General features: G+C 36.1%; 2 protein-coding genes across 17 annotated transcripts in view; one reads left to right on the top strand and one right to left on the bottom strand.

Moving 5' to 3' along the window:
- Positions 1-31,871: 31,871 nt before the first annotated feature.
- Positions 31,872-95,498, bottom strand: NAA16 (N-alpha-acetyltransferase 16, NatA auxiliary subunit). Of its 10 annotated transcripts, none has more exons than XM_079136513.1 (20): positions 95,203-95,498; positions 84,843-84,927; positions 82,663-82,767; positions 79,492-79,649; positions 77,295-77,429; positions 72,551-72,704; positions 69,240-69,359; positions 66,778-66,873; positions 61,401-61,507; positions 55,857-55,929; positions 52,849-53,018; positions 52,413-52,565; positions 47,706-47,834; positions 39,624-39,837; positions 38,626-38,819; positions 37,274-37,382; positions 36,487-36,585; positions 36,015-36,158; positions 33,779-33,876; positions 31,872-33,218 (listed from the first exon to the last, which is right to left on the bottom strand). In XM_079136513.1, the coding sequence occupies exons 1-20, from the start codon at positions 95,254-95,256 to the stop codon at positions 33,021-33,023; spliced, it is 2,595 nt and encodes an 864-aa protein (XP_078992639.1). In that variant the 5' UTR covers positions 95,257-95,498; the 3' UTR covers positions 31,872-33,020. The 10 variants fall into 10 exon arrangements, 9 of the variants coding, with proteins under 9 accessions (XP_078992639.1, XP_078992642.1, XP_078992641.1 ...); XM_079136516.1 differs by lacking the exon at positions 95,203-95,498 and adding an exon at positions 94,795-95,156; XM_079136517.1 differs by lacking the exon at positions 31,872-33,218 and adding an exon at positions 35,824-35,875 and having other exon boundaries at positions 33,791-33,878.
- A 17,073-nt stretch (positions 95,499-112,571) lies between these two features.
- MTRF1 (mitochondrial translation release factor 1) overlaps positions 112,572-125,707 on the top strand; it is a 20,504-nt gene continuing 7,368 nt past the window's right edge. For 2 of the 7 annotated variants that reach the window (XM_079136535.1, XM_079136541.1), the window contains exons 1-5: positions 112,572-112,829; positions 114,758-115,183; positions 116,795-116,886; positions 118,350-118,431; positions 118,634-118,741. In XM_079136535.1, coding sequence (XP_078992661.1) covers positions 114,766-115,183; positions 116,795-116,886; positions 118,350-118,431; positions 118,634-118,741 — 700 coding nt within the window. In that variant the 5' untranslated portion in view covers positions 112,572-112,829; positions 114,758-114,765. The other 5 variants (XM_079136539.1, XM_079136537.1, XM_079136540.1 and 2 more) reach the window with 5 other exon arrangements.

The following is a 125,707-nucleotide window of genomic DNA, read 5'->3' as shown; positions in this document are numbered from 1 at the left end:
GCCACCCCTGTCGTCTTTTTAATAAGTCCCAGAAAAGTTCAGGGTTTCTCTGGCAAACAGGTATCCCTGACATAGTCCATAGGAGTAGGCAGCAGGGGCTGGGGTTGTGGCTCAGTGGTAGAGCACTCGCCTAGCATGTGTGAGGCATTGGGTTCTTTTCTCAGCACTGCATACAAATAAATAAGTAAAGGTTCATCAACAACTAATAAAAACTTTTGAAAAAAAGAAAGAAACCCTGGCATTGACCCATATCAGACACTATATATTCCTCTTCTTGTGTCCTTATGATGAAACCTTGAAGCTGCTATTAGGATCTCCATTTTACAAATATAAAAACTGAGGTTTGAAAAGCAAAGAATCCTCCTAACACGACCCAGTTAGTGGGAAACAATGTCCATGCCCCATTGGTCGACTCCCCAGTGGATGAACCACTCTCCATGACCTCATGTGGCCTCCCTCCCCCACTGCCTGACTCCTGGCACTGTGCCTGTTTCCTGCCAGGGACCACCAGTGATTTAAATAAATGAGGGATGAATTAAGCAGAATATTCCAGAAGGGCCCTTCTCAAAGAAGGTCAAGCCATGGCAGAGAAGACAAAGAAGGCATTAAAACACCCTCTAGTGGTGTTTTAATGACAGAAAAACACCTTAATGTGATTTGTTACAGGTTTTTCTCAATGCGATTAACATACAATAAGCTGCCCATATTTAGAGTGTATAATTTGATAAGTTTTGACACAAGTTTATAAGAAAATGAAACACCCCCTGCAAGCTATTTCCTCCTGCCCTGTCTTAATCCCTTCCCACTTGTCATCTTTTTGCCAGTGTGACAAACACTTGAGAAAACAATTTAGAGGAAGATTTATTTTGGCTCAGGTGTCAGAGATTTTGATCCTTGGTTGGCTGTCTCGGTGGCAGAAACATCATGGCGGAGGGTCGTGGTGGAGGAAAGGTGCTCAGCACCTTCAGCTGGGAAGCAGAGGAAGAGTGTGGAGGGGCCAGGGACAAGAAGTACCCTTCCAGGGCATGCCCCGATGACCTACTTCCTCCAGCTCGGCCCTACTTCCTAAATTTCCATCACCTCCCATAATGCCATCCAATTTTTAATCCATCAGTGGATCAATCCTCAGCAGTGGTTATTCCTCAGCAAAGCAGGGTCAAACAAGCTGGTCAGCTTTCCTAAGCCTCAATGACCTCATGCTTAGAGCAGACTAATACCAACCGTGCATGAATGTTGTAGGGATTAGAGACAATATTCAATGCTTGGCACAGAAATGGTAGAATTAATTTTATATTACTTACATTTTCTTCATAAGAAAGATTTAGAGTAATCTTGTATTACATTCATAATGATAATAAGTGTTTCTGGGGAATCTTATTAAATACTAATAAAAGTAAACACAGAACAATCCAAATAAAAGTAAATAAAAATAAAAGTAAACACAGTGGATCAATCCACTGATAAGGTCAGAGCCCTCATGATCCCATCAGTTCCCCAAAGCCCCATCTCTGAACATAGCTTCACTGGAGACCAAGTCTTCAGCACACGACCCTTTGAGGGACATTATAGTCCAAATCAAAATACCAGTCCTTCCTGTCCCCTTCCATTCTCAGGCAACCGCTGATCTACTTTCCATCACTAACAATTACTTTTTCTAGAATTTTAAATAAATGAAATAATACATACTCTCCTATAGTTATTTTGAGATTTACCCCTGTTATTGTGTAGGCCACTCCTTAATAGTTCATTCCTGCCTGGGGGTGGGGGTGTAGCTCAGTGGTTAAGTGTCCCAGGGTTTAATCTAATCCCTAGTACCAAAAAAAAAAACTAAAACAAAACAAAAACCCTACTTTCTTAGCAACCAAACCAGCTTTGCAACTTGTGATAATACATATATATATATATATATGTGTGTGTGTGTGTGTGTGTGTGTTATATATATAAACACAGGTATTTTGTACTCTGGTGTCTGGCACATGGTAAATACTTAATTTGCATTTGTTGAATGAATAAATAATCACCACACATATTCCTCATTCCTGTAATTAATAATAGTAAAGATGTAGTTGGTTCACAGCAACAGTACTCCGTGAACTAGAGACCAGCAGATCTGAAATCTGGTGCCCACCCTGCCACTAATCTAACTTGCGAGGCCCATGAGCAGGATGTGGAACCTTTCTGTATATTTCTGATGATGAAAAACAGACCGGCTGCAGGGTTTTCCAGGGCTGCGGAAGCAGTCCCCCTCACGACCCCATCCTGTCACACTCTGAGTGCAGGCGAGGACTTCACTGTAAACCTGTCCTCATCTCTTTCCAAATGGTGCTTTCCTCCCTTTCCTCCTCAGAAGAATGACCTTTTGAGAAGGGAATGTACCATAACTTAATAACTTTTTAAAAAGTAAAAGTTTGGGTAGATTTGCCTAGAAAAGAAGCAATGAAATTAAGCTCTACACAGTCAATATGGTAGAAAATTTCAGTGTTCAATAAAACCTCGTACAATAAGGAAAGTAGACTACAATAAACTTATGTGAAATTAAGGGGGAATCAGGGTGCATAGAAAACCTCTATGCTCTCTCTTTACATGTGGCCCAATAACAGCAGCTGTTCTTTGGATTATCCCCAATGCATGTGAGCATCACTAGCACTTAGATTTTGTTCTCCAATTTCACATGGCAAAAGGACTCCTTGGAGAGTAGCAGCCGATTGAATGTCTTAGAGAAAGAAAGAATATATATATATATATATATATACATATATATATATATATATATATATAACTTTGAATATGGAATATCTTATTGTTTCCAGAAAGCAAAGATGCTTTTCAAAAGTTCTGGAGTACAGCAATGCAGGATAAGCTCCCACTGGTTATACAATCACCATTTTAACTACCAACATCTTGAAGTGGAGGATAGGTTACTGGTTCTCAAGTTCAAGTGAGTGTCAAAAGACAAACCTGGGGGTATTCAAACACACCTTGCTGGGCCCACCTCTATAGTTTCTGATTTGGCAGATTTGGAGCAGGGTCCATGAAACTACACTTCTAATACACGTCCAGGTGAAGTCGCTTAGTGGTCCAGAAACCACAATGTGAGAACCATTGTTATAAATTATCTTAACTCAACTGGATAAGTCTATGAGTATCTATGAACTTATTTTAATACTGAAAAGAGAAGAGTAAATGTAAAATGTATAGAGAGAGATTTGTAAAGCATTGCATTCATTGATATTGTATCTCCTTTTAAGTACATGTTGGTTTATAAAGCATACATAGTTTATTTAACACTCGTGTAATTGATAATTGATAAATGAATACACACAAAAATCTACAAGTTGGGCTGGTGATTAGCTCAGTGGTAGAGCACTTGCCTAGCATGTGTGAGGCACAGGGATCAATCCCCAGTACAAGAAAGAGAGAGAGAGAGAAGAAAAGAAAGAAATCCACAAGTTAATGAAACAACTTCAGAAAAATGCAGGAATGTCCCAAAATCAGAGGGAACTCTGCTCTAACTATACACTTAATGCAAGATAGAAAGGGGTCTATTTGTCAATCAACACCAATATTGCATAATAAGCAACCAAAATGTTTCTGTTCCAAAATGATGAACCATCCAAATGGCCCAAGGGACAGATTTAATGTAGTCCTTCATCATCCTAGAAAAGAAAACCTCCAAATGATTCACTGCAATAAAATACTTATAAGGCAGTGATACGTTTTCAATTAAAATATCAAACAAGGTTAATCTTAATGGCAGAACACTGAGTTTGGCCATGCCAAACTAACCTAGACTGACATAATTTCTAAGGAAGACACTAAGTTTCCACAAACTAAAATCTTTGAGAAAGTCATAGATCTAAAATTCCAATTGATAAAACAAGGTGCAACTTAAGTATAAAAGGCACTTGACTACTGACTCAGGTTTGCATTACCCTGAATTATGAAACCAAATTGAGCTCTCAACCAAGAACCAGTGATGGCAGCATAGATCTTGAAACTACAGGCCTGATTTTTTTATTTGTTTTGTTTTGTTCTGTTTTGTTCTGTTTTTGCTTTTAGAATCTGATGAGATCACTACTATATTAGAGGAGAAAGAAGAAATAAAATCAGGTCAAATTAGTGTAATTCCACTATACAATTGTGAGATGATCTATGGATAAGAATAAGAACAGAATGTAAATAAAAGCCTCTAAATGAAAAAAGGCTAGCTCACACATGTTTGCTAAGCAGTTTTATTCTTAAGATTCCCAAACTGAAAACTATCCAAATACTCATCAACTAGTGAATGAATATGTAGATTTCAATAATAATAAGGAACAAAGTACTGATAAAGCTACAATTTGGACAAGTCTCTGCTGGAGGCCGCTGCCCTGTAGGGCCCGCAGTGGTAGCTGGCTTCGCCCTAAGATGGCGCCGAGAAGCCCAACTGCAAAGAAAAACAACTTTAAGGAAGTGCTTTCTATTGGCTGACTGATCTCCTCCGCATCCGTGCTTAGCTCGTGATCAGTACATGTCCTCATTACCCACCATTAAGTATCCACGAGCCAAATGCCTGACTGGTTAAGGTGATTGGCTATTACGTCCCATAAAGCTGTGTACTTTGCGCGGCGGAGGCAGGCAAGGAAGGCAGGCAGGCAGCAGCTGAGGGACGAGAGAAGAGGAGAGGCTGTGCGGGCGCGATGAGAGAGGAAGAAGAGAGAAGCGGCAGCTGCATGAGAGAAAAGAAGGAGAGAGAAAGCTGCGCGACAAGAGAAGGAGAGAGAGAGCTGCGCGACACGAGAAGAAGAAGAAGAAGACGGCGGCGGTGGAGGAAGAGGAAGAACCAGGCACTCGGCTCAGAAGCTCTCCCATAAAAATAAAGACGTTAAAACTTCATTTGAGAGCCGAGTCTTCGTTGTACTCGCTGGACGAGACAAGTCTCAAAACTATTAAAAGCAAAGGAAGCTAGATACTAAAAGAATACTTGTCATATGATCTCGAATTAGTGATTTAGTCAAATATTCAGAAATATTTGATAAGTTTTTGGTCAATGTTGATGGGGGATTTTAATTTACCAATTTATTTATTAGTTACAAAAATCCTATGTAAATATGTAAAGGAATGTAAATATATATATACTTTTTTTTTTTGGCTTTACTAGGTAGCTGGATATGGAACCCAGGGCCTCAAACATGCTAGGCAAGTGCTTCAGGATCACAAATGTTAATGATTAAGGGAATGCTAATTGTTCAGAATGTTTCAAAGAAGAAAACATTGTTTCATTAAATAAGGTGCAATAGAAGGGAGTGGTCCTTGCACAAAAGTCTATTATGAGCGGGGTGCGGTGAAACATACCTGTAGTCTAGTGAGTTGGGAGGCTAAGGCAGTTCAAGGTCAGCCTCAACAACTTAGCAATATGTCGCCCTAAGCAACTCAGTGAGAACCTATCTAAAATAAAAAAAACAAAACACAACTCTATTATGTATTTGATAATGCATCAATACAAACTCATCTCCAGTCTTCACCAGAATGAGCACATGCACACTGCACAGCCTCAACTCATGTGCACAGACCATCTTGGATTGTGTCATTTCCACTTAATGGTATTTTGTGTATACAATATGACCTATGGCGACAGCCCACGTTGTTTTTGAGACATTGATAGTATATGATAGTTCATAGTATACGTAGTTCACTGGAATTTTCCTTCATTGTTAGTGCTCGGTTCAAAATTCTTGGATATTACTGTTTCCAGTTGTTTATTTTTGCCATGTTGCACTAACATTTCCCAGTTCTACCTTGCTGACGCCTCATGACTTTGATCATACATAAATAAAATACAATGGACTTTTGCATATTCTGTTACAAAATAGTAAAGCGCAGTGCAGTGGCACACACCTGCAATTCCAGCAGCTCTGGAGGCTGAAGCAGGAGGATTTTAAGTTCAGACCCATCCTCAGCAAAAGTGAGGTGCTACACAACTCAGTGAGACCCTGTCTTTAAATAAAATACAATGTAGAGCCGTGGATGTGGCTCAGTGGCCGAGTGCTCCTGAGTTCTATCCCTGATACCCACTCCCCCCGAAAAGTAACTACTTTCTTAAATGTCACCTTAACCAGTGTTCTCTGAGGGTACCTTGCAATGTGGCACCTGTTTTAGAAAAGGACATCCAGCTGATGTCAAGATCCGTATGGGCAGTGGCCTGAGGGCATTCCTGGCCTCTTTTTTTGTGCTGATTTACCCTAGCAAAGTTGTCTAAGCACTTTGTTTTCAACCACCTGTGTCTGTGTCTTGGTAGAGGAGGAAGGAGGATCATAAATTCAAGGCCAGCCTGGACAACTTAGCAAGACCCTGTCTCAAAATAAAAAGGGCTAGAGTCTAACTCAGGGTAGGTATCCCCAGGCTCCATTCCTACTACTGCATAATAAAGAGAAAGAGAGAGAGGGAGACAATCCTGTTTTACTTCATAAGGTGCATTTTTGCCTTGGGGAAATTGAGTCTCAACATGAGTACAGGCTTTGTGTGCTGCCTTTTCCCATGAAATGTCCATTTATGACTTTGTCTGTTTTTCTGTTTGGTTGTATCCTTTCCTTATTGGTTTGTGTAATATATTCTTGGTATAGAGTCTTTGTTTTTATAGGTGATACATCTCTTGGTTTGTAGTTTCTCTTTTTGCCACCTTTAACATGTCTGCTGGACATAACTCAGTTGGTAGCATTCTTGCCTCACATGCACAAGGCCCTGGGTTCAATCCCCAGCACCATGAAAAACAACAACAAAAAAAACATGTCTTCTGATGAACTCAAGTTTTTAATTTTAGTATAGTCAAATTCCTTACACCTTTATTTTATAGTGCTGCTTTTTTGTGTCTGGTGTTTTTAAATTTAACCTCCTTATCCTCAAGATCTAAGGACATCTACCTATAGAATCTTCTGAAGTTTAAAGTGTTGAGTCCTTAATCTTTCTAGGGTTGATCTGCACATCTTATATAAGATACAAATCTGAGTTACTTTCACATGGATAAAATTTTTTACAGTTCCATGTATTGAATTCCTCATAATTAACTGAGGAAACACAAATCAAGATGATAAATAAATACCAATTTATACCATTCAATTAAAAATTAAGGAGTTTACAATATCAAATCCTGAACAGGATAGATGAATAAGGTAGCTTATATGTTGCTGGTAATTATAAATTTCTTCTGCTGCTTTGCAAATTAGTGTGATAGTATCTTGGAAAAACTGAAAATTCACACACTCTAAAACTGACCCAGCTTTCCATTCCTACATATGAATGGGGTAAGACTTCAACAGGTATGTAACCAGGAAAGAGTCATAAAAGAGAATATCTACTCTTTATTACAGGAAGAAATGTGAAAACCTAAACTCTGGTGTCCAGGAGACCAGATGAACAAATTTTGATGCATTGATATATTCACACAGTGAAATACTATGCCAAAGGAGATGAATGACTCACAGTCACCCATAGCAATATCAATGATGCTTAGTAATAGAAAACTAAATGGAACAGTGTCACACACAACTATAATCCAACTACCAGGGAGGCTAAGGCAGAAGGATCACAAGTTCAAGGCCAGCCTGGGCAATTTAGCAAGACCTTGTCTCAAAAAAATGAAAAGGACTGGACATATAGCTCAGTGATATAGTACTTGCCTAGCACATACAAGACCCTGGGTTCAATCCCCAGTACTGGAAAAACAAACAACAAATACCCCCACGAAAAAATGAAAATAAAAATGCTCCTAGATGGAGTCAAGCATGATGGTGCACACATGTAATCCCAGCTAGTCACGAGACCGAGGCAGGAGGACTCCAAGTTCAAGGCCAGCCTGGGCAACTTATGGAGACTTTGTCCCTCCTTGGTATAAGTAATAAGCATTAATAAATTAAAATATCCTCAACCTTACCCTGGTAAATTTTTTTTACCAGATCCTGATTAGAAGATGTATATTAATAAATTGGCAGCCTGCATAAACTCCATGAGTTTTCAAGTCTGTTTGGGCTACAGTAAAAACTAAACGAAGAAATTCACTTGTATAGAATGGATCTTGGGATAGAATGGGTCTGGGTAGAAAGAAAAGAAAGTTGACTGGATTTCTTTGACCTCTATTTAATCACAAGAATAAGTTAAAGACTATGTCATTTCCAAGCTTTTAATAATATAATAAGCTTACATTTTTCTAGGATTTTACAGTTTACATAGTGTTCTTATATACTTGCTCCAGTGGATATGGGTCAAAGAGCCTGAGAACTTACAAAATCAGGGCTGTCAGTTGTTTGTGACAAAAAAAATATATAATAATAACAATAAAAATAAAACAGTCCTAGTGTTATTTCAAAGCTGTCTCACTGTAGAAGTTAACTAAAGGCATATTTTTAAAAAATGGTGGGGAAGACTCTGTGGGCTGGCAGGGAACACCTAGACCACACCCCAGTGCTACCCCACCTGAGAGGCCAGGAAGCTGGGGTGTCTCTGACTCTCATTCACCATTGATCAGAAGCTCTTACAAGGAGCACTGACTCTCTGGCACTTGGCTCTCAGGGGGCCAGTTGCATGTATTTGCAGTAGGATACCTACCAGTGTGTCCTAAAATGCAGATAGGGGAGATGTGTGTGGGGCCCTGAAGCATCAGCTGCAGAACAAGTCAGGTTGTTTCCCCTTTGTTGCTTATATCAAAATTGAAGGAGCTACTATTTATTTGAAGGAAGTTCACCAAAATGCTGAAGATTTTTGGAATAAAACTAAGAGTGTCAAAGAATTAATGGTATTGACATACAAACTATTTCCAGTTTCCTCTGTATATTTCTTTATTTATAATATAGCATATACTTTAAAAATTTATTATGGATACTTAAGGTATACAACATGATGTTTTAATAGATGGTTACTACAGTGAAACAAATTAACATAGCCATCTCATATAGCTACCTTTTTTTTGCATATTGATTTAAACAAGTTAATCAGCACATATTGATTTTACATATATATCCATATATATGGAGACAAATAGGAATGAATTATATTTATTGATATGTAATATTTATCATGGAATGCATGAATCAAGAGTTCTAAAGTGCATTAATATTTTATTTAAATATTTTGAAAATATGTAGGATATTTAACTTCTTTTAACACACTTAGAGCCTAATGGGCAATTCAAATTTTAAAATAAGCATTTTTGTTCTGGAAAATTGTGAAACTGTAATAATCAATTAAAAAATGGAGAATTTGGAATGGAAATAGAGGTTTAAAGAGAAAAAAATGATGTAAAATATTCTTCTGTTAATGAAAAGTTTGTTCTCTTTTTCCAAAAGTGAATGATGGACGAATGAATTTAGTTATAAATTTATATTCCACTAGACAAGAGTAAAAGAATAACAGAATTATTTTATTTTAAAATGTAAGTATTGTGGATGCATTCATACACACCAGTAATCCCAGCACCTCAGGAGGCTGAGGAAGAAGAAAGATTGCAAGTTCAAAGGCAGCCTTAGCAACTTAGCAAGGCCCTAAGCAACTTAGCAGGACCCTGTGTCAAAATAAAAAATAAAATGGGCTGGGGATGGTGGCTTAGTGGTTTAGTGCCACTGAGTACCAAAAAAATAAAATAAAATGTAGATATTTATGGAACCCAGGAAATCACTTTCTCTGCAATTAATTTTATAGGCTTACAATGAAAAATTTTATAAGCCACCCTAACATTCTTTTAGGGAGTAAATGAACTAATCTTTAAACCATCATCCCCAAGTCTCAGGTAAGAGGGTCTGATTGCCCCGATACGGATCAGACAACTCCCACTGGTGGAATCAGTGGTGGCCAGGGGAGATGGCATTGCCAGTCTTGGGCCCACTAGATGTGTTGAGGAATGAATGATCAACAGTTCTCAAAGAAGGGGCGGGTAGTCCCAGGCAGGTTCCCCAAGAAACCTTGACCATTTCATAACAGTCTTATTGAATACCAAGTGGGACTTTCTGTTTGTTTGTTTTGCCTTACGTATGCTGGGCAAGTACTCCCACGGAGCCACATGCCCCACCCTGCAATATTTCTTTTATATAGAACCCCCATGAACTGACTTGTATGCTGAATCCATCTTTTAAAAAGATATATTTTTTAAGGGAATGGACTGCAACCGCTCTCCAAAGACCCTTTGAAGCACGTGGATCATCAGAGCCAGCTGAGGGACTGGCCCCACAGCCTCTGCCTCAGAATGGGAAGCAGGTCAGTCTCTTTGCTCATGGATGGCAGCCCTCAGAGTATGAAGTGTCACATAAACCTTGCTCATGACATAAATTTCCCCTTTTCTTCCAGGCAGTGGTCCAGTGCATATTTTAGATTCCCTCTTTTGCATCCATCAGCATCTCTCCTCTTATTTCATAAGACAACTTATATTTTGCTTGTATATTTTTAATCAGATTGAGTAATACAGCTACTGGTCTAGGCCAAAATTGGATTGATATGCTTGTGACCATGAGTAACACAGTGGTGAATAAAAAGGAAGCTTGGACAGTGTGTCTCCAGAGAGGTACGAGATTTTCTGAGGAACGTCAGTTTCTAATTCAGAATTTCCCAGTATGTCAGGTCAGACATTTCTGTGTTTTCCTCATGAAGTTGATTATATCTGTTTACTACTTCTTTTTGTAACAGCTGTATTGGGAAATAATTCATACCTTTAAAGTATTCAACAAGATTTTTTTTAGTATATTCAGAGTTGTGCAACCATCACCATAATCTAACTTGAGGACATTTTCATACCCTATGAAGAAAGTTCGTAGCCATTATCAGTCTAATATCACATATCTTTCAACCCTAAGAAATCATTCATCAACTTTGTCTCCATAGATTTCCTACTCTGGACATTTCACATAAATGGAATCATATAATTTGTGACTGACTTCCTTCCTTTAAATAAAGTCTTCAAAGTCCATCCATATTGTAGCATGTGCCAGTATTTCATTCTTATTTATTGCCAAATAATATTCCATTTTATGAATATACCCATTTAATTTAGCCATTCATCAGTTGTTGGAAATGTATATTATTTCTGCTTTTTGGTTTTTATGAATAATGTTTCCATGAACATTTGTGTACAAGTTTTTGTGTGGACATATGTTTTAATTTACCTAGGGAAAAAAATTGCTGGGTCAAGAGAAAACTCTATAAGATTTGGAGAGGACCAGGGTGTAGTGAAGTGGTAAAGTACTTCTCTAGGATGCACAAGATCTTGGGTTTAATTGCCAGCACTGAAAAAAAAATGTTTTTAGAAACTGCCAAATTGTTTTCCAAAGTGACTACATCATTTTACATTTCCACCAGCAGTGTATGAGGGTTCTACTCCCTCTATAATTTTGCCAATACTTATCTGTATTTTTTTATCCTAGTCATCTCAGTTGATGGAAAGTAGTATCTCATTGTGATTTTCACTTCCATTTTTTCCCAGATATTGAGCAACTTTTCATGTGCTCTTGATTGGTCTTTAGAATATTTTCTTCGGAGAAATGTCTAGTTACATCCTTTGTCCATTTGTTAATTGGGTTATTTCTCTTTTTATGAGGGTTAGTGTCAGACATATGGTGTGAGGATGGGATCTAATCTTCTTTTGCATGTGACTAGTTATCACCACTATTTGTTGAACACATACTTTTACTTTTTTATTTACTAACTTATGGAAATTCTTTATTATTTGAGATACACGTCTCATTTTAGATACACAAATATGAAAATATTTTCTCCCATTCTGTCAGTTGTCTTCTCATTTTCTTGATAGCATCAATTGCAGCCCAGTTATTTTTACTTTTGAAAAGTTCAAGGTATCCATTTTTGTCATTTGAAGTGCAAATATCTAATATATGGGTTCATAGCTAACAAACTATTAACTAATCCATGGTCTCAAAATTTGCTTTTATGCTTTCTTCTAAGAGTTCTATAGTGTATATTTTGTTTTGTGTTACCAGGGATTAAACCATAGCCTTACACAAGCTAAACAAGTATTCTACGACTAAGCTACATCATCAGCCCTTTTCTTTGATACAGGGTATTGCTATGTTGTCCAGGCTGACCTCAAACTTGTGATCCTCTCTCACTCTCCCTGATAGCTGGGATTATAGTCACTCCAGACTCTAGAAGGTTTATAGGTTTAGCATATATATATATATATATATATATATATTTGTGTCTAATTTTGAGTTAATTTTTATATACGGTGTGAAGGAAGGGATCTAACTTCCTTCTTTGGCATGTGACTGTCTAGTTATCCCAGTCATATTTGTTCAATGTATACTTTTACTTAATTTACCCTTAATTTAACTAATCCTTTTTATGTAACAAATTATTTAAAAGACAACTTATAGCATTAATATCATTAGTGTTAATTAATCATTAATGTAAAATAATTTATCATAAAAGAACATATATATATGTACTAAGAAGATTTTAAAAACTGTATAAAATTTTAGTTAGAGATACAAATGACGGCTGAGGACCTTCTCCCTTCTTTGTTAAAAAGGAACAGAGAGGGCAAGAGAAGGATTAGAAATGTTTCCAGTTATAAGAATTAAAAAATGGAATTTTAAAAGAAACACTTAACTCACTAAGTAGTTAGTGAATTAGGGCTGGGTCTCTGTCACTAAGTGTAGCCCCTACCTTTGGGAAACACTTCTCTGTATCACCAATAACAGCAATAAAGGAAAGAACCTGGTTGGGGAAGTACCGCAACATGGGTTTGAGTCCCAGGTGCCTCACTGATTGTCTGAATCTGGGCAAGTTTCTCTCTTGGAACAGCATTTGCTCCAGGGTAGATGATGTCTCCCTGAAGAGTATCATGAGGATCTACTATTAGGGCAGATGAAAGGCAGGTCATCATAGGGTAGGTATACAGAAAAGTGAGTGTCCTCTTGGAGTTTTGTCACTTCCAAAAAGAGAATTCAATATCCAAGAAGTATTTCCCAAATTTTGACTGGAAGCCTGGTCAGATCAGAATACACTGAGGGTGCAGTACCCCCAAACTCAATGATTCCACTTCACACAATTCGGGAGCTTCTCCCCGTAGACCTGCCTTGAGTCTTTATGATTTCTTTCACTCTGTCTTTATGGGCTGGCCTTGGTGAATTTTCCTTGCAGAATCTGAACACATTCCATTCCTGATAACACCATCTCCATCTGGTAACCACTTAACGGTCTTCTCAGGGATCAGGGAGCTGGCTTTCACGAAAGGAGACGAAAGCTAGAAGCATGGAAAATCCAAACACATTGCCACATGTTCAATCTTCCCAAAGGAAGCAGTAGCCACCAGGCCTGTCCTGCTCCTCTGCCCTCCCCAGTCACTGGTAGACACTAAAAAGCAGAAACAAGGTGCCAGGGCCATCTGTGGGCCTCAGGAAGTGGGGGCTAGAAAATCCCAACTGAGAATAATCCACACAAGCCACTCGTGCCATGGGGAACTACTGAGCCTCTCCCAGGGCCACAGTGCCAGGCACAGAGGCGCACAATGCCTGGGGCTGCAGGATGAACCACACTCAAGTTAAACATCTACAAGAGAGGGGTCCTGTCATCCTGGGTGAGTTCAGGAGAAGCATGGAGAAAGAATGGCTGGTGCATTTATGAAGGAGAAAAGGGAACAATTGTTCCAGAAGAGAGACAGTGGGGCAATTGAAGAGCTGAGGTTCATGGAGGGATAAAGGGTAGGAAAAAGGAAGGGGAAAAGCTGCATTGAAGCAAAATATTTTAAGCTTGTTGTTCTTTCTTTAAAATAATTGAAAATTCCTTCCTTCTGTGCTGTGGTTTCATTGTGTCCCCCAAAGCTGAAGTGTTAGGAACTTGATCCTAATGAAAAGGTGTTGGGAAGTAGGGCATTTAAGAGGTGATTAGGGGGTTGGGGTTGTGGCTCAGTGGTAGAGCGCTTGCCTAGCACACGTAAGGCACTGGGTTTGATCCTCTGAACCACATAAAAATAAACAAATAAAATAAATAAAAAAACAGATTTAATTTAAAAAGAAAAAAAAAGATGTGATTAGGTCATGAGGACTGTGTTCATGAGGGGATTAATGTTGTTGTTGTGGCTGTGGGTTTGTTATAAAATTGAGTTTGGCCCTCTCTCCCATTTTCTCCCTTTTGTTCCCCTCCCCCTCCCTTCCCTCTTGCCCTTCTGCCTTCTGCCATGAGATGATCCAGCACAAAGGCCCTCAGCAGATGCTGGCATAGCCTTGATCTTGGACTTCTCAGGCTTCAGAACTGTAAGAAATAAATCTCTGTTCTTTGTAAATTACCCAGTCTCTGGTATTCTGTTATGGCAATACAAAATGTACTAAGCACATCCTCTGGGTCCTGTATTTCTGATTCAGATTGGCAGGCAGACTTCTGATCATAGCCTTGAATCTGCAAGCTCTCCTAGCTGACTCGTTAAGAGAGCTACTGATAAGAGAGACCTTCCAGAAGCAGATGAAATACTAACCAATGTTACTTAAAACGATATATCTGGGGACTTCTTTCAGAAAGAAAATTACTTTGTCTTTCTGTAGTGTCTTGAATGGAAATTTTTACTTGTAACCATCTTGTCCTATATCCTGCATCCATGAAGGTGTTCATACATGATGCCTGTGACAAATCCCCTGGGAAGCACCTAGCTTTTTAAAGTATAATGTTCACTTCTACATTATGTAAGCCCTAATCTGAAACCATTACAGGCAGGGTGAAAATGATGTGATGATTATAGAGGAAAGAAAAGAAAAGTCAGAATGTCTGGAACTTCCTTTACAGTGTTTTATAAGAAAGGGGGATGAGGAAATAAGGGAATAGGTGAAGCCAGGTTCATAGTCCTCATTTTACTCAGTTGAAGATGGGCTATAAGTCCTTGAGAAGGAACTGTTGTTTTCCTATTCCATTTTTCTGTATATTTGAAAACATCCATAATGAAAAATGTTTTAAATGCCTAATTTTTTATTATATAGTGTGATGTACCAAGTTATATGTAAAATATATCTAGAGAGGCATGGACCAGGTACAGTGATCCCAGCTACTCAGGAGGCTGAGGCAGGAAGATCACAAGTTCAAGGTCAACCTGGGCAACTTGATGAGACCTGCCTCCAAAATGTTTGGGGACATGAAGTGTCTTTGTATCAACCATCCTGCATTTCTGACACAGACACCTTTGTGAGGGTAATTCTGAATAGATTAAGATGTGCCTCAATAAGTTCAAAAGTAATTGAAGGTAATGTTAATGAAGAAGGGTACCCTCTGACCAGCCACCTGCCCACTCCGGATGCAGTCTGCTCTCCCAGGTCTCCCATGGGAAAGACCACCAAGGTAGCTAGGGAATGCTTCTGTTTTTCTTCATAGCTCTTATATTCTCATTTTTAATGGTTCAGAGTGTTCCACTAAGTAGATTAATAATTATAGAACCTAATCTTTCCCTTTCTGAATATAAGGTTGTTTTATGTGTGCTGCTACTATAACTAAGTCTGCAGTTAAAAAAAACAAAAAGCAAAAAACAAACAAACAAACAAACAAAAACACCAGCACTACTCTAGGTTCAACCCCTAGTACTGAAAAAAAAAATTACTAAGATGATTATAGTCAATTTCTTCTCCAAAGGAATGAGTGGAGAGATCATTTGACTGTAACATGTTGGAGCAGAGAATGATAAGGTGGTGTATATAGAGGTGAGATAGGGTAAGAAGGCTAGGGCAGAATGTGGGAGTCAGGATGAATCATTTAAATTTTATAAATTTGCTAAAATAAATTGAACTTTTGAATAGAAACATGATATACATTAAATAACAGTCTTTTAAAAGGAAAATCAGAATTTTAACAATGGCACAAGAGTCTATCCTATGAATGAATCACTATTTTTTAAACAATATTCCTATAAATTTGACAATATTCCTGTCAAACCTTATAGGTTGTTTTCAAATTGGGTTTTGGGTTTGGCTTTTTATTGTATGAGAAACACTTAGCACGGTTGGCATATAGTGCTTTGCAATATTTTCTACTATAGAGAATGTCATAGTAAATATATTTTTTAATTTTTTTTTAGTTGTAGATGGACACAATAACTTTATTTCATTTTTATGTGGCACTGAGTATTGACCAGTGCCTCACAGGTGTGAGGTCAATGCTCTACCACTGAACTACAACCCCAGCCCCATAGTATATATCTTTATGAAGAGAATTTTATACAATCATATAATTATTTTGTAATAATAATGTATATTCACTATAAACAAAGTACAGAAAAGTAAACATTACCTAGTGTTATGATTATGATATGAGGTGTCTTCCAAAAGCTCATGTGTGAGACAATGCAAGAATTTTCAAAGGTGAAACGGATTTACTAATTAACTAATATAGATTATTAATTAAGTAATATAGATTAACAGGACAGTAACTATAAGCAAGTAGGGTGTAGCTGGAGGAAGTAAGTCACTGGGGGCATGACTTTGGGGATTTATATTTTGTCCCTTATGAGCAAAGCTCTCTCTCTCTCTGCTTCCTGATTGCCCTGTCCTGAGATGCTTTCCTCTGCCATACCCCTCCACCATGATGTTCTACCTTATTTTGGGCCCACAGCAATGGAGTTGGCTGACCATGGACTGAACGAAAACTTGAGCCAAAATAAACTTTTCCTCCTCTAATTGTTTCTGTCAGATCTTTTGGTCACAACAACAAAAGGTCAACTAAATCACCCAGCGCTACCACACATTAGTACATTTATATAGGCAGAGATGTATAAACACATGCAATGTGGCATAAATGAGTTATTACATGTGCTATTGTATAACTTGTGTGGAATTATCTCCTTGTCAGTATATTTTTTTCTTTTTCTTTTTCTTTTTTTTTTTTTGTGCTGGGAATTTGACCCAGGATTTTGTACAAGTTGAGCAAGCACTCTACCATTACCTATACCCTCAGTCCCTATAATTTTCTATTGTTATTTTTAATGGCTACATAATACTCAGTTGCATACACAATTTATCACACCAATTCCTTACTGATTTACATTAAAGTTGTTTCTATTTTTCTTCAATTTTATAAAAAGAAACATGACAGAGCTCTTATGTATTCTGTATACAATATAGTATTTCTGACTGTAGAAACAGTGTACTTTAATTTCTAGAATTTACCTATCCTGCTTAATGGAAACTCTATGCCCATTGATGAGTACCTCTTCATTTCTCTCTTTCCTCAGTCTCTGAAAACCACCTTTCTGCTCTTTGATCCTATGAAGTTGGTTATTTCAGATGACTCATGTAAGTGAATTCTTGCAGTATTTGTCTTTGTAATTGGGGTAGTATCTCTTCACAACTGTCTTGAAGGCTATTATCAGAAACACAAGAGAGAAGTGTTGGCAAAGTTGTGGAGAAATTTGAACCCTTGTGCACTGTTGGTGGGAGTGTAAGACAGTATAGTTGCTATGGGATATAGTATGGCAGTTCTTCAAATAATTAGAACTACCATGTGATCCAGCAATTACACATCTGGGTATCTGTGCAGAAAATTGAAATCAGGATCTTGAAGAGCTGTCTGCATCCCCCTGCTCATAGCAACACATTCACGATAGTCAAGATACATGAACTTTGATGTTTATAAATAGAAGAATGGATGAAGAAAATGTAGTATACACATGCAATGGAATATTACTTAGCCTTAAGAAAGAAGAAAATTCTGCAATAAATAAGCAACAAGACAAATGAACTTTAGGACATAATGCTAGGTTCTTTGCTTCTGATAAATTATTTCTTTAAGATAAAAAGCCCAGGAGAGGGAGTTTATTGATCTTCTGTGATTCAGGAGCCACTGGGACTGCAGTGTGGTGGAGCCTACAGAAACTGAAACCCAGAGCTATGCTGTTAATCTTGGTCCCCCTCTTAAAGGTAACAGGAAACCTTCAGGGACACTATGAGTCTACAGGGTAAAAACTGTAGTGCCTCAGATTCACATGACTAGATGGGAACACACACACACAACATGAAAAAGCAAGGGAATAATGTGCTGCAAATAAACCAAGGTGCTCCAATTATAGAATCCATTGACAACACAGTAGAAGAAATGTCAGAAACGGAGTTCAGAATGTGCCTAGTAAGACTACTCCACAACTTTAAGGAGGATATAAGGAGTGAAATCAGAGATATATTTCAGGAGATGAAAGATTACTTAAGTAAATATAAGGGTACTTAAGTAAAAATCCTAAAAAGAAATCCTTGAAAGGAAGGAATCAGAAAACCAAATAAAAAATTCAACGGAAAGTATCACCAACAGACAAGACCACTTGGAAGACACAACCTTGGGCAATGAAGACAAAACACATAGTCTTGAAAATAAAGTTGACCACACAGAGAAGATGATAAATTGCATGATATTCCCTCACCTAGACACAATGCCTGAACAGCAACTGCTAAAGCCAACAGAATGGAGTTACTGTGACTAATTCTGGGCTGATAAAAAAAAGACCCCCAAGGCAATGGTACTGTGGCTGGGTTCCAACTGCTGCTCCAAAAACAACTGAAAGGCAAACAAATGCAGAAATAAATGTCTGAATTCATCTGAGAGAGGATAAAGATTGAAGAAGAATATGCAAAGAACGTGGTTAAGCTCTCTCAGAACTACTTGACTACACAGGAGAAAGGCTCCCTGGGAGAAGCATGGACCCAGGTGAAGAAGAGCCTGGCAGATGAAATAGAACTTCCTCTCAAGTTCTCCACCAAGCTTCACATCGAAGTAGAGAAGCCTCTTATGAACTTTCATGAGAACTTCAAGAAAGATATAAAAAAAGTGTGCCCACCATATTGCTGACCTCTGCAAACAACTTACCAGTCACTATGCATTGTTGGAGAAGGCCCAGAAAGCCCTCACAGAGTGGCAGAGAGAGCTGGAAATGAAGACCCAGCAGCTGGAGATAAAGCTGAGTAACAAGATGGAGAAGGACATCAAGAAGGCACAGAGGAAGTCCACACAGGTTGGTGATGACCTCATGCTCTGTGTGGCCCTCTACAACCAGGCCCAGTCCAAGTGGTTTGAAGACATGGTGACCACCACTTTGGAGCTGGAGTGGCTAGAAGTGGAGAGGGTGTAGATGATCCAGCAACACTTGTGCCAATACACACAGCTGTAGTACCAGACAGACAAGTCAGCCAAAGCACAGTTGAGCCTGTGGACCAAACTGCTTCGAAAAGTGGACCCGACCAAAGACAGAGAGCTGTGGGTCAGAAAGCGCAGAACAGGCAACATTCGCCTTGTAGACATGGAGATCTAGACACACCTGTGCAGCCCCAGGGGGTCCTGCCTAGGAGAGGGGCGGGGTGTCTCATAGAGAGGAGGTGGTGGCTCCCCCTGGGTGAAGCTCCCTTCCCACCCACTTTCTTGTCCACTGAGGACAGTGGAGAGAGCTGACAATTCCAGAAGGGTGATCTTGATGACCCAACTGGGGGTTCCCAAATATTCCCAGACCAAGAAGACAGACCCACTACCCTTTCCTTGTCTCCAAGACAGAAGCCCCCCAGACCCCATGTAGTGCTTGTTGCTCTGAGAACAAACTGAGGCTGGAACTTTGTGATCCCTGCTGAGTTCCATAGGGTGGCTGTCACACACTTGTGCCCTTGGGTGCCTCAAGGTCCATCTTCCAGCTGGTCCCTTCATCTCAGGGACTTCGGAAGATCAAGGGAGGGCTGTCTCTGCCTCCTAGCCAATGTCAGGATCAGAATCTGGATAGAAGGTGCCATCAGTTCAGCCTGCACCTAGAATCCTTCACAGCCCTATTTTTCTCATTGCATTCTGGGAGCCTAAATCTGGCTTTTCCTGGCCACTTTTCATCCCCGTGAGTCTTAGGAAGGCCTGCTTTCCATCTTTCCAGACCAACTCTGCCTACAGGGGTCAGGATGGAACTACCACATTTGGCAAATTAGCCCCAAGTCAGAGCATTGAACCATGGTTCCTGTCAGACCAGGCATCATCTCTGAAGTCTCTAGAAATCCCAATCAATCCATTCCTAAGATGCTTTCTCAAGGCAGTCCCCAATCCCACCCTACCACCCCTGCCCAGTCTCACTAGAGGGAGCTTTCCAAAGTTCTCAGCCAGCACAACCTGCTTCAGCTCTCTGTATGTCCAAAATCTTTAAGGGATGGAGATGAACCAGCTCACCTCAGAAACCACATGGGGTCTGTCTACCATGTTGTCCTGCCCAACACTGGGCAACCCTGACCACCACTCTCCAGGCTGCCCAACATGGGTTTAATGGGGCTGAGTCAGTCCCACTTGGGAGACAGGTTAGGCTCCATCTGCTTATGCATGATGGGGTTTGGACTGCTGTCCCTTGTATGGGCATTGCAGACTCTCACGGCCATAGGAGTTCATTGCTATCCAGGCATGTCCTGCCACCTGGGCCTCCAGCTCCTCTGAATTTTCCAGAGCCCTGTGCCAAGCCCTCACTTGGTGCCAGCACCTCCTTTCCCTCTACTCATCTTCCCTGGAGAAACATAGGCCAAGTGTGACTTGGGAAGCTTTTCAACACTGCCACTGGGTTCAGCCTGTCACTTCCTTTCTCTACTACAGCAAACATGATTTCCACCATATTAACCTAGAGAATCAGCCAGAGGGGGCTCGGAGAAAAAATTGGCATAGTGAGTAAGGAACAGATTCTAGCCAGAAACCCATACTCTGAGAGTCCGTCTTTTTTATCTTTCCCATTGATAGCTTTGGACTTGACCCTAACATCTCCTATGGGGACAGAATTCTACAAGCACAATTCACTGATCTTTCCCTCAGTTTTACATGCTAGTAATGTATGACATTAATCTTGAATCTTTCAGCATCTCTTCCATTGAATCAGAATTTCTTTTTCATAGTTTATACAAGAAAGATGTCTAATATACTAAAGCAAACAAAAAATGCTCAGGAGAGGGATTGATGTGTATGTCACAAGATCATTTTAAAATTGAGAGAATAAAAATAGCTGGTGGCAAGTCACCCTCCTATAGAGGGCAAACCAAGTTCTGTCCATCTTGGAGATGGCAAACTAGAAACACACCCCAACACCTAACACCACACACACACACACACACACACACACACACACACACATTCACACACACAGAAACAATACTGGCAGGAAGAAAAGCTTCTTGCTCTCTGGTTAGCTTCTGGGGTTCATCTGGGTGCACGAGATACATTATATAGATGTTAGTTGAGTAGATGAAAATTTGGATGGATGGATAGATGGATGAACAGATAGATAGCCAGAAGTTAGCCATGCTGCTAAAACAAAGATTTGGTCTCTCAGACCATGGCCACACAGCTCCAAATCTCCAGGAAGAAGACATTGACCTGCCCAATTCTAAAGTACTAATTCTTGCTCTTCCTTCTCTGATTTTCCTTCTAAAGCCAGCTCTCTGCACCAAGTCAAACCAACAAGATCCTCATTTTCATCTCTACCTTGGACCCCTGCACACCCCATGTCACTCAGGTTCCTTCTGGGTTACTAACATTCCCCAAAGGTGTGAAGCAGTGATCTCAAGATGGATGACTCTCCAGCCCTTTACCAAATTCGCCAGTTACCTAATTTAAAGTGAATCATTTATATTCCAAAGGTGGGTGTTCACCATTATTAGTATTTCCTGCTATTCCTCCATTTTTCCTTTTGGAATTCATCCGTTGAACTCCTATTAAACCAGAATCCTAGGCCAAAGGTCCCAGTGGACCAACTCTAGCAGTTCACCCCAAAATCTAAGCAGAAAAGGTAATGGTGGCAGGAAAAGAACTGTAATCAACATGGCCATAATGTAAAGGCAAAATGAGATCCAGCATCTCAGCCCCATCTTTGGGGTGTTCACAGGAGGTTTAGGTTTAAATAGAGGAAGAATTGGGATGGGAGGGGGTAAGAATTGTGCATAATTAAGTGGTCTTGGTCACACTGGGTCTGGTTGATCATTGTCTCAGTTCTGGTTCTGTGAGTTGGCTCCAGAGAAGTTCTTTATTGCCTGATGGGGCAATTTCCACTTGTTTGCTCAGGATGTCCACCCATTGCTCAGGATGTTTATATTTAGGGCTAATAAATCTTGTATTACTAGTTTTTAGATGAACATTCCTTAAATGATTAACATACCTACATGCAGATCTGAGCAGGGACCTGAAAACAAATACAAAACGAAAGCAGAGATGCCAAGTTTATCCTGCTTTTCATTACCCACAGGGCATCTGCAGGCCTAAGTAAAGAGCCAATGGTTTTAGCAAAGGTGGCATTTCTAAGTTCCTGTTACACTACTTTGTACTACTAAAAATTATCAGCATGGAACTTGCCGTGAGTTTTTTGTTGCTGTTGCTACTAATTCCTTATATGAAGGTAGTGGATGTTCTTAAAATTCTTCTAGGTACATGTCCCAATAGTGTGCTGGACCTGGCTCATAAACCTCTTCTATCTAGCTGTCATCTGTTTCTTTGCAATATCCTTTATAATAAGCATATATATATATATATATATATATATATAAATAAATGTTTCTCCGAGTTCTATGAGCCATTCTAGGACAGGGTCATGGCAGTTCTGATCTATAGCCAGTTGGTCAAAAGTACCTTAGGACGGGTCTTGCAAATGGCATCTGAATGGGAGCAGTCTTGTGGAACTGAGCCCTTCACCTGTGGGACCTAATGCTAACCTCAGATAGACAGGGTCAGAACTGAATTGAATTGCAGGACACCAAGTTGGTGTTGGAGAATTGGTCCATGTGAAAGAACACCCTCTGCTGAGAAAGTTTTCTCTAGGACTAATTTGGGCCAGAAAAGTTATTGCGGGGTAATCATAATAGACCATCCAGTTTGAGAATAGAGTCAAGGGATACTGTCACCTAGAAAACCCTCCCTATTTTACAAATAAGAAATAGGGAGCCCACGAAGTTTGAGACCTGCCTAAGACCAGTCCCCTTCCAACCCTCAGATCAAGGCCCTTTTTCACATAATTTCCACATTCCTGTAAACTGGCCAGGCAATGGAATTTACATTTAGCAAAAGTTGAATCCAGAATTTTTAATCTCTACAGAAGTCAAATATCAGAACATACCAGATCAGAAATCAACATACTACACAAAAAGGAATCATATACACATTCAACACACAGGAACAATTTAACTGCCCTGAAACAAATGTTAACAGAAAACAACTCAAGCCAATATAGCCTTGATAAGTACCTAAATTTGAGTTGGAAAGCTTGCCCTCTAGTGGGAAAATAATGAAATAACCACACACTTAAAAGTTTCAGAAAAATAAAACCACATTAACCAAGTATATTACCTAGATGATAAATCTAAGAATAAATGTAAATCAGGGAACAAATATAAGTGCATGCTATGGGCTTATCTGGGGCCCTGCCTCCAGAGAGGCTTTCTGGTTGAGGAGACAGGACTTTAACCACATACATCAGACAAAAGAGTAAGATGCTACATGATAACTGAGCATCACGAGGAAGGTACATATTTCAGAAGTGAAAGGAGCAGGCTTGGATCCTGCTTTTTACTGAGCAGCTGCATGGCCCTGAAAAAAGTTTATATCCTCCTGTTAGTTTAGTGTTGAGTAAAATGAGGGTAAAAATGGCTCTCTCACACAGCAGTGGTGAGGGCCAATGTGAGGAGTGAGAGTATTTAGTGACTGCAAGCATTTGTCAATGACGTGAATGAATACTTGCTCCATGTTAGTGAACTTTGGGAGCTTATGTCAAGTTAAATAAATGGACAGGCACCAAGTGACCAAATAAGTGGGTAACAGCTAACACATACAGCTCTCTTCCAAGATTTCAAAAAGGCATCTTTCTAGGTGAATGAGTTACAAAAAGATGAACCTTCTGGCAAGAACTATTTAGATAGCACTAATATGGTAGCTATAGTCACCTATGGTTATTTAAATTTGGAATAATTACAATTAAATAAAACTTAAAATTCAGTTCTTTAGGCTCACTAGCCATATTTCAAGTGCTCCATAATCACATGTGGCTAGGGCTATCAAATTGGACACTGCAGATTAGATGAGATTGACAGAAACTGTTTTCTATTCATTATTCTTTTCACTTCCCTTTTCTTTCCTCCCCTCCCTCTTTTCCTTTTTTTTTCCTTTGTCTCTTTCCTTCTTTGTGTGTCTGACAAACTGTTTTCTACCAATTACCCTTGTACCTTCCTTTCCCTCTCACCTCCCATCCCTTCTGCTTTTCTGTGTATATAACGTTTTTTCACCCTCTTTGGTTTTATTTTAGCACTTTACATATCATTTCTTGAACAGTGCAGATGCACCTGGCAACAGAGTATCCCCAATCCCTCCCTCCTGTCCCAATGACTTTGCTGTTATTCATCCCACATATCCACATATTTATAATCACACGATTGTTATCTCTTAGATCGAATGAATAAGAATTACAAAATTAAGAATAAAAAAGAATTAAGGATGAGAAAAATAAATTTGTTTTGCCTTAATTTATTCCATCTTTAACACTCTTCATCTTTATGCAGATATAAGTTTCTGACCTATGTAATTTTCCTTCCCTCTGAAGAACTATTAGCATTTCTTGCAAGACAGGTCTACTAATCACAAATTCAATTTTCGTTTGAGGAAACCTTTACTTTTTCACTTTTGAAGAATAATTTTGCTGGATGCAGAATTCTAGGTTGATGAATTTTCTCTCAACACTAAGTATTTCATTTCACTCTCTTCATGGTTTCTGAAAGAGAAATTTAATGTAATTCTTATTCTTCTACAAGTGTTTTTGTTTGTTTTCACCTCTGACTCTGTATAAGAGCTTCTCTATATGATTTTCTGCAACTTAAATATGATATACATGAGTACAGATTTTTTGGTTTTTATACTGGTTGGTGTTTTCTGAGCTTTTGGTACTGTAGTTTGTTATTTGTCATTAATTTTGGAAAATTCTCAAAACAAAGAACAATGAATACAAGTTACAAATACAATGAATATTAAGCCAACTAAATCAATAATCACTTTATGAATGGTGCAATTACAAACTGAGACTGTCAGAGTAAGCAATTCAAACAAGACCCCACTATATGTTATATACAAGAAAGTCAATTTAAATGCAAAGACATGAGTATAAGGGATGGAGAAAAGGTATTGCATGTTAACACTTATAAAAAGAAAAGGCTATGGTAGCTATGTTAATTTCAGACAAAGCTAACTTCAAAGCAAGGAAAATTGCAAGAAGCTTTACATAATGCTCCAAGAAGACAGAATGATTCTTAGTGTTTTTTTTTTTTTTTTTTTTTTTTTTTTTTTTTTTTTTTTTAACAAGATGCAGGAAAACCCACAAGAACTAAAAGGAGAGAAATAAATCCACTAATAGAGTTGGAGACTTAAACAATGTTCTATCAGTAGCTGGCTGTTGGGGGCTGTGCCATGTTGACGGCGCCAAAAAACGGCACCAGAACGGCGCCTTATCACATCGGCAGCGAGGAGGTTAATTGACATAAGCACACTCAGGTGATTTATCGTCCACGCACACAATGTATGTGCCTGTGTTCTCAAGCACTCCTAATTGTGCCTGCTTGGACATCTAGCGTCTTGCTAATCTTTGCGTAAGAGGCATGGCCCTGCTCTCCACCTCCTGGAGGCGATATAAGCGTAGGCGGAGCAAGACAGCGAACACAGCAGCTAGTAGAAAGAAGAGCAGCAGAAGCTAGCAGAAAGAAGCGCAGAGAAGCCATTAGCAGAAAGGAAGCAGCAGCAGCAGCAGCAGCTAGCAGATAGAAACAGCAGCTAGCAGAAAGCGGCGGAAGACAGATCGCAGAGTGGAGAACTGAGACGCATCACTAAAGCACCTTAGGTAGACGCACCCTTAGTTCACAGGATGCAGGACGCACCAGTAAGAAGCAGCAGACCTTAAGCAAGGCGTAGCAAGTCTCTCTTCCTCTAAGCTATAAGTAAAGCCTGTCCTTCTCTCAAAGTCTCTCTCTTAAGCAAAGTCTCTCTTTCTCTCTGATAAGCAAAGTCTCCCTCTCTCTCCTCTCAAAGCAAGTAAGCCTCATTTCCTCTATCCTCTATAAACAAACAAGTAAGAAAGCAGTGCACTAGAGAAAGATAGAAGTGACTCAGTTTCCAGTCCACCACCCATAAGACCCATGCAAATTGTTGCTGCAGGTGGTGACAAACATCCGCGGATTTGGTACCGCAAAGAGCCAGCGACAGCTGGCGGATCCCGCAGGCAGATAAATCAGGATCTAAATGGACCTAACTGGATCTAATTGACACTTTCAGATGACTTCTTTAAACAATAGAACACACATTATTCTCAAGTTCATCTGGAATTTAACGAGATGGACCACAATCTGGGCTACAACAAAACTTATCAAATGTAAAAGAATAGAAATGAGGGGGCTGGGGTTGTGACTCAGTGGTAGAGTACTTGCCTAGAATGCGCGAGACACTGGGTTCAATCCCCAGTACCATATAAAAAACTAAAAAAAAAAAACAAAATAAAGGTAATTGTGTGCATCTACAACTAAAAGAGAAAAAAAGAGCAGAAATCATACCAAGTATGCTCTCAGAACACAATGGAATTAAAAGTATCGATGGAATTAAAAGTAACTAGTAAAGGCCAAAATATTTAGCAATCAAAAAAACACACTTCTAAATAACACAACGAAAAGAAACTGTCAGGCGCCTGGTGCATACTTGTAATCCCAGAGGCTGGGAAGACTGAGGCAGGAGGATCACAGATTCAAAGTCAGCCTCAGCAATGGTGAGGCACTAAGCAACTCAGTAAGACCTTGTCTCTAAACAAAATACAAAATAGGGCTGGGGATGTGACTCAGTGCTTAAGTGTCTCTGAGTTCAATCCCTGGTAACCACCCCCCCTCAAAGGAACTATCAAGAGAAATTTTTAAATATTTTGAATTATGTAGAAATAAAATACAATTTATCAAAATTTGTAAGGCACAGCAAAAAGCAATGCTTAGAGGGAAATATATAGCATTAAATGCATACATTAGGGGAAAAAATCTAAAATCAATTATCCAAACTCCTCAGCTTCTACCTAAGAGCAAATTAAATTAAAACTAAGCAGAAGAAAATAAATAAGACTAAGGAATAAATCAATGACTTTAAAATAGGAAATTAATAAAGAAAAATCAGTGAAACCAGAAGCTGATTATTTGAAAAGGTGAACAAAATTGGTAAACTTCTAGACAGGTTAACCAAACAAGAGAATCCACAAATTACTAATATGAAATGAAAGTCTTGCTACTGATCCCATGAACATTAAAAAGATAATGAAGGAATACTATGAACAACTCTATGTCCCAAAATTTTAAAACTTGGATGACATCGACCAATTCCTTAAAAAATAGATGACTGATCTATTGATAGAGGCAGAAATGCATAGGAAAAATTAGAAAGATGGACATCAAACTGTTTCCTGTAGAAAGGGAATGGGAAAAAGGGAAAGAAAAATTTTCTATTCTATGGTTATCTGTACTGTTGAATTTTTACAATACAAATAGATGAACAAATTATGCAATTAATAACATTATGAAGATAGTGAAGAGAATGATCAACAAAACAGTCAAAACCTATAGTAAAAACAAGAAAAACAAAATAAATTCTCCTTAAGATTTGGCAATATGGAGACCATAGGGTAACTCCTCAAGAGCTGGTTCAGTGGAGGTCAGGGTAGACTGCAGAACAAATCAACTTTGCTCTCTGGAAATTCAGCAAGGATATTCTTCAAAGTAGTATAGTAGGTACAGATAAGGCAATGATGACTGTTATCTTTTTTGCTGTATTTTAAAACCCATCTATAATAACATGTCATGTTTTGCATTAAACTCTATTTGGACTACTACCTTAGCTTTATTCTGATTCATCTTAGCCTGCTTGGTCTATTTTCATGCTTCTATTTCAATTTTTACTTTCAAGTATGTCTCTTATAAACAATTTTTAATACAATTCAAGAATTTGAGTCTTCTAATTGGTTTCCCTAGCAACTAAGTCTTCAGACAGGGGCTCAATAAGTTTTGCCCAATTTGACCTCAAACTTACTATCCTCCTGCTTCAGCCTCCTGAGTAGCTGGGATTTACAGGTGTGTGCCAATCAACCTGGTTCATTTTATTTTCATTTACTATAATTTCCTTTTCTTCCCTCTTAACAAGACAGGTACTTTCATTATTATGTCTTACTCTGTTCCTCCCAACACTAATCAGATAATACCTAGAATTTTAATGTTTCTCTAAGACAACAATGAAAATATTTGATCACCCTTCTCACATCTTATATTATCTGCCAGATTTTCTCTCCTGGTATTGCTCCAGAATCTTGAGATGTATATGCATATCTTACCATGTTGTGATATTCTAGTGATAATTTGACTAGATATAAAATTTTAGCTATTATTTTAGCTATTTTATTCCTTTTAAAACACTTCCATTTTCATACATTCAATAATTCCTTTCAGGAATCTGATTTGCTTTCCTGAAACTAATCTCTTTTTCCTCTGTGGGCTTTTATTATTTTTTCTTTCATAATTTTTAATTTCTATTTATTTATTTATTTATTTATTTTTACTTACTTATTTACTTATTTATTGGTGCTGGGAGTTGAACCCAGAGGCCCTTTACCACTGAGCCACATCCCCAGCCTCTTTTATTTTTTGAGACAGGGTCTCACTCAGTTGCTGAGACTGGCCTTGAACTTGTGATCCTCCTGCCTCTGCCTCTGAGTCACTGGGACTACAGGCATATACCACCACACCTTATATTTCACTAAAACCATTTTATACACTGCTTGATTTTTCTTCCAAGCAATTAACTTTGCCTGATGTTTCTTTCTCTCCCTATTATGGTTTGGATATGAGGTGTCCCCCAAAAGCTCTTGTGTTAACTGCAGAAATGTTTAGAGGTGAAATGATTGGATTGCGAGAGTTAATAACCTGATCAGTCCATCCTAGTTTGGACTAGGTGGCAACTACAGGTGGTGGAGTGGAATAAGGGGGCGGTGGAAGAGTGGTCACTGGGAACATGCACTGAAGGGTTGACCTTCTCTGTGACCTCTTTCCCCATCCCTGCCCTCTGTCTGCTTCCTGGTTGCCATGAATGCAGCAGAGCTCCTCCACCATACCCTTCTCCATGATGTTCAGCCTCACCTTAGGCCCAGAGTAATGAACTCAGCAGAAGATAGACTGAATCCCTGGAACCCTAAGCCAAAATAAACCTTTTCTCCACTAAGTTGTTCGTGTCAGGTTCTTTGGGTCATCACAGGGAAATGCTAACACACTCCCAAATGATATAAACTCCATGAGAATAATTTTGTTCACAATTGTTATTTGTCATACTAGAAGAATCTGAAACATAACTAGTGCTTAAGAAATACAAACTAGCCAGGTGTGGTGGGGCAGTCTGTTGGAGATTGGGAAGGATTCTTGTTCCCTGGTGTTGAAGATTATATACCTGAGAGACACCCAGGCAAGTTTTGTTTGAGAAAGCAATAGAAACAGATCCCTGAAGAAAAGTGTGGCCTCAGAGCCAAGAGCCTGTGGGAGGAGGTGTAGCTTGCTTTTTTATAGACCCCAGAAACTCCCTCTTTTATTATTGTCTTCTCTTTCTTCCCCATATACGTGACTGAAAGCAGGAAGGGGCAGGAGCACACTCTCAGAGGTTACCCCTCAGCAACCCATTGCTCTGATAACCAGCCCTTGTTCTGTCTTGATCCCACCCTTCATACCTACAGTGACTGACTGCCCTTTGCCCCTGCCTCAATTTGCTGAGGCATATGATATATCCTGTCTATTTAGCAGGCAAATTGCTTTTTAGCAAAGAAAGCGGGGGTGAGGGGGTCAGGACAATGAACCCATTTTATAGAATTATTCTCTTAACCTCATGTTCCCACCATTCTCATCTCTCTGACCCCCTAACAATCTCAGTAGCTTGGGAGGTTAAGGTAGGAGGATCACAAGTTCAAAGCCAGCTTCAGCAACTTAGTAAGACCCTGTCTCAAAATAAAAAATAAAAAAAAAAAAAGGGGATATAGCTCAGTGGATAAATACGCCTAAATTCAATCCCTATATCAAATGAAAAGAAAAATATGAACTGAATAAATAATTCCTTTCTTTCTCCATCACAGTTTAAAAATGCGTGCAATTCCAATGATTTTGTCGGATTTTTCCTTCACATATAAGAAATTGCTCAATATACAAATGACACTCAAGAAAATATTCATAATCCTTAACATACAGAAAAGTACCTGGCACATAGGTACATATTTTGTTAGAGGAATTTAAAGGGAAGCTTCACAAGGATTTCAGTCACTTCTCCCCACTTCGCCCTCTCTCAGCAGGAAGCAGCTTGGGAGATGTCATCACCCATTTTTCCACAGAAATGCAGAAACTGACAGTGGGAAATGTAACAGTGGTCTACTTTATGCTTTGAGTATAGCCCTTGCTGCTGTAAAATGGACTTTTTAAAAATCTCTCCTCCCTGATCTTGGGGGAAATACAATTCCTTTGGATTACCTCTTTAAAAATCTTCTGTTCCCTGTGATGGGTAGAATTACAATCTCTGGGACAGAAGTCTCCTGTTTCTCCTTTGATATCAAACTTCTCTTTCCTTTTTTTCAAAAAAACAAAAATGAAAGGGAAGTTCCAACTGGTGTAGTAGAGTGCACTTGTAATCTCAAACTCAAGAGGCTGAGATAAGAGGATTACAAGTTTGAGGCCAGTCTCAGCAAGTCAGTGAGACTTTGTCTCAAAAATCAAAAATAAAAAGGGCTGGAGATGTAGCTTGGTAATAAAGCAACCCTGGGTTCAATCTCCAGTACCAAAGTTCCTTAACCTATACAACTTTTAATATCACACATCACACACATTATTCTAGCAAGTCCACAAACTACACCCTGACCTGAAGATCAAATCTGGCCCAAGGCTTATTAATGCAAATGGTTTTTTATTGGAAAACAGCCACATCCACCAATTTAAGTACTGGTTATGGCTGCTCATATTACATCAGAGTTAAATTGTTGTGACAGAGACCAATAAAACCTTCAAAGCTTAAAATATTTACTATCTGTACCTGATTGAAAAACTTTGCTGACCCTTGTTCTAGCTAATAATGGAATCTAAAAACCTGTTTGTGGTTCTTCATCATGAAGATTTTCACCTATTTAGTCAAACACAGTATACTCTGAATCTTTATATCTTGTCCCAGAACAACAGATGGTTTGCTTGAGACTAGATCCTTCTAAGTATCGGGGTCTCAAATGACTGTTTTCATCTTAACCTATTCTTCTTCAACTTCCCTGAAGCTATTGAGGCCTCTCTCAAAATGGGGGAAGGAGGTTGAAGGACATGACCCAGCCTTATTCCAAAAATGATCCCTGCTCATATTTCAAATTTACATTCATGTTATCTTGAAGGTGAACAGGGATAGAATATACACAACCTCTATCCACTGACTGGATTTCTCTAATCTCAGTATCCCTTACCTTGCCTTCCATACATTCCCGTGTGCACCTCAAACCTAACTCCTCCCACCTCAACTGTATCTGCCTGAGAACTATCAGAAACTATAAATGATCCCAATAGAATACTTTTTTAAAAGCTGTTAAACACAATTTCTACATTAATTGCGATTAACTGGCATCTTTTACACAAGGGGCATTCTACTGTAAGTAATATGAAGAATTACATATCTGCCAAGATATTTCATGACAAATACTAATTCCAAAACTGTTAAAACACTAAAGAAGTTACACTACGGTGGCACCAAAATATAGGTGGTTACTGAGAATTATCATTTCTATGAATTTGAAAAGATTAAGAAGATAAAGTTTCTACTCTCTCAAAGAATATTTTACAAAAACATATTTTGATAGTATGGAGTAATAACAAACACAAATATCAATAAACAACTGTGTACAAAATAATTTATTATAGCATCATCTAAGTTGGCATTATTTTACAGTGAGTTCTTCCATTTGCAGCAATTATGAATCTAAAGAAATAGGGTAAAGGAAACCCATTTTAATTAGGACTGCTTCTCTAAATAAAATCTCCCTTTTTGAGTTTATATTTGCTTTAAGCAGTAATATTACAGACATATTTACATAGTTCTGAGACATACTGAGTGACTCCATTATTGTTTTCTATATAAGATACAACAAAAAACTACCTACCCCAAAATACTGTTCGATAATATAATGATTTAAGAGTTATGTTGATGATAGCTTAAATTCTCATTTTACTAAGAGATAAAAATGCTCTTAATAGTTAATGCACAGCTGCAAGAGTGACAGTGCTTCCTTTTTATTTGTATTCTACCCTATTTTACTCCCTTGAATCACACTTCTCACTTGTTAACACTCAAAACAAACCCAGTCAAGAAAGTGTAATTCTTGCATGAGGATCTTTAAGATATGCAAACTTATCAGTGAATTTTCATGATTAAGAGATAAACTAATTTTCTCATTCTCAGTCATCTATATAAAAGCAGAAAACCCTTATTCAATCAAAAAGTTCAATTTTTATGAGTATTAAAAACAAAATAGTAAATCAGGAAAAGACGAAAAAAAGGAACTTTAAAGAAAACCTTACTATCTACCAAGAAAAAATTTGTATTTTAAAATATAGTTAACACTTTAAAATAAAACCAAAAAAAAAAAAAAAAAAAAAAGCAAGCAAATTAACAACAATAAAACAAACCAATAAGACAGGGGATCAAAACACAAATCCTGAGACCAGGTGCTAAAGAAAATAATACAGGAAGGCTATATATGACTTTCATAAAAAATTCTCACTGTGATAGAGAAATGACAGCAGTTACCATAGTGCTGATCATTTGGAAACTGAAGAAAACTATACAAGTATAAATAAGTAATTTTAGGAGATATTCATGTAAACTGGAAGGATCCAATAAAGACTAAAACAAGCTTACAGAAAACTCCATTTAAAAATTCTATTCAAATATTTCTTTCATATCTATGTTAAAATGCACGCTGGAAAAGAAACCCTGATGTGAATTCAGAATTGAGTCTGTAGGAATCAACATTCTATGAGATTTCAAATTTCATTTGCCAAGACATCATAGTTAGCTGTATGGTTCAGTGCCACACGAGGACTATGGACTTCATTCGCAGCAGGCAGGAAAGCAGATGTAAAAGGAAACAGGTTGTGACAGGCCATCCTATATTCTTCATACTGGGAATTACAGTTTCCAAAGCTGCCATCAAGCAGTGCCTCAGAAACCTTCAATAAAGTCTAATGAAACAAAGGGAAAATAAAGAAAAATTAAAAGTTAATAATGACTTTAATCAAAAGATGCAATTTGTTAATTAAGCCAAGAGAAAGAAAAGGCTTCACTCTAAAATAACTTCTTATTACCTACAGTAAGTAATCCCCTCTTGAAAGAATTTTTAAAACCAACTCTTCAAGGCCTTAAAAAAGGCAGTAAAATCTAATACTTAAAAAAAGAACCTCTAAAATTGTGATCACTGAAAATGAAACTGTCCTTTATTAATAAAAAATAACGTACATTTAATGAGTGCTTACTATATTTCAAGCACTAAGAACTTCATGCTTTACCAGTTAACTCTTAAACTGACTTTGAGATAGGTAGAAGTCTACTTTCGTTTTTAACTTCAAAATAAGGACAAGAAAGCTAAAAGGTAACTTGTATAAAGTCACACAGCTAATAATTGGTGAAGCTGAAATTTATATCCCGGCATAACTCAAAAAACCTACTTAAGAATTTATGTTATAAAGACAAATGCTTTGTTAGATCACTCAGTAACCATAAATAAGTCCATGAAAATTCTTACCTTTACATTTTTATCTTTTATAGTTTCATCCAGTCTAGTGGCTATAGCAATTGCTTTCTCTTGCCTTGACTTGTCCAGAAAATACATCATTTTAGCACCTGAAATTCCATGGCATTTCAAGATGAATACACTCTAATAAGGCTTATGTTTCAATCTGACTTATACTAACCAGCAACTTAAAATATGGTTTCAAGTGTTAATCAGTGGGGAGCTGAAGCTGACTCCCACTAGTTCAAATTGTAATTTCTCTTCAAAACCTTCTATTCACTGACATCCCACTGACAGCCTGGGACCACAATGACAGTACTGATGACAAAACACAACAAATCAGAACTTTTTTCTTCAAACAGTGATGGTTATAAAACATTTACCAGAGGAACACTGACTTAATGACTTCCTTTCCTTTAGAGAGTTTTGTTATTCTTCAAAATGTAAATTTAAAGTAGTATTTCAGGGCATCAATCAACATTTCAGCCAAAAACCTAAGAAGATGACATCCAAAACTAAAATATCTAAGGAAAATTTATTGTCATATAGAGGAGTATGGTTGGAGAAAAGGGGAAAATGTATACTCATGAAGAAAATAAGTAATTTTTAAAAACTACTTCTAAATGAAACCCAGTTTATATTTCTGCTGTAAATTACAAAGTGTACATTCTATATTCATTTTTCTATTGCATTATTAATTTATATTGATTTAAGTAGCTTTTTGTATATTATGGGTTTTTTATTTATTTTTTGGTCTGTTACAAAGCTCTAATTTTTCCCCAACTGGTCTTTTGTCTTTCTTTATGGTTTTCTATGTGGTGAAATTTTTCTCTTCCTTAGATTTTCATATAATGTTTAGAAAAGTATTTCCCACAAGTAAAAAGAAATGCTAATGGCCATTATCCTTTTTTCTTGAAGAGAAATTCTCCTCTGCTCTTACTACTAAGAAATGAAATTTTTCAAGAAATTGTCTTTTCACAGATACCAAAACTGAGAAGTTTTTCTTTATCAAAAACGTTTAAGTTAAAAATGTTTAACTATATGGCTTATAGCATAATTATGGTATGTATCCAGGTTTCCTTTATGCCATATTGTCATCTTGTGAATTTGTACAAACTGCCTAAAATCCTTCTCATAAACCAGACATAAATAAATACTCAAGAGAGAAAATACATAAACTAATAAAGATTCAAGAAAAGGGGTCTGGGGTTGTAGCTCAGTGGTAGAGTGCCTGCCTAGCTCGTGTGAAGTACTGGATTCGATCCTTAGCACTGCATTAAATAAATAAATAAATAAATAAATATATATATATATATATATATAAATTATGTCCATCTGCAACTAAAAAAAAATTTTATATTCAAGAAAAAATAAATCACTCATAACCATAACACCCAATGGTAAATTAATATTAGAGCTTTGTTACATACTTCCTTTCAGTCTTTTTGTCAAATGTATTTTTACGTGATTGAGATTATATATTCAATTCTGCATATACATTATAAAAGCATTTACCACTGTTACTACAAACCCTTTGAATAAACATTACTTAAAATGATGACCTAGAAATAGACAGTATTGCCTTCTACCAAACTATCAGTTTCCCCTATTACAGGACATTTATGACATTTGTTCCCATTCTTCTTTCCCCCATACTTACAAATAGCTATCTTTGTACTTAAAGATCTTTGATTTTCTAAAGTTAGTTAGAAAAGTGTGACTACTAAATCAAAAGTCACAAGAAATGTGCAGTTCTTGATAAGAATGACAAATTACTAAGTGGCTAGGCCAATTAGCAAAGAGCAAAGTATAAAAGTGATTGACTGGCCATGTCCTCACCATATTTTTAAAAATTTATTTTTATTCATTGTACACGAATGGGATAAAACTTTACATTTCTCTGGTTGTACACGATGTAGTCACACCATTGATGTAATCATACCTGTACATAGGGTAATGATGTCTGTCTCATTCCATTATCTTTCCTTCCCCCCGACCCCTCCCCAACCCTCATTTCCCTCTACTCAATCCAACATTCCTCCATTCTTCCCTGTCCTCCTCCCTGCCCCAGTATTGTATCAGCATACACTTGAAGAAATTTCTGCTACTCTGAAAGATACAAATGGTATTGTGTTCATTTCTTTGTTTTCTAATAATCAATGAGGCTGGATATCTTTCCAAATGTTTGTTCTGCACCACATTCTTTTTTCCATAAACATGTTAACCATGGCAGTTTCTGATTACAAACCTGAAAGCAGATGCTGAAGAGAGGTAGTGTTATGTTTGAGAAAATCCTCGTTAAAATTTTCTAAATCTTTGTTGACAAATATTTTCTGCATTTCTTGAGATAGAACTTTGTTCACAATGTCTGGAAGATTACTGTGATCAGACACTACAAAAACAGAAATGTTTGATTTTTTGTTTTTCATCTGTCCTTTGAAAAAAATCAGTTATAAAACCTTTGTATTAGTGTTAAGTTTGATATATTTTATAAAGCATAGTAAAAATATCACTCCTTTGGATTATAAATACATTCTAGTCTTAAAAACACTAATTTCTAGCATTTTTTGTTAACATTTAATTTATAGATATCTTCATTTAAATATAAGCATTACCTTTTTATTGCTTTACATTGTTTGAAGATTCTTTAATGTCCAAATAAATGGAAGACAGTTCATATTTGCTTCTCAATACAATAAACATTACTTTTTTATACTTACCAGATTTGGAAAATTTAATTAAACATTCATGTAACCAAGGGTCATTACTGTTGATGGCAAAAGCTCGTTTGACAGACTGCAGCATTAACAGAAACTTTCCTGTATCAGGGAAAAAAAAAAAAAAAGCATTGATATTTGTAATTTTGTTCACTTTAACATTACTTAAACTCAAAAACAAAATGTTAATCTTTTTTTCAACATTTGTAGCAAAATTCAAAGCTGATTTGGGTTACCAAAGATACTTTTTGCTTTCCAAAGGAAAGCTTGAGAAATCATGAAAAACTGCTTCAGGTAAACAATCTGCATGATTATTCAAACTCTTTTTGTTTGGATTTGATTGAATGTTCTAATATATTACCCAGCAAGTTTTTATTTTGTCTTGTTTTGTTTTTTACTGGGGATTTAATCCAGGGGTGCTTTACCACTGAGCTACATCCCTGGTCCTTTTTGTTTTTTTATTTTGAGACAGGGTCTCACTAAGTTGCTGAGGCTGGCCTTTCAGAGCCATAAGTATTATAGGTGTGTGCCACTGCACCTGGCCCCAGCAAGTTTTGAACAGCAAAGGAAAAGGGGATAAATAGCCTTTGTAGAAAGTCAAGATGAAACTCTTAAACAAAAATAGATCTGACAAAGATTACCCTGAATATAATCACCAATATAATTAAGGATTAAAAACTGAAATTAATAACTAGGGGTGTGGCTCAGTGGGAGAGCTCCTGAGGTCCTGAGTTTGATCACAAGCACAGCAAAGCAAACCAACAAACAAAAAAACCTTCTTATTTATTACCTTTTCTAAAATATATTTCAAATGCTAACAGATGGGTGTCAATATTATCAGCGACAAGGTTCTTAAGAGGTATAAGGAACTTGATGGCTTCTTCTAGTGGATTTTCTACCTATTTTAAGAAGCAGAAAGGAAAAATTCTATATTTAAAAACATCGAAACAAACCACCCCTGAAATTTCATATTAACACATATCTAAAGTAATTTAGAGTTCTTACTCAAATAAGCAAGAAAACATTTAAAAACTATCACCTATAAATTAATTCAGTGTATAGTCAATAATTTTCAACACAGATACAAGCTGTATTTTTTCTATGACAATAAAATCAAAGCAATTTTATAAAGATTAAAAAAAAAAAAAAACCTACTTAAAATTGTTCCACAGACTAGGAAATGATATACCAAGTACTGACAGTTTCTTATAAATACTACAAACATCTAAAGAAGACAAATCTAACAGCATTTCATAATTTTAAAAAATGGCAAATTTTAAACACATAATAGTAGATTTACAGTGAATAAATCAGAAAGTTAAGTATTTCCCTAATTATGGTCCTAAAATAATATTTACACTTTAAAAAACCTGGGTATGAGATGAAATGTATGTCTTTCTAGCTAAACATCTAATAAGACATATAAAATCAACGATCCCACATGTCACAGACAATTGTATTGTTGCTGCAACAAATAACCAAAACTTTCGTAGCTTAATACAAACTTCTTATCTTGCAATTCTAAAGATCAAAAGTTCCACATGTATCTACCTCACTGTGCTTGAAAACTGTCAGCAAGTCTGCCCTGCCCTTTGGAAGCTCTAGGGAAGAATCCACTTACATGTCTTTTTCTGCTTCTCAAGGTTGTCGACATTCCTTAGCTTATAGCCCTTTTCCTACATACTGAAAGTCAGCAATGACAGGGAAAGTCCTTCTCACATCATATTCCCCCGATCTCTTCTGTGTTTCTCCTCACTTTCAAGACCCAGTCTGATCACACTGGGTCACATGAATAATCCAGGCTAATCTTTCTATCTTGATTTCAGTCAATTACAACCTTAAACTCCAAGTGAAATCTTACTTTCTCTTTGCTATGTAAGGTCACACATTCATAGGTTCTGGGGTTTAGAATACAGACACTTTGGGGGGTCATTACCCTGGCAACCATAATTCTATATATATTTTGTATTAGTCAAAACGTGCATATTGTCATACAAAGATAATTAATGCTATATTTATGACCTTGAAACATTGCAAATAGCTTCTTTCTGATATACAGATTTAAAAAAATTTGTTTATGGCCAGAACAGAACCAAACAGCATAAATTTTACCAAATAATAGTAACAGTAAACTTATATTACCCTTTCCAGTTTATCAGGTATAAGTTCTTCCTTAAGACCACTGGTTTCTTCTTCTTCTTCATCTCTTTTTTTCTTTTGACTTTTTTGTTGACGTTCCCTTTCCGCATGTTTTCTCTCTTCTTCTAATTTAGCCTTTTTCTGAGCTCTTCTCTGTTTGCTAAGCATTTTCTTTAATTCTTTAGTTGAAAGGTTTTCTATAAATAACCAAATGAATAAAAATCTCTAAATGCTATATGAAAATAGAAATGAAAGCTTAGGAATTAGCTTCCATATTACTGTTTTTAAATATTACTAGATATTAACATTCTAGTGAATAAAAAGCTGTACAGATATTCTCACTAGCACCTTCCTTTCTTCTTTGTAGTGCTGGGGAAAGAATCAAGATGCACTTTTACCACTGAGCTGTATTTTCTGCCCTTTTTACTTTTTGAGAGAGGATCTCACTAAGTTACCCAGACAGGCCTTGAAAAGGTGATCCTCCTGCCTCAGACTCCAAAGTAGCTGGGATTACAGGCATGCACCACAGTGTCCTGCTCAGGCATTCTTACTTTCATTAAAGTAAGTACAAGAAGTTTTACGAATATGTATTTTTCCCTAAAGAGTTCAAAACTATTTTCAGTTATAACTTTAAAGAAACCAGCTCATAGACATTTCTATTTTTCCTGAACTGATCCTGCTGAAGATAAAAATAAGAAAGACTGCAAGTCATTCCATTAGAGTGACTGAGAAGCACCAGCTACAGAGTATCAACCCACTCACTTTTTAATGCATCAGTTATCTAATATTGTTCTCACATCCACTTGATAATACACTTTTTTTCTTAAATGTTCTTTTGATTATACAAATATATTGGGAAGCATGAGATAAGTTGATACACATTGTGTGATGATAACCTTAAACATCTGACATGCATTTTTCTAAGTACTGTTTTTACTAATGACACTCTGAAATTTGATGCTCTTTTCAAATCTTTTTAAAGCAAGTTCTTTTTCAGTTACCTGAATTTATTTCTTGTTGTTTGCTTTCACTGGTTAGAGGATTATCATATAATTTCAAGTATATTTCAATTGCTGATCGAGCAGCTTTGAAATAAAAGGAATGTCTTCTGAGAATATCTTCTAATCTCAAAAGGTCAACATAGGCACGAAGGGTCATCTTTCTCATGCAGTATGTATGGAAGTCAAATTGATCATCGGTTATCTCAAAAAAATGCTTAAAAACAAAACCACAAAATTATACCTTACATTTATGTCAATAACTTCTGCTTTTTGAAAGAAAATTATTAAAAGTCAAAAAAAAAAAAAAAAACAATTTTAAGAATCACAATTTCACTTGATTGCTCTCTCCCATTTTAACATTATAAAGGAATTCAATTTGAAATTTCTCTTCCTAGAATTCACCCCCACTCCATATAAACTGTGTTTCGTGATGATACTCAGCTTCTATGCTGATAAGTCAAATGATCAGGTTATTTTTAAAAATCTAGGTATTAGTACATATTGATAGTTTAGTCTTAATAAAATATTTCTCCTCTGTATTCACTAAAAACCAACAAGACAGAGTTAAACAGAACTCCAAATGAAGACTAAATATATATTTAGGTTCAAAGTAAATGTTACAAATCTAACTGATCTAATCAGTTCTGAGCTTAGGCAGGGCTTATTATCTCTATCCCCCCTCTGTGGCACAGGGCCTAACCCGTAGCAAACATTCAATAAGCACAATATCTGCCAACTCTCAAGAGATAAGCTGCTCATCAGGCATGTGAACTTGAACAAGTCTTTTAATTCTCTAGAGCATAAATTATTTAATTGAGTAGGAATAAAGATATTACACAATTTCATGAGGTTGTTAAGGACCAAATAACCCATTTTAAAGTTCATTCTCAACAGTAAAGTTCTATACACAGACCATTATGGTTCTCTTTCTCAATAAAGTAATCACATCTACCCATATTCATTTTATGGGAGTTTCTTAATCTCAAGTCTACAAATAAACAAGGATAGTAACTTCTTCCTAATGATAGAGCTCAAAGCTTTCATTCAATTTTCAAAGGACCATGGATCCCAAAGAAATTAAGAACTAATTCCTTCCATTGAAAAGAGAAAATTAATCCCCTAGCCCTACAAAACAATTTTATAATTCTCTCCCCTGGATGCATTTCTACCTCTGATTCTTTTCTTCCCCCTTCAGCTTCTCCAAAATCATTCAGAAAAGGGAATGATTCAAAACGCCAATGTGAATCAAGCTTTTCTACTACTTCATGTTCCCTCCATCATGAGGTGTCTAGTAACTCACTATGCAGGACACATTAGCAACTGTCCACAACCATTTGTTAATTTTAGTTATCCTGGTTATTAGAAACACACTATACATATTACAGTAAGTACCTGAGATTATAAGAGAAGAATTCTAAGATAACAAGAATAGAGGTACAGTGTGGAGGACAAGAAATAGAAAAGTGAACATTTCACATTAGTTCATACTTATTACTAAGAAATCGTGCTTTAAGGATATTATATTTGAAAGCTATTCATTCCAGCAATAAGACAAACTCATGAATAATAACTCTAACTTGGTTTTATTTTTTTAAAAAATCGAAGGGTTACATAGTCCATAAAGCTGTTAGTGGTTTTCCTTAATGTAAGTTATATCTAATACCGTTATGATACTGACTGAGGAAAAATGGCAGTACTAAAAGTCATGCAACGCACAATGAGATGAAAAAACCTAAAAGATTACAAGGCATTTTGTAAGCTGAGAAATGTATAAAAGGCAGATTACCAGCTTCAAGAAATATTCCTAGCAGCTTAAGTAGACATAGATTTTAGGGCAAGTCTCGGAGGAAGCATGAAACCACAAACATTTAAGCCGCCTCTTTATCAGTAACAGCCCATAGGCTGCCTCTCTCCAGTTAATGTCTTCCGTAAACAGGGTAACAAGTTTATCCCAGTTTGCCAGAAAGCTTTCCCAGTTTTTCCATTGAAAGCACTATGTCTCAGAACCATTCACCCAATAGCAAATATGAGTAGTTAATACTATAGAGTAAGCTCACGGAGGTAAAAAGAATATACCAGAAAAAGGATACCACAGCTATGATTTATTCATACTTTTTTGCTTTGGAAGAAAAGACAGTATTGCAAACTACTACATAAACAAATTATCTTGAGTTGATCTTTTTTTGGCATATAGACACAGAAGTTACAAACATAGTACTAAGGAACTATATATCCTCCCCTCAGTCTCCCTCAAAGTTTACAGCTTACAAAACCACAGTGCAATATCAAAACAAAGAAATTGACACTGGTACAATGTGTGTATACAGTTCTGTGTGAATTATTATCATATGTAGACTCATATAACCCCTACCACAATCAGTAACTACTCCATCACCACAAAGCTCTCCTTTGTACTGTATCTTGGATTGATTTTTTTAGTCTTGAAATTTCTAAAACATAAACATTTGCTAGATAATGGAAAACAGACAAAGTTAGTTTCACTACACTTTGGGGTCAAACACCAAGGGCATGATGAGATCATCTATCAGCTCACTACAAAAAACTAGGGTATCCAAATCTTAATATACAGCTCATTCCCTAAACTCTTTCTCCTTCATCTTAAACACTAGTGTTCTCTTTTTCTCCCCTGTCCCCATTCTTTTTGGGGAGCTGCTGGCAGAAACTGATGAAACTGTCCAAATAAGATTTGAATCAAATTAAGTCAGCAAAGAATTAAGAAGTCATTCACAGCTTTAGAGTATATTTACTTTAGGAGTTCTGTATTGGACCCTCTCTTTTCTCCTGCCCATCATTTCTCAGCATTCCCAGACAAGACTAGAAAGAACTTCTACATGGAAAAGCAACAAAATCCTCTGGATTTAAAAGTAATAACAACTAGACAAATAAGCAACTTTCTTTTATAGAGAATCTGTCATGTGTCAACAATAGAAAACACACAGACAACCCCACATAATTGTGGTTATCTGACACTAGACAAAGAGTAAAGATAGTCCTTTTAGCAAATGATGCTGGGTAAACTGGAAATCCATATGCCATAGAATGAAATTTAACCCCTACCCTGCACAAAACTCAATTCGAAGTGGATCAAAGATCTAGGAATTAAGACCAGAAACACTGCACCTGCTAGAAGAAAATGTAGGCCCCACACTACAACATGTCAGCTCATGAACTGACTTCCTTAACAAGACTCCTAAAGCATAAGAAGTAAAAAAAGAAAAGAAGTCAATAAATGGAATGGTATCAAATTAAAAAGCTTCTTTGTAGCAATTTATAGCAAAGGAAACAATCAAGAGCCTGAAGAGAGAGCCAACAGAATGGAAGAAAATCTTTGTCATCTGCTCTTCAGACAGGGCATTAATAGCCAGGATACACAAAGAACTCAAAACACTTAATACCCAAAAAAAAAAAAAAAAAAAAAAAATCAATGAATGAATCAATAAATAGTTGAAGCAAATAAAATACTTCTCAAAAGAAATACAAATGATCCACAAGTATATGAAAAAATGTTCACCGTTTCTAGCAATTAGAGAAACGCAAATTAAACTACATTAGATTCATCTCATTCCAGATAGAATGTTAATTATCAAGAATACAAGTAACAGTAAATGTTGGTGAGGATATGGAGAAAAGGGTATACTTACACACTGTTGGTGGGTGTGCAAACCAGTGCAACCACTCTAGAAAGCAGTATAAAAATTTCTCAAAAAAATGGAATGGAACCACCATATGACCCAGCTACCCCACTCCTCAGTATATATATAAAGATACTACAGTGACGTAGATACATCAATGTTTATAGAGGCACAATTCACAACAGCCAAGCTATGGAACCAACCTAGGTGCCCTTCAACAAATGAATGGATTAAAAAAAAGTGTGTTTGTGTGTATGTGTAAATGACTTTATGGCATTTGCTGGTAAATGGATAGAACTAGAGATTATCATGCTAAGTGAAATAAGCCAGTCCAAAAAAAGTCAAATGCAGAATGTTTTTTTTTTTTTTTGATACTCAGAAGCTAATCCAAAATAAGCAGAGCAGGATGTTAAAATAAAAAGAACAGAAGAAACATCATTCTCGTAGACAAAGGGAAATGAAGGGAAGGCAGGAGGGTTGGGATAGGGAAAGTTAGTGGAATAAATCTGATCTAACTTTCCTATGTACATATATGAATGTACCACAATGAATCTCATCATCTACAAGACACTGATTAAAAAAAAAAAAAAAAAAAAAAAAAAAAAAACTACAACAACAGAAAGATCAGTAGAGCAGAGGGAAGGGAACAAAAGGGCGGGAGGTGAAAAGGGCAAGGGAAAGGGGAAATACTGGAGACTAAATTAGAACAAATTATATTCCATGCTTTTATACTTATGTCAAAATGAATCCTATATAGCATGTATAACTAAAAAGAACCAACAACAACAAAAAAGGAAATCTTTAAAATCTATAATGCACAAGGCATTCTCAACACAAAGAATACAAGATTTCTGCTTTCCAGGAATATGTCCCTTTCATGGGCTGTGTTCCCCCTCAACTCCAAAAACGTTGTATTTCCAGCCCCCATTACCACAGAATGTGAATGTACTTGGAGAGCTCTGTTAAAGAATTAATTACATTAAAATGAGGTTCATTAGGGTTTTAATTTTAGTCCAATTAAAAAAAAGAAAGCAAGCAAGCATGTGTCAATAAAGATTAAGATGCAACGGGTTTTTATCTATCAGAAATCCTAGATCAGGGCTGGGGTTGTGGCTCAGTGGTGAAGCACTTGCTTAGCATGCATGAGGCCCTGGGTTCAATCCTCAGCACCACATAAAAATAAAATAAACATACTGTATCCACCCACAACTAAAAAATAATTATAAAAAAGAAATCCTAGATCAAAGAGTTAGAAATATATTACTGTCCTGTTTTGAATATAAATCAGCACTGCAATAATGAGAATTCGATTGTTTGCTTGTTAATTTAATGGTGCTGAGGACTGAACCCAGGGCCTTGTGCATGCACGGCAAGCACTCTAACAACTGAGCTATATCCCCAGTCCTCAAATATTATTTTAAAAGGAAAAGAAAGAAAATAATTCTTGAAAGACAAAAATAGTTTAAGATGTTATTCTAAACAAGTTTATCAAGGTTTTCTGGTTGGGTTACATAACTTTTATGTATATTCTTAAAATCCTACTAGAAGGGCAAGATGAAGACAGAAGAGGCACTACAATGAACCATACTAGAATTCTAATATTTCAAATTAAATTACTAAGAGCTCATAGCAATATATATCCTTGCTGAAAGTGCCTTTGATGAAAGAATTCTTGAAGGCATTTTTTTTAATTTAAAATATTTTTTAATTTGGAATCAGGTCTCACTAAGTTGCACAGGCTGGCCTGGAACTTGTGATCCTCCTGCCTCAGTCCCTAGTAGGTGGGATTACAAGTATGTGCCACCACACCTGGCTTGAAAGAGTTTGTTTTTTTGTTTGTTTGGTTTGGTTTTCTGTTGTTTATTTGGCAGTATTGGGGTTTAAAACTAGGGTCTTGAGACTAGGCAAGTGTTCTACCACTGAGCTACATCCCAATCCTTTTTAAAAAATTTTATATTGAGACAAGGTCTTGCAAAATTGGCCAAGCTGCTCTCCTCAGTAGTTGAGATTACAGAAGTATGCAACCATGTCCCACTTGAATGAATTCTTGGGAGACAAAAGTAAGGCCTAGTCAGTACTTGTTTCTAATTCACTTTTACACACACACACACACACACACACATATATTAGTTGTCAATGGGCCATTATTAATTTATATGTGGTGCTGAGAATCAAACCCAGTGCCTCACACATGCTAGGCAAGTGCCCTACCACTGATCTACCACCCAGGCCCTCTCATTTATTTCTATAAAAAGGTATATTACAGAGTTTTATTTTTGGAAGATGTTCATTTCCTCATTAAATATTTAAAACCCAAGCATAAAGTAACTCTTGTAGATACTTATAATAAATCTCAGAAATTTATAATTACTTCTAAATCCTTTCAATGACATCAAGAATTTTCTTTTAGATTATATTAATTTTATTAGAAATTACACAGCATTAAGTTTTCAGTCAATAAATATTTAGTGACCCTATTTGCACTAAACATGCTTCTACAAATAACCACATATGTAAAATACACATAATAAAAAGAGTTGTCATTTTTTCCATATTTTTAATTGGTGCATTATAATTATATATAATGGTGGGATTCATTGTTACATATTCATACATACACATGATATAACAATATAATTTGGTGACTATCATTCCCCATTATTTATTTATAGCATGGCTATGTTCATTATAAAAGATTAGCTTACAGGTGGAAAAGTAGGCTCTTTTCTTATCTGTTTCTAGATCTTCCTATTTTCAAATGCCAACAGTAAACTCTGAAAAGACAGTTAAAGTATCTAGCAATTACAATTATGTAACATCACATAACTGTAGCTATGAGATGACATAATTGTAATTATGAGAGAGTGATTGCTGCCATGTTTTAATTTCTGGCACCAAGGATTTCTTGGAACTTTTTCTTCAAAAATGTTTTCTACTAATTAAATCATTTATTGAGGAAGTTTACCTGATATTACAGAATTTTATTCCACACTACTCAACCAAAATCACTACAAATTAAGGGAAAATAATCCAAACAAAACATAGTAATAAATCTACTTGTATCCTAGCAATTCTCAAAAAACAACAGAAAGAATAAAGCAATATAGGCACTAATAAGAAAAAAAATGGGATTTAAATTTGAGATGTTCACAATTATAATAATCCTGAAGATATTCAAATTTCACTTAAAGAGAAAATTTGGCTAAGTTCCTAGTTACAGTTTTGTGAAATTACTAATCCATAAATACCTAACAGCCTCTTCGTTCAGAAAACAATTTACTTCTCTCTGGAAATGTCCTGGTTAATAAAAATGTATTTTTCCTTAATAATAAACAGGACACTTAAAATGAGGGCATCTTAGCGAGTGCCTAAACATAGCTTTATCACAGAAATGAGACCTCATTTAAACTAAAATGCTTGGCTACTTCACATGTCTTTCAAGGGCTTTACATTTTTCAAGGAGAAAATGAGAAAGATTTTCCCTGGAGATAGAGCTATCAAGGTTTAAAAGGGCAGGAAAAACAAAAACAAAACAAAATAACAGAGCATTTCTATAACGCCTCTGGTATAATCCTACTCCGATTCCCATCAGAAGCCACCCCGTAAGATATGGCCTTCTTTTTTGGTAACCTCAGAAAGTTCACATGGGAAGAAGGCCAAAGTGACTGCCATGGTGCAGACATCAGGCTCACCTGACTACGATGCCTGTGGTTTTATACTGCGTCAGCAGGGGAAGAGTGGAAGAGTGGTGCCGAGTGCCCCCACAACTGAGGGCTGCTGAGGACTGCCTCAGGGGTGCATTTGCGGCTCTTTTCCTCCTGTGGTCCATGTGGAAGGAGAGTGCTTCAGAGATGACAAAGAACAGGAAAACAAAAATTCACACAAAGGAAAAGAAAAGTCCCCTCTCTAAGGCACATCACACACACAGTTCTAAAGGCAAGTAATAAAATAAACCTGCAAACTGGCCATAGATTTCTGTACAGAGTACCGAATGCAAGAACAAATATCCTGGGAAGACGAACTGGAGAGAGGCTGACTACGGACCAGATCCTGACATTTAAAAGGGAAAAGAGGTTGCCATCAACTGTGTGTCCTCCTAGGCTAGTGATGAAAATCAAAAAATGGCCCCATCAGGAAATAGAAATTTTGACCTATGTTAATAATAGCAATAATAGTTTACTAAATTAATCTTCTTTCTTCAGACAAAATATATAGACATGTCAAAGGTGTAACCATTTCAGGATCAAAAAAGTAATCATTTGTTCACAACTTCTGAATGTTAGGAATATTAAAGACTGAGAACCATCTTCACAATGAAGCTGTCAAAGTAGAAGAGGTAGATGATCCCAAGTAGAAATCTACCTGCTTTTCTTGTCACCTGACAAGAAAACTGAAGGAGAAAACTGAAGTCAAAATTCTAACAACTTACCCTCTCTATTTCATGGCATTTTTTCAAGGCATCCCCAAATCTCTTTAGGCGCTGATAAGCTGAAATGCATTCTGTCTGAAACCACATACACTGCATTTCATTTAGATTTTCCATAGCAGATGTTCCTTCCTGAAATGGAAGCATTCATAACTATGGGGGGCAAGCAATAACAGACAGAACCTAAAATTCTCATTTTAGGCTACAAGTATTATTAATAGTAGCAATTAGCAAATATATTAATGTGCTTCCAAAGGTTCCTATTGGTTTTAAATTATATAATATCTTATTTATTCAGTTTTGTTGGGGTATTCAATACTTTGCTTTATAAGAAATTCTAGATTACTAAAAAGTTTAGTGTTTAAGTACCAAGCTTTTATTTAAACTCTTCAAGGCAATCCTTAAGTTTTACCTATCTTCTGCCTTTCTTTTTCTTTTTTCTTTTTTTCCTATTACTTAACCTTTCCTTTCTAACTCAGGGTCACTATTATACACATCAAATACTGTTGAATCTCTTAGTAACAGTTGCAATGAAGTTTATCAGTTTCCCAGTCTCCTTCATCCAAGTTAGGCTATATGTTGTCTCTTTCTTTGTCCCTGCATATCTGCTTCTAACAACACTCTCTTCTTTGCAGTGTGCTAACAAAACCAACCAAATTTGTTAAGAATATTTGTTAATTCAGCTAGCACAGAAGCACATGTTCATAATTCCAGCAACACAGGAGGCTGAGGCAAGAGAATCAGAAGTTCAAGGTCAGCTTCAGCAACTTAACAAGACCCTGTCTCAAAATAAAAAAATAAAAAGAATTAGGATCTAGTTCAGTGATAGAGCACCCCTAGGTTCAATCCCTAGTACTTTGATGAAGGAAGGGAGGAAGGGAGGAAGGGAGGGAGGGAGGGAGGGAGGGAGGGAGGGAGGGAGGGAGGGAGGAGAAAGGAAGATGATTTGTTAATTCAGTCTCAGTGGTAATTCTGAGAGGAGTGTAAGACACGAAGTACCTAGTTTCAGTGCTAGGGCACCAGAATTTTGTCAGTTTAGGAGAATATTTTATTTGATTTGACTTTTTGTGGTACTATGGGTTGAACCCAGGACCTCACACATGCTAGGCAAACACTCTACCACTGCACTACACCCCCAGCTCTTTTATTACTTTATCTTAGAGTCTCACTAAGCTGCCCAAGCTGGCTTCAAACTTGTGATCCCCCTGCCTCAGTCTCCAAAGTAGTTGGAATTAGAGACATGCCACTGTGTCTGACTATTAGAGAGTTACTTTAAATACATGTGTATGACCCCAGAAAGATGGCAAAGGTGAAAAAAAAAAATTTCAGTCTTCGGTTCTTTTTACCCCCATTTCAAGTTATCAGCTCAATTCTTATGATTCATTAGAAGCCTTAAAACTGATTATCTCTGGGCGAATAGAATTATGGATATATTTTATTTCTTCTTTATGACTGTGTATATTTTCCATTTCTTGATGTTTCCATGTTTTTATGAGAAAATTACTTCTGCTTCAAAGAGATTACCAAAAAGAATTACCAAACATGCATGAGCAACTCTCTACAATTCTAAACTGTGAAAAAATCTTTAAGGAGGAAACATGAGGACTTCACTCATTCATTAGCAAGCAAATACAAGGGTCATTAGCAATATCCTTCCCCTGACTCAAGGTGTTATGCACTACACATTACAGATTCACCTAACCAATATGTCAACATTATTAAACTGAACAAGCTCTCTGTATAACATGACAATTTGTCAAAAGTGGATAACCAGAGGCAATTATGTTGAGAAAGGTAAGCCACAGGTTTTGGTGACTACTATGCTTAACCAATTGCTTTCAACCTTCTTAGTCTCCTATGCCTACGAAGACATATCCAAGTTGTCTATTGTCTTTTAAGTCACTGTGGACTTATTTAACTTAAGAAGTTTTATACACTCATTTTTAACTGTTCTTTACTTATAATTCCTACCTTGGACTTACAGATGGTACTTTTCTCTAAAAATGCAAATTCTTTTATGCCTATTCGTTGTATTTTTTTTCTAATTTTCATACCAATGTGTAATGGAAAGGTCACTGAAGCACTTGAATCCTAGCACTATTTATGATGTGACCAAACATGTTTTAAATATCCTCTTTAGAACTTCTTCAATTACCTTGCTGCAAAGTATCATGCACCTAAATAAGTGCTATATGAATATAAATATTATTACCATTTTTCTAATTTTATTTTCTCTCCTAATACATATCTTACTTGCTATTCCTCTCTCCCAACATGACTTGTCTTTGTACCTGCTATCAATGCTATAGCATCTGGAGTTTTAAAGGCACTAATTATTGTAGTTTCTGCTACACAACTCTGGCTGATTTAACACAACAAGGTTATTAGAATCAAAGATACTTGAAGTAGAATCCTGGCTCCAAATGAATAACTAGCTGGGTGTTCGTGACCTCTCTAAACATCTTAACTGTAATATGGGATTAAATAAGATCATGTATACAAAGTACTTAGCTCATTAATTAAAAGTATATTAAAGCTACTTTTATATTTCTCCTCACAAATGTTAAGCAAATTATTAGCATTACTGTAAATACTGGATGTTAGGCTGGCTCATACGAATGAAAATCTTTTTTATAAGAAACAATAAATGTTCTACAGGTATGAACTTTAATAAAAATGAGAGAAAGGGAGAGAGGGAAAGTGAGGACATATACGCACGAGTGTGTGTGTGTGTGTGTGTGTGTGTGTGTGTGTGTGTGTGTGTGAAAATCATTTGTCAATACCTAGTCATTTCTGACTTAAGGTTCAGTCTAGTTAATGGGTATGAAATGCTACTTATTATTACATTTTGCTGATGGTTACTGAAGACATCTTTTTGGTCATTCCAGTTTTCATTTCTTTAAACTAATTACTTACTCCCTTTGCCCAAACTTGCAGTGTTTTTTTTTTTTTTCTTTCTGAGTTTTTATTTTTATATTTGTTTATATGATATCATTTTTCCAAGTAGTTAAATTATCACAACAGAAGATCAAGCTAGTCTGTAGCTCCTAAATTATATGAGGTTTCCTCAAACATCTAGGTGGTACACACTGGTGCTGATACATCTGTAATACCTTAGCATCACAGAACACAGCATTAACCTATTTTCATCCTAAGAACTTACTGGCAAACACAAACACTAAAATCTTTCAATTTGCATATAATATGATTATCTGGAGATGCAAGTTATTTATTCCAAATGGAAATCAAACATACAAATATGGTTCCTTCATTATGCTCAATATCACATTTAATGTGCATTGTGCAATTATTTCAGTGAATTCTTTGGAGTTCTTTATAAACTCTTTGTCATTCTCCAATCCTCCCTGTTTATTTTCTTACTTTGCTTATGGTTATTTTGTTATACATAACATTTATATTTTAATACAGTCAAGCTTATCAATTTTACTCATTTTATATTTTTGGTATTTTAAGAAATGCTCCAGAGTGACGGGATTTAAACAGTGCACACTGAATGCATAAAAAGAAGTAGTACACTGTACCCCATTAATATGTACAAATATTACTTGTTAATATAAATAAAAAAAACTAATCCTCCTTGCTCCTTTTAAAGAAAGAAAAAGAAAACATTTCCTTCTTCAAGAATAAGGAATAATTCTTCAGTGTAAAGACAGGCTCCTATATTTCTTCCAAAGGTTTGAAAGAATATTTAGATCTTTAATCCACTTAGAATTAATTTGTGTGCAACATAAGACAGAGATCTCATTTAATTTTTTTCAACATAAGTAATTAAATGCCCCTACAATATTTTTTCATCTCTAATTTTAAAACTACCTCTGTCTATAATACTTTCATAATTTAAAATGAAGTTTACATAGGGGATAGGGATTATAGCTTAAAGGTACAGCACTTGCCCAACATATGCAAGGCCTTGGGTTTGATCCCCAGCACTGCAAAAATTAAATAAATAAATCTAGTAGAAAAGTATGAAAAAATAGAGAAGGAAATAAAGGAAAGGAATGAACACTGAGCCCAATTTGCAGGGGCAGGAGTTTACAGGGATAACCAGGAACTGAACCCAGGGCTTTGCACATGATAGGCACATACTCTACCACTGAGATACATCCCCAGGCTCAAGCCCAACAATTTGAGAGAACTTAAATTCCAGAATGTAAAAGAGACCACTGGTGCACAAAAATTAGTTTCACAGAGTAGGGACTCTGAGCAGTTCTGAAGCTAGACAATATATATAAGAATTAAAGTCACAAATTACTAGGCAGATGAAGAACTTGACATATAAACCAAATTTTACATATTCAAGAGTATAGCATATTTTTTATATTTTAATCTTTTCAAAAAATTTTAGTTGTTGATGGACCCTTTTTTTTAAAAATCTTTTTATTCATATGTGGTGCTGAGGAGTGAACACAGTGCCTTGCAGATGCTAGGCAAGTGCTCTACCACTGAGGTACAGCCTCCAGTTCTATATTTTAATCATGCTATTGCTTTTAAACCATCCCCTTCCAGAAACACATAGACACTTACATGATTGTACAGTATCATATTTAGCACATGGGCTAAATAGGATTTTAAAAAATAACAGAAATGAATTCTTATGAACTGCAGTGGCAAACTTCATAAATCATCATAAAACTTAAGTTCAATTTTACTAATTCAGATAGTTACATGCTCATAAATGCCATTTCCTACCCTTGTGAACTTGGAGCACATTTCCTCTGCTTCTTTTATCATATTTGCTCGAAGCATGTACTTTGCACATTTAGAATTGATGAATCTATCAGCTGTGTCCAAAGACTGAGCTTCATCCATCCACTTTGCAGCTTCTTTGAGATTACCCATATGCTAGACAAGAGGAAAGCATTTAAAAAATCATAGCTATAGGCAAGAAAATACAGGTATAAGCAGGAAAAAATTATAAAAATGAATTAGAAATTTGACACCATTTCTATATAATTTATCTAGCACTGATTATACAAAGTATGTAACATAAAACCTCTTAGAGAATTATTAAGAGTATTAAGAAAATTGTATCAGGGTGACCTGGAAGTTATTACTCTATAGAAACAACTCCAAATGTTCTTAAAATGGCTGAATCTTCAACTATTCAAAAAATGTAAGACTTTACCTTGTAAATTTTTGCTTTCATATAGAATAATTCTATTAGAGTTGGAGTACTAGCAATTGCAGCATTAATATAATCGAGAGCCAAAGAATACTGCCCAAGTTTATCAAAGTGCTGTGCCAGGAAATACTGAACCCAGAGTAGAGTTGTTGGGGGCTCCTTCTCCCCATTCTCTGCAATCAAATAAATATAAAATTATTGTAAGGAAGAATACTAGGCAAAGCAAATCACATACTTTCATCCCCTAATTCATAATAAAATTAACAGGTATTATAATAATGAGTAAAAATTCAGCAAAAATTACCGGCTTCATCAAAAAGACGTATTACATCATCCCATGAAAATCAAAAGGTGGCAGACAGTCAAATAGAGATACAAAATTCTAGTTTGACAGGCTTCTAACCTCCCTCTTAAGAAATAATACAGGGGGGTTGGGGTTGTAGCTCAGGTAGAGAACTTACCTAGCACATGTAAGGCACTGGGTTCAATCCTCAGCACCACATTAAAATAAATAAATAAATAAAATAAAGTTATGAAAAACATTAGGAAAAAAACAGTACTGAGGAAAAGGACATATATCAAATATCATTCTGTGAAATCTCAGGCTAAAAGCAAAATGCAACAAGCTCAGAAAAGTCAAAAAAAGTAACTTGGAGAAGAGACTACCATTGCAAGACTTTACCCAAACTGCCAGGGCTTAGTATTTTCTATGCTTTAACACCAAATGAGAGAAACCCAAAGATGAAGGGTGTGATTCACCAGAAAAGAATATGCCCCCTAACAAGGTGGAAATATCTCTGCCATGTGACAAAAATATAAAAGAGAATACACAGCCCAAGTCCTCCAACAAAGCAGATACCTACAATTAGTTGAGCTCTATCCTGCTCCCCCATCCCATCTTATAACCTAAATCTATAGAAAACCAGATAAAGACATACCAAGGTCTCAAAACGAATTTCAGAAGAGAACATATCCGTCTAAAGTGAGGTAGAAAGAGTGAAATTATCCATACTACATGAGAACAGAAGGTCTCCTAGTTAAGCAATAAAATGACAAGACAAAAGAGCAAACACGCTATTAAATTAATTAAAACACAAATAACAAAGGTGGAACAGTTAAGCAATTATCCTGCTCCTTTTACAGAAATGTATTTTAAGGGAACTAAATATGTGATGAGATAAAATTCTTTGGAATACCAGGGCTATGGGTGTACTTCAACATAGAGCCCCTGCCTCACAAGTCTAGGGCCCTGAGTTCAATCCCCAGCACCGCCAAACAAAACAACAAAAGCAAAAACAAAACAACAACAACAAACAACAACAACCCAGCCAATAAATAAAGAAAAAAATGATCATCAGATCAGACAGATTCATCCAGAACCTTTTAATAGGCACATTAGGCTGACAAGTAATTCTGATCAATCTTAACATCAAAAAAGAGACAACTAGAATGCCTCATGACTCCTGATGTCATACATCAAGCACAAAACATCACCCGTAAAGCAGTCAAATAAAACCTGAATTCAATCAAGCCTATAAATTTAACTATCCATGTAATAAGAAATAGGAATGGCAGCAAAACATAAGTGATACCATGAGAAAGTCGGTCAAATCTAGAATACAGGACGTTCTACAAACAAATGACCTTTTAACAAAAGACATTTTTTAAAGGGAGGGGAAATTATTACTCTATATTAAAATAATTTAAGAATATAACTGAAGCCAAGCACAGTGGGCACTCCTGTAATCCCAGCAACTGGGGAGGCTGAGGCAGGAGAATCTCGAGTTCAAAACCAGCCTCAGCAAAAGCAAGGCACTAAGCAACTCAGTGAGACCTTGTCTCTAAATAAGATAAAAAATAGGGCTGGGGATGTGGCTCAGTGGTTAAGTCCTCTGAGTTCAATCCCTAGTACCAAAAAAAAAGAACATAACTGAATATAAAATGCAGACAATAACTGGATCTAGACTCAATAAAACAATTATACAAAGATTTCCTCTTGGATAATGGAAGAAATCTGAATGTTAACAAAGTATTAGATATTATGGTATGAAGTCAACTTTGTATGGTTTATTTATTTTTTTAATTTTTAAAAACAAGGTCTTTCTGGGGCTGGGGATGTAGCTCAGTGGCAAAACACTTGCCTAGCATGAATGAGGCCCTGGGTTCAATCCCCAGCACCACAAAAAAATAATAATAAATAAATAAATAAACAAACAAAGGTAAGGTCTCTATATGTTGCCCAGGTCGGCCTTAAATTCAAGATCCTTCTGCTTCAGCCTCCCAGGTCACTGGGATTACAGGTGTGCACCACCCTGCACAGCTAATCCTGTGTTTTAAACAGATATGTAGAAAGGTATTTACAGGTGCAACAATATGTGTGGAACTTGCTTTAAAAATATTCAGAGAAGAGGCTGGGTTGTGGCTCAGAGGTAAGTGCTCGCCTTGCGCATGTGATGCAGAGTTTGATTCTCAGCACCACATGAAAATAAATAAAAATAAAGGTATTGTGTCCACCTGTAACTAAAAAAATTTTTTTTAAATAATAATAATGAAGAATAATGACCTGGGAAAGTCACACAAAGAACCCAAACTAAAATTAGTTACCATCTGTGTGACTGAAAACATGCTAATTTTCTAAATTAAATTACTTTGATTTACAAATAGTTCTACAAATAGAGAAAACAAGACCAAATTACACATGCTTAAAAGTAATACAGAGTAAAAAAGTAGAGAATTTAGGGACTGAGAAAAATATATTCCAAGTAAACTGACTACATAATCTTGGACCTCTCAAGTCTGTTTCCTTGTGTTAAAATAGGGCTAACTCTCATTCACAGGATTATGGAAAATTTAAATTAAATAAGATTGAAAGTACTCTCATTTCATTCAAAAACTATTTAGTAAGTAGCTATTATGTAGTACACACATAATAAACATAAAATGGTATTACTGTGATTAACATTGGACTGAAATGAGAAATTAAATTTCAATTCAATCTAATTTAAACTTACCATAAGGACTAAAAAAGTCACACGTTTTAAGAGAGGCTTCATAATTAGTAACAAGTTCTTGGATTATAGAAACCTGTTAAAGAAACATATTTTTAACATTTATTTTGTTGAGTATCATGAGTACCATGCATAATTTTTATCTGTGTGTATACACACACACACACAAATATATATATATATATATTTTTTTTTAGTTGAAGACATTTTTATTGATAAGATTTAATGTGATTCAGAGAATAATGTATAACTTATTTCAGAACTATAAAGAAAACTATTAGGGTAACTGCTTCCTTCCCCTTCTCAATAAGACTTCAGGAAGGGGGTGAAAAAAAGAAAATACACTGCTGTCTTTATGGAAATTAAAACAGTCAACCTCAATAAATTCTCATCTCAAGAAGCAGTTTGATGTATTGAAGGTCAAATTATCACTACAACATGTATTTTTTGTCAACAAATACATTTGTATAATTTTATTAATTTTTTTGCCTTTCTGTATTGTGAAGCTAAAAGCCATCACATAAATATTCAATTTTCTAAAATGTCACTCCTGGAAAAAAAAGTCAAGTGAAATGATACAACATTTGAAAGGTATATGTGAGATTAAAAAATCAATGTTTTGCTTGTTATTGTTAGCAACCCTGGTAAAGGTTAGTAAGTAGAATCTATACTTAATATAAGTTTTTTTAATCCAACTTACTCTTCTGCATACTACTAAACTAAGGTCTAAAACATTAATTACTACTATGTGACCACGGGGACTTTAGACATTTTTATTTACAGAAGAACAATTACATATTTCTTCTCTTTCCCAGATCCTTCTACAAACTAAGAAAAATTTACTGAGGTTCCCCTGCCAATGAAGAACAGACCATGCATCATAAAGTCATAAACAGATTTTGATATACACAGATAGCTTCAAAAGAAATCTCTGCACATGTTCCATTTTCTGAAAGAAATACAGTATGATTTAATTAGTTTATTCTGAATCCAAATTAATTCACAAACCAAAAAGTCACAGAACAGCATCCATAAAGCTACTGACCATCCCAATAGTCAAAATTCTACCGACCATAATCTTGAGAAGAAGAAAAACTGTCAAATACTTCTCATGCCTACAAAGTATCTTCTCGATATGATGTTGCATTTTATGGCACAATTCATTAGTAAAATTAGGACAGGCAATGGGGAAAGAAGATATAAGATGGAGAAAACAGTGGAGAAAAATGTGAAACAGAAAAACAGGATGTGAAAAAATTTACACACACCAAATTTACAACATCAACAAAAGAATGCTCAAAGACACTAGAGTGGTATAAAATAGGTACATTCTTTTTAAAAAAATAAAGATTGTTTAATTTAAAAATAGTGGTTCTCACTCATGTGGAAGCTAAAAAGTTTACTTCACAAAAGTACACAATGGAATATTGATCACTAGAGGCTGGGATAGTAGATGGTAGAGGGAAGTAGATAATGTACTAAAATACAGTTAGGAGGATTAAGTTCTAAAGCTCTATAACAGAATAAGATAAAGTAAGGTGACTATAGTTCAGGAAAATTTATTATATATTTTATAAAGAACTAGGAGAGGAGCTGGGGAGATAGCTCAGTCAGTAGAGTGCTTGCCTTGTAAGCACAAAGCCCTGGATTCGATCCCCAGCACCCCAAAAAAAAAAAAAGAACTAGGAGAGAAGTTCAGTTTCTCAACATAAAGAAATGATACATGTTTAAGAAGCGGGAAATCTTAACTGTCCCAACTGATCATTACACATTGTGTGTTTGTGTATTTTCCATATGGAATTCTCACATTACATCCCATAAATATGTAATTTAATATCAACAAAATGAATGAGATTTCCATTTTATCATAATTTCTTTTACTAAAATTTGAAGATTAAATAACTCATGATTTAGAAATTAAAATTTTTTGTTTTCTTTAAACTTTCTGAAAATGTCATCAAGATTTAACATCACACACACTTATCAGAGGCATATTTCTGGACCACACCCAAGACTGACAGAATCAGAAACTTTGATTTCATATAATCCATGTTTAACAAGCCCACTAGTTAATTATGATACACAGTCAAAAGTCTGAGAACCACTGATAAAAATGTTACAAATATTTTTACTAGAAAACAAAATTAAAGGTAATATCTTTTCCTGGAAGGGTTATACACACCTGTAAGCCCGGCAGCTCAAGAAGCTGAAGCAGGAGGATGGAAAGTTCAAAGCCAGCCTCAGAAATTTGGTGAGGCCCTAAGCAACTTAGCAAGATGCTCAAAATACAACACATACACACACACTCACACACACACACACAAGAACTGGGGATGGGGCTGTGGTTAAATACCCCTGGGCTCAATCCCTTTACAAAAAACAAAAAAAGGTAATATATTTTAACCCACCATAATCACAACACCAATCTTACTTAGAACAAAGATAACTTAAAAAACTTTTTCCAAGCATAGAAATGTAATACCCAAATTGTTCAAACTTTAGAAACTATTATTTTTTTGTGAACTTATAATGCCATCTACTGGCAGTTTGCAAAAACTGCACCTAGAACAGGTTTTAAAAAGATTATACCTTTGAGTATTTTTGGAATAAAACATACTGTTAACGTTGGTTTTAATAATTAAAAAATACAACATTGTAAATAACAAAATTTGAGGAAGAAATCAAAACATATATTGAAGTGACACAGAATCCTTCATAAAGAAATATAAACACTACTAAATAAAACAGGTATCAGTTTCAGAACCTCAAAAGATAATTAAGAAAAAAAAAAATCAAGATAATAGGAAGTTCATGTAAAATCCAAATAAAAAACCTGAGTGCTGAACTTCTTGGTCACAGACACATTTCTCAAATCTCAAAATTACAGTCATTTCTAATCTAATAATTAAACAATGTAGCTTTCCAATTAATTTCCTATGAACAGGAGGAGTTTTACTCAAGTATAAGAATCCACCTTCATTCAAGTATTCTTACCATGTATAACTTAATTAGGTAGTATATAATATGGAAAAAATGATTATGTAATGGCTATTCTTGAAAATAGCAATTTGCTTCCAAAAAAGCCAATCTACTTAAGTTAGATCATCTAGGACCACAAGAAGAACTTGAAGCTTCAAAATGGAAAATTAAATAATACCCCTGTTATGATCTGGATCTTAAAAGTTCCTTGAAAGCTCATGTCTTGAGGGCTTGATCTCCAGCTAATGGTGCAGCTGGGAGGTAGTGGGAGCTTCAAGAGGTAGGGCATAGTTGAAGGAAGTTAGGTCACTGGGGGTGTGTCCTTGAAGTTTATACTGGGATCCCCATTCCTTCCTCTCTTTCCACACTGGTTGCCTTGACATGGGCAGCTTTGCTCTACCATGTACTCCCCAGCCATGATGTTTAGCTCTGCCACATGCCCAAGCAAACATGCATGGAAACTTCTGAAATCATGAGCCAAACCAAATCTATCTTTTGTTTATCTCAGCTTTTTTGTGAAAGCAACAGAAAACTAACACAATTCTCCAAATATTTACAAACTGAAATGCTTCCCAAATTCAACCACATTCCCTTAATTGAAATATTTTCTTCTAACAGGTATATGTGATTATAGAACTAAAGAAGCTTTATCCCTATTAAACTCTTACCTGGGAAAATATTTTGACTATTATAGATCATTTCCTAAAATACGGCTCTTGAGCAACTTTTTTCTTTCATGGTGTGTGTAATAATGAGGAATGAACCCAGGGGCACTCTACACTGAGCTACAACCCTTTTAATTTTTTAATTTTGAGAAACAGTCTAAGTTGCCCAGGCTGGTCTCAAACTTGTGATCATCCTGCTTCAGCCTCCCAAAATGCTGGGATACCACTGTGCCCAGCCAGCTTTCCTTACATAAGCATTAAAAGACTTCCCGTATTAACCTTAGAGACAAAGTCCCACAAAATCTTATCTGAGTCACATTTTTTTATATCACAAATACGAATTACAAGTTTAAAATATATACTGCAACATGAAGGCCACTAAAACTATCCTTTCTTTCTTCTTACCCAAATTAGAAAACTAAGTACCAAATTGTTGGGTTTATTTCTGCTTAATGATCCATTAGTAGTGATAAAATTTTTGGCTTTAAAGGGGCTAGTTACAGGGGTAATCTATTCAAGAACAATGAGAATAAAGTAAAAGTAACTACTTTCAGAAATGAGGTGTGAGGGCTGAGGGTGGTGACAGAGGAAGGGAATTACCATTTCTTGAACATTTTTGAATCAAGCACTTTAATATCATTTAATTGAAACACCCATCAACCCTTTATTATCTTTCCCAATTTTACAATTCAATAGAGTAAGTGATAGAGTCAGAGTTCAAAACCAGATGTGATTCCAAAGCAAGGCTCTTTGCACTATGCCAGAATTTCTCTGACAGTGATGCAATATGGTGGAATACAAGATGATTATCATCTCACTAACTGCTATGTTGTATATACGGTTTGAGTGTGTCCCCCAAGACTTCGTGTAACAATAAATTATACTAATCACTGACCTGATTTTAAACATTTTATTACTCACAATTACTGCTAATTTATAAATTATAAGTCAAAGCTAAATAAACTGAAAAGAGGTTTAACTAAAAATCTTTTCTTTATCCAACAGGAACTTTAAAAAATTCCAACTGAAGAGCCCCAGGTATAGCTCAGTGGTAGAGGTCTTGTACACGAAGCCCTGAGTTCAATTCTCAGCACCGCAAAAACAAAACAAAAACCCTGACTACAAAAGAGACTAAAATTTTAGACCACAGTAAATAAGAAACAATGCTTGATATAAAAGCATAACTTGTCTTCTATTAACTTTTAATTATCTTTCCAATTTACAACCAAGATTAAAGTTCCTGTTTTCTAATTTAAAGAGTGGAAAAGTACTCTTTTTATTGAAGAACTAACCAGAAATGTATTTATTAAATGTAGCTTATTAGTTAAAATTAGTCATTTGTACTCTGTTGGTCAAATGGTATTTTACTGTCACATTAGTATCCAAAGCTCTAACTTTAAAAGTACACATTACAAACTGATATCATACTATAATACATAATCATATTATAAAATAATAGAAAATGAATCATGGAACAAACAGATTTCTAGTAATAATATGTCAAACTTAAAATCCCATTCGAATACCCATTCGAGCTGGAGTTGTGGCTCAGTGGTGGAGCACTTGCCTAGCATGTGCGAGGCACTGGGTTCAATCCTCAGCACAACATCTAAATAAATAAATTAAATTAAGGTTCATCAACAATTAATTAAAAAAAGTATATTCATTAAAAAAACCTTTATACTCTTAGTTTTTATAAAGCTCGTACTTTCTCAGAATTTCAGATTGACATTTCCTTTGATATTACTTATACTATATACACAGAATTTCAGTATATGTATTATTAGACTAAAAAGTGAATAACATTACTAGAATAGAGAAAAAAATTATAGCGTACTACACAGAAATCATCCTATAATAATTTAGTAAAAATACATTAGAAAAACTGAATACCAAATTTTACCTTTTCTGTATTATAGTATAAAGATTTCAAAGTAGTAAACAAGGGTGGGCATCCTTTACTGAAGTTCGCCCTCAGGAACTTATCCATTAGTTCTCTAAATTTTTCACCTAAAAATAAAACATACTTTGTTACATTTGATTGATGTGATCAACTCTTAAACTGCTTTTACAAATAAAAATAAAGCTTCCTCAGAAACAATGTTCCCCTGTCCAATTTTAATAAATATTTTTAGTTGTAGGTGAATACAATACCTTTATTTTATTTGTATGTGGTGCTGAGGATTGAACCCAGAACCTCACTCGTACTAGGCGAGTGCTCTACCACTGAGCCACAACCTAGCCCCTCCCCCATCCAATTTTAAAGCACCAAAAGTCAGCGTTATTTTTGTTATGTCGAAACCCTAACATTGATACTTTACTTGGCAACTTTATTTTCCCTAGATCTAGGTTCAAAATAATCAAGGAATACTTCAAAGATGAGTAAACAAAACACGCAGTTTTAAGTAAAGAATAAATGCAACCCACTAACCATCCTAAATATAACCACAATAGCAAGTATCTTTTCTGAGTAGCTTCTCTGTGTAGCATAGACTGTTTACTGTCTACAGCTCAAAAACCTGCAGACATAATCTAAAGCATTCTGCAGCAGACTACTATAACCAGAACAACATTCAAATAGAAGCCAAAATTCTTTCTAAACACTAAAGTATTTACATATGTTTTCCCAAATCACCTGGTGATTAGCTTCAACATTTATCCATTCCATAATCATGTTTCAAGCACCTTTCAGGTACAGGTAATACAGCAATGATTTAAAAAAAATTTTTTTAATTGTGCCTTTATAGAACTTATTCCAGCATGAGACTGACAATAAAACGACAATAAATGTATGTTTAGACTGAGTTCTGGGGCATTCTAACATTAAAATTAAAATAAATATCCATTTGCAACATTAATCACCCTAATTATTGATAAACCCTATCAAAAAATTTTGGTGTCACTGTTTGAAAATATTGGAAGAATTTTAATTATAAATACAAAGATATTTAAAAAAGACATGATCAATAAATATACAATGACATGGATTTACCCAATCATTTAAAAACAATGTTGTGCATGTATCATGAACAATCTAAAATTAAAAGTATTCAAAAAAATATCCTAAGTTTCCTTAGAAATTACAATACTGTACAACAAAATCCAACAACCTGCAGCAGTTATTTTGTTATTTTGTTGAATTTGACTGAATAAAACATGCATACCCAGTAAAATTAGATGCCATAAAAATGTTTAAAACATTAATCCTATTATAAAGATTATTTTCAGGGCTGGGGAGATAGCTCAGTTGGTAGAGTACTTCACTTGTAAGTACAAGGCCCTGGGTTCAATCCCCAGCACCACAAAAAAAAAAAAAAAAAAAAAAAAAAAGAAAGATTATTTTCAGATAACTTCTACTTTTTTAATTTTTACAGACTGCACTGATTTATTATACACAAATGGGGTACAACTTTTTGTTTCTATGGTTGGACATGATGTAGATGATGTAGATTCACACCATTCATGTAATCATACAGGTACACAGGGTAATGATGTCTGTCTCATTCCATCATCTTTCATACCCCCTCCCCTTCTCCCCTCCCATTTCCCTCTATGTAATCTAAAGTTCCTCCATTTTTCTCTTACCCTCCATCCCCCCATTATGTATCATCTTCCACTTATCAGGGAAAACATTCAGCCTTTGTTTTTTGGGGATTGGCTTATTTCACTTAGCATGATATTCTCCAATGCCATCCATTTACCTGCAAAGGCCATAATTTTATTCTTCTATATGGTTGAACAACTTCTACTCTTGTTAGATACACACAAGGTACTAGTCTTTTAAAACCACAAATTGTCAAGACAATACAAACCTTTCACTAAGCTAAGTCTACATCATCACTTTTTTAAAAACCAAGAGTAGTTTCAGAGATCAAATCTTTCCAGGACTACTTCTAGTATAAAGAAGTTAACAATATTATGGTAAACAGTACATAATGCTGTGGCTTAGAAGAATGTGTTTTTCTTTCCTTATTTTGTGTATGATGAACAAATAATTTGTCCACTAAAACCTCAGTTTATATTCTGTGAAATATCTTCTTTTTTAATGTGTAAGAAAAATCTATCCCCTAAAACAAATTATCTCCTTTCTTCCTAGTTATTCTGTAATAATTATTTAGTACCTCCATAGTTTATACTGTAGAGAACAGATCATTAACCATTACATGTTTGTTTATCATTACAGTTCACGCAACAGGTGATCTGACTGCACAGGTACTATGTTTAATTCTATAGATTTGTAGCACAGACCCACATTAAAACTGATGCCCCCAAAACCACTGCCCAATTAGTATAAACAGCAAAATCAGACTGTATGATTCACGGGAAATTTATTCTAAATAATGAAGCAAAATTTAATGAATATCCTATGTTTAAAACTCTGGATCATCACTTTCCCTCTTTCCACTCCCTCAGCCACTGAATAATAATAGAACATGATGAATTAAACTAGCTATTTTGAGAAGTGGCTTTATCCTTGCATTACTTTCACAGCATTTCATACTGTCCAGTATAGGAGAATTTCCCAGGATTTGTGGCTATGTTTACTGTTTAAAAGTGAAAAGCCCTATTCAAAACTTTCACCTTAACCAGGCACGTGCAGTTCCAGAACCTAATAAGCTGATATCTGATACTCACTTAAGCCTAGGAGTTCAAGTCCAGTCTACGAAACAAAACTAGACACAATCTCAAAAACCAAAAACAAAAAATTTTTAACCATTCGTTCTCAAGTTCCAAGTCTTTCTTGAAAAAAATCTTACTGCTTCTTGTTGCCTTTGGTAATGTCAAAATGCCTTTCTTACTATGCATAAAAATATTTCTACATAGGCAAAAAAATTCATGAAATACCCAGTTTTTGCACAGATACAACTACATATTTGCATAATTATATCTACATCTATGTATCTTTGTACATGTAGATTTACCAGAGCTTTGTAAGTGTGTATATTGTCAGAACCTCATAGTGATGCTCATGCTGAAAGACACGCCACCAGACCCCTTTAACTAAATCTAAATCTTATAAAATCTCCCTTTAACGTTTCAAAAAGAAAATGTCTCAGAGGGTCCATAGTGGTTTCACTTTAACCTAAACAGCACTTTATAAGTAACATTTGGTTCTAGGCTCTTTATAAATAAAAATATATTTCCTACTATGTAATGCCATTTACTGAGAGCTCTTAGCAAACTTCACTGACATGGAAATTAATCTATGCAGTATAAATCTGAAGCCTGTGTTTCAAATAGGAATCATGCTTCTTTGTTTTAATTTTCCTAAATGAGGGATCTTTTTCTTAAGAGGCACATGAAAGTATTTTCAAGTTCCTAAGAGAATATTAAGAATAATAAAAGGAGAAGCCAGATTCAAAAGGTCACATAAATTATAATTCCATTTACACAGAATGTCCAAAACAGACAAATCCACAGGTACAGAAAGTACATTAGTTATTGCCAGAGGATGAGGGGGTATGACAGCAACTCTTAATGGGCAAGGGGCTTCTTTTGCAGTGATGAAAACTTCTGAAACCACACAGTGATGATGGTCGTATCATCCTATGAATATGTTAAAGCAGTTAGTTATATATTTTGAAAAGGTGAATTTTATGACATATGAGTAATATTTCAAAAAGCTATTATTTAAAAAGGAAGAAGAAAGGGAAAGGGAGGACAAGATATAAAAATGCGAGCCTAAGCAACTTCCATGAAAAAATTAGGGAAACACTTCTGTCTCCACTGTATGTTCCCATCTCAGAAATTCACATGAATATGTTAAAAGCTCTGAGCAGTCCTATAGAAACCTCACTACTGATTTGAGTCAGTTACCCAAACTTACTTAACTGAAGAATATCCCAGCACACCAATAACCTCCCCAGGGCTACCAACACCCACTTGGACTCAATGTTCCCTGGAAAACATTAGGGAAATCTGCTTTCAGTATTCTACAAAACCAAAACACAAAGGGGGGGACCAGATGAGTACTATTCATCATCTAAGGAAATGTACCAGTGGAAAAATGAAGATTTTTTTAATAACTTCTATTTCCTACCTAATCCAATGCATTTTTAAGAGGTATTTCAGATACTTGCTGATTAGACAAATTTTTTTTAAATTTCCATGAATCTTTTGATAAAAACAAAATTATAACCCAATTAAATAAATATCTACTGTAAATGGTAGGTAATAGGTAGAAAATATACTCTACCTACTCCCAACACCCCAAAACAGTGACTTTTAAAAGTTGTATTATCTTTCTAGAGTCCAATTTGTACCAAAAATCAAAAAGCCAAAAGAAGTCTCCATAATTCATAACCTACAGTGCTTACATAAAAACAAAGACTTTAACAAAAGCACAATCTTTTAAATAAAATCATCAACAAAGATGAGCTAATATACCCTCTACCTCCCATATGGTCCAAAAGTAAATGCAAGTCCAACGATATGCAATATCTTAGTTCAAGATCATGAATATATACCATTGTGAGATAGAAGCAAGTCATAGACTACATATGATAGTACTCCAATTCACATAAAATACAAAATCAATTCACATGAAATACAATATCCTTGTACCACATATCATAGTACTCCAATTCACGTAAAGTATAAAATCCTTGTTTTTTTAAAAATATCTTCTTTAGTTGTAGATGGACACAATACCTTTATTTTATTTAATTTTTATGTGCTGCTGAGGATCAAGCCCAGTGCCTCACACGTGCTAGGCAAGCACTCTACCACTGAGCTACAACTGTAGCCCCAATATCCTTGTTTTTAAGGATCTAAAATACATGGGAGTTCTATAAATAACACGACAATTATTGTCATGAAAATAAGCAAAATTCAGGAGAGTGGGTTAACTGTGAAAAGAGAAATCTTCAAAAGAATGGTGATAACCCTATCTTAGACACAGGTGGACACAAAGAGCTTACAACTCTTTCTTTGAATATATGATTATCTAAAAAGATAGAAAACTTCAAACCTTTACCACTTAAACCACAATATCACATACATAATTTATCATCAATTCTAGGGGATTTCATGTATCTTCTAGACATGGTGTTTTAAGTCACCTAAGAAAAAGTTTTGTATAGATAACTTCTGATACTTAAACATGTAGCTACATACTGAAGTATAACATCCTTAACATATGCATAATAAAATTCGTAACTGATTGCTCCCACTCACAAGATTGATATAAACTATATATCAGAAGAAGTTTTTCAAATACAAATGGTGTTGAACATTTTGACAAGTAATTATTAGTGTTACAAAAGATATCCTAATATTACCTGGGATGATATTCAAAGGTAATCTTCTTGGTGATATTGCTCTGGGATGCTGCTTACTAATTTCTTCATAAATCTGAAGCCTCTCTTCCAAAGTGCCTATCAGTAAATATGTGAGAGATTCACTGCAACACAACTCTTACGTATGATAAAATACTTAACAAACTTTTAAAATAATGTTATAAAAGTACATTATCAATATTACACCTGCTCTCAAGAATGATACTTAAAACTTTATGGTGCTGAAACACTATAATCAGTAAATCACCATTTTAAATGCAATCTCTAGAGAAATCTTGTTTCACCACAATCGATTAACCTATTATCTACTACAAATCACATAACATTCAAATCATACAAAGATAAGTGGTACTGCTGTTATATTCTTTAGCACCTAACCATGAAAAAGAAAGCCTTTACAATACTTCCTTTAAAATATATCGTAGGCAAAAACACTCTAAACCAATGAAGCCTAAATACATCTCCCTAAAGGTAACTAACAACTACTGATTAGGCATTAAAAACAAAAAGTTTTGGGATCACAGTCATGAACGTTTTATACTTTAAAAGATGAAGTAAATTTCCGTGGTTCCTTTGACACTTAAAATCTTCAATGAAACTCCATCATAAAGAACCCCATTATTCAGAAAAGTAGCAACCATTTCTCTCTGATGTAAAATATACTTCTAAGAGAAACTGTGTATTTGCTCTCAAGAACCATCTAATTTTACAGTACCACATAGAAAAACTATATATAAACTGTGTATTATTCTGCAACATCAATATCCAGAGTAAGACCTCAGTGTCTTTTATTATCCTAAAATAATATTCTGCATAATTTACAAAGGAAGATTATTTTACATAAGCAATAAGACAACTTACAGAATCTTAAGAAAAAGCAAACAAACTTCTTTTAAAACTGTAAAATCTTAATCCAGACCACAGAAATGTAAAAATGAACCTTGGTGCTAACAAATAAATATTCTCACAGTAAAGGAAGTGTTTAGGATCAAGAAAAACACCTCACTTTAACAGATAACGTTTAACTTTGTGTAGACTCACTCCTTCCCACAGGAATATGTTTTGAAGTTCCAATGTGGTAGGATTTTTAAAAGTGGAATAACTGAACAATAATTTTTTACATTCTGTTAATAATTTGGTGATTTCACAAAATATTAGGGACCCATATACTAAAATTTACAATAAAGCTTATTGGGTATATTTTCTTAAAAAGTAGTTGTCATGTTTATTCCTAATCTTAGAGAACTATAAGCCGTATTTTTTAAAAAATTTCTCCACTATTCCTGACACAAATCTTATAAATGTAGTTAAATTAAGAAAATGAGACCATTTCAATGCCCTACTTGAAGTCATAAATTGGGGCTCCAGAACTCACCATGGGGGAGAAAAGGTCTTAAGGAACCAAAAAAGATGAAGAAGTGTAATCAGTTTTGTGATCAATACATTTTCTAGTAACCAAAGATCTTCATATATGAAACAGTGTGCATGTATCTTACTGATTTACTTTTTCATTAATTACCATGTCAGGAACTAGTAGTAAAAAGAAAAACCATAGGCATTTCATATTTCCAACCTTCAGACATATAACTTTAACCCAGACTATAGATCTAATATTTTAATTCTAATAATTTCTCTGAAAACAACTATTAAAGGAAATAAAGCTTCATAATTATTTCAGACATGTATTTATCTATATACAAATATGATTTTAGGAATTTTAACCACTCCTAGCAATATTTAATTCTGAAAATATTAGGATAAATTTGGAGTAGCACTCTAATTTCTGAAAAGGTTCAAAGCTATCTAATTTCAAAAGATGTGTAACATTCTGCTCTAACACAAATTGGCTTAGTTTGAAATTAAGAGAATTGGGGGGTGGGGGTGGTACCATACTGAGGATTGAACCAGGAATGTTTTACTACTGCCCTACATTTCTAGTCCTTTTTTTTATGTTGAGACAGGGTCTAAGTTGCTGAAGCTAGCTTCAAACTTGTGAACCTCCGGCCTTTGCCTCCAGGGTCACTGAGATAACCAGCATGTACTATTGGACCTGGCTAAGAGAATACTTTCATACTCTTGGCAAGATTTCTTTGGCCCAATTCTCAAATTTAAAGGTGAAGGGTAACAAACCTCTAATGATTTTAAAGTATTAAATAATTATGACTTTTCCCAGAAAGGGAATGCTCATTTTCTTTTCCATCCCTCTAGTTAGTATTAATTAGTAATATTTTAATGGGTCAAAGAACCTAACATTTTCTATAAGCATTATCATTTGAGTGTAAATATTTGAATTAATTTTTATCTCCACATTTAACCTATAATTTTAATAAATGGGAAAACAATGCTAATATTACAATAATTTATCTTTAAGTATTACTATCACTTTACATTTTATTATACTTCAAACACTAGTTAGAAGGCAGAAGAGAAAAATCATCACATACTAGGTTGTAGAGCTTTTTCCAAACCTTCGTAATAACACCAATTTTCTGCATTCCGATCAATCAAGTTTTTGAATACTTCACTGGCTTCTTTTAATCTTCCCAATTTCAACAGTATTTCTCCTAAAATTAAATTTAAAGTCATATTCATTTTACTTAAACATTAAATATTTTTCTGATGCCATTTTCTAAGCATTCACTATTAGTGAATAGATGTTTATGAAAGATAAAACTCTATATGTCTACCCTTGGAGCATGTTGCAGTTTATATTAACTGAACACAGATTAATTCACAGTTTGCCTTCAAAAATGATCCTTCATTTACACATTCTACCATACTAACATTCACTTTTGGCTCCTCCAACTGGTAAATATACATGTTGGATATTAAATTGTTAGTAGAAAAAATCTTGGCAACACACATATTTTGGTATATGCTTTAAATGAAGATCCTCTAACACAGCGAAATTAGGTTGGCAAATACTTCTCATGAAATATGCCTACCTTCACACTGCAAGATTTAAATGTATCTTTCCTGTTCAGTTCATGTGTTAAACAATTCTTAGTTTCCTTCCTAGGTCACTAAAATTGGAAATGTTAACTTAGCAAAATTATACCACACTCCATTCGTTGCAACAAACCACGTAAGCCATGTTCATGTGCAGTCACCTCTAAGGTTCAAATCTTTTGACTAAGTCACAAAAACTGGATGTGGACATGGGAAATGGAAAGCACACCTGATCCAAGATGAAAGAAAGATTCTTAAAAATGAATACACCTCAAATTCCTGCCTCCAACAGTTTCCATTCCCAATTTCAAACACTGAAATGTCTATAATAATACTGTTTTAGCTTTCACTATGTTGAAGGAGGCAGCATATTATGTACTAATATATACATATATAGATAACAGTAATAGTAAATATATATCATTCAAGCTCCAGAATAAGCCTATACTAGGAAAAAATATCATTTTCACAAGTACTGGCTTTGTGACCTTGAGCAAGTAGTTTTAGCCCCAGTGGAAAATGGATATACATAAGTGTTTCTTACTTAAAAAATTATTAACATGCCCATTTCTCCAATTATTTTCTGGTCAGCCCAATTAATACTCTGCTTACCCTAGACCTAATAGAAAACAGCATATGTTTTATTTCTAAAAAGAACTGTTTTCTGCTACCTCCATGAAGCAGAGGTTATTACTAGAGGAATGTACCAGACAAGTGACTTTTAAAATTTTTTAAAGGATCACAATAAGCTAATGATTATAAAAGATATAAATGTGTAAATATTGTGGTTCATAAAGTTCATTGAAAAATTAAAACTAATACCATAACCTATCTCTGTAAGTCATACAGAAAACTACCTATATATTCCAGATTATCAGCCCTCAAATTATCTACCCTAATATATGAATGAGTGTGGCTATGAGTAATTTGTCAAAGTTTTAGATTCTTAATGATCTCATTATGTCATATTTACTTTTTATACGTTCCCTATTAATGCTATAGGAGAGAGACAGAACAGCAACCTGTGAATGTTATGATTTAATCATGACATAGCAATAACATATCAGAAAAAAAAAATAGTTCTTTTTCTTTGTTCCTGTCGACTGCAGATAATGGAATAAGAGATCAGAATATTCATTTATCCACATTTTACCAAGAGTTTGAAAAACAGTACTATCATCAATACTAGTACTAGTATTAATCACAATAAAAACTAAATCAGTCATGTGCTGTATATTAACAAGAGGAGAGAGTACACCACTTAAAAATAGGGGGTCAAGGGCTGGGGATGTAGTTCAGTTAGTAGAGTGCTTGCTTTGCTTGCACAAAGCCCTGGGTTCAATCTCCAGCACCACAAAAAAAAAAACAAAAACAAACAAACAAAAAAAAACCCTAATTAATTAATTTTTAAAAGGGTGATAAAAAAATGAAGAACTTTTAAATGAATATAACTAAGTCAAAGAAACCAATCTAGAAAAGCTACATAATATATGATTCAAACTATAAAATAAAGCAAAAACTATGGAGAAGTAAAATGACCAGTGGGTGTCAGGGATTAGGGGAGAAGGAAATGAACAGGAGAGGCACAAAGGAATTTTAGGGCAATGAAAGCACTCTGTATGATACCATAATGGTAAATACATGTCATTAAACATTTGTCAAAACCCATACAAAGTGGGTGGGAGAAGCTCTGTAGGGACAGGGGATAAATGGGAACCCTCTATACCATCAGTTCAGTTTTGCTGTAAATCTAAAAATGTTCTGAAAAATAAAGTCTATTCTTTTTCATGATGTTGAGTGAGTAAACCCAACACCAAAAAAATCTACTTTTTATTCCCTTTCTTAAGTAAGAGCTCTGGAATCAGAAAAAAATGTGCTGATGTATTTGGAAACGTTCTACCACTTAACTTTGGGCAAGTCCTTAATCTCTCAAAGCTTCAGTTTCCTCAACTATAAAATGGGAAAAATAAATAATACCCACCACAAACATGCTAAAATATTAAAGGAAATAAAGCACTTTAAGTAATACCATAGCCTGAAACACAGAAAGAAAGAAAAAACAAAAAGTATGAGTTATGAGCTATTACTTTTAGCAGGTTTTAGAGATGCTGCAACTGTATGAAATTTAGTAGGACATTCTATTTAAAACAGCACTGCTCAAGAATGGGTAACAAAGCTTGTGAAAACCTTTATAAGACCCTTTGTTGATGAACAATGTTAAAACTATTCATAGGGATCATGCTTTCACAATCAGCCTACAATGAAAATAAATGACTCTTACCTTAATGATAAGCCCAGTGTCATCATTTATTTTTCTCAGAGTATTTTACTATATCCAGATATGCATATTTTATATGAAGGCAGTATAACATACTGCTTAAGAGAATGAAATCTAGACCCAAATTCAACACTACCCACCTTACCAAGCACTATGATTTGAGCAAGTCATTTAAATCACATTTTATCAATATTTAAAAAATAGTATTGTCATCAATATTAGCATTAATACTAATCACAATAAAACTAAATGATTCAAGGGCTATACATTAGCAAGCAAGAGCAGGGTATAACAGTTAAAAGTAAGGAGTCATGTTCTTTAATACCCCTCATCTCTAAAATGTATCAATAATGACATCATATGGCTGATATGAGGATTAAATTACTTAATAGTCGCTTAATAATAAGATGTTTAGAATATTACCTAACATATAACAAGTGTTATTTAAGAGTTAGGACAGAATAAAATATGTTTTTTATTCTTTTCTTTATTGAGGCCATTAAGAAAAGAAAAACCAAATTAACTCACCCTTAATTTCTTCCACTAAAAGTTTATCACATATTTGCTTCTCATGTGTTTCTATATGTTCCAAAGATTCCTGGAACAGATCTGCTTCTCTCATCACTTGATTCTGATATAGTATCAGTTCACTATATTCATAGTCTATTTTGTTGGGAGGGACCTAAAAGAAAACAACTAAATTATCTTAATTTGTATAATTACATGAAGTAATTACAGATGTTTAATTAAATTGTTTTCTTAGAATCATTTGTACAGACTTTAAAAAGCAACTCACAAGCAGTTACAAATAAGTGATTAAGAGCATAGATAATACAGTCTTTAAAATAAATAAAGGTGTGGGACTTCTGTCTATGATCAAGTGGTCAGCAAACCCCATACTCAAGTATAAAAATGACTCAAATCCTACGGAATCTACCAAAAAATTTACAAGAACCAATGAAGGAGTTTAGAAGTCACAAAATAAAAGGTCAATATACAAAAATCAATTGTATTTCCTAATACTAGCAATGAACAACCCAATAATTATATTAAAACAGCTCAATCCACAATAGCATCAAAAAGAACAAAATATTTAGAAATAAATATAAGAAATAAAGTCTAAATACTGAAAACGGTGTGTGTCAAGAAAAATTAAAGATCTAAAAAATGGAGACACATTCTATTCCACGATCATGAATCAGAACACTTAATATTGTCAGGATGGCAACTCTCTCTAAATTCATCTTTAAATTCAATGCAATCTCTATCAAAATCTCAGCAAGTTTTTTTCACAGATATCAACAAGCTGATCCGAAATTCATATGAAAATGCAAAGAACATTTTAGATTGCCAAACAATCTCAGTAAAGAATAAAGTCAAAAGGACAAAATATTAAACATGTAAATACAGTAATATTAAAATATTCAACATATTCAAAAATATTAAACATGTAAATTACAGTAATGAAAACAGTGTGGCACTGGTATAAGGACATACAAAACATAAAAGAACACAAGATCCAAAAATAAACTCTCATATTCCTGTCAACTAATTTTCCCCAAGGCAATACAATGGGCAACAGGTAGTCTTTTTAAGGAATAATGTTGGGACAATTAAATATCCACATACAAAAACTACCTCCCCACACCTAAATGACATGCACAAAATTAACTCAAAATGGATCAGAGACCTAAATATGAGTGCTAAGAAAGAGTGCTAAAAAGAATTTTAGAACTAGAGAAAATCTTTCTGACTACATACATAAAAGAAAACACTGGGCTTTATCAATATTTAAGACTTTTCCTTTATAAAACACATTATTAATATCATGAAAGAACAAGTTACAGACCAGAAGAAAATATCTTCTAATGATGTATTTGACAAGAAACTGTATTCAGAGTATGTAAGGAATTCATACAAGTCAACTATAAGACAAACAACCCAATTTTTAAAAAAAATGTGTATTGACACTTCAAAAAAATACAAATGGCAAATAAGATCGCAAATAAAAGTGTTCAATATCATTAGTCATCACAGAAATGCAGATTAAAACAAAGACACTATTACATACTAAAATGCCTTCATCAAAAATTGAACAATAAAATGTTGGGGATATAAGTAAACTGAAATCTTCATATACTGATGTTGGGAAAAATCCCAAGACTCCAAAAAGACATAAATTGACAATTTGTTATAGTTATTGACAATGTGCTATAGTTATATAAGAACTATCCTCAGGGATCACTGGATAAAAGGTACTATTTTTGCAAATTCCAAAATGAAAAAATTTTTAAAAAAAACTATAGAGTATAAGAATTTATTGTTATAAAACATATTAAATGTTATTAAACTTTTGACAACATAAAAGCAAATCAGAGATAAAAGAAGCTGGGAGACAGGCAAGAAGCACAAATGAAGGATACATGCCTCAGTATCCTCAAGTTACAATGTGGAGAACCAAGAGATACTGCAAATAGTTCCTGGCATCAGTCACAGAGATGTAAATATAGTCCCTAATGGATTAAAGATAACTACTTAAAGAATCAATATGTTCATATAACTATACAAATAATTACATGAAAACAGAGAAGAGATGATAAGGTGATAAAAGAGAGCTATATCCTAATCTAGCAAAACAAAATCTGGAAAATAATGTTGAAAATAGGAATGGAGATATAAAGGACTATAAATGAGCTTTGTACTGAGAATTACTTAGTAGGTGAAAAGAGAAAAATCATCCTAGCAGGTAAATTTAGCCTCACTATCATTCCAAACACACACACACACACACACACACAACCACCCCACCCCTTACTTTTAGAGTAATTTGCCAAAAGTAAAGGTTTTCTTCAGGAAAATACAAAGAGAATGACAACTTCACTCTTCCGTAAAAGCAATTCAAAGAACTGGAAAAACCTGCCTGAATCAATTTTTTAACAACTCTGGAAATTAATCAAAAGCCCAGTATCAACAGTGAGCTTTGTAGCATTTTAACATAACATAGTCATATTCCATGTTCTCTTACGGTAAATAGCATTGTATTCCCAAAGCAATTTGGCAGCCACTAGAGAGAAAAGAGGTCTTTCAAAGCCTAGTCTCCAAAGAATCATAATTAACTAACAAATCTAGTGATTCCCTAAAAGACCACACATTTAGAGCTTGACCAGAGCAAAAAGCCTGGGGAAGAGGGAAGGTGTTTCCTATTTTCAACAATTACGAATAAGTGTTTCACCTTTACAGTACCTGAAGCAATGAATAACAGACAAGAAAAAGATGGCATCCAAAAAGCTTCAAGGACAAGCCTGGAAATGAAATGTACATAGGGGCTTTAAAGAGTCTAAAATATATGAGAATCTATATACACACATAGGGTGTGTATATGCTTAGGAAAGATCTGAGAAGTCCTGAAATGCTCACACCTCTTCCTGATCTTTAGATTCTGCACAAGCAGGAAGTAAAAGCCAAGGGCAATGTAAACTCCCTGGGTTGAGTGTTGAAAGGAATGCCCCAACAAAACCACGGAGAAAAATCAACAAAAGTACAAGTTACTTCTTTGACAAGATCAATAAAATCAACAAACCTTAGCTAGAATGACCAAGAAAAACAGAGAGAAGACTAATTACTAAAATAAGGAATGAAAAATAGGATGTTACCACTATGAAATATATATGCTATGAAAACTGCCTGGTAACAAATTAGATACTTAGATAAGATGGACTAAATTCCAGAAAAATAGCCACCAAAATTGATTCAAGAAATAAAAAAATATAAGTAGAACCACAGCAAGTAAAGAATAAGTAATCAATTAACTTCCCAAAAAGAAAAGGTCAGAACCAGATAGCATCACAGGTGAATTCTACCAAATGTTTATGAAAGAATTAACAACAATCTTTCACAAACACATTCAAAAAATAAAACAGGAGGGAACAACACTTCCCAACTCATCCCATGAGGCCAGCATTACACTAATACCAAAACCAGACAGTCATCAAAAGAAAACTATAGACCAGTATCCCTTGCCTTAATATCCTTTAACCTTGTTACTAGTCAAGATAACACAAAAGAAAAATGAGAAAAAAATTCAATCCCACAAGACTGGTAAAAACTAATAAAGCTGACACCCAGTGTCAATAAGATGCAGGGAAACAAAAACCATAAAATACTGTTAGTGGGCATTTAAATTAGTAAAGCTGGCCAGAGAGATGGCATACCCCCTTAATCCCAGCGACAGGGAGATGGCACACCCTCTTAATCCCAGCTACAGGGAGGCTGAGCCAGGAGCCTCAGCAACTTAACAAGACCCTATCTCAAAATAAAAATAAAAAGGGCTAGGGATGTAACTCAATGGTAAAGCGCTCCCAGGATAGCAAAATAATAGAGCTACTTCAGAGTGTGACAATACATGGTCTAGCAAAGATGAAGATATACAGAGAGCTACAACTCTCCAATTCGAACTTAAGATTTACACACAAATATGGCCAATGGAACAGTAGATGAAGATATTCACTACAGCACTATTTATATAATGGAATACCAAACAGTAATTAAAAATAGATAAACTAGCCCTACATGTATTAACATGTCTTTAAAAATGTTGGATGAAAAAAACTGCATCATTTATATACATTTTAAACACAAAAAATAGGTTTTATCTTTTATAGATTTATATATAAAATAAACATGATATACAACAATTTCAGAATAGTGGTTACCATTAGAGAGGCACATGAAAGGAATTTAGCTCTTTCTGCAACTTTTTTTTTTTTAATAAAATCTGGAGCAATTATGGAAAATGTTAACATTTCTCTGATGATACACAGTATATGCCTTTGTATTTTTCTATTTTACATATAAACATATTAGAATATGTTTACATATATAAAACAAAAAAATGTGACTCTGTGTGTGTGTGTGTGTGTGTGTGTGTGTGTGTATGTATGCTTTGGGAGGTGGGACGTTGGGGATCAAACACAGGATTTTGAGCACACTAAGCAAGCACTCAACCACTGAGCTACAAATATATCAGTAACAATTTCACAACTATTTTCAATTTATGTATTTTCTTTAGCCATTTGAATACTGTTGACATTATAGAATAAGACGTTTTTCTATTATTTACTTTGTTTTAAGAATTTTACACTTAAAAATTTTCCAACTATGTCAGGAAATTTTTCAAGTTTTTCCACAGGTTTCAAATTTGGGAGCAGGGCAATTTAAAAGTCTCTTTTTCAGTCTATGAAGGTATGAAAATATATTACAATGAAACTCTTACTTGCTGAGTTTGCCTAAATTCTTCCAATAGTTTTAGTGCCATATCATAATCTTTCAGCAAATGGTATGCAATGGCATATCCAATCCAGGAAGCACGTTGTGTTGGGCGCAACTGAAGAAGCTGATATCTTGTCTCCTTTAAAAAAAAAATTTGTTGTTGTTTTAGCTCTTTTTAACCTGCTCTAAAACGTTTATATTTCATCAGAGCTTTAAGAAAAGAATCTAATACTATTAACCCCTTTCTAATGAAGTCAATCAACAAATACCAGTTCCAGGATAACAAAAAATACTTTTTATGCTTATTTAAATTACTCATGTTCCTATATTAATTATATTAATACCCTGTAATATTTATTGTAAAGCTGTCACTGAAAACTTGTCTTTGGGGACCATTCCTTTGGGATGCCTTGTAAATTACCTTTATATAATGAAACTGTTCTCTGATAAAACACTTTGCAGGAAAAACCAAGGTAGTTTATTATATTAGATAGTTTTAAGACATATGAAATTACAGTGTATATACATTGTTGAAATTGATTCCAGAAATAGGATGGAAAAAGCCAGGGGAACAATCACCAACTGGACTCTGATAGCAGAAATATGCCCAATGCCTCTGTAATACAGCTCGGCTCCTATACAATTTAGGGACAAAACACCAGAAATTCCTTCAGGGTTGTCTCAGAAGAGGTATCTTGACTAGCAGAAATTCAGTCTCCCTACACAAACCCATCATTCCAAGCTCATCTCTCCAAATTTTAGGCAAAAGCCACTACTTAAGGAGCAGGTCAAATGAAGAACACAAACTGCAAGGGAACAGGGAAAAAGTCACATTTAGTTTTCACAACTCTGTTGTTACATGGTTGAAAAGAATGCCAAGTTGAGTCTAACCACACTATATGACACAGGGATCTCCTTTAGATCCTTTATTTAAAAAAGAAATTTGACAAAACTCCTCAGTACCTGCCCTCCTTGAGTCTGGTTCCCTTTAGCATGACATTAAGTTGTATCATTCTATCCCTTATTTTTACTGTTACTTCTCTGTTACTCCCATTCCTTAAGTCTGACTCAGTTTTCTTCTCTCTGCCAACCTGCCATTAGCCTGGGAAAATGCAATATTAATGTGGGTCACCTATCCAATAACCTATTATTCTATTTCCAAGATTTCCTTATCTTCAGTGATCTCCTCTACCCTGCTTCAAGGACACACTTCCACAACCACACCCTAAACCTTCATATGCCACCCAGAAATCATAAATCCACATATTAGATTCTAACCACAGTTCCTATCCTGCCAACACTCTCACTTGGTGACATTCCTATCTTTGTTCTTTAATACCACTAAAGTTCCACAGGTCTATTGCTTTCACCACCACCTCTTTTTTAACTTATTTCACAATAGCTCTCTTTTTATTATTTCACAATTCAGTTTAACAGCCACTGTCTTGCCAATATTCTTAAATTCTATGCCTTATTCCTAAAGATAACTGATTTAATTCCCATCACACCCAGGTTATGCACAGCTGAAGAAAAACACACCTACACACACACCTTGAAGAAAGATTCATCATAAGGTCCAACAGAATCCTTGCAACTGCTGCAAAAATCTGGGTGAAGGGCATAAGAATTATATGGCAGTAAGAGGGCAAAAGAAAGAAGTATGTGACTGTATTTAAAAAGAACTGTTAAAAGTTGTTGGTTCCTTCATACAAGAAAGTGAGAATTTCATTCCGGACATACTGATATGGATAGGATACTAAGTGGATACACCTGGGGAGAGTCCAGTAGAGTTGAAGATGCTCTGGAGAGCCCTGAACTACAGAAAGACTGACTTATGGTAATCCTTCTCATGTTATTTTATATTTACTAACCTGTAATAAAGCTAATTACTCTATATATTTAATTTCAATGATAAAAGTTGAATGGCAAACTCACAAAGAATCTAGTATAGCATTTGCACATGAGAAATTTTTTTAAAAGCATTATATGAATAAATCATTTATCCTTATTTGATGCTCAAGTATGAAACTTCATAACTACTACTGCAGGAAGGTCCCAACTGATTTTCCCCTTCTGTTACAGATTCTAATCAATCAAATTTATACAATATTGGCTTCTGCTCACCACATTCTGAATTCACATCCTTTTAAATTCAATCTGTAGTTTTTTAAAAAATGCACATTTGAGACTAAAGTACTTACTCGGTAACCTTCAAGGTCTCTCATTTGGATCTGCAAGAGAGAGAGATCCCTCAAGATTTGCAAATTATCTTTATCTAACTTGAGGGCATTTCGGTAACACTTAATAGCTTCATCATATTTCTTATCAGAACGCTGCAGGAGCCCATATACATGCCAACCTATTAAGTTAAGGAAGTAGAGACATTCACAGAAACTGGAATATAAAATGTTTTTAAAAAATGATATTTTATCTAAGACTTGTTTCAGAATGATCTGGGGTCCAGAGTGAAGGGAACAATGAGGGTGATAAAGATGAAACCAGATGAAACTTGACTGACAACTGTTAAGTTCTTGAAGCTGTGCTATGGGCACACAGAAGATCACTATTTAATCCTCTCTTCTTTTCTACGTGCTTGAAACTTTCCACAACTTTTTCACTAACTTTAGGAAATTCTTGGCAAAAATTTTTCACATTTTTATACCTCTATTCCCTCACTTTTTTATCCCAGTAGCCTCAAAATTCACTTACACAAAAATCACAACTACCTTTTTTCAAAAAGGCTAATTTTTATTTTATTTATTGCGGGGGCGCCTAGCACATAAAACTCATGCCAGGGAAGTGTGCCTGGCGCATAAAGACCCATGCCAGAGGTTGGTAATCTTCCTCTGGAGGATGATAGCAAGGACTCGTCATAAGTTGGGTGCTGCCAAGGCCTTCCCTGGAAGACGATAACAAGGACTTGTCGTAAGTTGAGTAAAGCTGGAGCCCCTTCCTCAGAGTGTTAATCTCTCTTCCTTTTTTGTTTTTCACCAGAACTCACAATATCACGCGGATTAATCATGTTTAATAAAGTTCTTCGGTTGAAGGATGATGGGAACACAAACAGTTCATATGAGTCAACTCAATTCCAGTAAAATAAAGTTCATTGGTTTACACAAAGCACTAATATTCCTATAGGGAATGGTGGACATTCTGAAGCAATATGTCTTGTGATGCTTTTGTTAACTTTTACAAGACTCCCAGACATCTAGTTGCATATAAGTGATTCTCTTAGCTTCAGTGATCAACATATTTATTACATCTGGTTTCTTCTGCAAAGTAATGAGCCTCCCACAGAAATACATTATATTTAGTTCAAAAGAAAAGTTTTAGTTCTTTTAGATAAAGATTTTTTACTCTGAAGACAATAACTTGGTTCTTAATAGTATAATATGATTTAACATAGCACAGACATGTAATTATAGTCATGAAAAATTAATAACAAATTACTAGAAGTTATAATTAATCTTAGCAGTAAGAAATCAAATAAAAGTTAAACTTCAAGGAAAAACAAGTAGTATACAACAACTTGCTTTTGTAAGTTTCGAGTCAAGGATACTTCATTGTGGGAAAATGTCAAGTAAGATAAGATATTACCAGATGGCGCCTGTTGGCTAAATGCCCAAATCCTTCTTCTGTTATCTATGCCCTTGAAAATCCCTCCTTTATTCTTAGTAAGTTTGTAAAGGGTATAAAAATTGCTGGTGAATTCAATAAACTTGTCAGCAACCTAACACTGACCTGAGTCTGTGTGGTTGCTGTCCATCGCCGACGCTGCGCCGCCTAATCTTTTGGGGCTTTTACATTTCAGGCCATCAAGGACCCTTGGACTCTGCTGCTAGGGCTGGTCCCCGGCAATTTATTTATTTGTGGTTTGGGGGATGCCTCACACATGCTAGACATGCACTCTACCCCTGAGTCATGGCCCCAATATGCAATTATCTTTTAAAACAAGTTTACATTCAATGAATTCTAATATATGTAACCATCACTAAGTTCACTTGTGATAATAAAGACCACAAAAATTAAGTTTACTTATCACAAATTAAAGTCTTAACATATCTTGGAGCCAAAAAAAAAAAAAAAAAAAAAAACCCAACTATCATACTTACATGCCCTCTCTCTTCACCCTGGGGTAGGCACTGGGATAGAAAAATAAGTATTTACTATTTTGAAATAACACTAAGCTAAATATGTGAAAACACTAACAAGTCTATTCATGTTCAATACTAGTCAGCTGCTGAATGAATTAAATGTAAAAATTAAGATAAGAGCACTATGTAAGAAGACTGTGAATTAAAATATATATGTGCAAAAGAAATGAAAATCATTTTCAATGATCCATTTTTTAAAAGTACATGTTTTAAATTAACGTATTGGTATACTATCCAAAGAAAACTAGAATTGTAAAGATTCAGTAAAGCAGCCAGGCACTGTGAAACAAGTCTATAATTCCAGCTACTCAGGTGGCTGAAATAAGAATCACATCAAGGCCAGCAAGGACAAATTAGTGAGACCCTGACTCAAATAATAAATAAAAAGGGGTAGGGATATAGCTTAGTGGTGGAGCCACCCTGGATTCCATCCCTAGTACCAAAAAATAAAAATATTTCAGTAAAGTAACAGCTGTATTCCTGTGTCAATAGAAACCAAGCTGAATAACCAATATAGTATCTTTCTTAATATTAAACAAATAAAACTGGGGGGTTGTTTATTGCATGTTTGCTTGCTAGTATTCTTAAATTCTATGCTTTATTCCTAAAGATAACTGATTTAAACTCCTACCACACCCAGGTTATGCACAGCTGAAGAAAAACACACCTACACACACATCTTAAAGAATGGTGCATTATAATATTCAACGGAGTCCTTGCAACTGCTACAAAAATCTAGGTAAAGTGTATAAGCATTTTTATGGCAGCAGAAGGGCAAAGGAGAAATGAAGGATTATTTAAAATAATGAACTATTAAGAGCTGGTGGTTCCTTCTTACAAGAAGGTGAGAATTTCATTCTGGACATACTTATTTTAGTGTACTAGGTGGAGTGAGCACATGGGGATGCATGCTGTGCAGGTGTTCTACTACTGAGTTACACTCACAGTCAAACCTGTTTTAAAAAGTAAACACACACATACACACTTTATAGGGATTCTCTTTAAAATACTTCAATAAACAAACAAGGGGTAGGGAACTGTTGAAACTAGTATTACAACATGTCAATAATTATTAGAGCTAAGTAATAGTTACAAAGACTTCGCTGAATTCTCTTCTATGTAGATTTAAAAGTTTTCAAAGTTTATTTTTATTTTGAATTAGAAAAAAAATCTAGGAAATAAATGAAATTAAACTATGTAACTACTGTAAAAGGATACAGACATGACTCTTGACATCATTACGAAGTCCTTTACGAACAAATTCATACGCTTCTTCTTTTTTTCCTAAACAGTTCAATGTTAATCCTTTCATAGCCAAAGTCTCTGAAAAATAAGGTTAACCTCTATTTACACATGAAATATTCAAATTATTCTCTTAGTACTATTATAACATTTGAAAAATGAAGGGTTAGTACTACCTCAATGCTTACACTATTCATCTTTTTAATCTCAGAACTTTTCTACAAATTTAAAAAGTAAAACTACACTTAAGTATTTTCTTAAAGCTTAATCCAAGTCCTTTTCTAAAACTCCTTAAGCTATAATGAAGTTGCTCAAATGCTTTGTCCTTTTTATGACAATAAAAAAGGTTAAAACTGGGCTGGGGATATGGCTCAGTTGGTAGAGTGCTTGCCTTGCAAGCACAAGGCCCTGGGTTCAGTCCCCAGTACCGCAAAAAAAAAAAAAAAAAAGGTTGAAACCCTACAGAAAAAACTTAACAAAGCAAGCTCTTGATTTCTACTGAATTAAATCTACTATAACCATTCCCCAGCTTTCCCTGAGATCAATTCTAGCCAATCATCACCTAACTTATACCTCACAAAAACAATGAATCCACCTTAATAAAGAGATAGACATAATTTAAATCACTATATTCAATATTGCAACAGAACTTCAACTAATTCTTGGCTAATTAACATCAACTTGCATTTCAAGAGCATACTATCAGACTACAGTAGTGGCAACCTAAAAATATATTAGAAAGTTAATGGAAGATAAAGATGGTTTAGAATGAAATAATTCTCTCAGTAATCCACAAGAAGGAAATTAGACAGACAAGAACAGTGGTTTTTTGGTTTTGTTGTGTTTTTTGCAGTGCTGGGGATTGAACCCAGGGCCCTGAGAACAGTGGTTTTTAAACTGAGCTCTGTAGACTCTGGAATTTTCAAACACAGTGATCCATTAGCCCGGACCCCAATAACCAAATATCTCTCATCTCTCTTACATATTGAACTTTTCCACAGACTCCATTTGGATAAAGACTCCACAGCTAAAAAGCTTGAAACTAAGTTTTAAATTGCAAAAATTCCATGAAATGAAGACTTCAACCTTCAAAGAATCCTTTAAACATTACTACAAAGGCAAGCAAGGTCAGCTTCTTTTCCCAATAAAATGTTCTCAAGAATTCCTTGAGTCTGTTATTCAGAAACCTCAACAAGTTTTGCTATAACACAGAATCATATTTGTATGCCTAACCAGATCCTTTTACAAACACTGGCTACCAGTGAAAAAAGATGAAGCATACAAACACCAGTGCTAGAAAAACACAATATACACAATCTAATGGTAGATCGACAGTACCATATTTACATAAAAAGGTCAGCAGATGAACAAAAAGCACATCTGCTAAAGAATAAAACCATTTGACTATCTTCATACTACTTCTGGATCACAAATATTGTCCTAGTTTTATACACAGAAAATCAAGATCTAAACAAATTTTACTCAAGTAATAAAAGATAATCAGATCTATAAAAATACTGAAACAGGTTGAGCATCTCTAATTCAAAACAACTCAAAACTCAAAGCTTTCTGAGCATCAATAGGTTCAATATACACTCAAAAACTTTTAGATTTCAGATTTTTGGATAAGGCATGCAAAGGCCTTGTGCTTGCAAGGCAAGCACTCTACCAACTGAGCCACATCCCCAGCCCAGTTTCAACCTTTTTTATTGTCATAAAAAGGACAAAGCATTTGAGCAACTTCATTATAGCTTAAGGAGTTTTAGAAAAGGACTTGGATTAAGCTTTAAGAAAATACTTAAGTGTAGTTTTACTTTTTATATTTGTAGAAAAGTTGTAGTCTATGCAAATATCCCAAAATCTCAAAAACTCTGAAATCTGAAAAATTTTCCAGTGTCAAGCATTTCAGATAAGGAATACTCAACCTGTAAATTACCTCATCCAATTTTTCCAATACTTCACACCTAAAGATCCTACAAAAACTGAATCATAATCTAAGTAGTCTAGAATAAGACATCCATGAAGCATAGATAAGAATGAACATATATACACTCAATAGAGAGATTCAAGGCCTTGAATATGGAAAGTATTCTTTATCACTTTCTTTGATTTTGGAATCAAATTTGTCCACGGCAATCTCTCAACATAGACAATACCTCCATGTTCAGCAAATTTGGGGTTCGAAAGAATCATCTTGCAAAACTTGAGGCCATTTTTGTACTGCTTCTGTTCATAACATTTCTGCAAAGAAATATGAATAAAAATTATTTTAAAAAATGAATGTGTAAAGAAGCACCTTTTCACTATATCATATAAATTCTAAATTCAAGATCCAAAATGAGGTCTAAAACAAGAATTATAATCAATTTATATCACTTAAAACATGATGTGTACTTTTGTTACCTACTCTTTGCCTTGCTTTTCTAGAATCTGAGTATAACTTGGCAAATCTTTTTTTTTTATTAAAAATCATAAATTTACATAGGGCAATGTTGCATGATTATTATTTTTTTCCCTTCCCTCTCACCCCTCCCACCCCTCTTTTCCCTCTACACAGTCCTTCCTTCCTCCATTCTTACCACCCTCCGTATCCCTAACCCTAAACCTAACCCTAACGCTAACCCCTCCCACCCCCCATTATATGTCCTCATCCGCATATCAGCGAGAACATTCGTCCCTTAGTTTTTTGAGATTGGCTTATCTCACTTAGCATGATATTCTCCAATTTCATCCATTTGCCTGCAAATGGCATAATTTTATCATTCTTCATGGCTGAGTAATATTCCATTGTATATATATGCCACAGTTTCTTTGTCCATTCATCAACTGAAGGGCATCTAGGTTGCTTCCACAATCTGGCTATGGTGAATTGAGCAGCTATGAACATTGATGTGGCTGTATCTCTGTAGTATGCTGATTTTAAGTCCTTTGGGTGTAGGCCAAGGAGTGGGATAGCTGGGTCAAATGGTGGTTCCATTCCAAGCTTTCTGAGGAATCTCCATACTGCTTTCCAGAGTAGCTGCACTAATTTGCAACCCTACCAGAAATGTATGAGTGTACCTTTGTCCCCACATCCTTGCCAATACCTATTGTTGCTTGTGTTCTTGATAATCGCCATTCTAATTGGGGTGAGATGGAATCTTAGGGTAGTTTTGATTTGCATTTCTCATATTACTAAAGATGTTGAACATTTTTTCATGCATCTGTTAATTGCTTGTACATCTTCTGTGAAGTGTCTGTTCATTTCCTTAGCCCATTTGTTGATTGGATTATTTGTATTCTTAGTGTAGAGTTTTTTCAGTTCTTTATATATTCTGGAAATTAGCACTCTATCTGAAGTATGAGTGGCAAAGATTTTCTCCAACTCTGTAGGCTCTCTCTTCACATTACTAATAGTTTCCGTTGCTAAGAGAAAGCTTTTTAGTTTGAATCTATCCCAGTTATTGATTCTTGCTTTTATTTCTTGGGCTATGGGAGTCCTGTTAAGGAAGTCTGATCCTAAGACAACAAGTTAAAGGTTTGGACCTACTTTTTCTTCTATAAGATGCAGGGTCTCTGGTCTGATTCCGAGGTCCTTGATCCATTTTGAGTTGAGTTTTGTACAAGGTGAGAGATAGGGATTTAGTTTCATTCTGTTGCATATGGATTTCCAGTTTTCCCAGCACCATTTGTTGAAGAGGCTATTTTTTCTCCATTGCATATTTTTGGCACCTCTGTCTAGTATGAGAAAATTGTATTTATTTGGGTTTGTGTCCATGTCCTCTATTCTGTACCACTGATCTACCTGTCTATTTTGGTACCAATACCATGCCGTTTTTGTTACTATTGCTTTGCAATAGAGTTGAAGATCTGGTATTGCGATACCTCCTGCTTCGCTCTTTCTATTGAGGATTGCTTTAGCTATTCTGGGTTTCTTATTCTTCCAGATGAATTTCATAATTGCTTGCTCTATTTCTGTAAGGTACATCATTGGGATTTTAATTGGAATTGCATTGAATCTGTATAGCACTTTTGGGAGGATGGCCATTTTGACAATATTAATTCTGCCTATCCAAGAACATGGGAGATCTTTCCATCTTCTAAGGTTTTCTTTAATTTCTTTCTTTAGTGTTCTGTAGTTCTCATTGTAGAGGTCTTTCACCTCTTTTGTGAGACTGATTCCCAAGTATTTTATTTTTTTCGATGCTATTGTGAATGGGGTAGTTTTCCTAATTTCTCTTTCTGAAGATTCATCACTTTTGTATAAAAATGCATTGGATTTATGAGCATTGATCTTGTAACCTGCTACTTTACTGAATTCACTTATGAGTTCTAAGAGTTTTCTGGTGGAACTTCCAGGTTCCTCTAAATATATAATCATGTCATCAGCGAACAGGGATAGTTTGAGTTCTTCTTTTCCTATTCGTATCCCTTTAATTTCTTTGGTTTGTCTAATTGCTCTGCCTAGAGTCTCAAGAATGATGTTGAATAAAAGTGTGAAAGAGGGCATCCCTGCCTTGTTCCAGTTTTTAGGGGGAATGCTTTCAGTTTTTCGCCATTTAGAATGATATTGGCCATGGGCTTAGCGTAGATGGCCTTTACAATGTTAAGGAATGTTCCCACTACCCCAATTTTTTCTAGAGTTTTGAGCATGAAGGGATGCTGTATTTTATCGAATACTTTTTCTGCATCTATCGAAATAATCATGTGATTCTTAACTTTTAGTCTGTTGATATGGTGAATGACATTTATTGATTTCCGGATGTTGAACCAACCTTGCATCCCTGGGATAAAACCCACTTGATCGTGGTGTGCTATCTTTTTAATATATTTTTGTATGTGATTTGCTAAAATTTTGTTGAGAATTATTGCGTCGATGTTCATTAAGGATATTGGTCTGAAATTTTCTTTCCTCGATGTGTCTCTGTCTGGTTTAGGTATCAGGGTGATATTGGCTTCAAAGAATGAGTTTGGGAGGGTTCCCTCCTCTTCTATTTTATGGAATACTTTGAGAAGTATTGGAATGAGCTCTTCTTTAAAAGTTTTGTAGAACTCAGCTGAGAATCCATCTGGTGCCGGACTTTTCTTTGTTGGTAGGCTTTTGATGACCTCTCCTATTTCATTGCTTGAAACTGATTTATGTAAGTTGTGTATTTCCTCCTCGTTCAGTTTAGGTAATTCATATATCTCTAGAAAATCGTTGATGTCTTTGAGGTTTTCTGTTTTGTTGAAGTATAGATTTTCAAAATAGCTTCTAATTATGTTTTGTATTTCACTCGTGTCTGTTGTGATATTTCCTTGTTCATTCTGAATTTTAGTAATTTGATTTTTCTCCCTCTTTCTCTTTGTTAGTGTGGCTAAGGGTTTATCAGTTTTGTTTATTTTTTCAAAGAACCAACTATTTTGTTAATTCTTCCAATTGTTTCTTTTGTTTCAATTTCGTTGTTTTCGGCTCTGATTTTAACTATTTCCTGTCTTCTACTACTTTTGGGGTTGGTCTCCTTTTTCTAGGGCTTTGAGCTGTAGTGTTAAGTCGTTTGTTGATTTCTACTTCTTTTGTTGAATGCGCCCCATGAAATAAATCTTCCTCTAAGTACTGCTTTCATAGTGTCCCAGAGATTTTGATATGATGTGTTTGTTCTCGTTTACTTCTAAGAATTTTTTTATTTCCCTCCTGATGTCTTCTGTTATCCATTCATCATTTAATAGTGAATTATTTAATCTCCAAGTATTGGAGAAGTTTCTGTTTTTTATTGTGTCATTTACTTCTAATTTCAATCCATTATGATCTGATAGAGTACAAGGTAGTATCTCTATCTTCTTGTATTTGGTAACAGTAGCTTTGTGGCATAAAACATGGTCTATTTAAGAGAAGGATCCATGTGCTGCTGAGAAGAAAGTGTATTCATTCTTTGTTGGATGGTATATTCTATATAATTCGATTAAGTCTAAATTGTTGATTGTGTTATTGAGATCTATAGTTTCTTTACTCAATTTTTGTTTGGACGATCTATCCAGCAGTGAGAGAGGTGTGTTAAAATCATCTAGTATTATTGTGTTTTGGTCTATGTGATTTCTGGAATTGAGAAGGATTTGTTTGACGTACATGGATGAGCAACTGTTTGGGGTATAGATATTTATGATTGTTATGTCTTACTGATTTATGCTTCCCTTAAGCAGTATGTAATGTCCTTCTTTATCCCTTCTGACTAGTTTTGGCTTGAAGTCCACATTATCTGAAATGAGGATGGATACTCCAGCTTTTTTGCTGTGTCCGTGTGCATGGTATGTTTTTTCCCATCCTTTCACCTTTAGTCTATGGGTATCTCTTTCTATGAGATGAGTCTCTTGCAGGCAGCATATTGTTGGATTTTTCTTTTTAATCCAATCTGTCAGTCTATGTCTTTTGATTGATGAGTTCAGGCCATTATCATTCAGGGTTATTATTGTGATATGATGTGTATTCCCAGTCATTTGACTCATTTTTGGTTTTTGACATGATTTGGTTTCTCCTTTATTTGGCTATTCCTTTAGGGTAGTTCCTCCCGTTGCTTTTTTGCATCGTTTTTCATCTCTTCCTCATGGAATATTTCGCTGAGAATATTCTGTAATGCCAGCTTTCTTTTTGTAAATTCTTTTAGCTTTTTTTTTTTATCATGGAAGGACTTCATCTCGTTGTCAAATCTGAAAGTAAGTTCTGCTGGGTATAAGATTCTTGGTTGCCATCCGTTTTCTTTCAGGGCTTGGTAAATGTTGTTCCAGGCCATTCTAGCTTTTAAGGTCTGGATTGAAAAATCTGCTGATATTCTTATTCGTTTCTCCCTGAATGTAATTTGATTCTTTTCTCTCACGGCCTTTAAAATTCTGTCTTTACTTTGTATGTTAGGTATTTTCATAATAACGTGCCTTGGTGTGGGTCTGTTGTAATTTTGTAATTTGGAGTCCTATAAGCCTCATGTACCTGGTTTTCCATTTCATTTTTCAGATTTGGGAAATTTTCTGATATTATTTCATTGAATAGATTGTTCATTCCTTTGGTTTGTTTCTCTAAGCCTTCCTCAATCCCAGTAATTCTTAAATTTGGCCTTTTCATGATATCCCATAGTTCTTGTAGATTCTGTTCATGATTTTTTACCATCTTTTCTTTTGGTCAACTTTGTTTTCAAGATTAAATATTTTGTCTTCAATATCTGAGGTTCTTTCTTCCAGGTGTTCTATCCTATTGGTTATGCTTTCTATGGAGTTTTTAACTTGGTTTATTGTTTCCTTCATTTCAAGGATTTCTGTTTGTTTGTTTGTTTGTTTTTCAGTATCTCTAACTCTTTATTGAAATGATCTCTTGCTTCCCGTATTTGCTCTTTTAACTGTTGATTGGTGCAATCATTTAATGCCTGCATTTGCTCTTTCATCTCCTCGTTTGCTTCACTGATTGATTTAATTATGTATTCTTAACTCCCTTTCTGACATTTCTTCTGCTGTGCTGTCATTGGGTTTTATTGATATAGTATCTAGGTTTGTTTGGGACATTTTCTTCCCTTGTTTTCTCATATTGGTCAGATGTCAGTGGGACTCTGTGATACTGCAGATTTCCTCTATTGGCTTATAGTGTCCCTAGAGATTTCCAGTGTATCACCTCCCAGCCTTCAGTAGCCTGAAGTCTTGGGGAAACTTGATAATGCAGTACTTCCGAAGAACCCTGCCCCTAGCCCACTACTGGTTCCAGGGATAGAGACCTGGAGAGGTCTCTGGCTGCCCTGCCCTGGTCCCAGAGGCTGCTTGCGGGTCGGAGGTCTCCACTGGCTTGGGGACTTGTAGCTGGCTCTGTGTAGAAAGGCTCTCACTGGGCAGTCTGCTCCGAAAAGCTAGCCTAGAAAGGCTCTTCCCGCCAGAGGGAGCCGGGCTCTTGGGGAAGTCCCTGGCTGCCCTGTCCTGGTCTCTGAAGCAACCTGCGGGCGGGCTGGAGGTCTCAGCGCACTGGCTCAGGGACTTGGAGCTGGTTCTGTGCAGAAAGGCTCTCACTGGGGGGCCTGCTCCAAGAAGCTGGAGAATCTGGCCCTGTGGGAGGAGCCCACTGCCAGAGTGCTCAGGGCTGCCTGGGGGAGACTCTAGCTGCCCTGCCCTACTCTAATAAGCCGCCCAAATCCGGGCCTGCCACCCAGCTGAGCTTCACTGGGTGGGGTAGACTCACCCCGTGGTTCTATTTTAGTCCGAGTCTCTCAATACCTCCCCTTCTTGAATCCTGGGTTCTGGAGCGACTGGAGATGCAGTCACCCTCTAGTCCACCATCTTGGATCGCCCCATGCCTTGGCAAATCTTAATGCCCTTTTTTTTTTTTTTAATATCAGGGATTGAACCCAGGGACACTTAATCACAGTGAGCTACATATCCAGCCCTTTTTATATTTTATTTTGAGACAGGGTCTTGCTAAGTCACTTAGGGTCTCGCTAAACTATGAGGCTGGCTTTGAACTTGTGATCTCGCCTCAGCCTCCTGAGCCACCAAGATTACAGGTGTACCTCACCACACCCAGATTTGTGTTTTAAGTCACACACAGAAACATAAAAATTATACATATTAATGGGATACCATCAAATGTTTCAATACTACATACACTGCATACTGCTTAAATTAGGTTAAGCATTTACCCCCTCAAATATTTATCATTTCCTTGTGGTGAAAACTTCCAAAATCCTTTTTTCTAACTTTTTGAAATACACAGTATATTATTGTTATTCACAGTCAACCTGCTCTACAACAGCACAACAGAATTTCCCACTCTTCTATAATTGTAACTTGGAACCCACCGTTTAACCATTCCTCATCCCCTGCTTCCACCATTCTCACCAACCTCTGGTAACTACCATTCTACTCAACTTGTATGAGATCAACTTTTTCAGTATTCACATGAGTGACATGTCTTTCTGTGCCTGACTTATTTCACTTAACAACTATCTCCAGTTCCATCTGTGTTTCTGAAAATGCCAGGATTTCATTCTTTTTATGAATGAATTGTACTCTCTTGTGAATATGTACCATGTTTTCTTTATCCATTTATTAGTTCATGAACACTTAGGTTGTTTCCACTAGCTGTTGTGAATAGGGCTGCAATGAGCATGCGAGGGTAAATGTCTCTTTGACACACTGATTTCATTTCCTCTGGATATTTTGTGAGGACCCTCCACACTGTTTTCCATGATGGCTGTACTAATTTACATCCCCACCAACAGTGTCCACGATACTTTTTCTCCACACCCTTGACAGCATTTATTTTTAGTCTTTTTGCCACCTTAGTTCTTATAACAATTCCTTAAGGTAGGTACCATTACTTCTACTTTGTGGAAACTAAAACTCAAGAGTTCAAAAAACTTATTTATAAGTAGTTCTGCTTAGTTGCAAACTCTGGTCTGGCTCCAAAGACCATCGCCAGTCCAACACAAGCATAAGCAACATCTTTATTCCTCAATGCCACCAGTTCAGACTAAGTGATCAATGCACATCTTCAGCAATCACTGACCAAGAGAACAATCTCATCTCTTCCACTGTCCCTTACTTTTGTTATTCAGGAAGACTGGGTGTTCTACCACTCAGGATGATGAGGTTAACCCCACTTTAGGGTTTCTACGCTGTGTTTCTTCCACCTGAAATGTTCTTCCTGGGATCTTCCCATGGCTGATTTATTATCCAAGTCTCCTACATCTACATGACCATAGTCATGTGGCTAATACTGCCAGTCTCCTATCCTTCCCCCACTACATGTATTCTCTAGTTATATTACTCCTCTACACAGTGCTATACCATTCTCTGAAATTTCTTTATTAATTGCCTGTTTATTATCTAACTTTCCCACTATGGAATAAGTTCTAAGAAAGAAGTAGTTTTTTCTAGCATAAAAACATTTGTCATAACACCTCTGTGATCTAGACAAATTGGAATGCTCAATAAATACAGCCTCCTAAATCAAAGCAAAATGGCACCAGCAACAGATAAGGATATAGTTAAATCACTGCTGCAGTGGTTCAATGTAGAGTGAACATAAAAAGTCATCACAGAAAAGATAGTTTAAATTGAGCTTGACTGCCTCTGAGGAAGGGAACTTAATGGCTGGAAGACAATGATAGCAAAGAAACCTATATTTCCAACCATGTTAATATATTACTTAATCTAAATACTTTACAAAAACAATCTGAGTTGGACTTGGAGTTCACTTGACAAATGACAAGAATGGGGGTGGGGGATACAGAAGGAAACACTGGGGAAGAAGGAAAGAAAAATATTATATATATATATTTTTTTTTTTCTGGCTTACCAAGTGTTAAGTAACCTACTGGAAACATTTACTGTGAGTAGGCACAGTTCTCGATTAATCTTTATTTAAGTCCGAAGAAAGCCTATAAGATACATGATATCTCCATTTTAGACTGAGAATCTAAGATAGTTATTGAGTTTACAAAGCTACTGTCAGAACCATAATTCTTATCCAGGTAGTATGGACTAGAGTCCAAGTACTCCAGTAAAGAAGTCTTAAGTTCAATAAGTAGTACTACTATATACTTAATAGAAAAAAAAAGATTCTAGGTTCAACTTTACTATTAATCTGACTCAGAACTTTAGACAGTTGGTCATTTACCATTCTAGTTTCATTTGCCTTATCCATAAAGAGAAAATGGAATAGCTCCAACATTAATACAATGTAATGTTGACAGCTGGTCTGGGGAATAAGACAGATATAAGCCAAACAGAATAGGTAATAAGCCAGATAGGTAATTTGTATGGATGTCTTTAAGTACAGTGATTATAGAAAAAAATTACTGTTGGTGGCAAAGCACTGTAGTACACTAACCAAACTTAAAAATAATTTCTTTATAGAAACTTTTGTTTGCCATGGAATTTGTTGTAGCAAAATATTACCCACATTTATTGCAACTATATGATGATAAAATCATTCACTTCTCAGCAACCTCCCCAATCTATGCAAGTCTATAATAAACATTTTATATACTCAGTTAAGAAAATGTTTAGCATTTCCCAATTTACTGGGATAAAGTTATTTCAGTAGCATCATTAACTTTTGTGTAACCTAAATGTAATAATTCATGTAAATGTTTTCTTCTGTATGCTACTGATACATAATTTAAACTAGAAAATACCTATACAGAAAGAAAAGAAGTACTGTCTTTTAGAAACAATGTCAAATGACCTTAAATCCAACCAACAAGTTATAGATGATCTCTTATTAATGTTTCAGATTTCCTGGACAAAAAAATTTTTAAAACCTAATAGGGGCAAAAAAAAAAAAAAAAAAAAAAAAAAAATCGTTCCTCCAATTCCATACTGAAGAAAATAGAAGGGTATGAGAAAAACAAAAGAAACACACAAAGTCCAATTTGGCAATTTGTCATGCTTTAATAATTAATATTTTTATGGTTCTACACTTGTCTCTGATTTGCTCAACACTAAGAACCACATAAAATTAAGATTTAAAATTTTCATCCCATCTATTATGAATCACTCTTAACATTCTAAAGACTAAATATTAAGTTTTTATTGGCTTTGCACATCTATGAATTTTTATCAGTCGGTGATAATACGTGAAACTATTCTATAATTAGTATTTTATTTTTAGTCAAGCAACAACTAACCGCTATTTAGCCAACACAAGCTTTCAATACATATTCACCCTTAAAATCTAAACGCTTGTTCTGCAACTACACAACCTGATTTCGGATAAAAAGACAGCTACCTATCAACAACGTTAATTTCAGGCGCTGTGTCAGCATGTCGTGTCTCCCCTCCTCCCTGTAAGGATGGAACCTGCAAAACTGTGAAGGACCCAGGGACGCGGGCACACAGCCCAAGGAAAACCCCCTCTCGGCTTAGCAGCGGTCTCATTACCGGGTCATTATTCCAAGTTTCAGCTCGGAAACAAAACACAAATGCTCTCAAGTGCAAAACCAGTTGGTATACGCTGCTGTAATCACTTATGAGAGTTAAAAGCAAAGAGCTGTTCCAATTTATGACAACTTAAGTGCAGTTCAAGTCACCTACTCACTTCTCAACGAAGGTAAACACTGTACATTACAAACAAGCAAACACTCTCCCAGAGGGAGACCGGCTTAATTTTCCCATTACCTGAATAAACCAGGGGCCCCACCCCGCCAGCTGACCTCTCCGGCTCTGACAGGTATTGGGGTGCAGGGTCTTCGAGTAAACACTAAGGACCGAAGAACAACCCCGCGGGGGCAGACCAGCGAAACAAACTGGGGAGGATTCAGGCGCCGCAGAGGGTAGGGAAGCCACGGCGATCCCCGGGCCCGGGAAGTTTCTGGAAAGCGCACGGCAGGAGCAAGGCGAGCCGCGCCGCACCGCTGCAGAGGGCGGGCGGGAGCGCGGAGCGGCCCAGGCGGCCTGGTCTACGGCGGGGCGGGGAAGTCGGGCTCCGAGGTAAACAAAGAGCACAGCGGAGACCAAGCCCGGCCCGCACCGCCGCCGCCGCCAGCCCGCCCAACGCGGGAGCCCTAGGGCCCTCCGGCCGCTCACCAAAATGCGTTTGAAGAGGTTGCTCTCCTTGGGCGGCAGCTGCACGTTCGGCATCGCGGCCGCCGGGAGGCTGACTGTCCGGCGTCTCTTTTCTCAGGGGTAGGCACCAGAACGAGTCGCTGCTCAGAGTGGGGCTGCAAGCGACGAGTTACTGCATTAACCTAGACTTGGGACTGGGCAGCCAGGGCGGGGCTGCTTGGCAGGCTGGCAATGGAAAGGGTCTATGCAGGACAACCTTCAGCTAACTCTGGCCACAGTTTCTGGCTAGCGATCCCGCGCGCTGCAAGATGGCAGCCAGGGCCCGCCCCCCAGGAGCCGGCGCCGGCGTGGGCGCCGGGGCTGGGCGCACGCGCGGAGCGCAGCGTTCCGGATCGCTCAGGGAGGCGAGGGCGTGGCAGGCCAGGGACTGGAGCTGATGTCACCAGAGCCTCACTTCCTTGGGCGTACCATTCTCCATAAACCCCAAGCCACTGACTTGAATTGCGCTTCTGGCCCAAGATAATGTAGGCTCTTCCGGAGGCAGATATTTTTGCATTTTTCCTCTCACAGCAACTTAAACCGTGCTCTACTCATAATAGAACCTGGATGTAGGACAAATTTGTTTTCCTTCCCTTTCTCGCCCTAGTTAGATTCTTAAGAGGGGCCTTCTCTTTTCAGTGCACACCTAGAGAATGTTCACTCCTATGTTAGGACATATGAGCAGGCCTTGAAATGAGCTACCTGATATGAAAGAAGCTTCAGAAAAGTATTCCCAGTCATTTAGAGCACCTAACATTTTCAGTGGGAATTATGATGGTTTTATGGAGCCACCGATCTTTCAGATCTACCTACTCTTTTCCCTGGGTTCCCTTCATACAAGCCATGTGAATAATAACAATTATAATTATAGAAACAAGATTCAAACCCAGGATCTTCCACTTCAGGGACACTTTGTACCTTAATAAATAAAAGATGGCATAGTGATAGTAATGTTTGTGTCTAGAAAATATAGATATACATTGTGAAATGAATAACCACATCTATAATGTTATTTTAGTATTAAGGCATATCTAAATATTAAATACATAAATTTACACATTTTGGATAATAATTTGTGCATGTTTATGAGACTATAGAGTGATTGATTCTTAATTGCATTTACTAGATTGTAATGAGTCCTGGGCTGTTACTGGATTTTTCATGTCTCTCACCTGAGTTGGTTGAAAACCGTAGAAAGTAGGCATCACAGGAGTCTTTTAAATAGGGAGGAGACTATTATTAAAAATGGAATCCAGGGCTGGGGCTGGGGCTTAGTGGTAGAGCGCTTGCCTCCCGCGTGCAAGGCACTGGGTTTGATCCTCAGCACCACATAAAATAAATAAGTAAAGATAATATATCCACTTACAACTAAAAAATATTTTTAAAAAGATAATTCTTTATTAAAAAATGGAATCCAGAAGGCCTATGTGTTCTCTACAGAAAATAGTCACTCTAGCTATTAGAAAGGAAGTAGGCGAGGAGGGCTTCTAGGGAACTTGACTGAGGTGTTCTGAGGACTGTCCAAAGAGCCAGCAGGTGCAAAGAAGTCCCTGCTCACAGCATCCTCAAACCCAACCACTTCCACAGTACCTACCCACTGTTTGCTTGCTGTGGCATTGCTAATTCCTCAAAATTCTTTCGCTCTCGATTTACCTACATCCTCTGTAATAAAGGGTTAAAACTGGACCGAGCTAAAGCTCCAGTGCTTTGGTCAGGTCATCCTTTGACCTTAGAGGACATTTTTCTATAATATACCTCAACCAGCTCAAGTCACTTTGCCTCTCCTCAAGTCCAGGTTCAAAATGACAATGAAAATTTTAAAAGAAAAGGGAGAAAAGTACCAACTGTAAATATCTTAGCGACAGGAATATTTATCTGTTATGAAAATTTTCTGTGGGCCTCATGAAGCCTTAGACACTACAAATTATTATTTCCATTCACTGTGGTAGCTGCCAAATCTTCACCTTTATTCACTGTGACTCTCCTTCTCCTCTAAATCAGCCAGCTCATGCTGGTTCATCATTTATACTTTGCTGCTTCCCACCACTACCAACTTCTTCCCTTTCCCATGATGGAACCCCAACATCCCACCCTCCACATCTTCCAGGTAAGCCCAGTAGCACAAAAGAAACCAACAATCCTAAACACTGGGAAGTAACTAATGACAATTACTCACATTTAATATCTTCCTTATCTTTCACACACCATGTATGCATACCTTGGTAGTTTATACTAGAGTGAGGATAAGGAGCGAGGTCAGAAAATGAAAAAAAAACACTGTAAGGGAATTTCCACGGAACCACGCCTGACATGGGAAATCACATAAGGGAATTTATTAAGCAAACAGAGTGTCTCCCTGCAGGGTAAGAGAGAAAATGAGAGGAAAAGAAAGGGAAAGAGAAAGGGCTTGCACTGGAGAGAGTGTGAAAGCCAGGAGGATAGAGAAAAGTGAGGAGGACAGACAGAAGGATGAGAAAAGATGGCGGGGAAGCTATAGTAAACAGTTGCATTCCCCCAGGCTAACAGGGGACCAATATCGGAGAAGGATACTTGCAAGCTGACTGATGAACCAATAGCTAGCTAGGATGTTCACAGATTGACAAGTGGTTGGGAGGCAGGGAAAATGGCCACACCTGATGGGCGGGGGAGCAGATTTATACATTACAAACGCCAATTGTGCTGCTGATAGTTGTGAGCCCCAAACCTTAGAGTATATGAAAGATGTAATGTATGCACAATCAGTCTAGATTTACAAGTTCCTGTAATTTTATTACTGCTTCCTGTTCAGTCTGGAGAAAATCTTATTTCTACCTTTCAACAGAAAGTGGAGTTATAACATTTTAATCTCTTGCATAACAGGGTTATGTGAATTTAATGCTTAGTTATTAAAAGCTTTTGATTTTTAAAAAAGTGCTGTGTCAATATAAACTCACTGTTTTTCAGAAAGAAAGTCAAAGCCCATTTGAGGGCATCATGGACTTCCACCAAATGTTCCTTCCTGGTATTTCGTACCAGTTGTACCTCAATTAGAATCAGCATTAAATAATACCAGTAATAGCTTCTAAAAAGACCCTCGCAGTTCCCAAAGCAATTTTTGCATAAAGGATATGAGCCAGTGCTTCTCTTTGCTAAGCCTAGGGGGGAAAAAATGGGAAAAAAATTTTCTTTGCTCTCTACACATAACATATCTTACAGAATCAGCTGGAAGGGTAAAATTACGAAGTTTGCTGCTATTCCCATAACCAGTTTAGCCATGTAAAGACTGATGGAAAACAACTTACTGGACTGCATACTACATTCCACCTCAAATTCTCTAATTTCTGGCTCCCTTCTACTCTCCTTGCTCATTTTTTCCCCTCATTTTTTTTTCTGAGGGGGGGGGGGGGAGTGCACTCTCATTCCTCCCTTGAGCTCTCCATCTGTTCCCTTTTTGCTTTTCTGAACGTTTATTCATCAGTTACTATTTCACAGTTTGCGTTCGTGGGAAGAGACAGACAATAAACACATAAATGAGCAAACAAGATCACTCCAGACAGTGAGAAGCCATATAAGGGAAATAAAATGAAGTCATGTGAGGGCAATGTGGTCTGAGAAAGGGACTACTTAAATCAAGTTCTCAGGAATAAGTACCCTGTGGGGAGGTGGTAACAACTTTATCGAAACCTGAGGATGAGAACAGAGCGATCGATCGAGGTAAAAAGCTGGGACAGCATATTCTAAGCAAATTGAGCCATGTACAAATGCACTAATGTAGGAATGAGATTGGCATGATCAAGGAACAAAAGGGACAGGTGAGAACTTGTCTCTATTCTCACATTCAAAGAGTGGCCACAATATAATGCATGAGAGGGAGTGGCATTCAGTTTGGTTAAAAATGTAAACCAGGGTTGTTATTTCAGTCAGTATTGTTTGGGGCTTTTTGTTCATTTGTTTCGCTTTTTGTTCTGTTCCAGTCCATTTTTGTTGCTGTAACAAAACCCTTGAGGCTTTATAAGGAAAAAAGTTTTATTTAGCCCAGAACTCTGTAAGCTTGGGAACATAGCACTGGCACCAGCTTCTGGTGAAGGCCTCATGGCAGACAGGAACATGGCAGGAACCCTAGTGTGAGAGAGAAGTCATATGATGAGAGGGAAAGCAAAACACCGGAGAAGAGTAAGTCTTGTCCTTTTGCCCTTTTATAAAAACCCACTTGCTTGCTCAGGGGAACAAATCCACTCTGAAGTCATGACCCAATCACCTCCCATTAGGGCCTACCTTGTAAAGGTCCTAGCACCTTTCAACACATTCCATTGAGGACCAAACTTCCAATACATGAACATTTGGGGGACAAACCATATCCAAACCATAGCATATCCCAAGTTCATTGGGAATCCAATGATGCGATTGAATTCATTTTTAAAAAGGTCACTCTGACAACCTGGGGAAAATAGACAAGAAAATGGAGTTTCTTCTAGGAAAGTGACAAAACTTTGTACCTTAAGATTTAGCTTCTTTGTCCAACAGTGTACTGAAAGTATTTTCTGAAATATCACCAGTTCATTTGTTCAGTTTTTATCATCGAGCACCTACAATGTGACAAGCAGTCTTCTAAAGGTCAAAAATATCTGCCCTCATGGAGCATACATTTTAGGATTGGCCAGTTCCAAAGATTTGCTTAGTATCCTTTACCTCTCAGTAGCATTCACACAGTGGACCACTCTCTCCTCCATGAATTTCTCTTCATTAGGTCACCAAAGCTCTATAGTACCCTGGATTTCCTTCTGCCTCACTTCCTAGTTATCTTCTAAGTCCTAGATCAACTCTTTCTTCTTTGAAATATAGGTTGTATAAACAACTTTCTCTTCAACAATAGGAATAAAACATGTTCATTGAATACCTGCTGTGACCAGCACATACAGAATTAATAAATACTCCTGTTTTCATAGCTTCCATTATTAACACTAAGTAGATGGTTTCAAATCTGTCTCCAATTTCAAGTCCTCTTCTGATCACCTTCCTCATTCCCATTCTATTAAACATCTTCAACTAGACAGCTTATAAACACTTTCTACATGAACACTTAAATTTTATCATCTTCCCATCAAACCAGTCCAAGTCCTGACTTTTCTATTTTTATTAATGACACCCCTCCTGTGCATGGCCCCAAAATTTTGTAATCAGCTTTGACTTTTCTTTCTTATTCTCCACATTCAAGTTGCCAGGTTCTTCAGACCAGGTATGTTTCTCCCATTCCATCTTAGAACTCCTGGACTTAATTCCAATAACAACATTGTAAATTGAAAATACTCTAAGTCAAAAATTCATTGAATGCAGCTAACCTATTGAATGTCATAGCTTAGCAATATGGTACACTGTGAAATATCAGTTGTTCCTTGCAATCATATAGCTGACTGAGAGCTGTAACTGCTTTTCAGTGCCCAACATCACAGGAGAAGATGTAATTGTACAGTATATCCCTAGCCTGGAAAAAGTACAAAATTCAAAGTTCAGTTTCCACTGAATGCTTATTCCTTTCACACCCTAATAAAATCAGGACATTCACAAGCCAAACCATCTTTAAGTCGGGGACCATGTGCATTACGAAAGCATGACTGGTCCCTCTTACTTCTAGGCTCTTTCCTCTCCATTTCATCTTGCACAATACTTCCAAATATGTCTTACCCTCATTAACTCTAAGTGAGTTACTGAGCATATCAAAACTATAAATGACCCTCTACATTTTCTGGAACTTGGTCTCTGTTCTCAAATTTTTCCTTTGCTTTGCTTGTACAATTATATTATATACCAGCGAACGTGTATGTTTCTAGTGATCCAATATTTTCTAATCTCCACGCTTTTGCTCAACCTGATAGGTTTATCAGAAATTGTCCTCTCACTACCCTAGACTATCTTTACAAATCCTTCCTCTCACATCGCATGACTTTCACAAAGTCTTTCCAATTCTTCCCATTGGATCTGATCTCTTCCTATTAATTAATTTTCAAGGCACTTTGTCCTTTTATATCTTTGTCTTACCCTGTTTTATGTCTCATAGATGGTAAAAGTTATTTGAAGGCAGTGGTTCTCAATCTTGGCTTTATTTTTGTATTATCTAGAGAGTGTCAAAAACTACTCAACTTCCACAAATTTTGACTGAACAGGAATGGGGTGAAGACTTGGTATATTTTAAAAGCTTTCCAGATGATTATAATGTGTAGAATTGAGAATTATTGTTCGAAGGCATTTTTATACTAATCCAGGCTTAAGCATGCCAACCTTCTACTCTAGGTTGAATTTACATGAGGCACAAAACAAAAAAGGAAAAACCCTTAGCACCAGGATTCAATTTGGAATCCTGTGCAAAAGGCTACCCATTGCTGATGAGACCACAAATAGTGAATGTCCAGAAATGGAATCTCTGAAGGTCTCTGGGTCAGCACAGAAACCTCTTTATACAAGTTATATTCAGAATGATGAAGACCACTTTGCATCTCAAAACCTCATCAAGTTTGTACCCCTCTTTCATTTCACCTGTCGGACTCTGTTTGGCTCTGTGCTTTCTCTCCAACCTCATCCTTCCATTGCTGTTCTCTATGCCCCATATTTCTACTCTGCTCTTTCCTCAACTCCTTTACTGAGCACACCCTACTTCCTTGCCTTAATTAATAACCACCCCTCACCAAGGCCATTACTTCTCATTCTGCATAGTCCCTCCCTACATATTATGTGAATGGGCAGGGGTAGTGGGGTATGCATCAGCGATCTTTTCCCTCTCACACCTCTTCCAAATCACAATACTTTACCTTCATTTACAGAAAAGGTAATATCTTTTGGGACTATACCTACTGGCTCTATCAAACATTTCTTCTTTTCATCTAGGTCACTACCCTTCATTCATTCATTTGCCAAGTGACATTCGTCCTTCTTTCCACTTCAACTTCTAACATACTGCTGTGACTTCAGTATCTATATGGATGATTCAAACTCCTAGCCTTCCAGTTCCTTCTAACCTACTTTAGCCAACCCACACCATCACCAAATCTTGAATCATCAAGACCTTCCCTACTCTCTTAAATCATAAATTCCAAGAATCTGTCCTATTTTTCTAATTAATTTTTTAAACAAGAAGAGTTTTGTCAGTATCCTTTTAACTTCAAGATAACTTGTTAGAGCAGGCATATAACGTACCTGTTGTTGGAAAGAGATCCTCGCTTGAAGGCTTAGTAGCTTATCAGGGTAGTATGGAGGGCAGTCTTCTTACCATTACATTGAGTGTCCAGCCTCCTGCCTCCTGCATGAAGCCAAGAGCTTGTATTCATATAGGGCTGTTTTTATACACATAACTTCTGATGTCAGTGACTCCAACCAGACCATGCTAGGCAAGCACTCTACATTGAGCTACCTCTCCAGTCCTTGTGAAAGACTGAAATGGGCGAAATATTATAGGGTATTTTGTTAAGTGAAATGTCTTTCATTGCATTTGAGCTGTTCTACAACATCTGAAAGTTGTACAAAACTGATAATAAGACAAATGAATTCTTGTCTGCAGAAATGCAATTTTGTGGACAATGAAGGAGCAAATGATTATTGCCCATTCATTATACACTGAAGAATTTTTCAGCTTTTTTTTTTTTGGTAGTGGAAAGTGGAAAGTGAACCCAAGTCTTATGAATGCTAGGCAAGAACTCTACCATACCCAAACCTTTTCATTTCTATGTTGAGACACAATCTGACTAGGTTGCCCTGAATGGCCTTGAACTTGGGATCTTCCTGAAACAGCCTTCCAAATAGCTGCAATTACTGCATGCAGCACCATGCCAGTAGTTTCATTTTTTTAAGCAAATTAATTTCATCATTCCTTATGGTGTATTTGTATATCTTCTCTTGAGATTCTCTTTTGTGTGTAATAACATTACTGATTTCATCATTAATTAATAAATGAAATGAAAATTTTGACATATGTTCAATTTCCTGTTTGAAATTGAAGGGTCATAATTTTACCTTTAAAAATATGATTTAGCAAAAAAAAGTATGCTTTACCAATATGAACAAAAAAGATAAGTTTAAAAGTGTGTTTGGGGGAATTAAGAAGTCATCTATTTGAGCTTAAACATGAGAATATTGGAGGATATCATAATAAAAAGATGAGGTTGGAATCAGGTGGCGGAGAGCTGAGATCTCAAATGCAACATATAAATGATATTGCCATTTAGTGAGATAAAGAGTGCAGGTGGCAGAAACAAGGTCACAATCAAGCCTCACTGCCTTGAGATTCAAATCTCTTTGGCAGTTGGCTTGCCCTTTTCAAATCTCCTTGTGCCTGTCTTCTACAATGGGCATTGCAACTGAACCTACTTCATAGAGGTGTGTAAAGATTGAGTTGGTTAAACATAAAACATTTAGAGCATTACCTGGTAAAGAATATTCAATGATTATTAACTACTGTATTATTCTCACAGTTCACAGTTCCTTATCTGAAATCTTTGGGACCAAATGTGTTTCAAAATTCAGAAGGGGGCAGTGGGGTAATATAACTCATAGTAGAGTGCTTGCCTAGCATAAAAAGTCCTGGGTCTGGTCTCCAGCATGGCAAAACAAAACATGAAGTTCAGAATATTTTGGATTTAGAAAGATAAATGCATATGCTGTGCATTGCATCACACCCTCAACAGGATCTGGAGCAGCACTCTGTAATCTAATACATTACTTATTCAGTAAAATATATTCATATTTACAACACTAAAGCAGCTTTAATACAGATATAAATATCTTCACCTTAGTCTTGGTCAGGTTTGCCTACCAAATGTTCAGTTTAGGTCAAATTTAAAACCTTCGATTTGCAAAGATTTTGAATTCTGAATCACAAATGAGGTTTTTCAGAGCTTTTAAGATTTTGGAAATTGAGGATAATTGCTGTATTACTACAATTTTTTAAAACTATAAGATTAAAATAGAATTTGGAAATCCTGGAAATCATTCAGAAAGCAAGCTTTTGAATTTAATTACCTTTCACTTTCGAGAAGCTTTCATTTTTCCTTTTAAAAATTGCAAAGCAAGAGCAACCAATTGTTGATACAGGGAAGTTTCTCTTTATTAATGTTGCAGCTAATAAAATGAAGAATGACAAAACATCACCCTTTAGTAACCCTTCATGAAATAAAGAATCTAGCTAATTAAGAGTTTATAATGTTATTTTAAATGACAACTGGATATTTTGTATCTTCTAATGGAAGTATATAACACATTTATGAAGCAGTTTTGCAAAAAAAAAAAAATTGAATCAAGAGTCTAGATCAGGGAATAACAGGGAACACATGTCTAGAAACATCTCAACTCTGTGAAACTGCCTAGAGCAAAGGATCTGATTTCACAAACAAATACAACAAAATACCAGTAAAAAGAAAAGAAAAGAAAAAAAATCCAATACAATTAGGTAAATTTGAACACCAGCTGGATATTTGATAGTATTAAGAATATTTTTTAATTTTTAGGGATGATTATGTTTTTTAAAAGTCGTTTATCTTCTGGAGATACATTCGAAAACATCTGTAAATAAAAAGATTTGATATTTTGTATTAGCTTCAAAATAATCCAGTGGAGATGGGGAGAAAAGAGAAGAAAGAGGGCAATGAGTTGACAACAGGTTTGGGGATTCATTATACTATTCTGTTTTTAAATATGTTTGCAAGTTTTCCTAGTAAGGGAAAAAAGGAAAGATACATATCTAAATACACACACAAGCCAGGCATGGTCGCATATGCCTGTAACTGCAGTGACCTGGGAGGCTGGGGCAGGAGGATTCTAAGTTCAAAGCACAGTCTTAGCAACTTAGTGAGGACTTAAGCAACTTAGTGAGGCCCTGCCTTAAGATTAAAAAAATAAAAAGGGTTGGGGATGTGACTCAGTGGTTAAGCACCCGTGGGTTAAATTCCTAGTCCCCTCCAAAAAAAATAATACACACAATATAAATGACATTATTTCTCAATGTAGACCACTTTGGATGTAATTGGAAAATGCTTTAATGCTTTTCAAGGGTATTGGAAAAATAAAGACAGATGAAAAAAATAAAATGTATTGAAATGAAGATTTGAGAATGCACAACTCAAAACTGAAGTGAATGATCTAAGAAGAGTGTTTATCATATTTAGAATGACAGATGGAGATAAAAGTACCCAGAAGTTATAGGAGACAGTGCTAAACGACCTTGTTAAAGCTGACTTTAATAGAACCTAATTCTAGTTTAGGTGGAAAGATAGTTTCCAGGATCCGTTAGTCTTTGACCTGTCTTGTCTTGTCTTTCAATCTTCCTTTTTTAAAAAATAAATAAATAGAAGGGAAAGAGCTGGAGTTGTAGCTCAGTGGTGGCACGCTTGCCTCGAATATGTGAGGCTCTGGGTTCGATCCTCAGCACCACGTAAAAATAAATAAATAAACGTATTGTGTCCGTCTGCAACTAAAAATATTTTTAAAAAAATAAGAGGAAGATATGTTGACTTTATAAGGCTCTTAATTATTTGAAAAGAATCTAGTTTCAACAATGCCAGCAGGTGGCGCATTTCTCAGCATTCATTTTTCAAGCTAAGAAGAAATTTGAGAACCCGTATTGAACACAGGAAAATAAGAAATGCAGCCTTTTCATCCTTTGCATTTCTGCTTCTCTCAGGGGGAATAGTTTATAAGAATACAACAGAATAATCTGTGCCTTGCTAGTTCTTTTCCTCATTTTTGAGTTTGAATTTTATATTAAATTGATAAATAATTTCTGGTTTCATCTTTTCTATAATCAAACATATCTGATTTTTACATTTCTAGTCTTCCTATTGTGAGATGCCAAGGTATGGCCAAGGACCTAAGCGCCAGGAAACCAGAAAAGCAGGTTCATCTTCAGGGTGTGCTAAAAGCTATAGGGTGTCATAACTTGTATGCTGGGATTTTAAGTAGCTTTCATGCTTCTGAAAATTTCACAGAAGGAATAAAAGATTTCACCTTATTCTGGAACTCTGATCTGGATCCCCAAGGATGTGAAAGCCCTGGTGCTCTGTTTCTCTGAAGGAAAATCCTAAGTGGACACTTAACTAACTTGGAATCCCTGCGAAAGGACACAAATCAATTTTCTGTGAGTCCCCAGAATCTTTAAACCAGACTGGGATAAGAAGCTAAATGAAATTCCCCAATACCTACCTTTTGGAGATTTGACTAAGCTTGCTTTTCTAAAGAATATGAAATATGGCCCTGCATAATTTATTATTTTATCTTGTTCCAAGTTCTAGAAGGTGGACATTTAGGTTCCCAAAGGGATATAAAATTATTATCACAAGTATAAGGGATATAAAAGTATTATCACAAATGCTCTCAACAAAGAAACAATTTATAGTTAACTCTACTATAAGAAATGTTTCAGATAGTTCTTATTGTTGGTTTTTTTTTTTTTCCACTGAACTCTTGGGAAAACATTTATCTTTTCATGATATCACATGCTTTGGATGTAGAAGTTATTTAACTTCATAAAATTGAAGCCAGAATTAAGGACAGGTAGTTAGTGTAGAAATAGAGGATCGGGTCAAATCGAGGAAATGAAGCCATGAAGCCATCTGCCTCTGGAAGTTGGAGACTGCCCCTGGAAGAATGGAATGTCAAGGATCTCCGGAGCCCATTGATTACCAAATTTACCTGCCCTTATCAAGGACTGCAAGCAAGGAGCTGATAATTGGTGCCCCCTGGGCCCTTATCTGCCTGAATCACCCTGGTCCTCCCCCTGCCCATGGTTTCTCACTTAATGCAAAACCAGGCCTAGTCACATAGGCAGGAAGGAGAGATAAGTGGGGAGAGAACTGGAGAAAAAAAGAGACTTTAATCTATAAAAGATGGAGGGTGAGTACACTTCTTGGGACTTTAGAACATCAGCCATGGCCCCCTTCTTCCTGCCGGGAGAAGTCTGTATTATTACCTTTAAATAAAACTTGCTTAATATGCTTGCCTTGGCGTGCTTCTCTAGTGTTCAATCTTCAACATTAGAAGGAGCAGAACTCGTCACCAGTAAACAGCAGTATCAAAATGATCCTTAATAACTCCCATAGGCTTTTTCCTTTTATGGTTTTTTTTCAATAAAACTCATAAAACTTCAGGAACCATGTTATGGTTTGGATCTTAAATGTCTCCAAAAACTCATGTTTTAAAGGCTTAGTTCCCAGCTAAGGTGCTTTTGGGAGATGGTGAAAATTTCTGGAAGTGGGACCTAGTTGAAAGAAGTTGGGTCATTGGGGTCACCGGGGCTGTGCCCTTGAAGGGGATATTATGATCCTGGCTACTCTTCCTCTCCACACTCCTCAGCTGCCATGTGGTGAACAGACCTGTTCTGCTAAGTGCTCACTGCTGTGATGTTCTTTCTTTCCACAGGCCCAAAAGCAAATTGACTGTGGACTGAAACCTCTGAAATAGTGAGCCAAATAAATCTTTCCTCCTTATATACTATATAATACTCGGTTGGATGCCCAGCAGGCGACCAGAACGCAGCGAGTCCGGAGCTGCAGGCGCAGTGCTCTGTCCCCAGGACCAGCCAGGTGTCGACTTGCCACAGCAGGCAGCATGGGGCGCTAGGTTTGCCCTGCAATCTGGCCCTTGACTCGGGCCTGGGGCTGCCTGTGACCAGCGCACCTTAGGACCTTGCTGGGCTCCCTCCTGGGCCGTCAGGCGAAGGACATGCCTGAGGGGGAAGGCAAGGGGGATGACAGCACCCCCAGCTGTCAGTCTGTGATCCTAGCCAGCCATTGGTCTGCTCGTCAGCCTGTGCTCTGGCAGCCATTGGCCCGATCCCTAGCCCTCGAATTTTAACTACTCAGCAATTGACCCGAACCTCCGTAGCCTGCAAAGTCAACTACTTAAGAGAAGCTCCCCCACCATTCATCCATTCATTTTCTCTCTCTCTCTCTCTCTCTCTCTCTCTCTCTTCCCGGCAGACACTGTTCTTCTGCCTAATAAAATCTCTTGCATGAGTTCCCTCATCCAGAGTGGTTTTTCTGGGCGCTTTTCACTTTTCACACTATCTATCTCAGACATTTTGTCACGGTGTCAGCTAATGCATATAAAGAGGAAAATAATGATTACTTGTAATTGTAAGTTATAAAGCCCTTCTTTCCCATTACAGGAATTTCCCGCCTCCCAACCACTTGTCAATCTGTGCTCTGCCCGCCTCTTACTTCATAGGAATTTCTGGCTTATGCTGCCGCCATCTTGCTGCCTCCCACGTTATGTTCTAACATGTTATTGGTCCATCAGTCAGCCTGCAAGAATTCTCCTCCCGATTGGTTCCTCCCAGCCCACGAAATTCCAATATCTGGGAGAAGCCATATGCCATCTTTTCTTCTTTTTCTTCCCTTCTCCACCCCACCCCCCCAGCGGATGTGAATTGTCCGCCTAAAATAAAGTCCCTTGTGTGAGATCTCGTGTCTGCGGAGTGTTTTTCTGGGAGCTATCATGGAGCCACAACTGCCCCTAACAGTAATTCTACTGGACTTTTAAATATATATGCATTTTTAAATTTTTTAATTTATTTTTCAGTAGTGGGAATTGAACCCAGGGCCTAGCACATGCTAGGCAAGCACTCTACCACTGAGCCACATTTTTAGTCCTGCATTTTTTTGAAATGGAATAATGTGCTGGGTTTTCAAAACATGTTCCTGAAATTAATGATATATCACAACATCATTATCATTACATTAGGGTAAAATTTCCCTAATGTTAACTACTCAGCAATTGACCTTGATCCTGGATAGCCCCCAAAATTCAACTACTTGAGAGAATTACCCTAATGTTAGGGTAATTGGCTTATTGCTTACCTCAAGAGTTTATTATTATCACATTCAAATGTGAATATCTTTGCATGTGCATAAACATAGATCACATTATTTTCTTTCTTTCAAAATTTAGAAGAGGAAGCAGTATTTATAGTTTCAAGAATAGTTTTGGATTTTTTAGAATGGTTTTGTATTTTTTGTTTGTTTTGTTTTGTTTTTAGTACTAGGGATTGAACCCAGCAGCACTTAACCACTGAGCCACATCTCAATCCCTATTTTGTATTCTATTTAGAGACGGGGTCTCCCTGAGTTGCTTAGGGCCTCTCTAAGTTGCTGGCAAACCTCTACCTCCCCAGCCAGGGGGATTATAGGTGTGTACCACCATGCATGGCTCAAGAATTAGTTTTTGTAAAGTTTTTTTTAAGTTGAGGAATAACGCACATAAAGTGCATAAAGTTTCATACATATCTCAATAAACTTTTATATATTTAAGTGTCTTAGTCTACTTGGATAATCATAAGAAAATAACACAGCCTGGTGGTTTTAAAAACAGAAATTAGTTTCTCACAGTATTGGAGGCTGAGAAGTCTAAGATCAAGGTAAAAAACAGCAAGGTGCCTTCTCTTGGCTTTTAGGTGCCCACTTTCTCCTGTGCTCATGTGACATTTCTGTGTGAGCAGGAGGACTGACAAAACTCGTGTCTCTTTTCAGAAGACACTAACCCTACTGCATCAGAGCTCCACCCTTATAACTTCATTTAACTTTAAACATCTCCTTGAAGGTCCTATCTTCAATACAGTCACATGGGGGATAGGGCTTCAGCATACAAATTTTGAATATATACACAAATAATACGACTAAGAACAATTCAGTCAAAGGAAAGCTTTCAAAGCCTTTTTAAAGACATTTTTGGCAAAAAAAAATTTACATGCACTTCATTTAAATTTTTATATTTAATTGACATAATTGTGCACATTTATGGGGTGCAGTATGATATTTCAATACATATATACGATGAATAATGTTAGGGTAACTGACTTATCACTTACCTCAAGAGTTTATTATTTGTGTTGGGAACACTCAACATCTTCTCTAAGAGCTATTTTGAAATATATAATCATAACATCCCTAAAGTATAGTGGACTGTAAAATACCATGTCCCTGAATGCCTACTTTCTGCTCCTGAACACCTCACCAAGTTAAGGGAACAATTAGAGCGAGTCTGGGATGGAAAGTCCAGATATGTATTATCTTAAAGGACAAAGGTTTTCATGCACACTGGGAATTAGGACAAGTTAGTGTTATCCAGTGTCACTTGTCCAGTTAGCCGCCACTGGACAAAACACTGGAAAAGAGAAGAGACCCTGTGTGCACATGAGGGATGGTGGTGCTATCTGTCAGCCTATCACCACTAAACTCTTCTTGGAGCAGGTATTGATCTTTTGTAGGCTTTCCCTTGTAAATCATCTTTCCCATGCTGACTCTGGGCACTTTCTTTGGCCTATCTGCAATCTACCCCACTGCTGTGGCACAACTGGGTTGTGGACGAAATTGCAATCAGAAATATGCTATAGGACATTAGAAATTATTTTTCCTATCCAGCTGCACATCTATGCCCATTCACCCTCCTCTCTCCAGCAAACCTGTGCCAAACTTCCCAGCTTCTCGTAACCACTATTCTATTCTCTACTTCCATGAGAAAGGCTTACTTTTTAAGAATAAAGCTTTACATATAATACTTAATTATATAGCCTCATACACAAATCAAAGAATTAAAGGACTTTCTTAAATAAGAAATGGCTGGGCGCAGTGATGCATGCCTGTAATCCCAGCGACTTGTGAGGCTGAAGCAGGAGGATCACAAGTTCAAGGCCAGCTTCAGCAACTTAGTGAGGACCTCAGCAATTTAGTGAGATCCTTCCTATCTTAAAATAAAAAAATAAAAAGGATTGCGGATGTAGCTCAGTGGTAAAGCAACTCTGGGATGGATTCCTTGTACCCACCCTCACCCCCAAATAATAATTTAGGAGAATGACTTATATAGAATTTGAAATGGATTCTGTGTTGGAACATAAGTTCCATGTGGGCAAAAATATTTTTGTTTGTTTTTTTTGAACCAGGGATGGAATCCAAGGGTACTTAACCACTAAGTCACATTCCCAGCCCTTTCGATTTTTTTTTTTTTTTTTTTTTTTTTTTAGACAGGGTCTCACTAGATTGCTGAGGCTGGCTTTGAACCTGTGATCATCCTGCTTCAGCCTCCTGAACTGCTGGGATTACAGGCTTGAGCCACCACACATATTTGTTTTTTCCATTCATTGCCAAATCCCCATACCTTGAACAGTGAATAGCACAAAAGTGGTGTTTAATATTTATTGAATGAATAACTGAAAGTTTTCTCTTTTCTAATTTCTATTTCATTTTATTTTGGAGGGGGGAAGCAATCATGTCAGAGTTTAGGAACCACAGATTATTTAACAGGTTGCTTTGCCTGAATCTCTGCTCTAATATTTATTAAGTCTTTTACCTTGTACTTGAGGGTTTTTACTTAAGCCTTCTGTGCCTTAATTTTCTCTTTTCCAAAGTGAATATTTTAAGATTGTTATGAGTAGTAAATGAATTAATAGGTTTAAACCATTTGGAAAAGTATCTAGTACGTAGTAGGTAGAAGTAGTTACCTTTAAGAAAGAAACAAATGCTCCATTTTATTTTGCATTTATGGATAATTCTCTTTATTATGCGGGTGATCATAAATTTAAAAAAATCTTCTGAATTCAGTAATGTGGGGTATTTTTCATCTTTCCTTTTCATAAAGAAAAATGGAGGCACAGAAATCAAATGATTTGTAAGTGTGATAGCCAAAGATTATATCTCATTGAAATATTCAAAGTATGATAATATGTTTACATTTTCTTGGAATTGTTTTATTGAACGTTAAAATTATTTAATCGGTGGTTTATAAGCTATGAACATTGGTTTAGCCCCTGAATTCCATATGTGCATTCAACTTTACAGTTATTACCTTGTGGAGATACAGATAGATAGATATAGTTACCTATCTTTTGGATCCTGTTGTGGATATTTTCTCAAGCAATGGGAGTGGAAATACAGCAATTAGCATACAGAAACTCTTAAATTTTGGATGATAAAAAGGGCTTACTCATAAAAAAAATTAGAAACCACTATTTCAGGGGTTCCTAACATATACACAAATTCTTGTAATTTCACTTATAACATATTGTGAATCCTAAACTCTTAGAACAGAGACCATCTCTCTCTCTCTCTCTTTTTTTTTTTTTCCGGTGCTGGGAATTGAACAAGCACTCTACCAACTTAGCTCTATCCCCAGCCCCCATCTCTCTTTTTGGTTTGCACAGGCCTGTGAAAATCAAAGCTTCTCCACCTTTGGCTCAAGGTTAGGAGTGGGAGTGGCGAGGGACCTGCCGCAGGACAAACTACAACTCCCAGGATTCCTTGGCGGAAGCCCCTCGGATCCCGGGAGACTACAACTCCCAGGATTCCTTGGTGGAAGCCCCTCGGATCCTGGGAGTTGTGGTTCATTCTCCTCTCTGACCCTCCTCCCTTTCACCATTGGAACACATTTATCTCACTCCGGATAAATAAAGCACGTTTCATCTCCGAAAGATTTCTTTCTCGCTTTGTCATTTCTCTCATTCTAGCTCACTGTTAGGGACGCCCAAGAACTACTCTGTAGAAAGGTCCAGACCGAGGAGGAGCCCGGAGCAAGTGTCAACCCGGAAGGAGTGAACCGGAAAGTGAAAGTGATCCCGGGTGTGACCAGCTGAACTGTGGAGGGTCACGGAAGGTTCCACCTCAGTAAGGAAAGCTAATGACCTCTTTTACTTTTCATAGGTGTTCACAATTCTTTACGGATCTAACCGGGACTCATTTTTCCCGTCCGCCTTCCGGTGGTGCCTTCCTGTGGAATGGCTCCACAACGGTGATTTGCACAGTGTGGTTTGCAAGTGCCGCTTTTGCGCCGGCTTACCGTCACTTTGGACATACTAACGCTGAGAAGCGCTTTTAAAATGTCAGACTCCCACCATTATTTTGGGTGCTAGAGAAATTTTGCTCGAATCAGGTATAGATGATCCTAGAGAAAAAAATATCTTGATTTTAACCCGTAACTTGGAGGTTCATGACCTTGAGAGTTTTTCTGCTGTTCCTAAAATGGAAATTTTAGCTAGAATATTACCAAAAATACTTGTCATCCTTTTATTTTTTTCACTATCAAATGGACTCACTCCGATGAGCTTGGGATGCACAGAAACTGCTGGAGGAGTGATAGATCTGTGACCCTGAGCCTTGGTGCATGCTTCCACAACCCATTTCCAAATGTGATTCAGTATAATCAATAGAACCCTAAATGATGAATATTTTAGAGACATTCTGAATAGTTTATTTCCTAAGCAATAATGCTGTTAACAGTTTTAGGTCAAATGTGTGAAATGCACCTCCTATCTGGAGATGGTGACAAAATTTAACCCTTATTTCAATCTTGAATCTTAGAATTTTAGAGGCAAGCTGTTTTTCTTAAAACACTTTATATTTTACCTTTCTTTTCTTTTTGGGTACTGGGGATTTAACCCAGGGGCACTCAACTCCTGAGCTACATCCCCAGCCCTTTATATTTTTTATTTTGAGACAGTGTCTTGCTAAGTTGCTGAGGTTAGCCTTGAACTTGTCATCCACCTGACTCAGCCTCCCAAGTCTCTGGGATTATAGGCATGTGCCATTGCACCCAGCTCTTTTCTCTTTCTTACTCAAAATCATTGTGTACTCTTGTTAGCTCTTGATTATCTCTGTTTGAGGGAAGGAGAACAGATAATTATTGTACATAGTCAATTTCTACTAACCTATAATTTTTTAAAGTAACCTTGTTTTAAATTTTGAAAGTAATATGTGCTATCTATGTAGAAGACTTGGAAAAGTGGAAATCAAGCAAAAGGTACCTAATCTGTAGATGATCATCTTATTAACATTTTGGTATGCCTGGCTTTGGTTTTCTTTTTAAAAAATACTTTCATACTTCCAGTAGGGTTTTTCCCCATGTTTTATTATTTTTGAAAACACAATTGAATTTATATTGTTTTGTGTTCTGCTTTTTTTCACTTATCGTCATTGTCCCTTTTTCACCAGACCTACTTCCTTGTTCTCTTAATATTAAAGTTTTCTTCTTAAGGATCTCAGTTAAAAGTGACTGCTAAATCGAGAATGAAAAAGCATTAATCTTGGAATTTCAGCCTGCATTCAGATACCAGCTCTATCTTTATCCAGAGTGAATAGTCACAATAAAGGTATCTGAATTTGTAGGACCTCTCAAAGCCTAAAATTAAAGAATTAGACAATAATATTTAAACTTTAAAAATCTGTAACCATGAACCACCTAAAGTTTGCCCAATTATTTTGTAGTTTCCAAATGTTTTTTGACACACAGTTTTTGATCCTGGATAGTTTCTAGAAAATAGCTAATTTAGCCCATTTTGTTAGTATATTTGTTAGTTATACTCCTACTCATTTGCATTCTTTAATCATATATGTTGGGTGGGGGTGGAAAACAATTGTGTTTTCATTTATTTTATTCAGAAGTTTGAAGAATTCTTGTGAGTTATTGAACTTTGGGGCTGTGTTTTGAGCTGGCTGATTCAGTAAGCTAAGCAAGATTTATTTAAAGTTCCAACTTTATTGTGCCATATATCTTTAGAGTTTATTTTTCTTTTCAGGTTGTGTTTATTGTATTTCAGATGCTGAAATGAATCGTCACCTGTGTGTTTGGCTTTTTAGACATACATCTCTTAATGCTTATTCCCAGCATCACCTACACCTTCATTCTCATCACTTTAGACAGATACATCTCCATTCAGAGCCCTGGGTTCTTAGACAAAATAGGAATCACATTTTCCATTGTCTGTTAAGTAAGAATTGGTCCAGGAGATACTGTCATCAAGATACCAGAATGCTCTGGAAGCATAACGCACTACAGAAATATATGGAAGACTTAAATAAGGAGTATCAAGCACTTGGTCAGTGTTTACAGGATAACTCTTTGAATGAAAGGGACCAAAGGTCCTTGAACCAAAGGCATGCTGAGTTGGCACCACTTGCAGCCATTTGCCAAGAAATTCAGGAGACTGAACAAGCAATTAAAGAATTAGAATCAATGTGTAAAAGTAAGTAAAAGCTATATGTATATAAGTACGGGATTGGCTAAGTTAAAGCTTTAATGAACTATATGGTTTTTTTATTTCTATTTTTTTAGTTGTAGATGGACACAATATCTTTATTTTATTTATGTGGTGCTGAGCATCGAACCCAGTGCCCCATGCATGTGAGGCAAGTGCTGTACCACCGAGCCACAACCACAGATCTGAGCTATATCTTTTTTTAGTTACTTACAAGCAGTAAGCCCTATGTTTGGCAAGAAAAGAACTCTGTATTTAACAGTATTTGACACGTTTCAGCTACTAATGATTACTAAGAGATTAGGCTCCTTAAGGTACTTGCTAAGAAGTCTCCACCCCTGATCTCACACTCTGTTCCTCAAGGACAGGACCTGAGTCTTATTTTTATATCTCCTGTACCAATCATAGGATATAATAAACTCCCAAATACTTATTGAGCTAATAAAATTGAATTGGATTGGATTTTACAGATTTATAGCAAAAAATAAGAGGCCACACAAATAACTTTATGTGATTAGAAAAGAGAAAGTTTTCCTGATACCTTTGAACCAGGAGGTATTTGTAGAGTTATGTCAGCCTGGTTTCCACTTGTGGTGTATGTGCACAAAGTGATATCAATAGTGACATTACAGTTCTGCAGCAGATGATTTACAATTAGAAATAGCTCAGAAGACACCTTAACCAGGACGCTCTCCTGAAGTGCTGAAATCTGGTCACACCACTTCATTTGTGTCCCATGACACAATGGCATTCTCTTTATCACATACTATGATTGTGTACATGTGTCCATCTTTCCCAGACTGACCCCCTTGAGGCTTGGAACCATGAAAATGTGAATGAGGCACAGAATCCCCATCAGATTAAAGACTTCTGTGACTAGAGAAGAATTTTATAATGTGCCTTTTCTCTTTTGTAATTATTTCTTCATGCCTATTTTCTTCCTTATAATTATTGAGAGTCAAAAATTTCTACCTTAGTGTGCAACTACCACAACTGATTCATGCTTAACATCTAAAGTGGTGGAGTCAAAGGTCATGGGATTCACCATACTTTGCCATTATATCGTTGTTATCTTGTTTTGCTAGAGTTCCATGATTTAACTTTCTGCTGTTGAGATATATGAAAAGGACCATTGTTTTCATGTAGCACAGGTTACAAAGCTATATTTTATTTGACCCACATAGCGTTTTTTTAAAAATGTGCTAGATGTGAGTGTGTCAAGAGATCTCAAGAATTCTTATGACTGACTTTTCTTGAACAAAGGGGTTCCAGCCACTGCTGGAACCACATCAGAGTGTTGAGTTATGGCTACCACCTTCAAACAGAAATGCTCACCCCAGTTGGCTCCAAAACTTAACCTTATTTTGGTTTATATTTAGTTAGCTGGGTTTTTTAAAAACCTGTGTAGTTAATCACTATTTTCTATTATAGACATTCAAATCACAGTCTTTGGAAGTGTGGTCAATATGCTTAGCAAAACTTATTGACATTTTCCAAATATTCTTCCTAATTGAAGTAAAACTTAGTAGACAAAAGATGAGGTGACTATTTAAACTTTGTCTATTTAAAAACTTTACCATAATTCCTGCTTGCTTTTAGGTCTAAATAAACAAGATGAAAAGCAATTACAAGAACTTGCATTGGAAGAAAGGCAAATCATTGACCAAAAAATCAACATGCTGTACAGTGAGGTATGTTTTTGGAAGTAGACTAATCTCAATAATGTTAACATTAAGAAATACTCCTCCTGCTAGACTATGGGTTGGTGCTCAAAGTATCTCTCAAACACTGGTCTTTTAAGTGTTCTCTTATGATAAGTAATTATGCTGGATTTAGTGCTGGGATATGTTGTAGAATGAGATCAAAGTGATTGGAATGTCAAGGAATAAAACAAAGACACCCAGAGCAAAAATAAATAAGTAAAAGCTGCATTTGTTAACTTGTCAGGCAAGAGAAGACATGCTGGTATAGAAATTTAGTTACCATGGGGAACTGTCAGGGATTTTTAATGTTGAAAGGAGAAGGGATGGGTTCATATTGGAAATTTGCACTCTGGATAGAATGGAACAAATCTAAGGGCAAAGAGACAGTTGGTTAATACAGTTTTTTAGTTAGGTTTAGTAAGTCTTTAGCCTCTCAAGGTTCATGATATGTCAGTCTCAGCTGGTGTCTCCTAGACAATAAAGGGAGATTTTTCTTTCAAAGGTGGTTTCTTTTTCTTCTAACTCAGTGGATGGTTTGTCTACAAAGACAGTGAAGAATACAGCACTATGTATCAGATTTCCCTTTGTCATATCATATTTGCCATCATCTTACCTTCAGCATCCTTACTCTGAGAATCCAGAAGAATGGCTTTTTCAGGGGTTGGAGGAGCAAAGTAGAAGTATCAGTTATTTTCATCACCAATTTAACCAGTTAATCAAAGGCAAAAGTAATGTATCTGATCCTCAGTTTAATATTCTCTCTCATAGACTATATCATTTCTAGCAGAGGTGGAGTATTTCAGAAATTGGCAGTAGGGAAAGTCATGACATGTAGGTACTTTTAATTTGACTTAACAGATCTTTTAATAATAAGGAAATTTCTTTCCTTTTATCCTAAGAAGAAAGTTGATTACTTTCTTTATTCGGAACCCACTTTTTTTTTTTCTTGTTATGGCTTAGAAACTCTTTTGAGTTTCATCTCAGGATTCTTCAACCTAGTATTTAAAGAGTGTCCTCACTGAGAAGGCAAGGCATGACATGGTGTCCACTGACACAGCAGGGGAGAATATGCAATCATATATATGTATTTATCCCAAATGAGAACTTTGAAAACCTTGTTTTATTCATTAGATGAAAGAAGCTACTGTTCAGAACTAATAATTAGAGGCAAAATCTGAAGAAAATTGAATGGAACACTCTGGTCTTTGATCTACACTTCTACCTTCTAGAAAATTAATCTGATAGCATTGCAGAATATGTGGACAAGTAACTTCATTGTTAACATGAACTGATCACCTGTTTTAGTCTAATTAGATTTACTTATTATCCCATTTTAGAACTAACCTCCTGGGGATGCTATATAATTTTATTACTTATGGATTTTTTTAAAGATTTAAGGGCTTTTATCTAAGTTCAAGTAATAATAATATACCGAGGAAAATCTTTTCCAGCTTTTTCAGAGTCTTGTGCCAAAAGAGAAATATGACCAAAATGATGTTATTTTAGAAGTGACATCTGGAAGAACTACTGGAGGTCAGTAAAATAATGTTATTATAAATGACCTAAAAAACTCTCGAAGTTTACCTTGATTTGATAACACTGTAACATTTAAAGTTCATTAAATGTGTTTTATCTTTGGAAGTAGTTACTCCTCGTTTCCTAAGGGACTCTTACCTAAGGATAGTTCTCTTCAAAAACTTTGTGCTGACTAAATGTTTTTTGTGTTTTCTTATAGGTGATATCTGCCAACAATTTACCCGAGAAATATTTGACATGTACCAGAACTATTCACACTATAAACACTGGAAATTTGAACTTCTGAATTATACACCAGCAGATTATGGTAGGCATATTTGAAGATTTTTCAAAATTATAATCATGAAGATGCTGAAAATTATATTACATCTGATATTGATTAGAACCATGTTATCCTGTTTTAAAAAACATGTGATCTGTTATTTATTAAATACTGTGACACAGACTTACAACAGTAGAGTAGAGAAGAGTTCTTAAATGGGAGAAGAGAGCAGAAAGGATGAAGCATCCTTCTGAGAAAGAATATTAAAGAAAATTTTCCTGGGCAGAATAGATATCTACCTTGCCTTAAAATCATTGCTTTCTGTTAGTACTCTACCACTGAACTTCATTCCCAGTCCTATTTATTTAGAAACAGGGCCTACCTAAGTTACCCGGGCTACCCTCAAATTTGCGATCCTATTGCCTCAGTCTCCTGAATAGCTGGGATGACAGACATGTACTAAACCTGGTCAAACTAAAAGCATACTAAAGTTTTTACTCTAAAAGAGTTTTGTCAATTACATAATAGGATCAGAAAATCTTATCAATATAGACTGTCTAATGATGTGTTAGAATTTTATGGGAGTGCAGAAAAAGTCATTTGTCTTTATTTTTAAGAAACTTCCATTGTAATTGAACTAATAAAAATTATACAACATGATGAATCTAACAGTGCAAGACCTTACACTTCAAATATTCAAATATGTTAACTTAGAACATCTAATACTCTTTTCTGTTTTAGTCCATCTGAATATTTTTGTATTCTTGATTACATGGTGCTGTACCATAGTAGACAGAAAGATTATCAGTACTAAACCACAGACTCAAAGTAGGGAAAGAGTATTAATTTAATTTAAAAGTAGAGGGAAATGAAATCCAAGTACTACACATAAGTAAGTTGTACTTGGTATAGATTTTAAATACAACCAGAGGTTGGGAAAGGGAAATACCAATAGCAGAAAGAATGACCTGCCTGAGCAACAGCATGGTGGTAGGAAAGACTTTGGTTTGTGGGTAGGACAATGAGGAGGCCAGTTTACTGGCAGCATATTTAATGAGATGTAATAGCTGAAATGGATTTGAGTAGATGGGTTTTGGACAGCCTTGAAAGCTGAACAAGCCTTGATTGATAGGGAATAAGGAGCTGTTGAAGAATCAGTATGAAGCAGGTGGGTGGCACACACCTGTAATCCCAGCTACTTGGGACTCTAAGGCAGGAGAATCACAATTTTGAGGCCAGTCTGGTCAGCTTAGCAAGACCCTTTCTCAAAATAAAAATAAAAAAAGATAGGGAGGTAGGGGAGGTGGCTCGGTGATAGAGCACTTGCCCAGCATGCACAAGGCCCTGAGTTCAATCCCCAGTACCAATAAACAAAAAACAAACAAAAAAGAATCAATATGAATATGGTTTGATAAAATACAAATTTGGAGAAGATTCTTTTGACAAGAGTTTGAAGGATGGGTTGAAGAGGCTACATTTAAGGCAGCCTGCAAAGTAATCCAGACATGACTAAGAGTTAGAATTAAGAGTAGGGATAGTTAGGCAAATTTGGTAACTAACTGGATACAAGAAGGGCTATTACTCCTCTAGCATGTCCTGTGTGTAAAACCTCACCACTCTGATCCTCACAATCTGTGGGATAGATACTATTAATCTCATTTTACAGATGAAGATGTGGGTTTGGAGAGTAAGTAAATAATCCAGGATCACACAATAAGTAATGGTAATACTGGGATTAAATTCAGGTCTTTCTGCTCTGGAACCACACTACAGCCCATTATTTTCCTCTGATAGAGATGAGCCACAGGGATTCTAATCTTTTTAGCTGGGGAGATTGTGTTCATTCTACTGAATGAAGTTGAAGATAGATAACAAGAACCCATTCTGGAAGAATAATGTTGAATGGTTTTTCTTCTTGTGGTGGTTGTTGTTTTGGTTCTGGGGATTGAACCCAGGGTTTGCAGATGCTCGACAAGTTTTCTACCATGGAGCTACATTCCCCAGTCACTGATGAGTGGTTTTTGAATTAAGTTTTGAATATAGCATCCATTTAGAAATATCCAGTAAATGCTAAATTGTGTACAGAGCTATTGTGAGAACAGAATTCAGGAGACATATTTGATAGTTATTAGCACAGAGTTTATGTCTAATTCTAAGAGAATAAGTGAGGGAGAATCTATAGAGGGGGAACATTTAGGGCACCAGGCTTTGGGGAATACCCACATTGAAAAAGAGAATAGTAGGTAAAAGAAATAGAGAGGTCAGATACACAGGAAAAGGATGAGGACAGTATAGCATTATGGAGGAAAAAGCAGAAAGTTTGAAAGAGATAATCAGAGGCAGTAGCATTCTAAAGAGAAGATGGTGGGAAGTGTCATCAGTGACCTCTGAGATGTGTGTTTTGAATAGAATTTTCAAGAATGAAAGGGAGATGAATGTAGCAACAGAAAGAAAGATTCTGTTCCATGTATGTAGAATAGTTTAAACCATGGTTGGGAAACACTGATTCATTGGCAAAGTAAAAAAAAGATATTTCAACAACTAAAAAGCTCTTTTTAAAAAACATTACTCTAAATATTTCACTTGAATTTCTTTAAAATAAAGACTAAGAATAAACTTACATTCATTGAAATTGTAAAATAATTTTAAAATTGTTATTATAATCAGGAGAAGAAAAAAGATGTGGGTAGGAAATAGAGAAAAGATACCTTACAAAACATGTATGTTAAATCATATATTCTTTTTTTCTTTTTTTAATGTTTAATCAAAATAGGAACTTGGAGGCATCCTCAGAGATTCTGAGGTTGAAAAGAAAAGATTTATTGTAAAATTCATATATTAACTCTTAAGAGTCGTAATTATTTTACTTTACTTTGGGTACAATAGAAACAATACTTAACCATTATATCAGTAGTCTAAACGATTAACTGAAGTTGTGAAAGGAAATGACTCTTGGTTTGTAGTACATGCCTGACTCTGTTATTCTACACACCTAGTATCTAATGAATCGAAATGTTTTCCAAGTTAAAGGGATTTCATGAAATGTGTTGTATTATCTTCTCTACCCCCAACAGATTAATGTTTATAATTTTGTTTTGTTATTATCTACTCATTAGTTGAATTCAGGGAGAGGCCACTTGAAGTGGTGTTGTGATTAATCTTTTGTCTCCAAGAGACATACCTTTTACTATGACTGTGAGAAATAAAATTGTGAAGGGAGCCCTAGCAAAGAGCCTACTGATTACTCTTTATAGGCCACACCTTATAGTGGGAACCTGGGTCCTTGAATTTGGAAACCTATATGCAGTGGGAGTAATTGAATCCAGGGCAGCAGGGACCAAATGGTGTCACTAACCTAAAGGCAAGGTGGGTATAGTTATTGGACAACAGATTCAATGCAGCAGTCAGAACAGTTTGACTCTCACAGACTTATGGCATTGGTCATAGTATTCCTGCAAGAAAATAATAAGAAGTCTATGAATTCTTATGTGTTCTGCATAATATAAAAGTGCTGGGTCATGTGAAGAAAAGTCTAACCAAATCATAAATGCAGAGATTCACAGTCCTTCAGTCAGTTCCCAGACTTGTGCTGGTTTAGAGACCCAAAACTCTTTGAATGAAGAGGAGGATGGATCCCCTTGAAGGAGGAACACTGGTGCACTGCCAAAACTTATACTATTAAGTTTTCTTCCTGCTCCCCAAAAGGGAACTAGCTCATTTTAACAGTTACTGTGCACTGGAGAAAAGGAAATAAATGCTTCCAGGACTACTGGACACTGGATCTGAACTAAATTAATCCAAGGAAATCCAAAACATCACTGTGGTCTACCAGGCAGAGTAGGGGCTTATGGAGGTCAGGTGATCAGTAAATGAGTTTTACTTTAGGTCCATCTCACAGTGGGCCCAGTGGGTTCCCAAACCCATCCTCTGGTTATTTCCCAGTTGCAGAATTCATAATTGGAACGAACTACTCAACAACTGGCAGAATCCCCACATTGGTTCCCTAACTGGTGTAACAAAGGCTATTTATGGTAAGAAAGGCCTAATGGAAGTCATTATAATTGCTGTTACATAAAAAAATAGTAAACCTAATACAGCAGCATATTCCCAGAGGGATCATAGAGATTAGTGCCACCATCAAATACTATACATCTCTCCTATTTGACCTGTATAGAGAACAGATGGGTTTTAGGGAATAATAGTAGATTATCAAAACTTAACTAGGTCATGGCTCCAATTGCAGCTGCTATACCAAATGTAGTTTCATTGTTTAAGCAAATTCAGACATCCCCTGGTACCTCTTAAGCATGTATTGATCTGGCAAATGCCTTTTTATCTCTGTCAATAAGGACCACCAGAAGCAGTTAACTCTCGTATGGCAAGTCCTGCAATACACCTTCACTGCCCTCCCTCAAGAGTATGTCAACTCTCCAGCCCTACAAGCAATTTAGTTTGATAGCCTTTCCTTTCCATGAGATACCATACTGGTCCAGGAGAGCTTGTGATGTAGTTCTAGTTAATACTGATACTTGTCTGTAGCTAAATGTCAGCATCATACTAAATGTTCCATGTATGTTTGTCTTTTTTTCCCTGTCCCCCCCAAAAAACCTTGAATAGTATGTCAAATTTAAGGGTATGTCATATGCCTATGTATTCCTTGAGACACTGCTTACATAGTCTTCAGCATGAATAGCTGAATGCAGTGCTCCAATTTAGTTATATATTATTCTTTACAATTAAGGAAACCAGTGCCTTAACAAGTTAAGTAGCTTGCATGTGGGCACACAGTTCGAATTTGAACTTAGGCAGCCTAACACTGGATCTATTAATTTATATAGGAAAGTTATAACCTTCTCCTTTTCAGCTTATATAAATTCAAATATTGGCATTCAACATGAAGTAAAGGGATGGGAAGAATAATTTTAAAAGTAAAGCATGAGGAGGACTGAGAATGAAGTTTAGTGGTAGGGCACTTGCCTAGCATGAGCAAGGTGCTGAATTCAATCCCAGTTTCACAAACATAAAAAATTAAATTTGTTGTGGCTCTACTGTTTCAGTTCCTGGGTGTCTTTGGTACTGTAACTGTCTTTAAACACTGAATATGATTGTTAAACAATTAAATTTTCCCTGTCTGTTCCCTAAGTGCATGTCAACTTTTTGTGGTACTCAAGATTAATCATAATTTAATCCATTGCTGGAGGAAGACCAGCTATGTTGAACTTATAAATAGACAGTATGTCACTCTTTGATACCTTCTTAAGGCATTTGTAAGGATAATCTAAAACTATACCCAATTTTTGTCTAATGTACTGACTCTGGAAACCAGGTGGGTTAGATTTGACTTCATAGTACTATGTTCTTATTAGAAGCTTATTAGGAAGATGGCTTCAGCCACAGCAACATAGTTTTCAGTCTTTCTGAATCTCTACTTAAACACAGAACAACTCAATAGCAAAACCAAGAATACCAAAATGGCATTCACACTAACACTAGTACAAGGTATCTCTACAAAACCCCCAAATGTAAAAGTGATTTTCTTGGGGTAAGAAATTTTGAGATAATAATAATAAATTATTATTATTATTGGTACCAGGGATTGAACCCAGGGGTATTTATCCACTGAGCCACATGCCCAACCCTTTTTAATTTTTTATCTTTTTTGATAAAAAAGTATCCTGTTACACTTTAGGAAGGGTAATGACAAAGGAATGAAAAAGTAGACCTATAGAGGCTTCCATTGGCCAATGATGGGACAAATTGAACTTCAGTAATAATAATTGCAATTGATTTAAACATGCTAGATGAGTTTGTGCTCTTTGAGTACATGATGATATTTTTAAAAATAATTGGTCATATTCAGAGGATAGAAGGTTCCAATTCATTGTAATGCAGGAAAACACTGGTATATTGGTAAAACTGGTAAAGGGACAGGATAAGCATTTTATCTTGACTGTCATATATAGTTGTATCACTGAGTAATCAAATAGTGGACAAAAAGAAATAGTTCCCTCTCTATAGATATGCTTTTTAATTAAAAAATAAGACAGAGATGATAAAGATTATTTTATAACTCCAAGATGCATTAAGCATCACATCAAAAGACCTTAAAAAGAACATTACATATCTTCTATAATCTTGACAAGGGGCTCAAGCTGATGTCAATCTAGTCTCTGGACCCAGCTACCAAATTGCAGCCAATACAGGGGTCAGCAAAATAGTTAAATTGCACCAAGTGTTTGCAATCTGCAAAACCAGGCTGGTGGAAATTCTGTAGACCAGCAGCCCAAGTTTTTTGTCATAGTTTGGTCCCCCAAAGGCTCAAGTGTTGTTAAAGGCTTAGTGCCCAGCTGGTGGCACTGTTGGGAGGTGGTAGAAACTTGAGGAGGTGCAGCCTTGTTGGAAAAACTAGGTCACTGAAGATAACTCCTAGAAAGGTACGTCTTGTCCCCAGACACTCCCTTCTCCTGTCTGACTTGAAGTGAGCCACTTTATTCCACCACACACTCCTGCTACCTTGATTTTCTACTTTATCTAAAGCCCAAAGCAATGGAGCCTGCCAACCTTGGACTAAAACCAGAAGCCAAAATAAATCTCTCCTTTAAAGTTAATTGAATGATAAACATAGATTAAGAGACTTAAAGATTCTCTTTTTTTTTTTTTCATTCTGGGGATTGAACCCAGATCTTTGTGTATGCTAATACCAGCTTTACCACTGACCTATATAGACCCTCAATTTTTTAAAAAAATTATTATTATTATTGGTACCAGGGATTGAACCCAGGGGTATTTATCCACTGAGCCACATGCCCAACCCTTTTTAATTTTTTATCTTTTTTGAGACAGGGTCTCGCTGAGTTGCTTAGGGCCTTGGCTGAGGCTGGCTTTGAACTTGCAATCCTCTTGCCTCAAGCTTCCCAGTCGCTGGGATTATAGGTGTGCGCCACCATGCCAGGCTCAGTTTTTTTTTTTTTTTAAATGGACAGATTGAGTACCTAGGAATGTACATTTAGG

The sequence above is a fragment of the Sciurus vulgaris genome, assembly GCF_902686455.1.
Source record: "Sciurus vulgaris genome assembly, chromosome: 4".
In the NCBI taxonomy this organism is placed as follows: Eukaryota; Metazoa; Chordata; class Mammalia; order Rodentia; family Sciuridae; genus Sciurus; species Sciurus vulgaris.
Note: the sequence above shows the minus strand (reverse complement) of the source record. Positions and strands in the feature narration are given on the sequence as shown.

Bases quoted from the DNA above. Each gene is read 5' to 3' on its own strand.
- NAA16 (XM_079136513.1), bottom strand. From the start codon at position 95,256: ATGCCGAACGTGCAGCTGCCGCCCAAGGAGAGCAACCTCTTCAAACGC. The intron at 52,566-52,848 runs GTAAAGTCTTAC...CCTCTTGTCTAG, and splicing joins TGAAAGCAAAAATTTACAAG to CATATGGGTAATCTCAAAGA. The intron at 37,383-38,625 runs GTAATATAAGTT...TTCTTAAAATAG, and splicing joins TACCTGATAAACTGGAAAGG to GTAGAAAATCCACTAGAAGA.